Source organism: Pleurodeles waltl, chromosome 4_1 (assembly GCF_031143425.1).
Source record: "Pleurodeles waltl isolate 20211129_DDA chromosome 4_1, aPleWal1.hap1.20221129, whole genome shotgun sequence".
Lineage (NCBI taxonomy): Eukaryota > Metazoa > Chordata > Amphibia > Caudata > Salamandridae > Pleurodeles > Pleurodeles waltl.
The window spans coordinates 97,844,793-97,988,971 of NC_090442.1; the positions used below are offsets into that span (position 1 = coordinate 97,844,793).

At 45.2% G+C, this 144,179-nt stretch overlaps 1 protein-coding gene across 2 annotated transcripts; it reads left to right on the top strand.

The window, feature by feature from the left end:
- Positions 1-11,782: 11,782 nt before the first annotated feature.
- On the top strand, positions 11,783-13,715 carry LOC138288445 (olfactory receptor 5AP2-like). 2 transcript variants are annotated; one of them, XM_069229997.1, is made up of 2 exons: positions 11,783-11,810; positions 12,793-13,715. In XM_069229997.1, the coding sequence occupies exons 1-2, from the start codon at positions 11,783-11,785 to the stop codon at positions 13,713-13,715; spliced, it is 951 nt and encodes a 316-aa protein (XP_069086098.1). The 2 variants fall into 2 exon arrangements, with proteins under 2 accessions (XP_069086098.1, XP_069086099.1); XM_069229998.1 differs by lacking the exon at positions 11,783-11,810 and having other exon boundaries at positions 12,783-13,715.
- The last annotated feature ends 130,464 nt before the right edge of the window (positions 13,716-144,179 follow it).

A 144,179-nucleotide genomic window follows, 5' to 3' on the forward strand; every position in this document is an offset into this window, starting at 1 on the left:
GGTCTGTGCCTTTTAGTCTTACTCAATATCTCCTATCATCTTTTTGTTCTTCTTAACCCTATTTCTTCCATTCTTCTGCTGCACATTTTCACATCTTCCTTTATCTGTTCTCTGCTGTGCATTAGATGGATAATTCTTTGTATGGGTTTTGCCTGCTATGCAGCAGTAACTGCCCCATCCCAACTTGATATGTGGTGCAGTGGGAAGCTGCCATCTCAGCAACTATTTTTTGTTCAGATGTCTATGTCATGCAGATGGTGCCTTTTTGGGTCAGTTTGCACACCTCCCACCCCTCAGAACAGCTCAATCACTCTAATGTTACCCAGCAGATGCATTGATCTAAAGGCCTCAAGAAATGATTGACCACTAATGGGCCACAGCAGGCTGGTGATTTTGGGGATGGTGTGAATTCCCACTAGGTTTTACTCTCAGAGTACAAAGGAAACCCTGGGACATCCCCTGCTGGATGCTCCCACTTGCCCTACTGGAGTCTTTGGCCCCATACAGGGTCCATGCAGAAGGTGGGGGATGGAGTCACAGGCAATATGGCCCTCATTCTGACCTTGGCGGTCGGCGGAGAGACGGCGGTCGGACCGCGAACAGACCGGCGGTATTAAAAATGGCATTCTGACCGCGGCGGTCACCGCCGCGACCGACCGCCACTTCCCCACTCCGACAGCCACGGCGGTCATGACCGACGGGCTGGAGTCTGCGCACTCCGGTCCGGCGGTCGACCCAAGACCGCCAACGGTATCATGACCCTGCTTACCGCCACGGTTTCTGGCGGTCGGGAACCGCCATGCGAACCATGGCGGTAGGCACTATCGGGGCCAGGGAATTCCTTCCCTGGCACTGATAGGGGTCTCCCCCACCCCCCACTGCCCCCCCGAGTCCTCCCCCCACACCCTCCACCCCCCTGCCACCCCCCAGAGGTGGTACGAACCCCCTCCCCACCCCCACCCCGACATGCACATACACGCACCCCGACATGCACACACCCCCTACATGCACATATACACACCCCCTACACACACACATACACAACGGGGACACATACCCGCACACATACATGCCGACATGCGCACCCGCCGAACTACACACATTGCCCATAGGCACAGCAGCACTCCCCGCCCGCATGCACGCACTCACACACCCCCTCTACACACTCCCACGCACACCCCCATGCACGCACACATCACACAACACCCCCCCACCCCCTCCCCTCACGGACGATCAACTTACCTTGTGCGTTGGTCCTCCGGGAGGTGACAGGAGCCATGGGAGGTGACCGCCAACAGAAGACCGCCAACAGAAGACCGCCACACAGAAATGTGGGTCGTAATTCTGTGGGCGGTGTTCTGCTGGCGTGGCGGTGGAGGTTGACCAGTCTCCACTTTCCCGCCGACTGCCAGTGTGGCTGCTGGCGGTTTTCCGTCGGAACGCTCCCAGCGGTCAGAATGCGCACAGCGGCATACCGCCGCGGTCGGCGGTCTTCACCGCGGCGGTAACTCGGCGGTTTTGCGAAAAGACCGCCAAGGTCAGAATGAGGGCCTATATCTTCTGATAGTATATTTACCTCTGTGTAAGCCAACAATAGGCTCGACTGTGTGCAGAACTAAAAGTAGTGGTGATTCACTAAGCTAATATGGCTTGTGAATAGTACATCTGGAGGGTGGATGGAGAGCTGGCAAATAGAAATAGGAGACAAAAGAGACCCATAAAAAATAATAATTAACAAAAAACAACTAGTAAAAGGGAAGAAAGTATGTACATGGTTGCTTTCAATGGAGATCCTCTTCTAAGATTTGGACTCATAATGTGCTCTCCTGAAAGCAAAAATTACTTGGTAGAGGGTGACAAAATGTTTGTTCTTGTTAATAGGAAATTGACACCTGCTGCCCCTTGCTAGAAAGTATTAAACCTCCCATAAAGAGACAGTCACCATGGAAGCACAGACCACAGTCCTGTCTGGTTTGAACAAACAACAGCCACTGATTGGAGACTGTAGTGGCCCAAGAATGAGGTGGTTCTCCTTTCAAAATTAAAAGATGCTTTCTAGTCCAGACTGCAGTCCAGGGGACTCTGGAATATTTTGAAAGAAAGGAGATAAACAGAGCAAAGGCAGCCTTTGGTCTCAGCCCCTCTGACGTTTTCACCTCTGGTTTATTAGAGGGCACCTCCGTTGCACACATCAACCCAACATCTCTCATCTCAGTAACACATGTGGTTTACAACAAGTACGCTAGGTCAAAATACACATTATTACCACTTAGTCTACTCTCTCACATATATGTTACAATCAGTTGTGGCTGGTGTGGGGGCAAAGTGGTGGGGCAGGGGATGGGGGCACAAATTAAAAATAGAATAAAACAAAAAACCTACCTGCCCATTGAAGCATCCCTGCATTGCCGCTCATACAGGCAAAGGCTCCAGCCTGCCCTGCAGCCAATCAGGATTGGCCTGAGTGCCCTCGATTTGTGCTTCCAGGAAGACTGGGAGACTGCAGAAGTCTCTTTTGGTCTCAGAAAGCATACATTGCCTTAGTAGCCCCTAGCACTGAAGGGAACTACAACATATGTGGATGTGATCCTTGCAGAGAGCAAAATGCCATTAGTCATTGTGAAATTAGCCAATGGCTGAACTGTGCTGCCCACTGCCCATGTATTAACTCTACTGGGCAGAATAAAAATGTGAATGGCACAACAGAACAATCGATGAAGAGTGATGGTAGATATCTCCTATTATGTACCTTACATATATATTATTTTCAATCAAAACATCTTGCCTAGCTCCAGACCTGAAAAAAGGTATTTTCCCTATTTCATTCTAAATACATGAAAATTCTGCTTATTATATAGACTCTCCAAAAGTTGTACATTTCTGAGTAAAATTAGGTGTTTGGTTGGATGAGTGTTTGATTAACACAGCTCAACCGGCTATGTGTTGCTACTGTTCTCAAACATGGGTCATGTGAGAATTCAAAGTAGGGGTGGGTGGAACTCACAGAGTTTTACTCCACAGAATTATGTGAAGTTACATAACAACACCATGATATTCAGCAGAGTTCTGCCCACCCCTTAAACCGGTCACAATGTGGTGCCACCTGCTTGCCAAGTTGCTACTCCTGCTTCACATGTTTTATGTAAACACAAGAGCATTCATATCTTACACTGGTCAAGAGTTTGTGTGGATACATTTCATACACAGTGCAAGTGGACAGTCAAAGGACAAGATAAGGTGACTGATAGGGGCAAATCAGGATCAATAGCAGTGTTTGTTTTTTAGGGGAGCAGCTCATGATAAATGCAAGACAACTGGGTGTCCATTTCAAAGCACCCATAATAAGTTAATTACTCTATTGGTATGCTGAAGCTCATGGGCAATTCTGGGAGGAGTGCACTCACCAGCAACACTGAGCTCTGTAGCACCTTGGACATGCTATGCTGCAGCTTGGCTGCAGAGCCCAGTTTGCTCAGTACCTCAATGAACTGCTTGGTCTCCATAGAAGTGGAGTGGGACTTCAGTTCGGGGAGTGCTACAACAGCCCTTATAGCGGCATCAGAGGGCTCAGCATAGCAATTGGGATGATCAAGTTTAAACTGTCAGCGGCAACCCATTCAGGCCTGCGCTGCACCTAGGATTCATGATGCATGGGGATCGAGGGGAGGAGCACACAAGCTCAACTACAATCCCACCAGGTTGTCAGCACACTCTCACTGTCTCCTTCTGAGGCCTGCAAAAACAGAACCTGTGTCAGTTTTCCCCAGGACTTCCACAGCCCGGCTGTATGCCTGCGTGAGGGGTACTGGCCATTACCATACCAGGCCACTGCTCTTTAAAACACTGAATTAAATGCAATATTATACTCTAAGACAGATTCAGTAGCCATATATTAATAAATATGGGTTGTACGCTTTACTGCTTACCATGAGCCATGAGCAGTGCTTTCAAAGCATTGGCAAATGTTGGTGGGCCCCCCTGTATTCAAGACATGACTCAACCCATACCTGGCTGAACTATTCAGTTCAGACGTGCTGTTTACATACCCTCGTGGGCGCACACCAATCATTGTCATTTCATTTTGGCTTCATTCACCTATCAGTGCCAGCAGGAAAATACACATCTAATAGTTTATTCCACCAACCTGGGGCTACTAAAATTCTTGGTGGCAGCCTGTTGGTAGAGGTATAGTGGTCTTTTCCAGGGGCGAGCCCTGCTAAACTCCAGTGTACAGCGGTTGCCAGAGTTTTTGCAAAGCTCAGTGCTCCAAGCGGAGTGTAGAGTGGCAAAACTCCACAAATTCCGCTGCAGAGCAGTTTGGTGTCCACCCCTTAATGAAAGTAAAGATTAGAGGTGAGTGAGCCACTAAAGCTTCAAGCCAGGCTTGATTCTGAGCTCTGGCTCAGTTTGAGGTCCTGTGAAAAGCAGAGCGTTCATGTGGCTTCTTCCTGCCATCCTCCCTCTACGCTGGATGGGACATTATGGTCACACCTGCTGACTCTGAACTGGAAACCAGGTTTAAACCTCCGCGGTGGGTCAATATCATGTGATTCTGAGCAAATCACTTAATCTCCCCATGCCTATAAACAAGGAATATGACCTTGAGTAATATAACTGGCCCTCATGTAATGTGCTCCAGCGCCTTCAGGTTGAGTTCACACTGTATATAAACTGCAGAAAAATGTACTGAGGTACAAAAAAAGCCTTAACATAAGGAAATACAAATAGAAACCCATTTACTGGCTGATTTGAACAAAGTGAAACCTGAAAACCTGGATAAATCACACCAACCTCTGTTTAAATTGAGCGATCTTAGGCAAATATTTTCACCCAAATTCCTTTTCTTCATTATCACATATGAAAACACTTTCAAATATGCATGTTACCAGTTATATAAAAATGTATTGTGTTTGCTAAATTACACTTTAATTTTGCTTCATAATAGTCTGGGCCATGTGCAGTTGGTCAAATGACAACTGCCTTGCCTGTTCACTAAATGTTCTTGATTAAAAACAATTGAATCACTTTCAATAAGCACTTCGTAGTGCAGTGCTATAATGTGGTGCATGAATGTCATATCTTCCAGAAGTTAACAAATGACATCTTTTTAAGTTTTAAGAAACTTTATCATATTTTGTGTGATTTTGTTTCTATAATTTACATAGTAAATATTTTCAGGGCTTGGCTTGTGCATGGTCTCTAAGAGCTGAGCCAGATCTTTGGCTCAGCTCCGGCTCGGACCTCCCAGTTAATTTGTCGACTCCCCACTTCAAACTGTCCTTGTACTCCTAAAATGCAACCCATCTAAAGTGGCAACTGCACATTGCTCCTTGTCTATCTACTTAAAACTGTAAAATATCTAGGGGCAGATTTAAGAAAAGTTGTGCTGCACCCAGTGCATCACCACTTTCTTGCGCCCCTTAGTATCCCCCCTACCATCACCATATGTGAGCTGTATTTAAAATACGGCACACCATGGCGCAGGGTAGGAGGCAATAGCGTTAGAATTTTTTACGCTATTGATGTACTGTTCATGGTTAGCGCCACAATTTGGTGCTAACCCTGAACAGTACATAGGGGCCCATTATAAATAATTATGTGCCCCCTTTTAATGGCTGCTCTGAGCAGGCATTAAAAATGCTGAACATAATGATGCAAAGAAATCTTTTCGATTTCTTTGCGCCCTTTTTTCTGCCACCCTAATGGAGGAAAGCCCCCCTTGCATAAATTATGCCTCACACAGGCCTAATGTTGTGCAAGAGGTGACAAAGTGGCGCAATGCATGCGCTGCACCACTTTGTAAATCTGGTGCGGTGTTTTGCCATAATATTTCCATATTAGCATTAAAACAAAACGCTTATGTGGGGTTATTATGGCACAAGGGGCTCTTAAATCTGTCCCCTAGAGTACTTAGGAATGTTTTCGATAGGGATCTATGGGTGTTTTTTCTTTTGACATTCTAAAAGCACATGCATAGCCCATTGTCTAATTGTAAACATCAAAAAGTGAAAAATGTCAGGTTACTTTGATCAGTACCGCCATTCAATTGCAGAATTAATTCAATGAGTATTATTTTTCATGTTCAAACCCCAATTCTAAAATGTATCAACCCGCCAATTTATATTTAATGAATTCCTTAAAATGCCTATTAGTAGGTTCACTGTGTATATAAATCAAACTTCCTTTCTTAATTACATTACGATTAGCTTCTGTAAAGCTAATGATAATGGACTCAGGGTGGCAGCAACACTTTCTTGCTGGGCTATGGCTATCATTTGTGTGACACCTTTTACTGCAGTTCCAGTCTCACAGGTAAACAAATGCCAGTAACGAGAACTATGCCATATTTCACAGCTGTCAAGGAGTATTCTGCTGACATACTTCTGACTGCATGAACCCAGGCCTTATCATTCTCATTCAGGACGAAATGTGAAATGTTTTCTTCTGAGCAACTGTAATTCAAATCTTAAAATGTTCCCAGCTACATTTGTTAAATAGCTGAATGTTATTTAGACTGTACAACACACAATGCATCATGTTTAGTTATTCTACGGGTGTCCCATGTATGATTCTACCAAGTTGAAAGCTATAAAGTGCAAGAATCTTTCCATGATGCAGTAATCTGTCTAAAGGTTATAGCGAGAAAGATATCTATCATTAACATCGGTGGGAGCAGTATACCATGAAAATGTTTTATTATCTTAAATGTAATGAACTTAAATATTAGTAAACATTTACTAATTTTCTACTATTGATAAACATTTAAACTGTAAAATAACATATGTATTAAAGTGCAAGGTCTCTCTGTAAAAGACCAACATAAGTTGAAATGATAAGAGTCAACATTTACAATCTGTGTATTAGTAATAAAATGATTTTAAATGAAAACCTTGCAATTGTTTAATGGCTTTAGACCTAAAGGATAGAACAGTGTCTTCCAAATGATTGTCCAAGTGCATGTGTGAAAGCTTGGCTGCATAGTACTTTGCCATATAGGCCAAAGCTGACTTAGATCTGGGTAACATTGTTTTATGTAGAAATGTTCAGATAGTTGCAGCGTTAGGAGCAGTATGACTGCAAATTAATTCATGAAAATTATCCTGTAGTGGAATTGTTACATTTTGACAATTGTCCAAGGAATTGGACAACCAGTTGTAATCTATAACAAATTCATCTGGTAAAATATATTTAGTTTTAAGCATCAGAAATGTGAAAGACAGACACCATGACAAACCTGATTAATCCAGTATATGCCTTTATATTTTCAGTGGTTCTAAAAAATATGTATTCTTATTGTTATGCTATAGTAATGAGGAAATAAAATGCAGTATAATCTTAAAAGAGTAATTTAGAAACAGTGTTGTAAATTATTTTAATCACAAGCACATCCTTGGGAAATCCACTTTAGGCATATGGACAGATTCTTAAAAGGAAACTTTATCCAGAAAGAAATTGTACATCTGAACCCATCTGAACCCATAACTGAGAGCAAAACATAGGATAACTGAACATTAATACACATGCATGTTTAATAATGAATGGGATGTGGTGTAATCTAAGAACTGGGAACCTAGCACCACTTCCAGACCTTGGTTTTTAAGCTTCTACAATGCTCTAGGGGAGTGTATTATTTCAGAAAAAGTTTAAACAAATGGTATCTAATTTCTTAAAAAAGGGAATATGGAATCTTAAAGCGTAAGGAAGGTACTAAGAAAAAAAATATGAGGTACCACATTTTTATTAATACCCTGTCAACCCTGCCACAAAAGATACAAAGGAAACCAAGTAGCGTGTAGAGTATTCAGCTTATCTTTTAGGGAGGTAATATTGAACTCAGTAGTTTTCCTATGAGTGGTAGCACCAAATAATAGGATATTTAATTTTACAAGGAGCACATACAAAAGTAGTATTTTGGAACATAATGACTTGTAAATAAAACTTTTAATAGTAATACTTCAGTTTTATATTAAGGGCCTCCTTTAGCATTTGATGGAGGGGTTACTCCGCCACAACAGTGGCAGATATCCCGTCCGCCAAAATATAAATCCCATAGGATATAATGGGATTTGTATTTTGCTGATGGGATATCCATCCCCTTTGTGACGGAGTAACCCCTCTGTCAAATTCAAAATCAGGCTCTAAATGTATACCCAAAGATTTTGTAATCCATGTTAACCTAATCTCAAAAGGAGTCAATGAGAAGGATTGGTTAAACATATATATTAATGCATCATCTGCAAACACAGATAATTCTATGGAATCATATTTGACACCAGTAAATAATGGGATACATCTTATTCATTCTAAATAAGGATCAAGACAGAGAACCAATAATAAAGGAGACAAAGGACAACCTTCTATTGCTCTTTGACTAAATATAAAACAACGGGCAAGTGTAATATTTACAAAATCATTTGCCATAGAAATGAATATAATATTCAATTAAAGATATAAAACAGGAGCCAACACCACACCATTTAAATGATTTACACATGAATTCCCATTTGATGCAATTAAAAGCCTTTTTGGAGTTAAGTGAAAGGGAAGAATTGAGTGCTGATGACAATACATTGCCAACACTTGCACTACCTCTTTTAAATCTATATTTGACAAAAACACAGTGGCAAGTTTATATATTAATAAAATAAAGTAATTTTTCTAATCTGTAATAACATCATACTGCTATAGAAAGATGTTGTGCCCATAGAGGACAATAATGTCATGCTGGGCCTTTATGCTATAAACTTGAATATAAGTTAATGTTATGTTATTTTATGCAAGTTTATAAAGCTCACTATCACCAAAGAGTAGATTGGTGTCTAATTATCAGTTGCACAGTTTAACAATTAACTGTACGCATGTTGAAAATTTAAAATCTGCAACCAGCAAAATTCAGGATTTAACATTGATAACAGCTCATTATACTTAATATTATTCATAATTAATGTTCACATTGTAGGACGCTGTCTCTGTATATACTATATCAAACTGAGATACATTGTGCACAGAGTCTAGGGGTTCCGCAGTGACTTAGAGTCTAATGAGATAATACTAATGCTCACTTTTGGGGTAGTGAGGTCGAGCAGTTAGGTTCATCAGAGGGTAGTGCAAAACATGTGTTGTACACACAGAAGCAATAAATGAAGCAAACATTCAGGGCCATATTTATACTTTTTGACGCACAACTGCGCCAACGCAGTTGTGCGTCAAACATTTCACAGTGGCCAACGCCATTCCAACGCACCATGCAGGCGCCTTATTATGGAATGATGTTAGCCAGCACTGCAGACTGGTCTGAGTAAAAAAAAATGACTCACACCAGGCAGCGCCGGCGTATGGGAAAATGGGGGTTGTGCGTCAAAAAATGGTGCAAGTTAGGTCTGAGGCAAAAATCAGGCCTCAAACCGGACTTGTAATTTTTTTTTTTATGCACAACCAACATTGACATGACTCCTGTCTTAGCAAAGACAGGAGTCATGCTCCCTTGCCCAAAGGCCATGTCCAGGGGGACTTTTGTCCCCTGGGCATGGTCATTGGGCATAGTGGCATGTAGGGGGGGCCAAAATGGGCCCCCCTATGCCACTTAAAAAAAAAGTTAAAAACTACTTACCTGAACTTACCTTTACTTCCCTGGGATGGGTCCCCCCATCCATGGGTGTCCTCCAGGGGTGGGCGAGGGTGGCAGGGGGTGTCTCTGGGGGAAGGAGAGGGCACCTCTGGGCTCCTTCAGAGCCCACAGATCCCTTTACGCCTGCCCTGACCCAGGCATTAAAAAAAGGTGCACAACAGACTGTGCGCCATTTTTTATGGCCCACCCCCTCCTGTGCGTCAAAATGACGCTGGGGTATAAATAAGGCGCAAGGGCCTTAAAGTCGTTTTTTGGAAGGGAACGCCTACCTTGCATATCATTAATGCAAGGCAGTTTCCCGCTTCCAAAAAATTACACACATGGTGGAATTTTGACGTCCGCGGGGTCAGACGTCAAAGTATAAATTTGGGGCAGGGTTTGCGCCGAATGTGCGTCAGAATTTGTTACGCACATTCGGCGCAAACAGAGTATAAATATGCCCCTCAATTACTAATTCCAGGCCAATTGTTTTTATGTGGTAAATATATATTTTGTTACTTTATTTCTAGAACCACAAGATTTAGTTTGCAGGTAAGTACATTTGCAAGTAAGTAGCAAGCATATGTATAAACACCACTTTCTTTCAATTTGGCAAGTTAAACTGTTTTTAATAAAATAGCAAATATCTGTTTAAAAAAGTTGGCAGTGCATTTTTCTAAGACAGTTATGGTGGAAGAAAAGGTAGCACAGTTTCAATGTAAGTACAAGACTTACAGTTCCAGTCTCCAGGAGTTAGGATGTCCACAGATTGGAGTTCAAGTTAACTCCAAACACCCACCACCATCAACATGGGGTCGGTCGGGTGCAGAGGTCAAAGTTGCTGTAAGATTTAAATTGGACTCCTATGGAGACTGGGGGACACTGGGAATCAGGCCTGCTTGCAGGTAATTACCTGCAGCTTCGGAGGGTACTTTGGAGGGCAAGCCTGGGGGTTTAGGAGAGCACCAGGGGGGGCGCAGGTCAGCACCAAACACACACCCTCAGTGGATCAGGGGCAAGGTGCAAACTTAGCATCAGGCTTCCAATCCGTTCCAATATGAGGACCCCTGAGGTCACAAGTAGGCTGCAGGCTGAGTCCTTGGGGTCATTTCGGAGAAACCACAGGCTGCACAGTGAGGAGGGTCTCCTGTTGCACACTGCTGCACCAGATTTCAGGTTCCGTAAGGCCAGGGGCTGCGGGGGCTTGGTACCTTTTGGTGGCTGATATCTTTGTCCAGATTCTTCACAGGCGGGGGAGGGTCCTCTGGATTTATTCTGCAGGCATTGTTGTGGGGGTTATGAGGGGTCAACCCAGTTGGACGCTAGGTCAGAATCACCTGGGGACCAGCTCTAGTCTGTTGGGCCACCTGGACAAGGGCCATGGGTGTCAGGTGCAGAGTGGGTAGGACTTGCAGATCCGGGGTGGCTCCGTAGTCCTTTGTTGGAGTTTCATCCGGACATGGTCACTGTCAATGGGAGATCTTAATCCTCTGGTGTGAAGGCAGTCCTCTTGAGGCTTTTAAGAGGTTGCTGGTCCTGCAGGATGTGTCGACTTCTTGTATCAGGGGCTTCAGAAGCTGGAGACAAACAGGTAGGGCTGGGCCTAAAGCAGTTGGTGTCTTCGGTCTTCTCTGCTGGGGCTCAGCTTAGCAATCCTTCTTCTTTCTTCATGCTGTCCTCTTGAGGTCACCAGGAAGCTGACGAGCTAGGATCAGGGGACCCCTTAAATCCTGGTTTTAGGAACATTACAGGGGTCAGAGGGCAGTAACCAATGGCTACTGTCCTTGAGGGTGACTACACCCTTCTGGTGTTCACTCCCTTTTGGGAGGGAGACACAGACCTAACCCTATCGTTCCCTGTCCTCCAAACCAAGATGGAGGATTTTGCAAGGAGGGGGTCATTTCAGCTCAGGATGCCTTAGGGGTGGTCCTAGCTGAAGTGGTCACTCCTCCTTTTTTTCCTAATTTTCCTGCCGGACTTGCAGCAAAAGTCGGGCTTTGCCTGGGTGGCGGGCATCTCCACTAGCAGGAGTGCCCTAGGGCAATGTAACAAGAAGTTTGGGCCTTTGTGGCTCACTGCCAGGTGATACAGTTTCTGCAGGGGGAGGTGTGAAACACCTCCACCTAGTGCAGGCTTTGTTTCTGGCCATAGAGAGCACAGAGGCTTTCACCTCATATGATCAAAAACTTGTCTGGGATTGACAGCCTGGCACAGACCGGTCAGTCCTGCACTTGAAGTTTGCCTAAAGTACAGGGGGCATCTCTAATATGCCCTGTGGGTACATTTTTCACTAAATTCAACACTGGCATCAATGTAGGTTTATGGTGGTGAGAGGTTTGATTCTAAACTTCCCAGACTTCAGTTAAGCCATCATGGAGCCGTGGAGTTTGTAATGACAAACTCCCAGCCCATGTGCTCTATATGGCCACACTGCTCTTACAATGTCCAAGAATGGACTAAAACTCTGAAGGGGCATATTGCTGATGCAGCTATACCCTCATCTGGGGTATAGTGTACACTGCCTTAGGGCTCTAACTGACTTATCTATGTCACAGACAGTGGTTTGTGGGCATGGCACCCTCAGAGGGATGCCATGCTTACTTTGTCTTTTTCTCCCCACCAACACACACAGGTTCCAATGTCAGTGTAAATGTGCTTGGTGAGCTGTCCACAGGGTTGCATAATACATGCTGCAGCCCTTGTGGACCTTCCCTGGCCAGAGGACCTTGGTACCATGGGTACCTTTTACAAGGGACTTAGATGTGTGCCAAGGGTGAGCCACTTGTGGGAGCAATGGTACAGTTTTGGGGAAAGAGCACTGATGCTGAGGCCTGGTTAGCAGGATCCCAGCATACTCTCAGTCAAGTCCGCATCAATCTCAGGCAGAAAGCATGAGGGGGGTAATCATGCCAAAAGGGTCACTTTTCTACACAGATCTATGCGGTCTTCATGGGACTGGTGACTTCATAAATATTCTCAACCAGAGTTTAGGAGTTCGTATTAACATGGCCAAATACTGTATTTCCTTACCTTGTGATACACAGTTATGTAAGTGCAACATTCATTTGATTATATTTCTATTTTAAAAATGCATCCTGTGTGCCACCACTGAGAAAAAACTCTGCCTCTATTTGGATCTCTGATGCTCTACTACTTTAATGCACTTAACTAATAGATGACTGGAGAAAACAGGACCTCAGTGATGGAATTCATCCTCCTTGGTCTCTCTGAAGAACCACGTTTACAGATCCCACTTTTTTTGTTCTTCCTTATTGTCTATATAATCACCTTAGTAGGAAACATCAGTATAATGACCCTGATCAGCATGTCCCTTCATCTTCACACTCCCATGTACTTCCTGCTCTGTAACCTGTCCTTTGTTGACCTTTGCTACTCATCTGTTGTCACACCCAATATGTTGGTAAATATTCAGTCAAAGAAGAAAACAATTTCACATTCTGGATGTATAGCACAAATGTTTTTCTTTGTCACCATGGGGAGTTCAGAGGTTTTTCTTTTGGCACTAATGGCTTATGACCGGTATGTGGCTATATGTAATCCATTACTTTATGCAGCAATTATGACCAAAGCAAGGTGCATGTACCTAGTAGTTGGAGTTTACATGGCAGCCTCTATTAACTCTCTGATTCACACACTTTGTACCGCTAGCTTGATTTTCTGCGGCTCTAATATGGTTACCCACTACTTTTGTGATATTCCACCACTGCTAAAGCTATCCTGCTCTGACACTTCACTTAATGTGGTCATGTTGGTCTTTGTTGCTGGCGGTCTCATAGTAAGTTCTCTAGTTTTCATTATAATTTCTTATCTCTGCATTGCTTACGCCATCATAAAAATTAGTTCAGCAGGAGGCAGATGGAGGGCGTTTTCTACATGTTCTTCCCACTTCATGTGTGTCACCTTATTTTTTGGAACACTTGTATTTATGTATGTCAGACCCAGCTCAAAGTACTCCTTGGAACAGGACCGTGTGGCCTCAGTGTTTTACACAATTATTATTCCCATGCTGAATCCTCTGATCTACAGCTTGAGAAACAAGGAAGTCAAGGATGCCTTGAGAAAAGTAAGAAATAGAATGTCTTCTTGACAACAATTACTTTATTGGAAATTCACATTCGGACTTTGCACAAAGGTTTATGTTGACATTCCTGATTTGCGGTAATTGCTAATGGGCTACATAGCGCCAAATGTGTATTAAAGTCTAACAAGTTACCACATATGTGAATTCATATGCTTAACAGTTATGGAAAGACATTTGCAAGTGTCTATGTTGATCTGTCATCATTTTAATCCATTTCATGGAAGTGTGTATTCTAAAAGTATCTGAACCTTTACCATGTATGATGATGCAAAATAGTCACTGAATAGTCCTCCATATGGACAAGTTAAAAAATAGTACAATTATAGAACACAGGTATGAGGATGATCACATGCAGTTATGCTCTTGTATTATGCTTCAAGAAGTGTACGTAAAGAACTAGGGGCCTTTTACTAGCTTTATTCACATGCTAAGGATGTGAAATTTAATTACACACTGATTGGTTTACAAATAATGATGTAAGTTGCCATGTGATCTATGTACTAAAATGGTTTGTATTGCCTGACCTCCAATGTCGTAATCAGGTTTTAATCTTATATTTAATATTTTGAGCAGAAAGTTTAGTTATTCTACGGGTGTATCATGTATGATTCTACCAAGTTGAAAGCTATAAAGTGCAAGAATCTTTCCATGATGCAGTAATCTGTTTAAAGGTTATAGTGAGAAAGATATCTATCATTAACATTGATATGATATATAGTCTTGGTAGGAGCAGTATACCATGAAAATGTTTTATTATCTTAAATGTAATGAACTTAAATATTAGTAAACATTTACAAATTTTCTACTATTGATAAACATTTAAACTGTAAAATAACATATGTATTAAAGTGCAAGGTCTCTCTGTAAAAGACCAACATTAGTTGAAGTGATAAGAGTCAACATTTGCAATCTGTGTATTAGTAATAAAATGTTTTTAAATGAAAACCTTGCAATTGTTTAATGGCTTTAGACCTAAAGGATAGAACAGTGTCTTCCAAATGATTGTCCAAGTGCATGTGTGAAAGCTTGGCTGCATAGTACTTTGCCATATAGGCCAAAGCTGACTTAGATCTGTGTAACATTGTTTTATGTAGAAATGTTCAGATAGTTGCAGCGTTAGGAGCAGTATGACTTCAAATTAATTCATGAAAATTATCCTGTAGTGGAATTGTTACATTTTGACAATTGTCCAAGGAATTGGACAACCAGTTGTAATCTATAACAAATTCATCTGGTAAAATATATTTAGTTTTAAGCATCAGAACTGTGAAAGACAGACACCATGACAAACCTGATTAATCCAGTTTATGCTTTTATATTTTCAGTGGTTCTAAAAAAGATGTATTCTTATTGTTATGCTATAGTAATGAGGAAATAAAATGCAGTATAATCTTAAAAGAGTAATTTAGAAACAGTGTTGTACATTATTTTAATCACAAGTACATCCTTGGGAAATTCACTTTAGGCATATGGACAGATTCTGAAAAGGAAACTTTATCCAGAAAGAAATTGTACATCTGAACCCATCTGAACCCATAACTGAGAGCAAAACATAGGATAACTGAACATTAATACACATGCATGTTTAATAATGAATGGGATGTGGTGTAATCTAAGAACAGGTAACCTAGCACCACTTCCAGACCTTGGTTTTATAGCTTCTACAATGCTCTAGGGGAGTGTATTATTTCAGAAAAAGTTTAAACAAATGGTATCTAATTACTTAAAAAAGGAAATATGGAATCTTAATGCCTAATGAAGGCAGTAAGAAAAAAAATGTGAGGTACCACATTTTTAATAATACCCTGTCAACCCGTCACAATAGATACAAAGGAAACCAAGTAGCTTGTAGAGTATTCAGCTTATCTTTTAGGGAGGTAATATTGAACTCAGTAGTTTTCCTATGAGTGGTAGCACACCAAATAATAGGATATTTAATTTTACAAGGAGCACATACAAAAGTAGTATTTTGGAACATAATGACTTGTAAAGAAAACATTTAATAGTAATACTTCAGTTTTATATTAAGGGCCTCATTTAGCGTTTGATGGAGGGGTTTATATTTTGCTGATGATATATCCATCCCCTTGGTGACGGAGTAACCCCTCTGTCAAATTCAAAATCAGGCTCTAAATTTATACCCAAAGATTTTGTAATCCATGTTAATCTAATCTCAAGAGGAGTCAATGAGAAGGATTGGTTAAACATATATATTAATGCATCATCTGCAAACACAGATAATTCTTTGGAATCAGATTTGACACCAGTAAATAATGGGATACATCTTATTCATTCTAAATAGGGATCAAGACAGAGAACCAATAATAAAGGAGACAAAGGACAACCTTCTATTGTTCTTTAACTAAATATAAAACACGGGGCAAATGTAATATTTACAAAATCGTTTGCCCTAGAAATGAATATAATATTCAATTAAATATATAAAACAGGTGCCAGCACCACACCATTTAAATGATTTACACATGAATTCCCATTTGATGCAATTAAAAGCATTTTTGGAGTTAAGTGAAAGGGAAGAATTAAGTGCTGATGACAATACATTGCCAAAACTCTTGCACTACCTCTTTTAAGTCTATATTTGACAAAAACACAGTGGCAAGTTTATATATTAATAAAATAAAGTAATTGTTCTAATCTGTAATAACATCATTCTGCTATAGAAAGATGTTGTGCCCATAGAGGACAATAGTGTCATGTTGGGCATTTATGCTATAAACTTGAATATAAGTTAATGTTATGTTATTTTATGCAGGTTTATAAAACTCACTATCACCAAAGTGTAGCTTGGTGTCTAATTATCAGTTGCACAGTTTAACAATTAACTGTACGCATGTTGGAAATTTAAAATCTGCAACCAGCAAAATTCAGGACTTAACATTGATATCAGCTCATTATACTTAATATTATTCACAATTAATATTCCACATTGTAGGACGCTTTCTCTGTATATACTATATCAAACTTAAATACATTGTGCACAGAGTCTAGGGGTTCCGCAGTGACTAAGAGGCTAATGAGATAATACTAATGCTCACTTTTGGGGTAGTGTGGTCGAGCAGGTAGGTTTATCAGAGGGTAGTGCAAAACATGTGTTGTACACACAGAAGCAATAAATGAAGCAAACATTCAGGGCCATATTTATAATTTTTGACGCACAACTGCGCCAACGCAGTTGTGCGTCAAACATTTTACCGCGGCTAACGCATTCCAACGCACCATGCAGGAGCCTTATTTATGGAATGATGTTAGCCGGCGCTGCGGACTGGTCTGAGTAAAAATAAATGACTCACACCAGGCAGCGCCAGCGTATGGGAAAATGGGGGTTGTGCGTAAAAAAATGGTGCAAGTCAGGCCTGAGGCAAAAATCAAGCCTCAAACGGGACTTGTGATATTTTTTTTGATGCACAACCCCCATTGACATGACTCCTGTCTTAGCAAAGACAGGAATCATGCCCCCTTGCCCAATGGTCATGCCCAGGGGACTTCTGTTCCCTGGGCATGGTCATTGGGCATAGTGGCATGTAGGGGGGCCCATATGCCACTTTAAAAAAAAGTTAAAAACTACTTACCTGAACTTACCTTTACTTCCCTGGGATGGGTCCCCCCATCCATGGGTGTCCTCCAGGGGTGGGCGAGGGGGGCAGGGGGTTTCCCCGGGGGGCGGGGGAGGGCACCTCTGGGCTCCTTCCGAGCCCACAGATCCCTTAACGCCTGCCCTGACCCAGGTGTTAAAAAATGGCGCACAACAGGCTGTGCGCCATTTTTTATGGCCCACCCCCTCCTGTGCGTCAAAATGAAGCTGGGGTATAAATAAGGGGCAAGTGCCTTAAAGTCATTCATAGTGGATCGCAAAATGACTGAAAGAGACACGTGTTATTTGACCCAAAAAAGTTTTACATGTGGGTAGACATTAGGGAAGCCTGCACTGCCTGCTTCTCTCAAAGCTGCACAATATGGCTCCTAAAGGGGCATCTATCCCACAAAATTAGCTTTCCCTTTGATAATTAGTTACCAACCCAGCTCAGGGTGAGTTATTGATCAACGATTTTTGATAGTTGTCACAAACCAGGAGTACATCCTTGCCCAATCTCGAATGAAAGGGAACTCCTTTCACGCCCTCTCCTGCTTGTGATTTGGAAAAGATCTAAAAATACCTTGTAAAGAGGTTTCTGACTCAGAAAGGGGCTTTGGGACATTGTAAAAAGCCTTTTTGCTGTAGCATATTCAGTGGCCTAGCTAAACACAGGTCTCATGACCACAAAAGAGTTGTATACATGACATGCTAGAGTATTTTAAATCTGACTGAGAGGAGAGGCTTTGAGAGTGGAGGTCAGAGTCACATCTAGGGGTTACCGGGGCACAGCCCAGAATGTGTATGACTAAAGTGATTGTATTGATGTTATGTATTTTTGTGACCAGCTCAAGGGCTGGTAAAGCCATGCCCTGTGGTTAACCTTTTGGTGATGACCAATATCTGCACTGGATCAGCTTTGGCATGCACTGTAAGAGCTGGCCATAGGAGACCAGGCCATGTGCCCAGAAATATGTGGGTAGCCATAACCCACTGGATGTAGTCTATGGCCCTGCTACCAATTCTCTATCTGCTGCCAAGCCATGTTGTACATGATCTTCATATGTGTAAACAGACAAAACCACACCACAATACCTTTGGCATGAGCAATGTGGGTTATCTGTGTAGCCAACAATAGAAGGCCGAGCCCAGTCATGCATGAGGAACCATCAATGTGGAGCAGGGGGTTGGTCAGAGGGCCAGGACTCTTGCCATTTCCCTGCACCATACCTCAGCTGTGCGTTCCCTTCAGCTATGCGCATAGGACTTGCGAATCATTTGTGATTTTTTAAAACCCCAGAAGACCAATTAATTAACAGCCCTGAAATCTCTTAAGTTAAACTCTTCAAACTCAGATCAAAACACTTTTTAAATTCTAATTTCTGGAAAACTACTAAATGGATTGATCCCAAGCCAAGTAAAAACACATCCTTGATTACGTTTTTGAATGAAAAACAAAAAGAATGCACAGTTCCAAAGGGAATGCAGACCCTCACTACCAATTAGGGGAGACATCAGTCGGTCCCTGCAAATATTATACACTCGAACAAGCGCCCTCACTCACCATCCGGTAACATGCTTCATCATCAGGTCATGTTAATAGTGAGTCTGGCACTGGAATCCCTGCCGGGTCCCTCAAGGCAGCTCTTTAATAGAGATCTTTTTGAAACTATTGCTGGCAATGTATGCAAGGGTGTGGGATTTGTAACACAAGAGCTGTTAAAATTGGCTAGGGAAATCCAAAGGACCGACCTTTATTATAAGGATTTAACCCCTGTCAAGGTTAAAAACAAATAAGGTGGCGGAGGCTAGGTACAATGACCCAATTCCACTCCAAGTTTGTCTAAGTTATGTGTCATGTATTCTATTCTAGGGACTAACAGAAGAGGTCAAGCATTGGTTGTTCCTGCACTGCCTACCAAACAAACCTGGTCAACATGTTTTTTGCTCTGGTAGTCTTAAGGATCTATTAGTGATTCGTCGGGACATTCTAACCCTCATGGTCATATAGACACATACCATGAATGTAATTGTTGATATGGTAAGCTGAGCAGGAACCTGGAAAGGGAGTAAGAAGAACTCCTTACTCACACAACATATTGACAACAAGTGATACATCTCATCAGGTGTCAAGCATCACAGTGGAACCACCATAAACAAACTAGGTGCTCAAAGGTACATGAAAGGTGATAACAATTATGAGTCACTAAACAGGTGTCCTATGGCTAATAGGAAAACTCTTACCCTCCTCGAGTCAGAAGGATGGGCACATTGGGGATAACACTGGGCTCTGGTTGTTAAACAGATATATTCCTCTGATCAAAAAATTTAAAAGAAAAAAGGAGAAAATCAATGTTATTTTCCACCATCAAGGTGCAGGCCTCTTAAAACAAAAGGACAACCATAAATGGTAGTCCTCTCCACGCAAAAAGCCCCTGTGGTCGCTATTGGATCTGTATATCAAATGCTCACGAGTCCAAACCCCCAGAGTACCCCTATATTCAGCCTATGCTGAGGCAATGTTCAGTATCACTGATATATAGGGGTAGCCCAGCGCAAGTCAACAAATACTAATTAAAAGGCATCCTATGTAAGCAGACTGGTGGTCCCTAAAGGCAGTGATTTATTCTTGTAGACATATCTCAGGACAATAAGTAGGTCAGAAGCTGCTACAGCATGTAAGAGCATACCAAGTATATCAGAGTATGTGTGGATGGACGTCACATCTGGAAGGCACCCAACTGTGTGGCTACTGATAAATGGGACTAATTATCACAATATATTAGTAGTATTGAAATTAGTACGTCATGTCAGCTCCCGCCCGGGGATAAATTAGAAGGTGTGCAAAATACAGACTTTGCCAATCATAACTTACATCTATGTCACTCCCCGCCCAAAGTATTGAGAACAGACGGCTTCCATCGTAAACAATGTATTACACGCAGGCTTCCATATAAAATTGCCAATCCTGAACTTTGACAACTCCCCGCCCCGAAAGAATGTTCTTTAAATGGACCATCATAGTGATTACCGCTCCCTAATGAAAGTGTGCAATAGGTTTGACAGCTCTCACCAAGAAGTCGAACTCAGCATGAAATGAGCCGGTTCTTAGCAACTTGACAATTCTACTCAAACAGAATCAGAGAAGAGTAGCCAACCATGCCACCAGAAAGGGGAAATCTACGTACTTGTTGCTGGAATACCACCCTATGGTACACCTACCCCTCCTCTGTGCTCCCGGAGATGGAGATAGCACGGAGAGGTGGTGTGTTTCACTAGAAGGGGAGATGTCATTGCAACCAAAAGAGGACTGAAGGATGCAGTACGAGATAGTGGCAGCCATCTTAAGAGTGTGGAAAGAAGCTTAAATACAGAGTCCTTGAAAGTGGCGGCAATCTTGGAGTGTAGAAGGGAGGCCCATGTATTCCTATTCACAAGGAAGGATGGGGAACAAGACTGTGCCCATCCCAGCTCTTCAAGCAAAGTCAAACGTAGGGGTGCCCTCTCCAGAAATGGTCATAATAAAGTGGAGTTGAAGTGTAGATCGTCAAAGGGGAGTATATCAGAGTGGGTATTGCCATATGCTTCTAATTTGTGTAAAATTCTGAATGCCCATTTTTTCCTATGTTGAGGAATGGGAAGTGTTGCTTTTGGGACCTCCCTTATTTTTGGGCCTCTGCTTGACAGATCTGCATGAAAATGATCATGGAGAACCGAAAGTGGATGTATTTTGATTGGAAAGGTTTGTGTGGATTTGTCAAATGGTGCAAAATATATTAAGGCCCTCAATACAACCCTGGCGGTCGGTATTAAAGCGGCTGTAATACCGCCAACACGCCGGCTGTAAAAAAAATGGGATTTGGAACATGGCGGTTACCGCCATCCAAATCCACCACTTTAACACACTGATTGCCAGGGTGGTAATGGCTGCTGGGCTGGAGACTTCGGTCTCCAGCCCGGCGGCTGCCAAAATCCCAACCTCGGGATTTGCACACGGCCTACTGCCATGGTTTTCGTGCCAAATATACTGCCACGAAAACCATGGCGCTAGGCACTATCAGTGCCAGGGAATTCCTTCGCTGACACTGATAGGGGTCTCCCCTGCCTCCCTGTCCCTCCCCTGAGTCTCCCCCACCCTCCCCCTTGCTCTCCCTCTCCTGACCCCCCACACATACACACACCCACATGCGCACCCATATACACACACACATACCCACCACCACCCATGCATGCTCACATACATACTCACACACCGCAACACACACCAACATACCTTGTCACACACATGAATTCACAACACACAAGACTCACAATCACTCATTCATGCATTAATACAACGTGACTCACACCCGCTTGCACGCATTCCAAAACATACACACAACACCCCCCACATATACACAACAACCCCCATCCCCTTCTCCGGTCAGAGAGCCCGACTTACCTGCTTGCAGGGGTTCTTCTGGCTGGAGACTGTCCGCGGCACTGCTGTCAGCAGCAGTGTCCGTCAGCAAAACACTGCCAGGCCATATCATTGGTCATGATACAGTCAGCAGTGTTTTGCTGGCATGGCAGTGCTGCTGTCAGCAGCTTCGCCTTATCGCCGCCCGCCGGTAATGTGGCGATGCTAACAGCAGCACTGCTATGCCAGCAAAATACTGCTTTCCTGAGAAATTCATTAAATAGGAAGTCTTATCCAGGTAAAGCCCCTTCTCTGAAACAAATAAAACAGATACAGAAACTCAAATGGGAACCAGCAAGACCAAGGGCCAGATATGCAGAGATATTTTGCACTCACAAATGGTCTGATTCACAGACCCCATTTTGTGATTCAGTAATCTATTACCGAATCACAAAATGTTTTTGTGAGTCGCTATTAGGAAGGGGCGTGCCTAGGGCATCCCTTTCTAATAGCGAGTCGCACTGGTATGTGTGAATGTTTTGCAGCCCGAATGCAGTTGCTAAACATTCGTAGATTACCATCAACTTTAGTTTGGTGGTAATCTGTGACCTCACACCGGTTTTGCACAACTTTGGGAGGGTGTAGCTGAGTGCTATGGCACAGTCAGCACACAACGCACACCTGGGCATACCTATCTCATTTATGGCATCAATTGTAGAAAAAGTGTAAGTGATGGATGGAATTTTGGATACTGTCAGGCCATGAAAGACACAATTCCATCACTAAACAATATTTTATGCTTAAGCATACCTGCAAGCAGAAAGACATGCACTTCACGAGCGAGCGTGGACACTGAAACTACAGTTAAATTATACGTCATCAATGACTTCCAGTTAAACATGTAATGAATGATGTTGAGCTGCATCACGTGCATTCAGGATAGAATTGTGGAAACACAGAGCTGCCAGCAACAGGCAACATTCAATGGAATTTAAGACAATATGCCTACCTTGGATGGGTATTATTGGATCTAAACTCATGCCATACAGAACACTGCATGGGAGCTGCATGGATTTATCGCACTGTGCTATGGAATCTGCAGAGTGTAAAACTGAGAAGTATCTTCAGGACTCGCCAGGGCATGAGCATGTGACTTGCAAAAAAATTCCATCCCAATGGAAGTGTTTTTGTAGCACTGGAAATTGGACCTATGATCAATATGTCCAAAAATTGACAGGGAGCATAAACCCAGAAATTATATGTATTGTGCACAGGACTGCAGATACCAAGGTCATCACAGAAAGGAGCCTTGACATTTTCAAGACACCATGGGCACATTGGGAAAATAATGCCCCAAAAGGTTCACCGTTGACATCAGCTGGCCATTGCCCTCATGAACAACATCCACCACCCTGGGAGCAATGACATTCTGAGCTGTGTAGCACAGTTCTGTGTCTATTCGGAATATAGAAACCTCACTAGTGCTTGTAAAAAGAACTATGGGCCTGATTTGGAGATTGGTGGATGTGTTACTCTGTCATGAATTTGACGGATATTCTCTCCACTGTATTATGATCTCCATAGACTTTAAAAGGATCAAAACACACTTGTGACAGAGTAACCCCTTCCACCAAACTCTAAATCAGGCCCTTGTTGGCTTAAAGCTTTGCAATTTTGGCCACAACTCGCCTAATGAAACACAGTAAAGCAACAGTGTCAGACTAGCAGCCTGACCCTCCACCACCTCATGAGACATCCAACTGCTCAACAGCAATACTGGACAACTTCTTGACCATCACAGAGCCTCGTATAGAGCAGTGAATACCAACAAAGATCAATGTTCATAGTAGCACACACATATATCAAGACTATAAGTAATTGAACTTTGTTTGAATTTGGTATGTCCCAAACAGTGATCACTGACAGCTAGTGCTATCAGGTTTTGAATGAAATAAGGGATAAGACATCATGAGCCCATAGTAGGTTTGTAGGTCAACAGTAAAATATTTGCAGATCCCACAGCCCACTCCTAATATTGCTGTCCTAAAATGTCCAAGGATGGTGTCCTTCTCAATACTGACAAAGCTTACTCCTTCTATCCCTACAAATTAGTGGTTTCAGTGAACATGCTAAATACAGTTGGGAGGATGAGACATAAGGGAAGACTAAAGATGCACATGTTGCCTAAACGTTATGTTCAACAACACCCCCTTTCAAAAATGAAAAAACAATGATTGTACTCTCTCTTTTTATTGAGGAACCAACTGGTGTCCCATTGCAACTCAAACTCTGCAACCAAGGAGTCTCAGCCTTAAGGTTTACAGAAAACAAAAGAAGGTAACATTTATATACCTGCTCCACAGGACCACACAGAGTAACACCCACTTGTTGACGGAGTGACAGGAAAAACTGTTGTAGTTAGTAAGAAGAGTCTAGATGCAAGCCTACAGTTTTTATTTTATTTTACTATTTCAATCTGGACAATGAACATGACCTGTCTTGATAGAGGGATTCTCTCATTATGAAGGACTATGGCAAGGACATTGGATAAGGGAGTAAGAACACTTTACCATCAATATTTCTGAAAGTCATACCATGCAAGCATGGCTTGGCTTATGATTATGGTTAAATCACCCAGAATAAAGTGTTTACATTATATTTGAATAAAAGGGTTATGTTGAATAACAGAGCTCTACTTAACTTTGGTAGTGGAACAGAATGACCTAAATTAGACACTGTCAAGTTTACATTGGAAAGGTGTAGCCTACTTCTATGATTTTAGAGAAACAACTCAAAATGTAGCAGAAATCAAACTACTAGAATATCTAGGATACATGCCAATAGAAGAACATTGAGATGGAAATGTCATACTAATACATATGATAAACCGCCAGGCCATACTTAGGAAATATTTTATTATTTATCCTAATCCTTAATATACTTTTGTTAAGATATTGAAATTCATCAAGAAATGTTCAAAGGACTGTTGTGTGTGCAAAAGTCAGGGTGATATATTAAGTTAAATCTAAAGCACACATGCTGAAATTGTAAGAACCAACTTTTATTCAAACACCTATCAAAATATGATCAGTAAACTTATCATAGTAGCACTGACGAAGTAGGGATCACCTTATCGAAGTCGATAGTAGTAACAATGCTTAATTTGTGTCGGTGTTTTCTCATGATTTGCACAAACTTTTATTTCTAAACACTGGCACATATTTAGAGAAGCATACAAAATTGCAGCTCTGTGTGTCTATATCAATGCTGAATTTATCACTGTTATGTTAGTATAAAAAAAATGATAAATTTAGCACATAGGTAATGCTGGTACTAGCACTCAGCAGCAGTGGCAGGGCTGTTGGTGGTATCATGTACAACGTACTCCTATGATGTGCCTTGGGCCCTGGCACTGAACTGTTTACACATTGAACACTGGGTAGCAAGAATTACTGATGGCAATTTTTATGCCTTTAAATGTAAGACAATCACAATAAGAGTAATGGGAATGAATTGTAAATAATACAGAAAGATTTGGAGGCTAAATGTACTTTCCAATATGGATTGATATCATGGAGTGAAAAGAGGCAAATACAACAGTGTCAGTTTCACTGCAAAACAAGTGCAGGTCAGAAACAGATGTCTTATGCCCTGGTTGCATCTGCACAGACTACAGAAGACGCAAAGTGGATCCGACATCTCCAGTATTGTTCAAAGATGATTATGAAGTTGTTGATTCTGCACCAGCCTTTGCTGACTCATGTACTCAGATTGTAATGTGTGAATGTGTATGTTGAATTGTACTTTGCCTGCAACTGAATTGATCTGTGGAAAGGATAAAGATGCGTTGACTCATCTTTACTATCATTCACTCATTGTAGTGATGCATGAATTATAACAAATATTGACTGACTAGGTTTATGTGGCGTTGGTAAAAATGAACAAGGCATGTGGTATGTTGAGTAGGATAAATTGTATAAGATGTGAAATCAAAGAAGTAGTCTTAATATGAATTTCCATATGAGTATCAACAAACATATAGTCTGAGGTGCTTCCTAAGACAATATTTGATGATATTTCAAGCAATTTCTTGTCTAACAAGCATGTTGCTCTCCTAATGGGAAATAGATAGCGGACGTAACATGCTATAAAAGGACAGTATATGCATGTAGCCCTTGGAAATGTAGTTTAATATTCTAGATATACAAAATCACAAACAAATCCCTCTTCACAACAGGCATTCTCATTGCAATAATAAAAATCAAAAGAGTGCTCTGAGGATTCTGATGCTTTTCACAAGTTTTGTCCCATGAAATCTGTAATTGTTCTGTCTAGTTTCCTGTCCTTCGTTGTCCTTCCTCCTCTCCTGTCTATATTTGCATAAGTTACTGGCTTGAGAGTGCCCGCTGGCTTTGCTGAGTAAGAGAAATGGCAGGGTGCAGGGGATAGGAAGTGGGTGGAGAGGTAATGTCAGCAAAATAGCAAGATTAATGAAGTAGAGAGAGAAAAGAAGTAGGGATAGAAATTCAGTGCAGGGATAAGTGAGGCAGGGTGACACATAAGGTAAAGAGAAAGGTTGATGTTGCAAAGAATGATAAAGAAATGTAGAAAGAAGAGGTAAGTAGAGAAAGGTGAAGAGTGGTAGGTAAGGTTTTAAAGTGAGGCAGAGCAGTAGAGAGTGTTAGAGATAATGAGAAGACAATGTAGAACACGAGAGAGTGTAAGTTATACAGGGATGAGGTAAGGTAGAAAAGGAGGTACAGTAGAGGCAGATAAGGGTAGAGGTTTACAGGTAAAGAGAAGTAATAACAGATTTATAGAGAGATGTAAAGTAGAAAAAGAAGGCTGAGATATGGGGCACAAAATTAGAACTGATGAATAAAATGATTAGTAATGTAATGCGATTTGTGAGGCAACAAAGAGAGAAAAAGTGGAGAAGTTGAGGTAAAGGAGCAAACAAATGTTGAGAAAATAGAAGTTGGGTAGTGAGAGAAAAACAGCGATAGGAGGGATACAGACAGATGAGTTAGTGAATACGGCAGAGAAAGAAATGGCACGGAGGGGCGAGGAAGAAAATGCAATGAAGAAAGGTAGAAAGATTTTACATATAGAGCAATGAAAAAAGAGGTGATGTAAGGGAAGAGATGAGAAATAGATGGAAAAGAGACAGGGATGTTAAATCAAAACAGAGTGGTGTAGTAAGGTACAGAGATAGGCATGAGATAGAGAAGTAGAGGTAAGCACACTGAGTAGTAGAAGGAGAGAAAGAAAGAGGGAGCTGATATAGAGATATAGAGAGGTAGAGAGTGAAGATGGGTGTGTTAGAAGAGGTGTAGAGAAGAAATAAGAGAGTCATGACTGAAAGATATACCAATGAAAAAAAGAACATATGATGAGAGAAATGATGAACATTGCCAAACATTCATGCCCAGTCAGTGATATGGCACTAATTCCATTTGTTTGCCCTTCATGCCATCCCAGTGTGAACCCAGCCATATGCAAACCAGTGTTGACCCTGCTAGGAGCAGTCCAGTCCAAACTGCCAGGCCAGGTCCTTCCTAGACCAGAAACAAGCATCCTGCATCCATTTTCTGGGTATCATCCCTCATCAGCTGAGCTAGCTTGAATCCAGTAACACAGTGATCCCAGGACCCACATCAGGTTATACCTGGCACACTTAGGGTGACAAATGGAAAAAGAACAGATTATGGCCAGAATACTGAACAACATGCACCCCCAGTCAGAGACTTGACCAGGCACAGAAGAAGATAGTGATACACATGAAATTGAGATAGTCAGAGAGGTATAGATTTAGAAGTGTGGTAGAGAAATGTGAGACTTTAGTGAATAATCAGTGACAGAAAGATAAGTTACAAGAGAGAATGGAGGTATAGTAGAGAATGATAAGGTAGAAAAAGACAGGATAGGTAGAGAATGAGGCAAGGAAGCCATTGAGGGCCTGATTCACAAAGGCAAACTTACTCTTTCAACCTATCTTTTTATGTAATGAGACTTCACACTTGTAAAGATACTACTCATAATTTCCTTTGTAAACAATCATCAATGTATATTGAAATGTAAGTTTAACTTTGTGAATCAGGCCCCAAGAGAGCATGGTGCAGGGATGTATACAGAGAAGGAGACAAAGAGGTAAACAGTGAGAGAGATGATAGAACAAACAATAAATGAGATGAGAGTCAGAACATGGTTGAGCGGTGTGATCTAGGGATGGACAGAGACACTGACTGAGGGCTAAACGTATGCAAAGATTCACAGTGGCAAACACTGAGTAGAGGGAACTCTTGCTGTAAATTAAGAATGCAAGTGCACTAACACACTATCAATCAATGCAATCTTCTGAATATAACTGCATCCCTGCAGGTTGGCACTCCTCCTCAAATATTTTCATAGATACACATTTCACAATACAATTGTTGGAATTCATTAATCAGTCTACCTGGGGCACTTTGAAATATGCATGCTGTCCACAAATAAAATACACTCCAGGAATCACAGGATCTATTCCAGTTAGAAATAATTCACTCTTTCCACTGACATCAAAGACATGCCCAAATTCACTCTTCCCTATGAACAGTAGGTCTTTATATCTCTGGTCAATACGCATGCACAGCTTCCCTTTGTGTTGCCAATCTAAAACCGAAGCTGATAAATGTCTCTTCACTTGATGTTCAATATCCTCTCTATTCCACATGTGTTATGTTTTAAGATTTGTGTCCATTTTAGATTTTTACTCTAAATCCTTTCTCCTGTCTTCCGCTAAATTTAGGAATTTCTTCTCTATGTCTGTCATTGAACAGGCCAAATTATGCCTGTGCTCATGTGCAGTGTATAAAGGCTCAAGTGATACAGAGTATATCTCTGCAGATTCTGCACTCTTATAATAGGGATTCTGTGTTTAAAAATGAACTTCTTTGAAGAATTAAATCATAGTTTGAGAAACAGTATTGAAAGCTTCCCTTTCTTTTAAAAATGCTCAACAAAAGACTACGAGAAATACCCTGTATCAGAGGAGTGTGATGGTAAGTGATGCCCTCGGAAATGGAAGCAGGTAATTTTGTGCACAAATAGCAATTCCTTGCATCATTCTGTCAATGTAGTCATGAAGCAATCTAAAATATATATTTGCAGAATAATATCTAGAATCATCTTTGTGCAAATCCTTTTAATCTAGCCTATAAAGAGTACTATCTCTAGGACTCAGTGGTTGTGGGGAAACACCAGGTGGTAACTCTTTCTCTACAGGAGGTGTAGGGGAAAATGTTCCTATTAATTGCACTACTAATATTACAAGTGAAATAAGCAGTACTGCACCCATTATGTATGTACGTCTACTCATCGTTTCCATGATTTCTCTACAATCAGATGTTGTAAGATGGTATGTAGCAGAAACAGACTATTCTCCATCAGTTCCACCTGTGAAAAGCAGCAAACAAAGTCCAAATGATGAATAACAGATATATTTAAACATCTTCATGAGATTCCTTAGCTCTCTTCCATGTTCTTATAGAGGACAACCTTACAATCCTTCAAATACGCCTCAGTACATTTTTTAATTCCCTAACAAATCAATGCAAAGTCTCTAAAATATGCACAGTTCAAAATCACTGATAATCACATCCAGAATGTGATATCTCAATCTATCCAAAAGCACAGGAAACTCAAAATAGATTTCAAACACAATATCCATTTAAAGGAGGTTCAGTTGGATCAGTAGTGTTATCCCAAAAGTCCCAAAATGTCTTTCTCAGTAATTTTCAGCAAAGTGTTTCTATTCAGGTGAAGGGTACTTCTGACAGGGCACTCTTGTTCTCTTTGATTTCCTTAGTGCCAATCCTTCATTCTTGCTTTCACTTTGATCACAGCCCTCAATGACCTCTGGGATTGTTTGAGGGAAACATTCTTTAGGCAAATGCAATTTCTTCTTTTATAGCCTTTTGGTCCATCGGTCACCAGCTTCCATTCGCTTTCTCACAACACTAGGTCCTTCATCAAGTTCTGAATCTGAGTTCAACTTAATCACCACCATAGGATGGAATTTAGTTGCTTCAGCTTCAACTGTGGTTCACTCCAGACCCCACCCAGACTGATCATGTGCTATTTCAGCCTCTGTTTGACCCGCAACAGCTCGACTAACCTGCTCTGGTCGTCTCTCTGTTACCACCAGCACTTCTGGAACAGGTGCTCTCACATCAATGGGTAGCATGAATCCAAGTAGGAAGACCTCCACACTTCACAGCAGTCATGGTGACTAAGATGATTTGATATGGCAGGCACCAACAAGACTCCAAATATGTCTTGCTTATGTGTTTCTTAATAAAGACTCAGTCACCAGGACTGATGTCATGACACTGCTCTTGATGTGGAGGAGCTGAAGCTGCTCTAACCTGATGAGACACAGAACGCACTACATCAGCTAGTTTTTTACACTAGTCAATGACCATATCATCTGTTATGTTAACTAGTGCATTTGCAGGAATTGCTGGCAACCTCTTCCCCCTACCCATAAGGATCTCATGGGGAGATAGTCTGGCCTTCTGATCAGGTACACTGCAAAGACCCGTCAGCACAAGAGGCAAAGCTTCAGGCTATTTCAAAAACGTTGAAGCACACGCCTTTGCCAATGTGAAATTTGAGCATCCCATTCACCTATTCAACAAGACCCAAAGTATCAGGTCTATAGCTTTGTAATGTCTGTAATATATATTTCACTTGCAACGTTGTGCACAACAGTCTCAGGACCTCATAATTAAAATGAGTCCAGCGATCTTACTCCAGAGAAGTCGGGAAGCCAAACCAGGTATAATCTTCCTCAACAGCTACAGTGAGACTGTCATTTCTTTTGGTCAGGTAGGCTTTGATCCAATGCTGAGGATGCACACAAGCACCAGGACGTATTCTCAGCCCGTTATACACAGGCATCTCAAAGAATTCCAACTGCATCATGTGAAAGGGTCCTCCTAATCTCCATATGTGACTCAGTGTTACTGCAGTGCTCTGTCCAACATTGTTCTGCTTACACACAACTCATCTGTGACACAACGCTTTAGCCATCAACCTGAATTTGGGATTAAACTATGTCTGCCTAAACAACCTTTCCATGGAATCCCTATCAACATGAGCTGGACCGTGAAAATGGCTAGCCATTGGGGGAAAGAAACTAATTGGCAACAAAAGTCTTCCATTCATTGTAACCCAAATGTCGTCATCTCTTTTAACAGTCTGTTCTAATCCAACTCTGCTGTTTTTTCCTCTGGCACCTCTTTCTGAAGCCTTTTAAACTTGTTGCATGGATCTGCAGCTGTTAACAAAAAGTTGTAGTTGGTCTCATCCATTCCCTCGTTTGTATGCTCTTCATTAATCGTTCAAACATTGTGAGGACCGTAAAGCATAGTTATTACCCAATGTCACATGATCAGTCCCACTATGGCATTCAGGGCACTTGACTACAGCAACATTTTCAGGTGCCTGTAGCTCTTCAAGGACTTATTATACTTACTCACCATTCCAATTTGGGGGTCCAGAAGATGTCATGAACCACCTTTGAGACCACAATTGTCCGATGTCATGAACAGAACCAAAGCTGTACTGCCTATTTGTAAATATTTTCACTTTTGGCTGGTCTGAATACAGCATGCCCTAGGTTAAGCAATCAATTCAGACATTTGTGCATAGAATATTTCTTGAAGCCAGGAAGCTTCAACAACTCCTGAAATTGTTCAGACGGCATAAGCAGCTCTTAGACTTGGTCCACTATCTCGTAAACATGAGTCATCAACATATGGCACAAAATCAGATTCAGGTAGTGGTTCATCTTGTATATTTGGGCTTGGTTTGGTGCATAATTCAGTAACATTGAGGTAATCATGGTCTACTTCACATTCATCAGTTTCATGATCAGATACAGGTATCAAGGGGGAAGGATTTAGACCACCACAGCACTGGACAGTCATGTTTTCTGCTGCAAGAATGATTTGTTCATACTTGGTAAGGTGGCTACTCATCAGGTGCTGGGTTCTAGTCCTTGTCAACAACAACTCTAAAGACTGGGACCATACACAGTTATCGGGTAGCCACCTGCAGTTCAGAGGAGACCATGTTTTCCCCTGGCATATTACGAGGTTGAACACTGCCAAGGTTTCCACTCCGGTCGCCCCACCACTTAAATCCAGGCAGAAACCAACTGTATAAAAGGAGTTGCTCACCTTCAGGAAGCCATACTCTTCCGGACCTGTCATGGAACCTGAACTACACATCTTCCCACTGGTCCTGCTCACCCAGAGACACCAGAAACAACACCGAAGATGACAATAGCAACTGTGAGCACACACACTTACCTGTCATTGTTGTAAATTATCAAAGTACATACGCACAGACAACATACCAATTGGGAATGGGTGGCGAGGGGAACACACACATAACCTCACACTGACTCACACACTCAGAGACAGCCACATACAGATCTGCACATACACAGTACACACACTACGTCCATCACACACACACGTCAAAAACACACACCTATCCCCAGAAACACAGCACTGGCACAGTCACAAACAACTACACACAACACCACTAAACACCACCACAACACCACAAATGCAAAACAATCAAAGCCTTGGCAAGCACCCACCCAGACTCTAACAAATCACATATACAACACAATGTACCACAAACAGGGAACAAACACACACTACCACACAACCATACAATGGAGCATTCAACTTACCCCACAAATACACATCACAACATATCTGACATACCATTCACCACACATGCACATGCACACAGTCCTAGCACACAAAGGCAGACAACACTGCAACCAACACCACTCAATACCATGACAACAACATGTCCCCAATATACACATGCCCATCACACAACACACACCCGTCACTGGGGGACAAATGCACTGCACACAACCTCACAGGCTGCCCAGACAAAACAGGTAGCACAACCACCATTTGCATACAAATACTCACAAGCAAACAATGTCAGCCAGGAACAAACCTGCCCTAAGTAAATAAATGCAGGACAAAGATGTAATGTCAACATCAACAACCGGTTGGTCCACAGATGCAATAAATGAATAAATATTCTAAAAATGTCCAATGTCATAGGCCAGTCCAAAGGAACAATGTGCAACATGCACACAATGTACATCTGTGTGCCCAGAGCATGACTCATGACTGCTATGTAACCTCCACAGGTAGGCCCATCAAAGGGCAGGCAGGCAGGGATAACGGGGATGGGGACCTTTGGGATTGGGTTTGGGAGGGGGTGTTTAGGTCTAGGCTTAGGAGAGGGATGGGCACTCTTCGGAGGGCTAGACTTCTTGGCAGGGGGGGCAGGGGTACTTACGGGGATAGAGGAGGTGGACGGGATGGGACTGGGGAAGGAAACAGGGCATTTAAGGGTATCAAGGAGTGGGAGAGGAGTAGGGAAAAGGGCAAACTCCAAAAGGAAATATTTTTTACACACACAAGGATGGTCATAGCAAAAGGGTTTGGGTGTGGAGAGAGAGGGAGTAGTTTTCTGAGGTGTTGGTGTGTATGTCTTGGGAGCATGTTTGTGCGAGGTATGCTTGTGGGTGGCGGGTCTGTTGGGTAGGTGAATGTGGGCATTTATGTGTCTTGGGAGGAGGTGAGGTAGAGGTGCTGGGGATCCTGTGGTGGGTGAGTGTCTGTTGTGGTGGTGACTGCAGGTATGGTGGATGTGCTGCATGTAGGCGTGTCTGTGGTTGTGGTGTCTGCAGATATGGTGACTGGGGTGGATGTCTGAGGGTCTGCTGTCATGCTGTCTGTGGGTAAGGTAGTGACTGTTGATGTATCTGCAGGTAGATGTTGCTTGTGTGCATGGTGGTGGTGTGTCTTGTGGTGCTTGTGTTTGAGCTACCCTTGGATGTTGAGTTGGATGTATTCTTGTCTGTCTGTGTGCTTTGGCTGGGTCTGGGAAGAGGGGTTTGGGATTGGGAAGAGGAAGCTGGAGGGGGATGGAAGACAAAGTGCGACTGGCTGCCATCAGTGTGGAGGCTCAAGCCTGAAAGGATCTCTGTAGGCCAGCCAGTGCATTGTGAATGCCATCCAGGAATGCATTACTCTTTTGGACTTGAGTTGCCAGTCCCTGGATAGTGACTGACTCACAGAGATGGACCTCAGGAGTTCAATAGCCTCCTCACTGAGGGCAGCGGGCACGACCAACTGAGTGGGGAGCTACAGGGAGGGCAGCAGTAGTAAGGGGGTGGGGGACAAATATGGTGCTGGGATGGTCCCAGATGGGTCTGGCACCATCTGCGAGTGTCCACTGGAGCATGATTCTAATGATGAGGAACTGGATCCTGTCCCCCCCGTGGCACTCCACTCGCCCTCTGGGCCACTGGGTTCCTCAGTGTCCGTAGTGTCAGCACTCCGGGTCCTGCAGCCGGCAGCTTCCCCACTCACCCGTGCCCCATCTCCTTTATCTGCCAATGCTGATGCACAGAAAGAGAGAGAAAGGGAAAGAGAGAGAGAGAGAGGGAGAGAGAGAAAGAGAGAGGGTCATCACATTCTTCACACACAGAAACATTAGAATATACACAACAGTAGCTATACATCCCCTGCTAAGAAAGCCACAGTTATAAACTCTTCTTAGCCTACATCATGTCACAACAAGATACTTTCAACTTTCCCATTTGACAACAGTCTCGCCAACAATATAACCCAACCATCTGACCTGATAGATTGGCTAAACCAAAACAAACATCCCCATACAGATCATCACTGTCATTATCACATCAGTCTAAGGAAATGCAGGTGAATGATAACACAATATCATGTCTACTCCGACTCCACACCTGCCCAGCCCATTACCAAAAGTCATGTTCCATGAAAGTTAACTCATCTCACTTCATATACGACACAGCATGTTGCCTTCCAATCACATGCCTAACTGATCATTCTGTACATATCTTACACAATGGCAAAACATCTGATGAATACAATACACATGTGTTAGACATGGCATCCTTGGCATGCGGTCTCCCCTGTCTTTTTTGTTTCTGCTCCCCATGTTTTGACTATGTGCTGGACTTTGTTTTTGATATTTATGGTACTCTTGGCACCAAATACAGTTTTCACTGTTGCAAAGCCTATCTCTCTCATAGGTTAACATGGGGGCTGCCTTTGAATATCTTTTAAGTGCAGTTTTGCTTTAGGAGCTGATGGAAATTGGAGTTTGGTGTCTTTAAACTCACAATTTAAAGATACATCTTTTGGTAAAGTTGTTTTTTTAATTGTCAGTTTGAAAATGCCATTTTTAGCAAGTAGGCATTTTCTTGCTTAAACGACTCTGTGACTCTGCCTGCTTGTGTAATCCCTGCTTGGGTCAGACTGACAGTTGGGCTGTTTGTAATCCCCTCTAAACAGTGACTCAAAGAGAGCTGAAGTAGCCTGCATATCCTGATGGGCCATCTGATCTAGAGTGGAGGGAAGAGTGGTGACTTACACCTGAATGGGCTTTGCCTGTCCTCACACAATGCAGTCTCCAATCCCTAGGTGTGAGTCTGGAACCAGGCCTGGGCAAGGCAGGATCTTGTGAACAACAGAGACTTTCCTTTGAAGTTTGCCTACTTCAAATGTAGAAAGGGGTATAAGTAGTGATCGCAAAATCCCAGACTTACTTCTGGATTCAAGTGGAACCACTGCAAAGGAGAAGAGCTGGAGGGGGAGTATTGCTCCTTTGCCTGTGACTGTGCTTTGCTGGGTTGGCCTGCAGTTGCTGCTTCTGCCTAAGATAGGACAAAGACTGGACTTTGTATTGTATTCATGCTTGTGAAGAATCTCCAAGGGCTTAGATTGAGCTTGCCTCCTGTTTTGAAGTCTCAGTGCCATCAAAGACTCAATCTGCCAACATCTGGACTCTCTGCTGAGACTCCTGCCCTGCCAAGAGGTGTTCCATCCAGTCCCTGGGCCCTTGACAGGTAAAGTTGGCAAAACAGGAACTGGAAACCATGCAGAGAACACTGTTCGGGGAAAATTTCATCACTCCACCTGCAACGCGGCTGAAAAACAACGCACCACCCGCTTCACAGCTAAAATTGGTGCAGCTGGAGAAATGATGCATTACCCACTTGAGGCTGCTGATAACGACACAAACCCCATGCAGCGGGTTTTGGCACCGTGAGACTGGATTTCTCACGCATCATCTTTGGCATCAACAGTCAACGCATGTCTGCGTGGATCTGAGGTACCTGTCTGGAAATCGCTCTCTTGTGGAAGAGAAAGATGATGCAGCGCCTACCCGACCAGAGAAGGAAACGACGCACAGTCTCGCTTGCGAGTGAGAAATTAACGCATAGCAGCCTTTTTTGACGCCCGCTCACCTGTGCGGCTTTTTTTCTGATGCAACCCAGGTACTTTGTGCAACAACAACTTTTCCATTGCTTTCTATGAAGTAACACTCTTATTCTTATGAAAATTCATATCTTGACTTGTGAATGTCAGATTTTTGTCATTTTGATCTTGTTTGATTTAGATAAATCTTGCCTATTTTTCTAAATTGGTGTGGTGTCCATTTTGTAGTGTTCTCACTGTATTACTGTGTGTGTTGGTACAAATACTTTAAACATTGCCTGTGAGATAACCTTGACTGCTTGTGCCAAGCTCCCAAGGAGGTGAACAGGGGTTATCTAAGTGTGTATCTCCATTTCCCTGACTAGAGTGAGGTTCCCCACTTGATCAGAGTGCAAACTGAGTGCCAACCAGAAACCCCATTTCTAACAATGTGGTATTCCCATACAGTGAGCATCACAAATGTACATAGCATCTCTGGAAAACATCTATCTAAATACTAGGAAAAGATTCATTAGGAGTTTCTGCACCCACTAACCAGATACATTGGTACACAGACAGCAACTCTATGTACTTCAGTTGGGGCCTACCAGGCACACAGGATACATCCACAGACAACCACAGGAAGCATTGTTACACCAACAAAACTATGGACACCAAACTATGTGCTTGAAGGGCTTACACCATTCCACCAGATATGCTGACTAGAAGCCTCTACATGACGACATCAGAACACCTACATCACTAACAACTATCCTGACATGTGATTCTCACTACCTCAGTCTAGAACTAATACTTACACAACTGATTACCAATGTACCCATGAATGACACATACTCCTAGAGTAAAGCACATTTACTGACAACATATCCCACAACACCAACATGCAGAAATTAGCAGAGCCAAAACCATAACTGTCCAAACAGCCTCAGATCAGCAAAGGTAAGTCTGGTGAAAAAAAAGCTACAATATCTAATCAGCCATCAAGTATCAATTTACACATGATGTAGGCAGCAAATAGCATATGCAGCACTCATATAGCTATGGTATTGGCCTATGTAGCATGGCCAATGCACATGGGCTAAGAGTTAAGCATCCAAGCCAGTTGCCTTCTCTACACAAAGATATTGGGATATAAGCTATTTGTATTATTGTGAATTTAAAATCATGAAATGTGAACGTCTAATTGACACCATGAGGTCCATATTGTAGAATATCAACCCATATCAAACTTCACTTTTCCCAGTGTATGAATCCGACATGACAATGGGGACACCTCCTCAGACCTCTTAGGGACTGTACTGAGTTGGCCATAACAAAAGCCTGGTTTGGATGACAGCCTCAAATGAAGTGTCCAACTATTTTAGGACACAGGATTACTTGGCCCTCTAACTCATCTGTCAAACCCAATGTTGCACATAGAGCAGATCCCGTGAAATTGGAGTCGTCAGACACCTTAGAGCTATATAACTCACCATTTGTTTGAGTGGTCTTGGAGACACTAGGTGGGCAGGATGACGCAGCATGTAAGAAATATATATGGCTGAATAGAGTCACACATATGACTCAGTCACATGTGCATCTCCACATGCAGTCATACTATTTGCTAGACACAGGTGATCAACATGTTTCCATGCACAATTCAATGGCCACATCTGTGTGTGTATATTGGCAACTATAGTACCATGTATTCCCAGTTGCCATCATACCTGTAGCACGTACAACATCGTCACAGCTGCAACAGTTAGAGAGCACACTCTAAACTACCAGAGGAAAGTACATGTGTTCTCTCAGTACTTTGCTGCTGTGCTGCCCTCAAATGCCCATACATGTCAGTTTAGACCACCAACAAAATATGGACCATTGGGGAGGGTTCAAAGTCCGATGGGCACCCCTCCCTCGTTGGGAGCACACCCCCAGCTGGGCCTCTGTGGTCTTCAGGGCCCAGTATCTCAGTTCCTCCCACTGCTTCCTACAGTGGGTGCTCCGCCAGCTGTGGATCCCCAGGGTTTTCACTTGTTTGGCGATGCCACACCAGATTCCCTTCTTCTGATGGGTGTTGACTTGCACGGATGACACAGACAAAAGAAGAAAGTCATGTCCACATGCAGCATTCTAGTAGTAGTGGACAGAACACTTCAGTGACAGCAAGTAGTCAAACATTCCCACCCTCTTAGCTCACACTCCTTTACAAAATACCATATGCATGCATCAACAACCTCACTAGTTTACATTAACGGTACACCATCATACACCACACCTATCACACATTGGTATTACATTGGACTCACCCGCTCATCTGGTGCATCATATGGCTGTTCATACAGGGGCAGGGCCTCTTCCACTAGCTTCTCCAGCTCTTCAGGGATGAAGGCTGGGGTCCTATCACCTGCAGGACATGGCATGATACCTAAAAGAGGCAGTACCCAGCAGCTCAGGTCGTGGAGGTCTTGCTGGCAGCAGTTTCAGGAGTCAAGTGAGCAATACCGCAGAAGATGGTGGTCATGTCTGCCATGTACATGATCGTCACCGCTGGCAGACATCGCCATTGGCCCAAGTCTGCTAAAGGCAGCAATGTGTTCCAATGGCAATTAACGCCGTGGTTGTGACGCCTACCACCATGATGCCTTTCATCTGTAGACTTAGGTCACCTCCATATGTCCAGTCCAGTAGGTCAGGCAGGTGCCATTTTAAGCACATTTCATGTATGGAAGTGTTTAATGATCTGCGTCATTAACCATAACCGATTTTGTGCAGAACATCTGTAAGTACTGCCCTCTTGTTTAGGTTACTTTTGGTGCATCTGTGCTATAAATGCTGTGTTCTCGGAGTACATATTGTGAAAGAAATGTACAACTACTTTGAGGTTCCTGTCTTTTCTAAGACAGGAGTCAAGTGGTATGGATGATTTTGCGCTAGGCTGATTAGAGTTCTTTTTTTTTTACTCTGACCTGCCTAATGTAATTTTTTTGGTGCAAAACCCCCTTCTCCCATACCGCCACCCTCACCCAGCTAATGTAATTTTTTTTTACACTAGCCCACCTTTTGCGCCGGCTTGCACCAATCCATAAATATGGTGCCCGGCTGGGGTTCAGGAATGGTGGAAGCCGGTGCAAAACGTTTTGATGCCAAATTGTGTTAGTGCAGTTTTGCACCAAAAAGAATAAATATGCCCCTTTGTGAGTAAGCAAGGGACATTGACCTGTATCTGGATGTACTGCATGTGCATCGATTCAGCCATCTGACTTTCCAACCCAGGTAAGTCTATGTCTAGCTTGGAATCTTTAATTTGTGGCCATTATAAATAAATGGGCACTCAACTATAGCTGTGTTTTGCGTGGGATGCTATTGTGAGTGGTCCATTGCATTGCTGTCATTGCCATGTACTGTTTCACACTATAATAATCAAGATGGTGTAGATAGTAAACTAAACATGCATGGCATGTGATATTTAGTGTACATTCCAGGTTTTCACAATGATGAGATATTGCATTCTGGGAGTTGTAGTGATATGATTAGCCTGTAGTTCACATGCCATGTCCAAGGGCTGTGGGTCCAGATGAGTTCAATGGACATGTGGCATGCCAGAGAGGGGTATTAGATGATTTAGACAGGGGTGTAGTGGGTGAAATGTTAATTGGGGTGGGTTTAGGTGGTGAGGAAGCATGCAGGACAAGACAAGTGTGTGACATGAATGTTGTAGATAATTACCAGACTCCAATCCCCAGTTATTCCTGTCAGGCCCTCAGGCTGCAGGATGTTCAAGACCTTCTCCTCCCAAGAAGTGGAAGTAGGGGGAGGAGGTGGAGCCCCACCGCCAGTCTTCAGTACTGCTAGCTGGTGCCTGGATGCCATGGAACATATCTTCCCCGTAGGTCATGCCACCTTTTCCTGATGTCCTCTTTTGTGGGTGGACAATTGCATACAGAAATCACCCTGTTGACTATTCTTTGCCACAACTCTATTTTCCTGGCAATAGATGTATGCTGGGCCTGTGCTCTGCACAGGTATGGCTCTACCCTTACAATTAAGTCCACCATGACCCTCAACTCTTCATCAGTAAAGCGTGGGTGTTTTTGTGGGGATGTGGTAGTGGTTGTGAAGACGATGTGTAGGGTGTTGTAAGTGAAAGGGTGCAGTGTTTGGTAAATGGTGAGGTGTAAGTGGTGTGACATGATGTGAGTAGGTTTTTTATTTATTTATTTGGTTTAAAAATTTAGACCATTAAAATACAATAAGACAATCATATATATATATCAGTAATAAAATCTTGCAGCCGACATTCAAATAAATACCATTAGTACATTCCTTAAAACTAAAACCGGTAACATAATCAATTTATGGATACACTAAAACAATCATACATGGCAATAGTAAAAACTTATGTCCATTGTTCAAATAAATACAGTTAATACATTCCATAAAACTGAAACCAATAGCATGATCGATTTGTGGACTGGTACATTTCTTATCATATCAATATAATTTATAGGATGCCATGCCAATTGAACTAGAGATTAATCTACACGGACTAATAGAGCCTTAACTTCTCACATGAGGGACCTAATCTAAAAGTTTCCAAAAACCACACAATAATTAAATAAAATTCCCATCAGAGTTAAGATACATGACACATATAAGTTTTAAAAAGAAAGAATAGATATACCTAATTAAAATCCCCATCCATAGACAAAAAAAAAAAAATACCTAGCCCACTTAGAGCCCCAGGGCTAAGGTGAACCTATGGCGAATGGACCAAGCTTCAGACAGGTATTTGGTAACTGAGCTTACTACCAATGTGGATGTATCATATTTACATATTCTGAAAGCATTGGCTCGGTCCTGCAGTAGTAAGACTTTACATAGAGGAATGATTCACCTCCCTCTGGGGCTCTTATATAGGGGGCAGAAGAACAGTACGTGCTCAGTTGTTTCCTTACATTGGTAGCAAGATATACATCTGTCGGTCGTGTGGTTACTTAATGACCAACGGGCCATAAAGCTGTTAACAGGCAGAGTGGCGTATCTTAGCTGGAGAAATAAGGCGCGGGCACATGCAGGTATAGGAAGGTCCACGAGGTTCTCGGGCCGGGGTTCATGTTTGACTTGCAGAAATTCTACTGTTAACCTGCCCACCCTACTACAGTGTAAAAGATCTTCATTGGTTTGAGTAGGTGATGGTTGTAGCAGATTTCATGTGCTAGTGGTGTGTGTATTGTGTATGTTGTACTGATGTGGGGTGAGTGCTGAGTGAAATGTGTATGTGTGCCTATAGTTTAGCAAGCTAATTCTATTTTGTCTTGCTTCTCAGAGGTTATGAGTGGTGTTCTGGATGCAAAGGATTGCCGGATGTGTAGTGGTGTGTTACACAGAGCAGTGAGTAGATGAGTCGGGTGTGTGGCTGTGTGTTAGGTGTGAGGCATTCAAACTATCTAATGTGTTGTGGTGTTCTGACTGAAATGAGTTGAGACCACTGCGTTCGCACCGCCAATGGTTTCTGCCATGAAAGAACTGTTGTCGTGATTTGTGGATGGTAAGATGATGGGAGATTTTTTTGTCGGGCTGGCGGTACTGGTGATGGGACCACCTCTTTTCCATCCTCCGGTGTCCTTGTGGTTTCTTGAAATTGGCTGGTTTTTGGAAGATTTCACATTGTGACTCATAATTCAGCGGTCGTATGACCGCCAACATGGCAGTCTTTTGGCGGCCGCCGCTTCCCAAAAGTCTGCCAAACTCTTAATGGCGCCGTATGTGTTTGGTTTGACTGTGATTCAGACAGTTACAGCACCTTTAATCAGTCCAGTTTCTTTCCCTGAGAAATCCCACACTTCTGGCTTAACTGTGTCTTTAAGACCTGGTGGAAAATCATCAACTGTCAACATGGTAAATAATGCACTGTATGATTTACTATTCACCAATTTCAAGGTGGCATCCTCATCATGAGTCAGCGTACAATAGATTACACAGTTCAACTTGCAGAGAAGGCTCACCGAAATGGAATCACACACCACAAATCTGTTATTCTCTGTAAAAGATGCCATTTTCTTTTGAAATTTCTGTTGTGTTTTAGGTTGTTCTTTGTATGTTTGGAACTTCTATTGTTCTTAAATTACAACGGGTAGCACCAATGTAAACCAAAAATTACAAGGGGAGTCCATTCACTTCACCATCTATGAAAGGACCACTCTGGTCTTCCTACAAGACTGTGACAAGCACGCCTTCTTCCACTCCTCTCAGGCACTGTCAGGCTGACTGATTGGAGCCATAGGGTATGATCACAATCTTGACCAATGGGGTTACTCTGTTACAAATGCAATTCATATCCTGTCTGCTGTATTACAATTCTATTATATCCTATAGAAATCATGATACAGCAAATGGAATATCTTTTATGTGTGCGACAGAATATTTCACCTGCCAAGATCGTAATCAGGCCCATAGTTCTCAGCTGTCTTGTATCAAAAGGAGTAATTTCATGATTCCTGCTAATCATCTCGTCTAGTTTTAATTTATTTTCACCACATCTACGAAATTCTTACTCATCAGTGACTGAATTGTTCCCTGACTCAGCTCTATACTAACGCTTCCCCTTGAGAGGGTATCAGCATCAAAAGGCTTTGCCTACTCATTTATTTCCTTGGCACTAAAACTCAATGTTACTACAGGGATTTTAGACATATTTCCATCTCCCTGGGCACTGCTTCTAAGATTTAATGGAAGGTCCCACATGTGTGCTCAAGTGGTGGGCATTCTTTAGTATGTACCTATAAAGGTATACCCTGAAAAATGTGAAGTCGAATCAGCACTTACCACACATGAAGAACTTGTCACGGTTGGAACTAAGGGAACAAATCCTCTAGCATCAGGAAATGCTTCAACTTTATCTGATCTACTTCCTGTACCTTGGACAGCCAAATTATAAGTTGTCTTTTCTGGGCCCTCGGGCTTGTGCTTTGAGACCACAGGACCAATAGTAACTGGGACAGTAGGATCAACAACAGTGTTTGGGGCAGAATCAGCTGGAGCATGAATTCCTAAACTCTCTCCTCTTGATTCATAATTAACATTCACTGGTGGAGTGACCCCCTCAGGCCCAGGAGTGACAATTACCGAGGCAATAGCAAATCCTACCTTTCCACTATCACCTGTGACATTTCCACCTTGTTCCTGAGTCCCATTATATGGGGGTATATGTTTGGACAATAGCACATTCAAAAGTCCAGCTCCATAATGAATATCACTTGCCACACTCATATCACCTTGTTCCTTTTGCTATCCTTGGTTTTTTTTAATCTCTTTTATTTTCACTCTCTCAGATAAAGGTTTCACTCATCAAGGCTGGATGCAATCCAACTCCCTCTATCATATCAGTTCTCCATTTTTTTTTGTTGTTCAGTGTCACCTCTAGTATGAACATAAGTGTGCACTGCTCTTCAGGCACTACCCTGTTAGGTTTCTTTCCTCGAGAGTAAGAAGTAAGTTCCGAAGCATTAAGTGCCTCATACTGTGCAGGTCTAGAGGGTGGTTTCATTTCATATAACATCCTTCTCAAGTTTTCAATAATTCTCAAACTGAATGTGTCACTTCATGGAAACTTCAATGCCCTTTTGTTTTCTGACATATTGTTCCACTGACTAAGCCAAATACAGGTATGGAGCCCTACACTTATCACCATGTAATGACCTTGGGTATCTTCAGGAGGTGGCTATTCTCTTTCTCTACTAGGTATAAGCACATATCCTTTAAAAAAGTCCTGAATAACTGTGAGAAAACAGGGCTGATTGCAGAGGCCCCATAACTTTTTGCCCCCATTTTCCTCTTTTTGCTGGTGTTTTCCTGACTTTGATGGTGCCCTGGGTACTGCTAACCAGTCCCAGGGCCTGTGCTCTCTGTAAAATGGATATGCAAATTAGGCTAATTATAAGTGGCTAAGTTAACCTACCTATAAGTCCCTAGTATATGGTAGGGCATGTAGGTTTAGGGACCACAGCATAGGTGGTGCACACCTAGGTGCATTGCTGAGGTGCCCAGTGTCATTTTAAAAGCAAGCCTGCCTTGCTGGCTGCTTTTAAATTAAAGTTATATGCAAATTCGACTTTGGAATTAAAGGTACTTCCAAAGTCTTAAACTACCTTATTTTTACATATAAGTCACCCCTAAGGTGTGCCCTATGTGCCCCTAGGGCTGGGTGCCATGTAACTATAAGCAGGGACTTTATAAAAATAGATGTATAAGCCCTGGTGAGGTAAAAACAGCCAAATTCGTTTTTCCCTCATTGAAGTAAATGGCCTTCAAAGGCTAGAATGGGCAGACTTTATTTTAAAGTTTAAAGTCTCCTTAAATGTTGCATACCAAGAATTTGGTATCAAATTAATTGTTGTAATAAATCCTACAACTTCCAGTTGTTGGATTTAATATAACTAGTTCAGGTAAAAAGTTTAGACTTTACCTAAAAAGTTGCCAATTTCAGCTCTGCATTGTTTTTGCTGCTGTGCTCTGATTGGCCAGCCTGCAGCAGCTTCTGCCAGTCTGCCTTGATGAGGTGTGAAGTGGCCAGGCTTCACACAAAGGAATGTGCTTGGGGGAGAGAATCTCCCCTCAGCAGATGGTGAGGCAGGAAGGGGGAGGGCTGCCAAACTGGTCTTCAAAGGCAGAGAAGGACATTTGGAGCACCCAGCAACACCCCCACATCCTGCAACCCCAGACAATTAGGTGCCCCCTTGATTAGATTAGGAGAGGGCAGGAGAGGGGTGTGTTTATGATTTTTAGCCACACCAGTGGGTGGGCTCAGCCAGATGTAACCTCCAAAAATCAGATTCATCCATGTTGGATTTTTAGAGACTGTTGCCTTCTGGGATGGATTTTTGCCACACTTCCCAGGAAGTGGTCATCACAGGGGGACGACCCTGTCCCTGATTGGAGAACCAGGGCCCCCCTGCTTTTCACCCAGGAACAAGGATAAAACTGGCAGACCTGCCCCCACACCTCAGATCCCCTCCAGAATTCAACAAGAAAGGAACTAAAGAAGAAGAAGGACTGCCCTGCTGGACCCCTGGCCTGCACCTGGAACCTGCACTCAGAAGGACTGCACCAGCTGCACACTTGGGCTTCACCACAAGAAGGACTTTGCCTGGCTTCAACTGGTTCAAGGAGGGACTCCCTGTTTGCTACAGGTGAAAAATTGCTAACCAGAGTTCCCTGCACCAACTCCTGAAGAAAGCGACCAGCTGACCACTGTCCAGTGGCCAAAAAGGAGTTTGCGCCAGGTGCATTCTGGGAGTTGAAGTCCGCACCCCCCAAGGGCCATCACAGAACTTCTGGACCCTTGGGGTGAGCTGTGGACCCCAAAAGAACCTTAAAAGAACATCTGGGTGAAGCCCCAGAAGTTTGGAAAAGATTTGAGAATTTTTGGAAAAAAGCTCCAGAGAGGGACCGACCCGCCGCGGAAATTCTAGCCGGCTTGCCTCAACCGCGACCCGGCCTGACTTCGTGGTTCGTCCCGGTAAAGAAAAACATCCAAAAAAGAGACTAAGTCCGAAGGTAAAAAGTTGACCGGGACCTCCCAGCCATCGTATCCGAGAAGGGCTCCATGGACGTCGGATCAAGATCCAGGTTTACCCCGGTCGAAGGATTTTCATCTCGAAAAAACGACTAAGTCCGAAGGTAAAAGTCTCCACCGAGGAAACCCACATCGCGTATCCGGACAAGGGCTCCAGGAGGTCGGATTCAACTGGCAGGTTCGTCCCGGTGAAGAAAAACTTCAAAATAAAGACTAAGTCAGAAGGTAACTTTTTGACCGAGGCCTCCCGCGACCTGTAGCCGAGCAGGGCTCCATCGCGGTCGGCCTGAAAGTTTGACTTTGCCCCGGTCCTGGTGCAACCAGATGACCCGATTGGCGCTTTTCTGTTTCTAAGCGCTAGAAAAATAATAATTCTTTAAAAATTCATATCTCCGGTTCCCCTGAACCGATTTTAATCATTTTTGTGTCATTTAAAAGATAAAAATATAAACTATTTTTATAAATTGGTTTTGGATTTTTAAACTGTTTCCTGTGTTTTATTTGATTACTGTTTTGTGATATTTGAATGCTTTACACTTTGTCTCCTAAGTTAAGCCTTGACGCTCGTTGCCAAGCTACCAAGGGTTGAGCTGGGATTAATTTACTGAGACCTAACTGTACCTAGGTGGAGGTTAGTGGCTTGTTGCTGGGTACCTACCTGCCCTACCAATAACCCATTTTCCAACAATAACCTTGAAACATTTCATTTATCCTAATAGAGTATCAATCATCACAATAAATGTAATCCGGAACCAGGAAATTACACTGTATTCAGAATTCCTTATTCAGGAGTAACAACCAATTGCTGCACAAACCCTTATGCCACCCACAACCAATAGCAGCACTGAACTACACCAACTGATGTATTCCCGACATCCCTCTTACTCCTGACAGTGGCTTACCCTCCTTTACAATCTGCATGCATGTTCTTTCTTCAACATCACACACCATATAATAAATCACTTTCCTAGCAATATGTTCTAGTTGTAGTGCTGTCCTCTTGACATGGCTAGTTTCTAAGAGTTATATTTCAGATTACCTCACAGATGATGGAGCATGTCTTTTAAATGCCTGAAGGAAGATCCAATGCAGTTTTTTCCTCTGCATGATGTGATAGAAATTTGTTGTACCTTTGATAAGGTATGTCACAATATGTAAGAGACATTTCAGGGGTGATAATCAAGTCTGCTTCACTAAAGAATCAACAGTATCCAGTCAGACAAGATTTTAAACAACTCAAAAGACGCCTGGACCTGAGGAGTATCATCCAGATTAGTATGGGTTTACTCTGAGCTTTAAGATTCATTATAGTAATCACCTCACATTCACACAAAGATAACGTCCTTATGTTAATTGTGCCATTGATGATGTCTTACAAAAATCACCACCAAACCAGACAATCACAATATGGTGTCTTCTTAGGCCTCATTGAAACAGATAACAACTTCAACTTCTTTACTACAATCTACGCTCACACACATTCAAAAGATCTCTGCAAAATACCATCAAAATTTATAAACACCCCAAGATAAACATGAACCACTGCAATTTGCAAACTATAAATGCTCACTAGTCCACTGCTGATATAACTATCTTCCGAATCTTTGAAACTTCACCGATCCTCCAATGTCTGGGCATAGGCACTGTGGACTGGGCTTTGGGGACTAACAAATCTAGAATCAAGGGTTTTTGTTCTCCTTAATTTGGAATCCTAAATGTCCTACTCTGCTACCATCTGAGAATGCATTTGGCCCATTTTGTCTAGGTTCTTACAGACCTTTTTAGCAGTTCCGAAGAGTGAGGATAACCAAATCAATACTTTCAAATCAAATTGACAGTGTAATGATAGTAATGATCTTCTGGGACTGTGGCCTTCATTATGACATTGGTGGCAAATCCTGCAAACCGCCACGCCGACGGCCGCCAACATACTGCCGCAGTGGCGGATATCCGTTTGGCATATTACGACACACACACCAAACTGACAGAATACAGCCACATACACAAATCTGCCAGTCAAAGGTCAGTGGTAAACTGTTGGTACCAAGACCCAGACCATTACACCAACAAAACAGCGCCCACCAAATCATGACCCACGAATGACCATGGTGGAGATTCAACTGCTGTAAACCACTGGTGGTATACACCGCTGCGCTCAGAATGGACACCCAACTACACAACATTGGCCAATTCAAACAACAAAACCCTGACACCCATACACACACCACACCTACCCACTCACACCACTATAAAACACCCACCCACATTACCCACAACCCTTTACGAATACAAATCATTGCCACCAGACAGACATCAAGACCACTGCGACAACTACACACACACCCATACATCCCTCACGTACTCCTCCACGCACACCCAATCACACTACCCAACACCAACACACACACCACAACACCCATGGCGCCACAAAGGCACCCCAGTTTCACAGATGAGGAGTTGCGGGTCATGGTGGAGGAAATAGACAGAGTAGAGCCACAGCTCTTTGGAGCACAGGTACAGATGATATCCATTGCAAGGAAGATGGAGCTATGGCGGAGAATTGTGGACAGGATAAACGCCATGGGACAGCATCCAAGAACAAAGTATGATATCAGGAAAAGGTGGAACGACTGACGGGGGAAGGTATGTTCTGTGGCAGCAAGGCACCAGCTCGCCATACAGAGGACTGGCGGTGGACCTCTACCTCCTCCCACACAGCTCACAGCATGGGAGGAGCAAGTCTTAGCATTTCTGCATCCTGAGAGACTCACTGGAGTAGCCGGAGGACTGGACACTGGTAAGTCAGCATTTACCACTTATCACCCTCATACCTGTGTGCCATATCACAGCTTCACCCTCACTCTCATCACTCCACTCCTCCCACACACTGCACCAACGCAGATGACTAACCCCAGTGCCAAGCCCTGCACGCTGTAATAATGCATGGAGAGCACTCCCAGCCCTGAATGGACACCCATCACCAAAGCATGCACAGCATGGAGAACTAACAATCCTACAATACATCACCATACGTCAAAGGTGGCAGGGCAACAGCAACAATAGAAGTGAAGATAGGGATGTACGATATGTCACAAGAATGAAGCATAATACATCACTTACATCCCCACAAGTGCCCCAGCCAATCTCAGCAGGAGAGGAGGTGCCACGACTATCCAGTCCCCCAACAGAAGATGCCCCCAGTGATGACAGTAACTCTGGACTTCAGGATCTGGATCAACAACCTGGCCCATCAGGGACCACTGGTCAGCCATTCACCCCAGCCCACACACAGTCCACCACAGAGCCTCCCCCATCAGTTACCAACACCACAGCACCCACACAGCATCTCCACACCTCTGTCCCAAGGATACGTCAATCAGCAGTGTGCCCACCCGTTCAGGGACCCCAGTCCACACCTTGCCCCCAAGGCAATCAGGGACCTATGGTCAATGGCAGTGGGCACACCGTTCAGGAGACAGGGGCACAGGGCACCAGGGACACTGGGAGGACGGCCGTGCTCCCGGTGGAGGACACCAGAGGGAACCAACTCTACAGGAGGCACTCACTAATGTCCTGGGTGCCTACCAACAATCATAGGACATGATTGTCCAGATCCTGAACAACTTGCAGGAGAACAACACCACCATGATCTCCATAGCAGGGGTGCTGGCAGACATGGCCAATACAAGGGAATGGACTTCACAGCAGCGGGCCCCTACCACTAGTCAGCCCACCACATCCGTTGAAGGTAGTGGACAGGAGGCCCCACCCCAGGACCCACATGCCACCAGCAACCGGCCCCCTGTAGAAGGTGGAGCACCCCGCAAACGTTACCTGCGAACCAGACAGAAGCCAGAGACACTTGCAAGACCAAGACCACCACCAGGAAATGAGACTCTCCTGATTTCCCCCCTGGTGTCCACCCTGTCACCTTGTCCACTTTGAACTGACATTGCTCCCCTTCCTATGGCCCCTTGGTCACTGGACCTGTGCTACAAACATACTAGAACAATACCCTGTACTTTCCTCCACCATCACCCCAATTCGTTGCACTTTTCAGTCACTTATTTGCACTTGTGGGAACAGTCACCTCTAGTGCAAATGATCTGAACACTGTGATAGTATGCAAATAATGACCTGTAACTGTCTGTAGTGATCACATCGGGACATTGAAGTCATATCAACAACATCTGAAAAATGAGAAGCCATAGGGAACAGTAAGTTGAGATGCAAAGGAGTTGAATGCCATCATGCTATGCCACAAAAAAAAAAAAATAGTCAGAATAATGGTCATTTCCACTGTCTCACTGGTGTGTCATTGGAAGTATTGACATATAACTGATGTTCTGCTGTCCACATCCTCATCCTCTGCCTCCTCATCCTCACTGTCCTGAGGGTCCACTGCTGCCACAGGGCCATTTCCAGTCCCCTCCTCCAGCAGAAAAGGCACATGTCGTCTGAGGGCCAGGTTGTGCTACATGCAGTATGCCACTACTATCTGGCAGACCTTTCCGGGTGAGTAGCACAGAGACCCACCTGTCGGATGGAGGCAACGGAACCTGGCCTTCAGGAGGCTGAAGGTCTGCTCGATTATTCTTCTGATTTGTCCATGTGCCTCATTATAATGATCCTCAGCCTCTGCCCTGGCATTCCTCACAAGGGTCAGGAGCCACAATAGGTTTGGGTAGCCAGAGTCACCTGCAAGTATTGAGGGACAATTTAGCCTTACACAATCCTACGGAGATAACACCTGAAGGCATACACTGACATTCAGTGGGGGGTCGCTCTGGCTCACCTATTAGCCACAAACTGTGCCTCTGTAGTTGGGCCATCATATCTGGGATGCTGCTATTCCTCATGATGAAGGCGTCATGCACCAACCCAGGATACTTGGGAGATGTACTGGTTTGCACATTCAGTGAGTGGAAACTCTTACGATTCCTGAACACCTGTTCATTCTGGTGGGGGGACAAATGCAAAATGTGTACTGTCAATGGCTCCAATTATATTGAGGATATGCCCGTTGCATAGAATCCTGCCTTCACAGTGGCTAAATCCTCCACCTGGGGGAAAGCCATGTAGCTGCACATGTGTTTCACCAGGGCAGACAAAACCCTTGCCAGCATGATTGAAAACATTGGCTGTGACATTCCTGCTGCCAAGCAGACTGTGACTTGGAAAGAAGCAGTTATCAGGAAATGGAGCACTATTAGCACTTGCACAAGAGGGGGATCCCAGTGGGATGACAGATAGCTGATATCAGGCCAGGTTCCAATTGGGCACACAGCTCTGTGATTGTGGCCCTGTCCCGTCTATAAGTCAGTATAATGTGCCTGTCCTCCAGTATAGCCAAATCTACAAGGGGTCTGCACACAGGAGTTCGTTTTCTCCTCCCATTCATCCACAGCAGTAGGAATCTAAGGGACACAAGAGTGAGTAGGCTGTCACAATTTGAATACATGGAACCACCACCTCAGTGTACATAGTGCATTTATTATGATGGGACAGTAGGAATGGCAAGGTATGTACAAATCTAGGCAGTGACGTAGTCATTGTTAATCTGATCATTATCTACCACCATGAAATTGCAACCGCCTGTCCTGTATGTAGGGACAGGTGGAAGTGAGGTAACTCTGCCAGTGCTGGGCGTCATGGCGGAAGGCGGTCTTGCACTGCTGTGCAATTCCTCATTGGATAATATGGGGCTCTATGGAGTACAGTGGCCATTAGGGATCTGCGCCAGCAGTGACGGTGTCCACGCTGTGGATGTGACCGCCATTTCCTATCTGATTCCTCACTTGTTTCCTGACCTTCAACAGGAGAACACCTGCACTGCGTGTGCTGCTGTGGCCTGTGTCTGGAACCTACCATGGCCTGTGTGACCAGGGAAAGGGATACTGCCTTCACTTCGGAGTGGGAAAGAGCGAAAACACATTGTACAAGTTGTGCACAGTAAAATACCTGATTATGTGTGAAGCTAAGCACAAATTAAAGTCAGTGGTAAATATGGAGCTGGTGGTTAAAACAAATAGCATTACAGTGTTCAATGTTGCTTTCAGTTCCTCATATCTAGTTCTTCCAGTCTCTTAGCTTTCTTTTGGCAGCCCTGCCTTTTCAGAGCCCTTGAATGAGACACCTTAAAAGTTGAAAGATACACCACGTTTTACTGTTAAAACATGCATACCACCAAATAGTTTCATGATGATGCCCGTATAAACCCACCTACGTTTCTAACTCCCTGTTCTTCCACTTTGATATCCACTTGATTATCACCCCTGAAATGTCTCTTACATATTGTGACATACCTTATCAAAGGTACAACAAATTTTGATCACATCATGCAGAGGAAACTGCATTGGATCTTCCTTCAGGGCTACACCATTTAAAAGACATGCTCCATCATCTGTGAGGTAATCTGAAATATAACTCTTAGAAACTAGCCATGTCAAGAGGACAGCACTGCAACTAGAACATGTTGCTAAGAAAGTGATTTATTATATGGTGTAGATGTGCATCCTCACCATGTAACAAAGTCAAGTCACAGTTCTGTATCAAGTCCAGACAGGTTTGATTGTGAGACAACTGCTCAGTCCTGATAGCCGTGTAAATTATTAAGAAGTACCAAAACAGTTGGCAATGGAATGTAATAAAAGTTCAACACCAATTTATAAAAATAGCTTGTATGCTTATCTTTAAATAGAAATCTTAATCACAAAAACCCATTGCAGGGCTCTAGACATGTGAATTGTTAAAGAAATAATAAATCACAACATTTCATTCAAAGTAATACAATCATTGAAATCTATTTTGACCTGCGGTTTATGGTTAGCTAGCTACAACAAAGTATCCTGAAAACAGCTATAAGGGCTCTCTTCTGGGGACTAATTCCAGCAGCAAGCCATCACAGTGACCAGTCAGGTCAAGTTGAACAGTTACTTTGTGGTTTAAGCAGTCTCTAGTCTCTAGAACCATCATAAAAGTCAATTGAATTGTCCTGTGGAAAGGGATGCAAGGACCTGCATATACTCAAGGATGCTGAAGGGTCCTCTTGTGGCCACCCCTTCATCAATTGTTATGGGACTCGTGTTGACTAACTAGCCAATAGGCTACTAGGCTCCAGAGAGGATGGGGACTTAATAACCTATTGGCTAGTTAGTCTCCACATCCTCAGGTCTCTGATCACAACTGTGGTGTAGAGAGGACCAAAGAAGGATGTTGTACTCGGTGGCTGCAGGATTAGTTAAATCCTTCACAATGGTAAAGAGTTCTTTGCTATGGTTTGTTCTGGCTTTGATGTTGGTCGCTACTGCGTTCTTCTTGGTTTCTTTCAGGAGGCTGTGTTACTGGTTGAGGGGGGCCAAGAAGGTGGTGCGGTCTTCCGTTTTTGTTTTTTTGCTGATGCACTACTTCCTTTCCAGTTGTAGGCAGCTGCATTTGGAGGAGTGCAGCCCCTTGGTGACCCAGCTTGCTCTTTTGCGTTGATCTTTTACCTTGGCTATCTTGGTGGGGGGAATGGCATTGCTGCATTATGTGAGCCACTGGGAGTAGCACTTTGCTGCTTGATCAGGGTTGTGTGTAGAGGTTCTGGGGGGCATAGTTCCAGAGATGGTGAAGGGTCCACTGTGGTGGCTGGACCAGGTGACTGGTGTGGTGTGGATGTGCCTGACTTTATCACTGGAGGTGAAGATGGTTTTGAGAGTATGCCCTGCGATGTGGGTAGAAGCAGTGTAGAGCTGCTTGAGGCCGATGTTGCTCAAACTTTCTAGGAGGTTGGTAGAGTTGGCATTGCCGGGGATGTTGAGGTAGAATTTGAGGTTCCCTAGGAACATGTAGTACTTAGACTCGATTGCTTGTGGAGCAATGAATTCTGGGACGGCGTTGCAGAAGTTGGGGTGTGCTTCTGGTGGTCTGTAGGCAAGGGTGCTTCTGATTGTGCTTGTTCCATCGGTTTAGAGTTCAAAGTTGTGGTGTTCCATTGTTGGTGTCAGGTCATCATGGTATGTCAGGCAATGGATGATGTCCATGTAGATTATGGCAATTCTGCCTCTGTGCTTGTTGGTTTGATCCCGGTGTGTTATCTTGTAACCTTTAGGGATGAAAGTGGCAATGTCTGGTGCAGTGGCAGGATTGAGCCATGTTTCCGTGAGGAAGATGATGTTTGCGGTGAGGGAGGAGACCATGCCCCATACCTTTGTAGCATGTTTAACTAGTAAAGGTACGTTGAGTAGGATGCACTGGAGTTGTGTCATGGTGATCTTGGCCAATGTGTCAGGTACATTGCTTGTTTCAGTGCTGAGGGTGAGGCGGCTGTGTCATCAGGAAAACAGTCCTCTGGTGGTACACAGGGTTGAGCAGCAGCAATGTTTGTCGGTGCATATGGGGTCCAGGGTTGAGGTGCTGGGCATGTCCATGCGTAAATGGACTTGCCTTTGGCGGACCAGCAGCGTGGCTGTGCTGCCGCCTCCATTACGTAGGTGCTGGGAGGAGGGAGGGGCACTGGGAGGTGAGTGGGCTAGGCAGTAGGTTGAAAGACAGGCGACAGACAGGAGCAGCAATGAGGGAAAAAGGAGGTGAAAGAAATCAGAAAAAATTAGGGTAAGGGAGGAGAAAGCAGCAAACACAAGGCAGAAGAAGGAGAAAGCACTCAGAAAAATAGGGGAAAGGAGAAAGATAGCTGTGTAAACAAAGCAGAAGAAGGAGAGAGCACTCCAAAAAATGGGGAAGAGGAGGGAGAAAGCAGCAGAAATAAGACAGAAAGCAGGAGAATGCTTTCAGAAAAACAGTAGAAAGAAGGAAGAAAGCTGAGAAAATTGGGCTGATAGCAATAGAAATATGAAGAAAAATGGAGAAAGAGGGAGAAAGCAGTGAAAATGAGACAAAAGAAGGAGAATGCACTCAGAAAAATGGGGAATAGGAGGGAGAAAGCAACGAAAATGAGGCTGAATGAAGGAAAAAGCACTCAGAAAAACACATAAAATGGGGGAGAAAGTAGTGAAAGCAAGGCAGCAAGCAGGAGAAAGCTCTCAGAAAAACAGAGGGAGAGGAGGAGAATGCTGTGAGAACAAGGCAGTAAACAGGAGAGAGTGATGCAGCAGCACTATGGGAGAGCTGGTCTGGGGCCTGCTCCTTGATTGAGCCATCTTCTTTTTGCTAACTGTCTGTGACGCCTCAGTTACATCCATCACATCCCCTCCATTTGTTGAATGGACGTAGCACTAATCTACGGATGCCCCTCTCTATAGTGTCCTTCAGAAGACCAACTCCAATATCGTTTCTCATTTCAATATGATGGTTGTGTAATGTATTGAACAGATCTCAACAGTATGAGACAAAATTATTCAACTGAATTTAATTATTGCACATTATGATACTCCTACTGCACCCTAGTGAATTTCCCATTAGACAAACACAAAAGATTGAAGGTGCACTGCCTAACAGCCATGATAACACGGCCAAAAACGTTTTTAAATTGCTATGCATAAATACACGAAAAACATCAGTCATACTTAGAGGATTACTTACACAATATTGTGGTAAACTCACACCCCAAGGTAACTGCAACTCACGCTCTCATGCACTGCTGATTACCCCAGATATCACAGCACTCCTGACAACTCCTATAACATCCTTATAAATATAAATGAAACATTAGCAGTCAAATTATTGAAGAAAAAACTGTGCATCATCACAGGGGCATGAGTTATAGTTACCTTAGGGTGGAGTTATAGTTACTTTAAATAACTCCAACTATAACTGTTAAATTCCTATGGTTTTGTGGGAGTAAATTAAAAACCTAACTATAAAGTCCCTTTTTTTTTCAGTGACTATATATATATATATATATATATATATATATATATATATATATATATATATATGTATGTACATATATATATTTATATATAAATATATATATTACCTGCTGCTAGGACCTAACTTCCATTTGAAACAAGTTTTTTGACTTGGCTATATCGTTGGTGCTGTTCGACGCATCTTCAGAATTTTTTAAAAACATTATATCCAAGAATCTTGTTTGTGCATGGAATGTTTTGGGGTGATCCATCAAGCGGGTGCCGAGAAAAAGGGGGTCAAAAGAATTGCATTTCCCATTCTAATTCACATAGAGATTTTAGACAAAACTGCAGCCTGAACTGCTGGAAAGAATTCACCAAATTTGGCAGGAAGGTCCACTTGATCCAGAAAGAGTGCTTTTTGATGTTTGGTGTGAATCCATTCAGTAATTTTCGAGAAAATAAAGGAAAAGACATGTGTATACCTGGGCAGATCCTAAGCACATACTTCATGGTGAGATATGATTGTCTGTCAGCAGTTCAACTAGAAAGAGATGGAAGCCATCTTGGGACCAATATACATTCCAGTGAATTGCATTGTAGTGCATGGTAGGATTTGAGGGTCACAAAAAGGTAAACATATAAAGGGTGCTAACAAATTTTAGTTACAATAGAAGTCATTTGTTGATGGTACCATACTAATTTTAGGAATTGTGGTGTGTTCTAAGGTGATTTTACCCTGCTGGGATTTCATGAATCATATTTGAAAGAAAACTGTTTATCATGATTTTCCCATAGATGTTATGGACCGTGCTCCAGAAGCTAAAATGAGAGCATATATTCTGTAAATTCACACTGTCATTCTCAGCCATATGAAAATGTAGTCAGACGTTCTCAGAAAAACATGTACTTCCAACAGGAGTGGAGTGTCAGTTGATTCCCTTGTGTTCTACTGCAGCCTGCCAGGGTGTTCTTAAGAACAACTAAAGTGCTAACAGTCTTACTTATGACAAAAGTATGGCACACCTGAAGCTATTTCGAATGAATCAAACTGGTAAAACTTAAAACATTTAGGGGGTGATTCTGACCCCGGCGGTCCTTGACCGCCGGGGCCAGGGTCGGCGGGAGCACCGCCAACAGACTGGCGGTGCCCCGCAGGGCATTCTGACCGCGGCGGTTTGGCCGCGGTCAGAACAGGAAAACCGGCGGTCTCCCGCCGGTTTTCCGCTGCCCTGCTGAATCCTCCATGGCGGCGCAGCTTGCTGCGCCGCCATGGGGATTCAGACACCCCATACCGCCATCCTGTTCCTGGCGGTTCGCCCGCCAGGAACAGGATGGTGGTATGGGGTGTCGTGGGGCCCTTGGGGGCCCCTGTAGTGCCCATGCCAATGGCATGGGCACTGCAGGGGCCCCCGTAAGAGGGCCCCACAGAGAATTTCAGTGTCTGCTTAGCAGACACTGAAATTCGCGACGGGTTCAACTGCACCCGTCGCACCTTCCCACTCCGCCGGCTCCATTCGGAGCCGGCTTCCTCGTGGGAAGGGGGTTTCCCGCTGGGCTGGCGGGCGGCCTTCTGGCGGTCGCCCGCCAGCCCAGCGGGAAACACAGAATAACCGCAGCGGTCTAATGACCGCGGTGCGGTATTCTGGAGGGGGGAACTCTGGCGGGCGGCCTCCGCCGCCCGCCAGAGTTAGAATGACCCCCTTAATTTGGAATGGATCAAATGAGGGGGTTCATTTTGTTATAGAAACTGTGATTACTGCTGTAGAAAGAAAAATTAGGACATGTTTTAAGTGAGTTTGAAAATATCTTTCTCCTCCATGTCATTAAAACAATCTGACATGTGGACTGAAACATGCACTTTTAACACCAGCAGCAGACTCTCTCTCTCTCTCTATATGTATATATATATATATATATACATATATATATATATATATATATATATATAGTTATAGTTAGCAACTGTAGTGGAGCCTATCTAGTTTTAATAGGAATCAGGAGATTAGCATAGCCTTTGGCTTGAGGACACGTGCCCTGTTTTGATTTCATGTTATCAGTGTCATTCTGTGAAAGCGTCATTATCAGCGTCAAAAACTAAATGATAGATATAGGTTGTCACATTATGTACTTTCCCACTTTCATGTGCCAGTAACATAATGTACCTTTTCGGGGAATTGTTTATATAATTGCCACACCAAGCATGCTTTCTTATCTATTGTTTGGGAACATACCTGCATCAGGGGTCCTACTAGATCTGTATAAATACCTCTCACACAGACAAGGCCAGCAGAGGGATTCCTACCAGATGCTAATACAGCTATCTATGCTGCACATCGCTTTGATGCAGACCCAGTCTTCGTATCCCTACGGAGTCTGACTTAGAAACCTCATTCCAAGGTAACAAGGGTGGAGGGTGCTTCTCATGGACATGGTACTGCCAGATTAGGTTTAACACACCTATCTCTCTTTTAGGTTAGAGATTAGGTTTTCCATGCTAGGGTATTAGGGTTTATTGCACACCTTTTCAACATCTTATATGTTGTAGGATGGTGAGGGTCTTCGTATTCCGGACTCTTGTTCTTACCATTCTGTATTGTTCATTATCCTATTCATTGCAGCCCATGCTATATACAGTAGATTGCAGTTTTGTTAATAAAACATTTAAAACACTTTACTGCATCTCCTTTGTTGCCTGTGTGTGATTGAGACTTGTTACTCATGTGAGAAAAGGATAATCTTGTTTAACCACAACCTCCCTGAGATGTTGCACTCGTGTCCATATATAAAGGAAGCCACAAATCACTGTTTACTATTTGAGTTCTGGTGAGGTACTGCTTGTGAGCCGGGAGGGTTGCGACAACAGTTGCAACTTGTTGTAGATTTGGCATAGTCGCCTACAAACAAAAGTGCTGTCATCCTTAAACCAGCAGTCTTGCCTAGAGCAAGAGTCAAACTACCACAGAACATGTTTCTATAGAAACAGCAATTTTTAACTTGCCTATATCTTCTTTGGCACAGTTTGATGAATCTTCAGGAAATTTGTCAAAAAAAGTGCCCAGTGATTTTTGTTGCACATGGCAAGTTTTGATCCATCAAGCGGGGCTGAGAAAAAGAATGGGGGTCAAAAATGTTAATTCCCTTAGGACCTGGAAACACGTTTACAGCCCAAACCACTGAAAGGAATTACATCAAACTTAGCAGAAAGCTAGCTGCCTGTACGCAGATTGTGCTTGTTATTTAATGTAAATCCATTCAGTACTTTAGGAGATATTTAAGGGCAAATACATTTGTATATCTCTGGCCGCAAATAATTTTCAAAATTTGAGAATTTTCACAAATACCAATGCGAAAAGAAGTGTTACAATTACCTGACCGCAACCTGACTAGTTGTAACCACCATTTTATTTAATGGGATATTGTGTCCAGGGGTAACAATTCAAATTGAAAGTGGCATAAGGGGTAAGGGTGAAGGTACCCTGACTCCAATGGTGTGATATAGGTGTGTTTTAGGAGCACATTATAGGTTTAAAGTAATTTTGCCCCACTGCAAGCTATATTCTTAAAAATTCATAAATTTTTGCAAATTTCCACAATTTTTTAATTATTGAAAAATTTGAAAAAAAAGCACTGGGTCTTTCATAAACTAATTAATTCACTTCTACTTATACTCAGAGGCTCAGGTGCTCACTCACACACCCATTCAGACACTCATGCACCAACTCAGACCTTGTTACCAACCCCCGCTGCACACGGCCAAAGGCCGTGTTCGGCAGAGGTTAGAATAACATCTAGTAATTAAAATTAGTTTACGTTAAAACACCATAGAAATTCACTGAAAAAAACAAATGTTACAGGGATGTTATAGTGAAGTTCCGAATTTACATGTACAAAACCACAGAAATTCTTATAAAATGAAAACACAAAATCAATTTTCATAATTACAGTTCAATAAAAAAAATAATCAAATGATAATTGTTATTCAGTTAATTAATTAAGGGCCAGATGTATGAAGAAATGGCCTTGCGAATCGCAAATAGCGATTTTTAAGAAATCGCTATTTCCGAGTCGCAATAGGCCATGTATCATAATTGCGATTCGGAATTATCGATTTCTTAAAAATCGCTATTTGTGGTTTGCGAGGCCCAATTACCGAATCGCAATTTGCATTTTCACAAATTGTGATTCGGTAATTGAAAATCGCAAATTGCGAGAAATTGCGAGAAAGCACACCTGGAGGAGCCGGATGACATCACAAGCAGGAAGTGAGTCATCCCAGGCAGTTTCAGGTGCCACACCCAAACCAGCACTCAGGGAGAGTCAGCCCAGCCACACTGAGCAAGTCTCTGGAGAAGGCAGCACAGCTGAACAAACATGGACACCTCTGCCCAGGGAAAGGAGAAGGGAGAAAGAAAGTGCAAGCTGAAATTTAGCGAGCAAGAGCTGGAGGTGCTGACAGAGGAGGTGGTCAGGAGCCATGACCGGTTGTTTGGCAAAAGCTCACTCCAGGGGCCTGAGAGTGAAAAACTGAGACTCTGGGCAGAAATACAGACAAAGATCTGCGCTGTTGGAGTGACACAGCGATCGGTAGAAGAAATCAAGAAGAGGTGGTACAACCTGCGGTCCCGTGCCAAGGAGAGGGTGGCAAGACCACTGCAGGAGGCCAGGAGCACAGGAGGCAGACCACCCACAGAGACACCCTCCACCCTGATAGAGGACCTAGTGGAGTCCACACCCCTCCCGGAAGCAGTCAGTGGGGTCACTGAGATTGTCACCTCTGGCACACCAAGTACCGGCAAAGGTAAGTGCAATATTGAATTGTAACCCCATATGTGTATGCCATATTAGCAAGTAATGTTAAACATTGTGAGAAGTAGTCCATTCCACATCTTAGAAGCAGCACAACAATGCCTTAAGGGGGTGGTAGTCCACAACCCAGAGCTGAAAGTAGCATATACAATGTAAGAGGCAGAGCGACACACAGAAGAACACAACACCCACAACACAGTGAAGAGAAGTACCTGTACCTTTATTACCATTGTGTGACCTTAATTGTAACAAACATAACTGACATGCTGAATATTGTCGTTGCAGGTGGGCCAGGCCCAGCAGCCACAGCATGTGCCACTGTAGGGGAGACAGACACCCATCCTGCTTCAGACTCCAATACGAGTGGGTCTCAGAACATTGTGCCTCTCCGACGCAGGCCTAGGGCACTGCCACTGCCAGAATTGAGTCAGGACTCTGATGAGCAGCAGGAAGGCCCACAAACACCATACTCAACTTGCAGATGCACGTAGATGCAGGAGCCCCGTTCGCAGCAGACCACAGCACGCCGTAGGATGCCTACATATGCAGGTGCACTGGCTTGTGAGGCAGGTGAGGGAACCTCCTTATTTGGTGGCCTGGAATCGGCTATGTTGCAGCAGCAGTGCGTGCAAAATAAAAAGATCACGGCATTACAAAGGCAGATGCATCAACATAATGCTAACATGGGGGGGCAGCATCGCCAGCTGGAGTGCCTGAATGCCAGCATTGAAAAGCTGCATGAGGGACAGGTCCAGGCATCGCAGGACACAAAGGAGCTCACTACTGCTGTGAGGGAACTATGTCAGGAGCTGCGCCATGACAGGGTGAGCCACTGCAGGCAGGAGTGACGCTTCATGAGAATGGTTGCGGGATTTTGTCGCTCTGTGACTAGGCTGGCTAATTCCACCTCCCTAATATCACGTTGTGCAGTGGCTGCACAGGTTGAGGCAGCACACAGCAGCAGGGATGTGGCTCAAGGACTAGTTACAAATCACCAATGTGATTGACAATATCATGGGAAACAGGCCAGCCACAGCTAGCGATCTTGGACTGGGGGACACGGAGGACACATCCAGCCTCAGCAGCCTAGCTGTACCCACAATGGACACCAGTTGGCACAGTGCCAGGCACAGCACTGCCACAGAGGTAGACAATCGAGATGCCAGTGAAGCTACTGGGCACTCGAGTGGCATGCGTGGCCGAAAGAAGTGACTGTAGTGGCCACAGGGGACTGTATGTGTGCCTGGAATGAGTACCCTATGAAGGAATAGTGCTTTACTGTGAACTGCTATTGTTTTTTTTAACAATCACTTTTGTTGGTATTCGTTGGACTAACATTACCTGACATTAAGGTAATAAATGTACTCACTACAGGTACATTTTTCAGTGGATTTGTATTTTCATACTTACATCTAAAATGGTTGTGTGTGATGTCAGCACGCCTTTGCCTTCCCTCTGCTGCAATGTCCTGTCTGCTGACTGTAGAGGTGGTATGGGATCATCATCCTCATCTGAGTCTGGCTCCGATATTTCCTCACGTATGCCCCTGGTGGTAGCTATATTGTGCAAGATTGCACAAGTAGCCACTCTTCTACATGTTGTCTCTGGGCTGTACTGTAGTGCTCCTCCAATTTTGTGGAGGCACCAGAAGCGACTCTTCAGCAGGCCAAAGGTGCGCTCCACCATGTTGCGGGTCGCCCTGTGTGCTGCATTGTATCTCGTTCTGCTGGTGTTGCAGGATTGAGGTAGGGCGTCATCATGTAGGTGCGCACTGCGTAGGCACTGTCTCCTGGAAGTGACAGAGGGTATATTGAGTAACTGAGCCATCTGACATCAGCACGCCATGAATGCGCCAGTGTACATCGGGACAATACCTAGTAGATATCCTTCACCAAACTCCCCAGCTAGCAGTCATGTGTGAATGCCGCTGTGGCGAAAGATCTATGAATCATGGGTGCTCCCTGGGTACCTAGCCACGAGATCAGTTATGATATAAGAGGCATTGCATATCACCTGTATATTCATTGAATGTTGGTATTTACGGTTGCGGTACACATATTCTGTGGCTGATGGAGATTGCAACATGTGTCCCATCTATTGCACCTAGGACATGGGGGAACTGTGCTATCTGGTAAAAATCTATTTTTGTCTACTGTATTTCCTGTGGGTGTGGGGGAATCTGATGTACTGGTGTATTCTGCTCAGCATGGTGTTAATAAAGGCATTGAAAAATCTAGAGAGGGTACTCTGAGAGACCCCTCCAGCTGCTGCTATGACCCCTTGATAGCTCCCTGAGGCGAGTAGGTAGAGGGAGCATAATACCTGCACATGGGTGGGGATGCTATGAGTCCTATGTGTTCTGCGCTGCAGTATGGGTTGTAGCTCAGCTATCAGATCAAGTATCATGGAGTTTAACCTATACCTCTCAAATATTTCCTCCTCTGTCTGGTCAAAAAGTGTAATGCGCACTCTGACAATGCGCTCCTGTCTCCTCCTCCCTCTCCTCAAACCTGCCAAGATCCTCATCCTCCTCGCCATTACGTAGAGTGCAGCCATTGTGGAAAAGAGTCTGAGGCATTCTGGGCCTCTTTATATAGGTTGCACCTGGTTACCACCTGGTTTCACTTAGTGGTGTTTTGCATGTGCAAAATGCCATTCTGCGAAAAATCGCAATTTGCGATTTTTTGATGCATCGAATTGCGACTTGGATTTTGCGAATCGCAGTTTGCGCCTCGCAATTTCCTACTTGAAATACCGAATCACAAAATACGACTTGCAAAAACAGGTTGCAACGCAAAAAAATCGCAATTTTTGCGATTTCTTATTTTTGGTCTGCGAATGCCTTTCATGCATCTCAGACCACGTTTTTGCATTCGCAAACGTCCGAATTTTGTGATTCGCACCGTTTGTGAATGCAAAAAAGTCTCATACATCTGGCCCCAAATTCCCAACCTGTGCCCCTACAACCGTAGCAGCCCTCACCTAAAAGGTAACTTAAAAAATCTATTCCATAACTTACATATTTTAAAATAAATTAAATTTTTAATAAAAAAATTCACAATTAATTGTTGATTACTTATAACTTAAATAACATGACACCCCAGACTCCTACAAACCTAGCATCCCATAACTAAAACACAATTAAAATGTTTGTGTTCCACAATTTATGTTTTTAAATTCCAATAAAAGCTCCAATAAATAATTAATTTATAAATAATAATGAATAGTTAATTATGTATTACTTAACTAACTTACCAACCCATATTCCATACAAACCTAGCACCCCGCAACTAAATATAAGTGAAATAAATCAGTTTTCCATATTTTACATAATTAAAAATAATTATTAATGAGTTGTTTATCAATTCTTAGTTAATATGTATTCCATGAATTACATAATTAAAAATCAAATAAATAATTTAACAATTAATAAATTGTCATGATTAACTTCCCAGCCTATCCCCCTACAAACCCAACATGCCTCTACAATACTATGAATTACTTTAAAAAACTAAATACAAATTCTAAATCACAATTACAAGCTATAATAAAATAAATGGTTATTAACATATATATAAACAATTATAACACATATAATTATTATACCAACTAAAACACATTAAAATAATTTTAAAAAACTATTGCCCGCTGAGGTTGTACCGACTAGCGGCCTCCTATGCGGCCGCAATCCCGCCGGCCACATTACGACATCCCATCTGGGCCGGCGGGTGGAAGCAGAGTTTCTGCCCGCCGGCCTCGCGGGGATGTCGGCTGTAACATTGGAGTCGGCTCCTAATGGAGCCGGCGGTGTTGCAGCCGTGCGATTCACTGTCTGCTGTGCAGACAGTTAAAAGCAGGGTGGGGCTGTGCCTGGGGGCCCCTGCACAGCCCATGCATGGGCAGTGCAGGGGTACCCAGGGGCCCCGCAACTCTCCTTCCTGCCAGCATTTCCATGGCAGTCTCTACCACCATGGACAGGCTGGCGGGAAAGGGAGTCGTAATCCCCTGGGCTGCGCTGCAAGCAGCGCTGCCCTGGCAGATTAAAACCGCCGGGACAACCATGGCAGGAAACCGCCGGTCCCGGCGGTCCGACCACGGCGCTATGACTATAATCGCGATTGTACCGCCAGCCTGTTGGCGGCACAATCGCCATAACAGCCCTGACGGTCTTTGACCGCCAGGGTTGTAATGAGGCCCTATATTTTAACCACTATGTTACTGAAAATTATATTAAAAACATTGATATTATTAAAAACAATACTACTTATCTCAAAGCGATATTTGTGCATCACAATATTTGTGTATTCAATATTTAATTTCAGATATTTCTGTGTCCCAATATTTTAAACTTGATAATTTGTCCAAACTCCTTCCTTGGATTCAACATCATTGAGAGCGCTTTAACAAGGCCTTTAAACTTACTCAGTGAAAGTAAGAACTCCAATGCTTTCATTATTAAGCGCCTGATTTAGATCTTGGTGCTATTACTGCCAATCCTCCACACCGGCAGACCCAAGTACTCCACCAAGTCGATGGTAGTCCAACCATCCTATTAAGATGTATTGCGTCTGAACTGCTGACAGCTACAAAAGAGTTCTCTTCCTAGGAGTCAGGATGGTGGGTACCCGCCAACCATATTTAGATGTCCCAGTTCTGCAGGCAGTGTACTGGTGTTGAATTGTAGAAGGAGGGAGACTGTCGCAGGATCCAAAGCACAGCCTACAATGGCAGTTGCTATGGACTAGAGGCAAGTTACACACACACACACACACACTGTACCTTAGCCAAATTGCCCACCTTAATAACACACTAAACAACACACTACATACACACTATTATCCATTGCCATTCCACACATTGCATACATCCTTAAAGACAACATATCCGCACCACTGATATTACACCCACACACTACACAACCACATAAATCAACAGAACTATAGACCCATCCACACAAACACACACAAACAAAACCACAGCTCACACATCATGACAAGGACCACCACACAACAACACACTGATACACACACAAACACAACATACAATCAAACATACACAACAATATTGGGCCCATGTGCAAGTGGCACACATACTGACACAAACACAAAACACACTTCAGCTCCATCCACCCCAACCACCCAATCCAATATCACCCACACATACATGTAGTGACCCACATAAACAACTGGAAACACAACATTACAGGTACATGTCCCCTTGCAGTGTGCATACATGGACCTAGTGGACATGTGTGATTGTAATGTACTTGTGCTGCCAGCATTCATGTGGCAATAAATACTGACACCAGAATGACACAGTGTATGTGTGTGATATGTGCCTTATATCAGTGTGTTCCCATGAATCTCCAACACAATTGTGTTATCAACCTATGTATGTCACAGTAATTAAAAACATTACTGTGATATTCATATGACTGCAGTGGTCTCAAGTTCATGTGCAATGGCCTCACAACATAGACCAGCAATGCCGATTCCCTTACCTTTGAGTCCAACAATGGGGGTGCTCTGTTTTCTCTGTGGTGCATTGGCAGCAGCAACAGAAAATCTTGTCTATTCATGTTCAGTAAAAGTGGAATTAGGAAAACAGGTAGGTTTTTGCCTCATTTCCTCACTAATCCCCAAATTCAGTTGTGGAGGTAGCACCACTACAATTGACTTGGAATTAAGGCACATAGAAACCTGATCACTGGGAAAGGTGGTTGGAATCCTGCCACCACCCACTATTTCCAATGATACTGTTGATGCAGTTATGGATTTCAGGCCGAATTGGTGGGACTTGAGCAGTCTTTTGCTTATGGTCCTGGCAACATCTAAATTGGGTGGGAGAATTGGTTTTCAGATGGAAAATGGACGAGGGAACGTTAACAGCAAGATTTCATTCAGGCCCTACATTTTTTAAATAACCTGGACCTGTCTAAGCTAGATCTCTTGATACCTCTCAACATCTCAGTACCCTCACCTTCATCCTCACAAACCAGGATGAGGTAGCTTGGTGTGCAAAAAATAATGTTACCCTAGCAACTGCCAGTGCTTAGACTATTTGCAAGCATCACTTCCATCACCTTTAGTGTATTTCAGGCAAAGCCCTTAGTGTCCAAAGATATGCCAAGATGAGAGTCCTGTGATCACTGTGTCTGTGGAACCAAATGAAACCAACAGAAAAGGCCCCAATTGTCTGACACCAATCTTGAGTTGCTAGAGTTCTGATTTAGAAAAGAAATGGCTAGAGCAGGACCAAGACAGATTTGGTGTAATCCAAAGTTGTACAGTAGGCAAAAAAAAACAATGGGTTAAAATCCTACTTGATTAATTGTCAGTGGTTAGACTAGTCGTCAGCATTCCTCCCATCACCTTTTATATGTTTGAAAGTACAGACGTATATGTAACTGCTGAGCTTGTGTGTGGTAATGCTAATATCTCTTTTTCTATGACATAATACTGTATTTTACAGTTTGTGAAGCAAATACCTCTTAACAACCAACTAAGGAGTATTTTGTATTTTTCCTCAACAACTTAACTAAATTTTGAGTGATAGCGAAAAAAATCAACAAACATTTTGCAGAACATAAACAGTCCTAGGAATGATAATAACTGTTCTCTAATGACCAAACCAGATGAATCTTCCACCATCTTCAATATTTCCTCCTTAGGTTTCATTCCATCTCTTGTAATCATTTGTATATGGAGGCCTTGCACAAGTCATACTGGTCCTTGTGTAGCCTCAATCCATTTTCTTTCAAAATAGCTAATACCTTAGTTTAATCCTTCTACGGACTAAAAACTCATCTTGGAATGGAATGCTGGAATACCTTCATTGGATTGTGCATAACTCACTGAAAAACTGTGTAGCACTTGCCAAACTGAACGACATTTAACAGAACTAAAAAAACAACATCTTGATTGACAAATGACATCAGATGTTTCAATTCAGCAGCCAACCCAGTCTGATGATATGCAGACTTAAAGTTTAACTTCAGAAATCATTTCCCTTCCTCAGTCATTGCCATGTATTTATCCATTTTGTCCATGTACCCAGATTGCACATTTTAAGTGTACACAGATCTATACTTCCCAAACCTCTTTGTTTTCTCTATGCTACAGTTAAAGGAGGAAGCAAAGTACATGTATAGGCTCAATTATACCTTTTTTGACCATACATTCCTAAATATTGAATAGTTCCCTCCTAATACTCAAAGCAGCCCCTCGTGGTATGTGGTTTACAGGGACTCCATTGTCAATTTGATTCAATGTTGGACTGCTTCTGTTCCCCACACCCTTACCAATCACCTCCTTGTACTTTTCTGGTCAAATTGCAATATATTATTTGTGACTAGACATAGGTTTAAGCAAAATACTCACCACAATCACACATGAATCATCCTAAGTAGTGGTTTGAACAGTTTGAGAATCACATCTGATATCAACCTAAATTATTCTGGCCCCGGCAGCCACATAAACTATTGTAAAGGGAGAGAAAAATTGAATACTGATCTCGAAGTGTCCTATCAGATTAGTCTCTAAACCCTTGTATGTGCCTGCTTTCACATCCTGATACCTTCAGTTTATGCTCATGCCACACTTTTCCCTGAGTGTTTTCTTATAAGTGTTAGAGATGGGAGAAGATAAATTGATTAACAATTCCAGCTCATGGCCAACAATCACAACTTTTTAAAAAGTGCCCTGAATGAGGCATGCTGCAATATAAAGGATTTTCTTAGGGGAGTCAATGTGAAGTCAGAGAAGCAATGGAACAAGATGTTACCACCATCTAGATACAATTGTATGAAGGCTTGGACAGCAGTTCTGAAGTTGCTTTCTGGAAGAAACTGTTTCGCTTTCTTTTAGAAGAGTACTGGGCTGTCTATATTTTTTGTTAACGAGTTCTGTGAGTGCAGGATTGGTGTCCAGTTTGAAACTAAGTGACTTCATATTCAGTGAAAATTGTGGTTCAAAGTCGACAAGGTTCATGTGATTGTGCCATGGTTATATCATTTCAACTCCATTAAATCAGGACCTTTGTCTGTTTGGGCATGGGCTTCAGGTTGGTGCTGGACTTCCTGGTCCGGCTGATGGGCTGACATTCTTTTAGGCACTGGATATCTGGAACAAAGAGGAGTTTAATTAGAATTCATATAGCAGGCTTAGAGGTAAGTTGTGTTGCTGTTATGTGTAAGTAGAGCACCCAGGCATTTTCCACCAAAGAATCCAAGTCTTGCAACAACACCTTTGTATCCACCAGGACAATCTCATTGTTGTTCCGATTAAAGAAAAAAGTTGAAGACACACCTCTTTAAAGAACATTACTTCACAATGCAGTCACTGTACACTTCTGCTTCCCAAACCTGCTACCTCACCTGTCACTAGTCAAATGTATGCTTGCCTTTGATCTGTTCCAAAGCTATAAAGGTCTATCCAGTAACCTTAGGTTCTGCAGTTGAACCGCTATTTTCCGAAGAATTTCCTAAGGACTTCAACGCTCATTTCCTTGGATGTTGTTGGTTTCATTATGATACTTTGTTACCAGTCATGTATATACGGCACTGATGCACTTTCTCAGTTATTCACCTGCACTGGGTTGCTGGTTTGCTACAGAATATTGGAACACCTATTTTTAGTATGCTATTAGAATCTAATTGAGTATATGTTTACTGAGAATTATTTGATGTTAATACATTTGTTTTAAATCTGTTTATAGTTTGGAACTCAATAAATGTGGGTTGATATATAGTGCCCACTGTGGAAGTCTAGGACAGGCTTCCTCCTTCAGGACCAGTTGTGTTTTGTATAACATTTACCTTTGATCTGTAGTATACTTGCTGCATTTTGCAATGTTCATGCTACATAAATAAATACCATATACAAACTACATACACACATGCATTCACACATAAATATATACATTTATAAATACATAAATACACCACTGATGCATTAAATACCAATCTTTGACAGTCCTCCATTCATCAAATTCTTATCCATTAGTGGTATTTAAAGTATTAGGGGGTCATTCCAACCTTGGCGGTAAAAGCAGCTTACCGCTGTCAGAAGACCACCAACATACCGCCGCGGCCGCGGTAAACCGCCACGTCATTCTGACCCACAACAGGCAAACCGCCAAAATAGAGACATCCACAAAAGTCCGCCACACCAAAGGCCAGCGAGAAACTGGCGATGACCAAACCTCCACCGTCACGTCAACAGAAATACGCCCACACTATCACGACACACGAATCCACGCGGCGGTCTTTCAACCGCGGTATTCCATTGGCGGTACACACCGCCGCGCTCAAAATACACACACATTTACAAAACACATCCACATTGGACAATTCAAAATACACACACCTGATACACATACACACACCACTCCCACACACCCAACACAATATAAAACACACACCCACATCACTCACAAACCCCCACTTCTACAAAATCGGGACCACGCACTGAGAAAAAGAGAACTGAGCACCCAGACGCGCATTTTACTTTCACCCAGCAATATTTCCACGCACTTCACACAACACACCAATACACATCACCACACAATCCACCGCACACATCACCCACACCACCCCATGGCACCGCAAAGACACCCCAGGTTCTCCGAGGATGAACTCAGGGTCATGGTGGAGGAAATTGTACGGGTAGAGCCACAGCTCTTTGGGACACAGGTGCAGCACACCACCATTGCCAGGAAGATGGAGCTATGGAGCAGAATAGTCGATAGGGTCAACGCTGTGGGACAGCACCCAAGAAATAGGGACGACATCAGGAAGCGGTGGAACGACCTACGGGGGAAGGTGCGTTCAATGGTATCCAGGCACAACATCGCGGTTCAGCGGACTGGCGGTGGACCACCACCTCCTCCCCCAGAATTTACAACATGGGAGGTGCAAGTCTTGCCGATCCTGCATCCTGAGGGCTTCGCAGGAGTATCTGGAGGAATGGACTCTGGTAAGTCTCATCTTCACTACTTCATCCCCCCCACCCCACTAGCATGCCAACTCATACCCCCACCCTCACCCTCACCCCCATCACATCCTGCTCCTTGCAAATGTCTCACCATCACAGCCCACCCATCCCAACACCAAGCCCTGCATGCGACCACAAAGCATGGACACCCATCACCAAAGCATGCCCACTGCACATACCCATCCCCCATCAAATCACCGTCAAAAAAGCCCCCACACGGGAATGCCAGCACTGGGGTACAAGGGCACCCACCCATTACACGCTATGCCACACACAAATGCAATAACCATACTTTTATACCCCTGCAGGACCCGAACGCCACGTCACCGCGCAGGAGGGTCCACAAATGTCCACTCCACCCTCAGAAGAGGCCCACAGTGAGGACAGCACCTCTGTCGACCTGGATCTAGATGACCAGCCCGGCCCATCGGGGACCTTGGGACAGTCGGTTCCCCTCAGACAGCCACAGGCCACAGCAGACCTTCCCCCTCTGGGAACACCAGCACAACACCCACCCAGCGGGCCCATCCCTCAGTCCCCAGGACACATCAATCAGCGGTGTTTCCACCACTACAGGGCACCCAGGTTAACCCCCCACCCCAACAACAACAGGGATCCGGGGGCAGTGGTAGTGGGCACACGGTCCATGGGACAGAGGCACAGGGAAACAGGGGAACTGGAAGGGCTGCTGTGCGACAGAGGGGGGGACAGGCCCAGGGAACCCACTCTCCACGAGGCCCTCTCCTCCATCATGGGAGCCTACCACCACTCCCAGGAGACGATGGTGACGGTCCTGGCCAGGTTTCAGGAGATCCAGCTTCTGCAGGAGGAACAGTATTTGGGGTTCAGGGAGGAACTACAAAACATCAGTTCCGCCCTGGCTACCATTGTAGGGGCTTTGAATCAGGTAGTCACCACATTGCGGGACACTATGGCAGGACAAAGGGCCCCTGACGCTAGCATGGACCAAGAACTGCCTACCACCTCCGCCGGCGCTAGTGGACAGGAGGCCCCGCCACAGGACCAACAGGCCACCAGCACCCCACCCCCTGCAGAAGGAGAACCACCCCGCAAGCGGGCCCTGAGATCCAGGAAGAAGACAGAGTAAGATGCCAAGACCCCCGCCAGGAAAGGATACTTCCCTGATTGTCATCCCACTGTCCCACATTGACACCCTGTCCATTCTTATACTGCCCATGCTCCACTTTCCACAGGCATTTGGACATTGCACCTGTGATACTGATAGTCTGGACTCTGCCATGGACAATCCTCCACCATCACCCCTCACCGACTTGCAACCACCCACCAATATAGATCACTGAAATAAACAGTTATACGACAAAACAATCAGGAGTCTGGCTGTGATTTTGTACTAATGTATTAGACATTACCGTCCCAAAATGCATATTTACATTGTGATGCCAACATACCACTGTCACACAGCTGTAGTCCATGGGGAAACAAAGCAGATGTCACGCAGTATGGCCCACATCTCTGAAATTGGAAGGGAAAGTCACAACTCAGTTACCATACACAGGGGGAAAAGGTCAGACAGTAGAGAGGTAGTAGGGGTTAAGTATATGTAATATGACGGGTTGGACTCTTACCTGTGGGTCATTGAAAATACTGCTGTATTACTGTGTTCCTGTTGTCTATGTTGTCCTCTTCGGCTTCCTCTTCTTCTCTCTCCACAGCCTCCACAGCTGCTACAACACCACCATCTGGACCATCCTCCTGCAGAAAAGGCACCTGGCGTCGCAAAGCCAGGTTGTGAAGCATACAGCAGGCCACGATGATCTGGCACACCTTCTTTGGTGAGTACAATAGGGATCCACCTGTCATATGGAGGCAGCGGAACCTGGCCTTCAGAAGGCCGAAGGTCCGCTCGATCACCCTCCTAGTTCTCCCATGGGCCTCATTGTACCGTTCCTCTGCCCTTGTCCGGGGATTCCTCACTGGGGTCAGTAGCCATGACAGGTTGGGGTAACCAGAGTCACCAATTAGCCACACGGTGCCTCTGGAGTTGACCCATCACGTAAGGGATGCTGCTATTCCGCATGATGTAGGCGTCATGGACAGAGCCAGGGAACTTGCCATTAACATGGGAGATGTACTGGTCTGCCAAACACACCATCTGTACATTCATCGAATGATAACTCTTTCTGTTTCTGTACACTTGTTCACTCCTGCTGGGGGGTACTAAAGCACATGGGTCCCATCAATGGCACCTATGATGTTGGGGATATGTCCAAGGGCATAGAAATCACCTTTCACTGTAGGCAAATCCTCCACCTCAGGGAAAACAATGTAGCTCCTCATGTATTTCAAAAGGGCAGACAACACTCTGGACAACACCTTGGAAAACATAGGCTGGGACATCCCTGATGATATGGCCACTGTTGTTTGAAATGACCCACTTGCAAAGAAATGGAGTACTGACAGCACCTGCACTAGAGGTGGGATCCCTGTGGGTTGGCGGATGGGTGACATCAGGTCTGGCTCCAGCTGGGCACACAGTTCCTGAATAGTGGCTCGGTCAAGCCTGTATGTCAGTATGACATGTCTTTCCTCCATTGTCGACAGGACTAACAGCGGTCTGTACACGGGAAGATTCCTCCATCTCCTCGCATGTCCCAGCGGACGGTGCCTATGAAGGACAACAGCGAGCACAGAGTCAATCAGCCCACAGGTACGTAACCACAGTTTGCACAAAACACGATTCCCAATGCATTGAATGGTTTGTATGAGTGTTGATGCAAGGCCTAGGTATGTGTGACGCAGTTAAAAGTAAGCCATGTGGGCCCTTGAAATGGCGGCTGCCTGACCTGTGAAGTGTGACAATGGGATGTGAGGTCAATGCGCTGGCGTGGCACACCGTGGCGGTAGGCGGTCGAAGGCCGCAGCGCAAAGCAGCATTGGTTAACATTGAACCCTATGGGTCTCAGGAGCCAATGACGATGTGCGCCGGCAGTCGCGGTACGCACTGCCGCGGTACGCACCGCCGTGGGCGTGACCACCATTTTCTATCTGCTTAATCACTCGATACCTGATCTTCGACAGGAGAGGACCTACACTGCAAGTGCTGGTGTGACCTCGGTCTGGAAGAGACAATGGCTCATGCGACTGGGGAAAGGGCCCCTGCCTTCACTGCTCAGGAATTGGAGAAACTCGTGGATGGGGTCCTCCCCCAGAATGCGCTACTCCACGGTCCTCCAGACCAACAGGTAAGTACACTGGGACCATGCTTTGTGGCCAATGCCTGTGTTGAGTCGGGTGGATGAAAGATGGTGGGGAGGGGAACGAATGAGGCATGCATCAAACGACGGATGACAGGATGTGCCACATGGCAAGGGTAGGGATGGGGGCCACTCACATTGAAGGTGCAGAAGGTTATGACTCTTTTTCTCCCCCTGTACATTTCACATAGGTCAGCGCCCACCAGAAGATAGACATTTGGCGTGCCATCGCCAAGGACGTCTGGGCCCTGGGGGTCCACCACAGATGGGGCACCAACTGCCAGAAGCTGGAGTAGGAAGACAGCGGAGGCTCAGCTGGGGATGGCCTCCCAACGTGGGAGGGGTGCCAGTCGGACTTTGACCCTCCTGATGTTTCGGATCCTGGCGGTGGCCTACCCCGATTTGGATGGGCGCGTGAGGACATAACAGCAGACACAAGGGGGTTAGTACAACCTCATTCTGCTGACTTTGCGCGCAGTGGAGGTGTTTGGGTGGGGAGGAGGGCTGTGGGTATCCCTAGGCCAGGGCGATTTCTGTAGGCTAGGCCCCTCCATAAGGCATGGCCCTGTGCCCCCGCCCCCCACCTCTGTAGGGTGCCAAGCACAGTTATCCATGGCCCTGTGTCATCTATGTGTGCAGTTGTCGTCCATAGGCTTGTAGGCCATGTCCCAGGGATTGAGTAGTGGACCCCAAGTGAGCGGCGTAGTGCAGGGGGCTTCTGTGTCTGTTCTCTCTGCCAACGGTGTCGCCAATGCATGCACTCAACATGTCTTTATTCCCCCCCCCCTTTTTTTGTGGTCTTCCTGTTCATGTGTGCATTAGCATCATCAGGCGGAGGAGAAGTGGCATCGGAGCACGAGGGAGCTGCATCCCACATGGCCCTGGAGGGCCATGCAACGGATTCCGAATACACCGGTGGGACGGAGGGCGAGGGGAGCTCCACAGCGGGGACTCGTGCAGACATTAGTGACACAGACTTGTCCTCTGAAGGGAGCTCCCTTGTGGTGGCGGCAACATCCGTGCCCCCCGCAACAACAGGTACAGCCGCCACCCAGCGCACCAGCACCGCCCTCCCAGCAGCCCCCAGCGTTTGGCCCGTGCCCGCTCACCCAGGAAGGTGGGCATCTCCTTCGCCCCAGGCACCTCAGGCCCTGCCCCTGTCACCCCTGCTGCCCTCAGTGAGGAGGTCATTGACCTCCTGAGGACGCTCATTGTTGGGCAGTCTACCCTTTTGAATGACATCCAGGGTGTAGAAAGGGAGGTGCACCAGAGTAATGCATACCTGGGGGGCATTCATTCTGGTCAGGCTGCCCATCAGCGATCGTTCCAGACTCTGGCCTCAGCACTGATGGCAGCCATTGTCCCTGTCTCTAGCCTCCCCCCTCCAACTTCCTCCACCCATACCCTATCATCTGTACCTCTGCCTATCCCAGACACACCATCAGACCAGCCTGCACACACCTCAACACCCAAGGGAAGCTCATCCAGACATAAGCACCACACATCACACAAGCATTCACACAAGCAACATCCCCATACAGACATACCAATACCCACTGCCTCCACTGTGTCCCCCTCCTCCTCGTCTCCCTCCTCCCTCCCTGTCACGTCTCCACTCACACTTGCATGCACAACATCTTCAGCCACTACGTCCATCACCAGCACACCCACTAGAACCCTCCGCACATGTGCAGTCACCACCCCTACTACCATTTACACGTCCCCTGTGTCCTCTCCCAGTGTGTCTGTCTCTCCCTCTTCCAAGATACACAAACGAAGGCAGCCACCCACCCAACAGCCATCCACCTCACGACAGCCTCCAGCCCAAGCACCTGCACCCAAAGACACCAGACTTAAGACTCCTACAACCACAACCTCTTCCTCCACTCCCATACCCACTACACCTACCCGTCCCACTGGTCCTAAATTGCTATTCCTGTCCAAACTTAACCTCTTTCCTACAACTCCCCCACCCCGTCCATCTCATAGGACTCCAGTCAGCACCTCAGCTACCACAAAACCGGGCCCTGTGATGACAGTCTGCCATGGACTGTGGAGTCCCCCACCCTCAAGGGCAGCCAGTTCAGTACGGAGCCAAGGCACGGGCAGCCCACCCCCGGAGAAACACCTGAAGATAGTCAGCGGCCGGCAGGAGAGGGTGAAAACCCCAGGCACTAAAATCCCTACCATGGCTCCGGCACGAAGTGTGGAGACAGGTGGCACACCGCCCAACGTGGGGAAGGGCCACAGGCGAACAGGGAAGGCTGGGAAGGGCAGCACGCCCAAGGAGACCGCCATCAGCCCAGCTGGCCAGGAGGGCCCCGCCAGCCCCATCCCAGGTGGGCAGGAGGACACCAACAGGCCCGGTACTGCAGACCAGGAAGGCCCCGCCAGCCACCCGACAGATGGGCAGGAAGGCTCCGCCAGTCACAGGACAGGTGGCAAATGACCTGCACGCCATGGCCAGATCCATTGAACTGGGCCCTTTCACTCAAGCACCGCTGAACTGGGCCCTTTCACTCAAGCACCGCTGAACTGGGCCCGCCGTCTCAAGCACCGCTGAACTGGGCCCCGCCGTCTCAAGCACCGCTGAACTGGGCACCGCCGTCCCAAGCACCGCTGAACTGGGCCCTTTTACTCAAGCACCGCTGAACTGGGCCCCGCCGTCTCAAGCACCGCTGAACTGGGCCCTTTCACTCAAGCACCGCTGAACTGGGCCCCGCCGTCTCTAGCACCGCTGAACTGGGCCCCGCCGTCTCAAGCACCGCTGAACTGGGCCCTTTCACTCAAGCACCGCTGAACTGGGCACCGCCGTCTCAAGCACCACTGAACTGGGCACCGCCGTCTCAAGCACCGCTGGCCCATTCGCGGCTGGGGCAGGCCCGCATATGTATCGGGCAGGGCTGCACGAAGCACTCTGGGCACCAGTCCCCCTCCAGAACCAGTGGAGACTGTCATCCACTTGAGAGACTGTGGCTTTGCACTCCCCAGGATGTTACAGTGGGCAAGCCACCCACTGTAGAGACTTGAGAGACTGTGGCTTTGCACTCCCCAGGATTGAACAGTGGGCAAGCCACCCACTGTAGAGACTTGAGAGACTGTGGCTTTGCACTCCCCAGGATTGAACAGTGGGCAAGCCACCCACTGTAGAGACTTGAGAGACTGTGGCTTTGCACTCCCCAGGAAGGTTCAGTGGGCAAGCCACCCACTGTAGAGACTTGAGAGACTGTGGCTTTGCACTCCCCAGGATTGAACAGTGGGCAAGCCAACCACTGTAGAGACTTGAGAGACTGTGGCTTTGCACTCCCCAGGATTGAACAGTGGCCATGGAGGCCCCTCGTGGATCTGGCGTTGTGCACTCATCTGGCTGAGGTGCCCCCCCTTCCCTTCCCCCTGAGGTGCCTGTAGTTTTCCTATCTGATGCCCCTGCAGTGTTCTCTCCGTTGGAGTCAGGTATCCTGTGTGGGCTTTGCCCATGTGATTTGGGCCCAGTGGTCCACGGACAATGCCTGCTACAATGCTCGGACTTGTACATATATGTATATAAGTGTTTTAGATGTGTAGAAATATATATATATATATAATTCAGCCAGTATTACAATATATTCCAATGTTTAGAATCATTTCCTTTTGTCTTTGCTGTCTTCCGGGGGGTTTTGGGGGGGGAACTGTGATGTATTTCTATGCATTGATATGTGTGTTGTAGTGGGTGAGGGTGGGGGTGGGTGTGTCGTCTATGTGTGTGCCCGTAATATTTTCTCCTCCCCCCTCCCCTGTGTCGTAGGTGCAGTACTCACCGTTGTCTTCTGAGCCGGCATTCGTGCTCCTGGTAGAGGAGCAGGAAGACAATCGCTGGGAGGATGTGGAGTTCGGGTTCTATGCTGTCCTGATTCCTCATGGGGTATATGGAGGTGAGCGTTTTCCATTTAAAATGGCTGTTTCTGCCATGTTTTTATCGGCGGGGCTACCACCCCGGAAAAGGTGGCGGATTGGTGAGTTGTGATAGGGTGGGCGGTGCATTGTGTTCCGCCTGTCTGTTGGCGGTGACCGCCGCGCTGTTTGTTTGTCCCGCCCTGGCGGGCGGTGTGTTGATGTGGCGGTCTCTGTTGGCGGTTTCCGCCAGGGTCGGAATTCCATTTTTTTACCGCTAGCCTGTTGGCGGTTTAGCCGCATGTTTAACACCGACCGCCAGGGTTGGAATGACCACCTTAGTGTCCCACCATGGTAGTAAAGTGTCCTGTGCTACTCTGACTAATACATGGAACTCATTTCACTATCTTTCTTTTCATACATAAAAAATCATAAAAATCACAAAACGTCTCACTTTCCCAATGCTGTCATCTCACTTGCTCTTGCTATATTTAAGTGTCCCATTTATGTTTCTAATTAGGTCATTTATTGTAATGATGTTTTTGTTTTCTATCTGCTTATTTTTGGTTCCCCTTCTACTTTTAGCACAACGATGTCCAGTACCAGGGCACTAGTAGCACTCTATAATTTGTTTTTATTTCATTCATGTATTCTATATACCTCTCCATGCAACTTCGCTCCAACAAGAGGATAGTACCACCATGTTCTTTATATGTGTATCTGAGAACTTGTTCACACCTTTCCTTTCATGATGTGAAATCCTTTACCACATTTCTCATATTTAGAATGTGTTACTACTGCAAGAGACCTTATCCACCATCCACAATACTCTGTTTCCTCTTTGAAAAAATCAATTAGCTTTGCTGCCCACATGTTTCACCTTTCTAACCTCTTCAAACATGCACCCACTTCTACTTGAGGTTGCATAGACAGCTATTTATGAACAAAACACGGGTCACTGTAGCAGAAACCTTTCTACTATGTCACATGAAAAATAATGCTGGTCCTAAATATTACAATTATTTGGCTAACATATGTCCAGTCCCTGTTTGAAAAGCTAGCTTACCTCCTCTGGAACATCTTTATATGTGATCCAAGATGGCAACCTCCCGATCGTCATATTGCAACTTCCCTGTGGGACCGGTGATGCAGGCAGTGCAGCCGGCATTGGCCTCCACTCAAAGGGAGCTAAGGCCAATGCAGGCTGCACTGCTTGCACCATCCAGCACAGTCAAAATGCACACTGTCTGCTTTTGCAGACAGTGCTCATTCTGAGTATGCTGACTGGGTGATCCCTGCACAGCCCATGACAAGGGCATAGGTAATGCAGGGGCCCTCCTGTGGACCCCTCTTTGCCTTTCCGCTGGCCTGTGCATGTCAGGGTCCCTGCCATGAAAAGGCTGATGGAAAGGCAAGGTGTGCTCCTTTAGGCACCACCGTGCTTGACCATGACTTGCACTGCTGCCAACCCATCAGAATCAGTGATCCTGGTGATGGCAGCAGTCTGGTGGCAGTCTGACCACCAGGATCTAAATCTGACTGGCGGACCATCAAGGATGCAATGGTCGTGCCGTCACAGTAGGTAGGGGGGTCCCAGGGACCTCCAAATTCATAATAGGGCCCTAAGGTTTAATGTAGGGTTCTTTAAAGAGATATGTCTTTGACTCGCTCCTAAACTGGAGCAGGGCTGTCCTGGTGGATGTGGATCCCAGATACGAGGATTGAGATGCGAAGGCACTGGAACGTAGAGACAGAGGTAATTAGAAACATAAAGATATGAGACACAAAGTATGGGAGACATGGACACAGGTGCAGGTTGAAAACTACTCTAGGACTGGAAGACAAGGAAATGTGACTAGTAGGTATGTGGTATGTTGGGGATCGAAGATAAAGATACTGCTGCTCACTTTTACAGACAATGGCATTAGAGGGAAGCAGACACTGGTACTGATACTAGGAATAGGATAGGGAAACCCCCCAAATAATACAGAATATGTCTAGCCCTCGTCAATTTTGGGAATGTGGAATAGAGTTAATTCATAATCTGCTACTTTTATGGCTGAAATTTAGTGTTAAAATCAGGCCATAACAACTACATTCCTCACCAAATATAGATATATAAGAATGTTCTTGAGTAATTGATGAACATGATTATGAAATGAAATTGAAATGTATAATGCATTGCAGCCAACATAAATAATGGTAACAACAACATCAACTGTGACATCTGGATATGTGCACAAACACATGCATCACACAAAAGCACCACGGCAAGATGCATTATCAAATTCAAGAAACCATGAATACAAAGAAACAGTGGAAAACAGTGGTATGGAAACAATGAGTCGTAGATGTGGGACACACAGGAATTGATATATGAAAAGAATGTTGTGGACAGCTGGAACAGCAGACACTGGATATGGGACACAGTGACTGGGACAAGTAGACACAGAAACTGGAACCCAGAGAAATGACCAGTGGGTGAGGAAACAAAGAGACGGTCACAAAGAAAAACACTTCCTAGCATAGCAATACCTTGGTACAGTGATAGGCAGAGGTGCTCACTGAATCAGCGAGACAATCGGGAGTGCAGAAGGTACTTCACACACACAATGCAGAGAAGACTCAATGTTGGAAATGGACCTTCTGCAGGGTTATCCCCAGACTTTTCCTCCTTCTCTTTTTCTGACCTCATTTTTGCTTGTTTCTAGACTCTGCACACCTTACCACTGCTAACCAGTGCTAAAGTGCATATGCTCTCTCCCTCTAAACATGGTAACATTGGATCATACCCAATTGGACTATTTAATTTACCTATAAGTCCCTAGTAATGTGCACTGTATGTGCCTAGGGCCTGTAGATTAAATGCTACTAGTGGGCCTGCAGCACTGGTTGTGCCACCCACTTAAGTAGCCACTTCCCCTGGTCTCAGGCCTGCCATTGCAAGGTCTGTGTGTGCAGTTTTACTGCCACTTCGACTTGGCATTTAAAAGTACTTGCCAAGCCTAAAACTCCCCTTTTTCTACATATAAGTCACCCCTAATGTGTGCCCTAGGTAACCCCTAGAGCAGGGCGCCTTGTGGGTAAAAGGCAGGACATGTACCTGTGTAGTTTATATGCCCTGGTAGTGTAAAACTCCTAAATTCATTTTTTACACTACTGTGAGGCCTGCTCCCTTCATAGGCTAACATTGGGGCTGCCCTCATACATTGTTGAGGTGGCAGCTGCTGATCTGAAAGGAGCAGGAAGGTCATATTTAGTAGGGCCAGAATGGTAATACAAAATCCTGCTGACTGGTGAAGTCGGATTTAATATTACTATTCTAGAAATGCCACTTTTAGAAAGTGAGCACTTCTTTGCACTCAAATCTTTCTGTGCCTTACAATCCACATCTGGCTAGGTTTAGTTGACAGCTCCTTGTGCATTCACTCAGTCACACCCTAAACACAGGGTACTCAGACAACCTGCACACATCTGAATATTGAATGGGTCTTCCTGGGCTGGGAGAGTGGAGGGCCTGACACTTACAGTTGAAAGGACAAAAATCAATGCACAGCCTGCTGGAATCGATACACAGCCTGCACTGGGGTGAGAAAATCACAGCACGCCGGCACAACGCAGCCTAGCTTCCCGAGTGAAGATCTACGCAGTGCAAGCATTGCGACCGAAACCTCGACTCGAAGGCCCTCTGGATCGATGCATTGCTGAGCTGGAACGACACAGTCCGACATCCTGCGAAGAGGAACTGATGCAGTGCCTGCCGTGCAACAGAAAGTTCCCTGCATCGCCCACCAGATCGACACAGATCCTGTGACTTCGCCCCATATGCTCAGGATTTCTCTGCATTGTCCCCAGGGCGCCCAAATTCCCCGCAACCCGAAGAGGATCCAAGTCCAAGCACTGGAAATTGACAGAAGGCCCTTGCTGCATGGAAAATATCAATGCATCGTCTGTGTGCACCAGAAAAATAGACACACACCTCCCAGTTTTCCACACATATCCTCCTCTGCGGTCCCTTGCAGATAATATAGACACAAACTAGGTACTTTGTGCTTGCAAGAGGCACTTATTGCTTTTGTGAAATTAAGACTCTTTTTATCATTTTCTAAGGTGATACTTCAACGTGTATTTATCAAATCTTGATTGTTGTGACCTGCATTTAATCAGATAAATATTTTTCTAAACCTGTGTGGTGTAGTTTTTGTGGTATTTATACTGTGTTATTACATGGTTTATTGCACAGCTACTTTACACATTGCATTCTAAGTTAAGCCTGACTGCTCAGTGCCAAGCTACCAGAGGGTTGGCACAGAATAATTTGTATTGTGTGTGATGTGTGACTTATCCTGACTAGAGTGAGAGTCCTTGCTTGGACAGGGGGTATATATATATATATATATATATATATATATATATATATATATATATCTCCAGGTAGATTGAGGTTTGGTGAGACCCTCTTTCCATCCCACCTGGGACACAAACATGTGGCAAGGGTTTGTTGTCCATCTCCCCTCACATAGCACCTCCTCTGGTTCTATGGAGGAAGCTGGCAGCACATGGCTGTGCTCCCTTCGGGCTGTTGCAGACTTTTCTGTGTTCACATCTGTCCCCCCAAACATGGGTATGGGATGGGCAATGCACCTGAATATATTGTAAATGACCCAGGGGTTGGGTCCCTTAGACATTTTCATTTGTGATGGGACCCAGGGACAGGGTTACTGGGACCAATAGTAACTTTGGGGGAGGCCCTAATGTCACCCCCCTGTAGGAAAATACCATCTTGCCTGGCATGTTACCCCCATTTTTACATGTATGTCAGTTGTTGTTGCCTGTCTCACTGGGATCCTGCTAGCCAGGACCCCAGTGCTCATAGTTGTGGCCTGAATGCGTGTTCCCTGTGTGGTGCCTAACTGTATCACTGAGGCTCTGCTAACCAGAACCTCAGTGTTCATGCTCTCTCTGCTTTAAAATTGTCACTGCAGGCTAGTGACCATTCCACCAATTCTAATTGGCACACTGGGACACCCTTATAATTCCCTGGTATTTGGTACCTAGGTGCCCAAGGTATTGGGGTTCCAGGAGATCCCTATGGGCTGCAGCATTTCTTTTGCCACCCATAGGGAGCTCAGACAAACCTTTACACAGGCTGCCACTGCAGCCTAAGTGAAATAACGCACATGTTATTTCACAGCCTTATTACACTGCACTTAAGTAATTTTTGAGTCACCTATATGTCTAGCTTTCACTTAGTGAAGGTTAGGTGCCAAGTTACTAAGTGTGAGGGCACCTTGGCACTAGCCAAGGTACCCCCACATAGTTCATGGCAATTTCCCCTGACTTTGTGAGTGCAGGGCCACCATTACGTGCGTGCACTACATATAGGTCAATACCTATATGTAGCTTCACAATGCTGACCCCGAATATGGCCATGTAACATGTCTAAGATCATGGAATTGTCTCCCCATGCCAAATCTGGTACTGGGTGCCAATCCCATGCATCCCCGGGGCTCCAGCATAGACCCCGGGAACTGCCACACTAGCTCTCTGGGGTTTTCTCTGCAGTTACTGCTGCTGCCAACCCTCAGACAGGTCTCTGCCCTCCTGGGGTCTGAGCAGCCCAGTCCCAGGAAGGCAGAACAAAGAATTTCCTCTGAGAGAGGGTGTTATACCCTCTCCCTTTGGAAATAGGTATTAAGGGCTGGGGAGGAGTAGCCTCCCCCAGCCTCTGGAAATGCTTTGAAGGGCACAGATGGTGCCCTCCTTGCATAGGCTTGTCTGCACCGGTTCAGGGATCCCCCAGCCCCTGCTATGGCACGAAACTTGACAAAGGAGAGGGGGGTGACCACACCCCTGTCCAGCACCTCCCCAGGGGTGGTGCCCAGAGTTCCTCCAGTGTGTCCCAGACCTCTGCCTTCTTGAATGCAGAGGTGTGAGGGCACAGTGGAGACCTCTGAGTGGTCAGAGACCCCTCCAGAAAGGTGCTTAACTCTCTCAGTAGCCAATCCTCTTCTGAGGGCTATTTAGGGTCTCTGCTGTGGGCTTCTCTTCTCTTCAGATAACGAATGCAAGAGCTCACCAGAGTTCCTCTGCATCTCTCTCTTCGACTTCTGCCAAGGATCGATCGCTGACTGCTCCAGGACACCTGCAAAGCTGCAACAAAATAGCCAGAAGACTACCAACAACATTGTAGCGCCTTCTCCTGCCAACTTTCTCAACTGTTTCCTGGTGGTGCATGCTCTGAGGGCTGTCTGCCTTCACCCTGCACTGGAAGCAAAGAAGAAATCTCCCGTGGGTTGATGGAGTCTTCCCCCGCTACCGCAAGCACCAAACTTCTGCTTCACCGGTCCTCTGTGTCCCCTCTCATCTTGACAAGCGTGGTCCCTGGAACAGAGGAGCTGGATCCAAGTGACCCCTACAGTCCAGTGGTCCTTCTGTCCAAATTTGGTGGAGGTAAGTCCTTGCCTCCCCCGCCAGACAGTAATCCTTTATACTGCGTGAACTGCAGCTGCTAGGGCTTCTGTGCACTCTTGCCAGGATTCCTTCATGCACAGCACAACCCAGGTCCCCAGCACTCCGTCCTGCATTGCTCAACTCGCTGAGTTGACCCCCGGCTTTGTGGGACCCTCCTTTATACTGCTGAGACGACTGCTGTGCTCAGATTTCTTGAACACCTGTTTAAGTGCTTCTGCGTGTGCTGCCTGCTTCTGCATAGGCTCTCTGTATTGCTGAGTGCCCCTTCTGTCTCCTCATCCAAGTGGTGACCTCCTGGTCCTTCCTGTGCCCAGGCAGCACCCTTTTTCTTCAACTGTGACTCTTGCAGCTAGCAAGGCTTGTTTGCAGTCTTTCTGAGTGGAAACAACTCTGCGTCCTCCAGCACGCTGTGGGGCATGTTCTGACTAGAGGAGACTTTCCTGGCACCTTCCGTTGTTGCAGAATCTTCAGCTTCCTCCACCCGGAGGCAGCCCTTTTGCACCTTCATCCGGGGTTTAGTGTGCTCCTGCCCCCCCGGACACTTGCGTGACTCTTGGACTTGGTCCCCTTCCTTTACAGGTTCTCAGGTCCAGGAATCCCTCTTCAGTGCTTTGCAGGCAGTTGTTGTCTTTGCAGAATCCCCTATCTTGACTTTACTGTCTTTCTGGGGTAGTAGGGTAACTTTACTCCTACTTTTCTGGGTCTTGGGGTGAGGTATCTTTGACACCCTTAGTGGTTTCTTACACTCCCAGCGACCCTCTACACACTACACTAGGCCTGGGGTCCCTTCGTGGTTCACATTCCACTTTCAGAGTTTGTGTTGCCCCTAGGCCTATTGCATCCTATTGTGTTCTATAGTGTTTGCACTATTTTTCTAACTGTTCACTTATAGTGCTATATGATATAAGTGGTATAGCAGGAGCTTTGCATGTCTCCTAGTTCAGCCTAAGCTGCTCTGCTATAGCTACCTCTATCGGCCTAAGATGCTAGAACACTTCTAAACTACTAATAAGGGATATCTGGACCTGGCACAAGGTGTAAGTACTACTAGGTACCCACTATAAGCCAGGCCAGCCTCCTACACAACCCCCCCACTCCAGGCAAATGTTTGTAGAAGGCTGTAGAGGAAGCTTGGTCCTCCACAAGGGGAATTGAAGAAGCTTAGTCCTCCTCAAGGGGAATTGAGGAAGATGTGGCAAAGTGCCACTTAGTTCTTAGCTTGATCCCCCCAAAATGACCAAGCTTGAAAACTTTAAAATCTTTAATTTGTTTTGTTCCTGGTAGCCAGCCCTGGTACAGACCACCAGGAACATTTTCTTTTGGCCCCCTGACTCCTTAAATGACACTTTTCATGGGGCTTCATGGATCACAGCTGTTCTCTGCCTGGCTTCTGGTGCCCTTCTGCTTGTGAGGGCATCCAGCGCAGATCCTCCAGAGCCAGATAGAAGAACACCTCCCTGCCACACTCTTCTCCACCTCCTGTCTATTTCAAGGGTACTTGTTGGTCAGTGGAGTCAAGAGCCAGTTGATAGTCATAGACGAACTGTCCAGGGCCCATCTACAGGTCAATTTTCCCAATTGTTCCGCAGGGAAGAATGGGGGCCAGTACCGCTGGACCTGCAAAGGCAAATCCTAGTCCTGGGGATCAACTGGAGGTAAAGCCCTTCAGCCTATAATTCCAGGCCATCAGATGGGTTCTCCTTCTAGCTGGACACCCATTCTCTTTTCTGACTCCCAAGTCCAGTGTCTCCTCAATTATCTGTCCCTTGTGCTGGGTCTTTTAATAGGGGGTGAAAATCTGTAGACGTCAGACATTCCTGGCCAAACCTAAAATGTCCCATGATCACTCCACCCCTTTCCCAACCCATCGGCACATCATTCTGGGACAATCCAAACGTCAGGTCCACAATGATCCTCAGCAGTGATACAATGCTTAAAATATTTCCATCTCCAAGCAGCACCAATTGTCTGTTTTTTTTATCCAAAAGGAAGCGGGCATTGGAGGGGCGAGGTCATGGGGGCAGGTGATAATTGTAGGAGGTTGGCCTGGTTTGCAGTGGGTACTAGAGCTACTTACACCAGGTCCAGTTAATCCCTATTAGTGTATGTAGTCAGTGGCTAGAAGCAAGGGCTCTCTAGTGGTAGTGTGGATGAGCAACCAAGGCCTAACTAGGAGACATGCAAACCTCATGCAATAATACTGTAGTCACTCAATACTTACACACATGAAAGAAATACTCAGAGGTACAAAAATAAAGGTATTTTATTTTAGTGACACCCTTGCCAAATATACCTTAGAGACTATACTCCCTTTTTAGGTAAGTAATATACACAATGTATACACTAGTATACAAAAACTGGTAAGTGAACAGTTAGAAAACAGAGCAAATAGTGAAAATCACAATAGTTAGAAATAGGCCTAGGGGGAACACAAACCATATACTAAACAAGTGGAATGCAAATGTTGGTTTCCCACCTAGGCAAGTGTAGTGTGAAGAGGGGTACTGGTAGCATCAGGAAACACCAAAGGTAAGTAATAGAACCCACCTCAGAGCCCTGAAAAGTAGGAGTAGATTACAGGAACTCTCCCACTACACAGAAGAAAGCAAGAAAGAAGATATTGCAAGAACCAGAAGAGACTGCAAAACACCAACAACATATTTCTAGACCTATAGAAGAAGGAGGCCAAGTCCAAGAAGCACAGAAGAGTCCAGTAAGAAAAGGAGCCATTGGGAACCCAGATGAAGGTGCAAAATTGGAACAACTGGTGAAGAACCACAGTCAGTACTGCACTCAAGAAGATGGATGCGGGTTCCAAGATGGGGCAGATGAAGTCCCATGCAAGATGGATGATTGCAGTCTGGTTTGCTTCACTGGATTCCGCCAACAAGCCTTCGCAAATGCAAAACTTGTGGCTGGAGGAAAATGGCGCTGCCCGAGACCAGGAAGGAAAAGATTCAATCTGCCCAGGAGGGACAGTCAGAGGAGGCCCTCAGCAGTCCAGAGAGCCCTCAGAAGACCAGGCAGCGTGATCAGGAGTCCCACAGGATGGGGACAAAGAAGGTTCAAATGGAGGCCAATGCAGCACTATAACAAAGGGTCCCATGCCGCTGGAGAACGTCCCAGGAATCTGTGCATTGCAGGAGGGAATTCTGGGGGATTGAGCTGTGCTGTGCATGAAGAACTTCATGGAAGGTTGCACACAAACCTTGGCAACTGCAAATAACGTGGTGCATGGGGGTATTGTCTCGCATGGGGAGGCAAGCTCTTACCTTCACCAAAGTTGGACAGCTGGACGTCAGGACCTTCAGGACCACTTCAGTCTACTACCCGTGATGCTGAATCCATGCACTTTGTCAGGAGAGGGGACCCAAGCCACTGGTCATCGATGAAGAGGGTGCCTGTAGGAGAAGGGGAGTGATACCTTCACTTCTAGGGATATTCCTTCACTCTTCTGGTGTAGGCTGAAGACTGGATGCGCTCTGAGGATGCATGACCAGGAAACCAGTTGCAGCGGCTGGCAGGAGCTGAAGATACAATGTTGCAGACGTCATCCTGGCTTCTTTGTTGCAGTTATGTAAAGTTCCTTAAGGTCCAGATGCAGTTTCTTGAAGGTTAAGTAAAGGATGCAGAGGATTCCTGCTGGAGTCTTGCAATCTGAATATGAAGAACGAAACAAAAAGTGTCTTTTCCTTAATATTCATTAAAACTCAAGTATTACCAGTAAATTGGGCTTTTAATAAGTTTTCCTGGACATAGAAAGTTGCAGTTTTTAAACTTCTCCAGTCATGCTACATTGGTTGCCCTGAAGTCACGTGTGCACTGCCACTGTAGTGAATGGCAAAACAGGTACTGCAGTCCACTACTGGTATTTAATTTACAGGCCCTGGGTACACCTTGCAGCACAAACTATGAAATTATAGGTAAGTGAAATATGCAAATTTGGCATATGCTAGTTCAATCATGGTACAAGGGAGGAGCACAGACACCTTACTAATGGTTAGCATTGGTAAAGAGCACCAATCCTTCCAGCCAGCAAAACAGAAATGGCAGCAATCTGGCGGAACATTGTTAGAAATGAGGTCTCTGGTTGGCAGTCAGTGTGCACTCTGTCCAAGCAGGTACCCTCACTCTAGTCAGGGTAAGGGAGATACACACCTAGGATAACCCCTGTTCACCACCTTGGTAGCTTGGCCCAAGAAGGCAGGCTTAGCTCACAGGCAATGTGCAAAGTAGTCGTACCAACACACACAGTAATATAGTGAAAACGCTACAATATGGACACCACACCAGTTTAGAAAAAAGTCAATATTTATCTAAATAAAACAAGACCAGAACTACAAAAATCCAACATACAGAAGTAAAGTTATGAAGTGAAGTGTTTGCATCGTTTCCAGCAGCCGCAAGCGGGTGTTGCCTCATTTCTCCAGCCGTGACGCAGGTAATGCGTCAATTTCCCAGTTGCGGTGCAGGTGGTGCATCAATTTTTCAGCTGCAATGCAGGTGGTATGTTGTTTTTACAGCTGATTTGCAGGTGGTGTGTCAAACTTTTCCCCTCTCAATCCTGTGCGTGGATTTCAGACTTTGTTCCACAGCTTTGCCTTTCAAGGGCCCAGGGACTGGAGTGGGTACCACTTGGCAGGGTAGGAGTCTCAGCAGAGAGTCCTGGTGCTGGCAGAGGAAGTCTTTGATGGGCCTGAGACTTCAAAACAGGAGGCAACCTCAGCGCAAGCCCTTGGAGACACTTTACAAGCAGGAATATACCAACAAAGTCCAGTCTTTGTTCTCTTTCAGGCAGAAGAAGCAACTCTGTAGGCCAAGCCGGCAAAGTGCAGTCACAGACAAAGGGGCAGTACTTCTCCTTCAGCTCTTCTCCTTGGTAGAGGTTCATCTTTATTCCAGAAGTGATCTAAAGTCTGGGTTTTTGGGTCCAATACTTACTTATAGTTGCCCAACTTCAAAGAAACGTCTCTGTTGTTTACAAAATCCTGCTTTGCCCAGGCCTGGCTCTAGACACACACCAGGGGGTCGGAGACTGCTTTGTGTGAGGGCAGGCACAGCCCTTTCAGGTGTAAGTGACCACTGATCCCTCCAGCCTAGCCAAGATGGTCAATCAGGAAATGCAAGTTACACCCCAGCACCCTTTGTTTCACTGTCTAGCGGAGATGCACAAACAGCCCAACTATCAGTCTGACCCAGACAATGAATGCACAACCAGGATAACTCACAGAATGGGTTAAGCAAGAAAATGGCCACTTTCTAAAAGTGGCATTTTCAAACTAACAATCTAAAAAACACCTTCACTAAAATATCTATTTTAAAATTGTAAGTTAGGGACTCCAAATCTTTAACAGCTCTCAAAGGGAAACTGCACTTTAAAGTTACTTAAAGGCACCCCCCAGGTTGAACTATGCGAGAGATAGGTCTTGCAACAGTGAAACCCAAATTTGGCAGTATTTTATTGTTAGGACATGTAAATCACATCAGTACATGTCTCACCTTTAACATACACTGAACACTGCACCCATGGGCTACCTAGGGCCTACCTTATGGGTGCCTTACATGTACAAAAACGGAAGGTTTGAGCCTGGCAAGTGGGTATACTTGCCAGGTGGAATTGACAGTTTAAAACTGCACACACAGACACTGCAGTGCAGGTGTGAGCCACGTTTACAGTGCTACTCATGTGGGAGGCACAACCAGTGCTGCAGACCCACTAATAGCATTTGATTTACAAGTCCTGGGCACTTCTAGTTCATTTTATTAGGGACACAGATAATTTACACAGTGAGCACTGGCACCTTAGCACTGGTCAGAAGTAGTTAAGTGCCCAGAGTATCAAAACAGCAAAACCAGAGTCCAGCACACAGTCACAACATGGGAAGCAGCGGCAAAAAAGAAAGGAGAGACCACGCCAAGGACGCCACATGTAACATGTGCCCCCCCCCCAGTAGAAAGTGGGGAGAACTACCCAGTTCTCATCACTAAACCAGAAAAATCTAGACAGATCATCAGCAATGGTGTATTCTGTTCCAGGGTGGTGTTCCACCATAAAGTCTATTCTCTGTAGGGAGATAGACCACCTCAACAGTTTTGAGTTCTCACCCCTCATCTGCATTACCCTTCTGAGGGGCCTGTGGTCTGTCTGAACCCGTGAGTGAGTCCCAAACAAGTAGGTTCTTAGCTTCTTCAGTGCCTAGACTACAGCAAAAGCTTCATGCTAAAGTGTATTCCACCTACATTCCAGGGAAAGTAACCTCCTACTAATGAAGGCTACAGGCTGGTCTAGGCCCTCTTCATTTAGCTGTGACAACACTGATCTTACACCATGCTCTGAAGCATCAGTCTGCATGACAAATTCTTTGGAAAAGTCAGGTGCCTTAAGCATGGGTGCATGCACATAGCTGCCTTCAGGGCATCAAAAGCTGTCTGGTAAGCCTCAGTCCAGACCATACAGATACTGCAGTGGCAGGTCTGAGTCATGTTTACTGGGCTACTCATGTAGGTGGCACAAACAATGCTTCAGGCCCACTAGTAGCATTTGATTTACAGGCCTTGGTTACCTCTAGTGCACTTTACTAGGGACTTCCAAGTAAATCAAATATGCCAACCATAAATAAACCAATCACCAATACAATTTATACAGGGAGCACTTTAGCACTGGTCAGCAGTGGTAAAGTACCCAGAGTACCATAACTAGCAAACATAGAATCCAGCACACAGTCAAACCATAGGAAGCAGAGGCAAAAAAGATAAGGGAGACACAGATGCTAGGTCAAACAAACATTACACAAAAGATGGTCATTTCCTACAGTGTCCAACAAATAATGTAGGTATGAGTGAAGAACAGAGATGGATGAGTACTTGTAGGGTTAGTTAGAGAGAGATTGAAATATAGATGGTATAATATAGAGGTCAATTGGTGACTAGCTAGGACATTCTCAGTTTTTACTTTGAATTCTCAAACATGTAATATTATTTAAACGTTTTTAAATTCATTCTACAAGTCACAGTATGCAAAATAGAAAAGATGGACTGGCTTCCATAATCAAACATGAAACTGCGAAAGATAGAATCTAGGTATGGCAGGGGGCATGTGGGATAAAATATTACCTTGCAACACATTAGTGCTCTCTGGAAGAGTGTGCCGATAGAGCAGGTTGGGTGCATGGTGAAGAGGATGGCTTCTTAAAGTGGGTGAGATGGAGACGGGTTCAAGTTGGTCCTCCATGAAGACCTATTGCAAGCTCAACACTGGAGAACTTTTCTTTCACCTGCCGCCTCTCAAAAGCTATCATGGTCTGTGCAGTATTCGCTGCCTTATGTTTGTATATCTCTTTCAATTACAGATTCTCATCTGGCAAGCCACCACTGATGAAGTGTCGACATAATTTCCCTGTCTTGCTTCTCAATACAGATCAGTGGCAGAAAGGAACAGGACATCTGTTACAGAATTCACCTTGCTCAGCCTTGCAGAAGATCCAAAGCTCTAGCTTCCAATCTTTGACTTCTTCCTTTTTGTCTATATCATCACAGAAGTGAGAAATACCAGTACAATGACTCTGACCTGGATTTTGCCTCATCTTCACAATCTTGTGTACTTCCTGCTCTCTCACATGTCCTTTGTGGATATCTGCTACTCTTCTGCCATTTCATCAAGTATGCTGGCAAATGTCCTATCTCACAAGATAACTATTTCATTAGCAGGTTGCATGAAACAGTTGTTTTTATTTGCAGCCATGGGGAGTATGGAGGCTTTCATCCTATCAAACATGCCCTATGACTGGTTTGTTGCTTTATGCAATCCATTGCTTTTTAATTCTATTATGAGCAAAAAAGCTTGTGCACACCTTTTTGGTGTGGCATATGTAACAGGCTTGGCTCATGTTTTGCTTCTCAGCCTCCAAATGGGTTGTATTTCTGTGGCCCTAAAAGGATTGCCATTTCTATTGTGAAATACCAGTGGTGCTGAAGCTCTCCTGCTCCAATTTCTCTCTCAATGAAGCCATACTAATTTGTGTGACAGCAAGTGTGTTTTTAGGTCCTCTAGCTCTCACTCTTGTCTCTTTTGCCTACATTAATAACTGACAGCTGTTGTTTCATGCCAGACACAGCACTGAATTTCTGTTATGAAATACATGAATATATGTTGGATGTAAAATAGATTTGTTTTTATGAATATAGATTGTTGATGTATGTGCCAACATGTTTGAAAAATCTTTGTCAAATACTGAGGTGCTGATTTACATTTGGAAATGGAATATCTTCTATAAACTGCTGGAAGCCACAATCCATCAATCAGTGATCCACCCATTTAATTTATCATTTGGTTTACCAGTGGGGAGATTGCATGATGGAACCTCAGTTACATATGCAATTGGAAACATTTAGCCAGAAGCATATCTTCTATATTGCTGCCAGCATCTCATTGCCAGAAGGCCCATCAAGTAGGGAAGGCCATCCTGGGTCCTCCATGCAAGGCATCATAACCCCAAAAAACCTGGGGGACATTTCTCTGGTTATTGTTTACTAGGAACATTTCTGGGCTCTGGAGGCTTATTTTCTGTAAGTGCAAAAAAAGGTAAGTTGCCTCCAGTATTACATGTCCAACCCAATATTTAAGAAATCCTATTGGTCTGGACTTGGCAGGCTGAGTCAATTGTTAATTTGCATTATTTAGCTTCTGCCACAAAAGTAAAACAAATAACCACAACATATAATTTTAATTGAACAGCATGGGCCCTTGGGGCATGGAGCTGCACCTAGAAAATACAGCATATCTTTTTAGATTTATGGTCATATTTACAAGCAGCCTGAGCCACCGGTGGATCACTTATTCTGATGCACCGGTGGCGTAGTCTGCAAGGCAATGTATACAAGGCCACCCAACACCAATTTTTGTGGTTTTACATGGCTTTGTAGATATGGAGTAAGGCAATGCAGCCCAAGTCGCTCCGTTGTCTTATTTTGTGTCACAGAGGCATTCCATGAGTGTTGCGGTGGCTTTCCCCATGCAATTCCCATGCAACACCCATGGATTTTAAAATATTCCCAGATTCACAATATTTTGTATACCTGGGAATGCATCAAAAATGTATGCCTCCCTAGGGGAGGCATAGGGGAGGTGCAGCAAGTAGAAATAACCTTATTTCTCCTCATTATTTCCTCTTTCTTTGCATTCTGCAGCACACGTAGAAAGAGGAAGAAGCCTCTTGTGATTGCTTTTGTGCAGGAAAATATCCCTCACTGCATAAAAACAATCATCCCCACAACGCAGACGCCTTTGCACCATGGTGGTGCATGGCAGCCCATTGTGTGCCAGCATAGGAGAAAAGGACAGAAGTGTCCGCCTCTTGTAGACATGGCACATTCCTGCCTTTTTCTTTTGATGCGGGTCAGTGCAGCAAGATGGTTTGCGGCACTGCCCTGTGTTAAAAAATTGAAAATTTGGCACTTAGGCCCTCATTACAACATTGCTGCCTGCCAAGTTGTAACCACCGTGCGGCTGCCAATGCGGCCGCAATCCCGCGGTGGGCAGTACGACATCCCCGCTGGGCCTTCAGGGATGTCGGACGCAACACGGGAGCCGGTTCCAAATGGAGCTAGTGGTGTTGCGGCGGTGCAATGGGTGCAGTTGCACCCGTCACGCTTTTCCCTGTCTGTTTATGCAGACAGTGAAAAGCTCCATAGGGCTGTGCCAGGGGGCTGTGCTTTCTTCTAGCCTTTTCATGGCGGTTCCTACCGCCAAGAAAAGGCTGGCGGGAGGGGGACTAGTAATCCCCTGGGCAGCGCTGCAAGCAGCGCTGCCCTGGGGGATTAAATCTGCCGGGACCACTGTGGCGGAAAACCGCCGGTCTTGGCGGTGCGACCCCATCGCTTCTGTCGTGTTCATAATACCCAAGATTGCACCACCAGCCTGTTGGCGGTGCAATCGACAAACCAGCCCTGGCGGTGTTTGACCGCCAGGATTGTAATGAGGGCCTTACTGTGTTAGATTTGCTAGCTCTAGAGTGGTCTTCACCTAAACTTTTCCCCTTCCTTCTCCTTTTTATTCTGCCCTCATTTTTGCTGGCCTTAGGACTCTGGGCACTTTACCACTGCTAACCAATTCTAAAATGTTTATGTGCTCTACTCTGAAGCTGGTAACAAATGCTTAGCCTCAATTGGGCCATTTAAGATAGGTATAAGTCCCTAGTAAAGTGGTACCACATGTGCTAAGGGCCTGTAAATTAAATGCTACAAGCCAGCCTCTGCAACTGTTTGTGCCACCTACTTAAATAACACTTCAAACACGTCTCAGGCCTGGCACTGCAGTCCCTGTGTGTGTGGTTTACACCTGGAAAAATAAACCTTTTACTAGGCCAAAAACTTCCTTTTTAATAAATATGTCAAACATAGCACAGGCCCTGAACAGCCCGGAGGGCAGAGTGCAATGTATTTAAAAAGCAGGACATGTACTTTCAAGTTGTACATGACCTAGTAGTGAAAAACTCTCAAATGTGTTCTTCAGTGCTGCAAGCCCTATCTCTCCCATTGGATAACATTGGGGTTAACTTATGACATTGTATAAGGGTAATTCAAATAGGAAGAGATGAACAGTTCATGCTTCACGTCTCTGTAATCCTAATTTAAAATCGTAATTTACGGTAAAGACAGATATTAACTAACAATTCTGAAAATGCCACTTTTAGAAAGTTGGTATTTTCTTGCTTAGCCGTTTGTTTCCTGTAGCCTGTCTCTGGTCAGATGGCTGGGAATAGTTGGGCTTTGTGTATTCTTTTTAGACAGCCACACACAAGGGATGCTTTGGTGTGACTGGTTGAGTCATTACTGGCAGGTTTTGATATAGGAGCTGGACACAGCCTCACTTATACCTGAATAGGTTGTGTCAAGTTTCCACACAAAGGACGGCATACCCTCTGTAGTTAGACAGAGCCAGGGAAGGCAGGGCACCTGTGCATTTCAAAGACATGCCTTTGGAAACTTCAGAGACACAACTGGGTATGTATACTAGACTTCAGAAACCATCTCTTCAGTACACTTCTGGACCTGTGGATCTGCCAGGAAAAGTACATGGACAAGGTGTCTAGAGATCTCATATCTAATGGAGTTTAAGCATAGCGCTACCACCTGTTCACCTAGCAAACAACACTTTAAATTAAATCTTGTCATTATCCACCCATGATTGAAACAACTATAACACAAAGTTAATCTTCTTCCCCAATCAAGAAGTTGCACGACTGGTTTATCAGCCCCAGAGACTCACTTTGGATTCTAATACTAGATCTGATGACGTAGAAAAAAATGTCCCAACCATTCTAGGTGTCTACATGGCCTAGCTACTAATTTATTTCCTCCTTCACCTCTAGCTCCAAGGGAACCATTGTAGTGTATCCCAATCTTTTTTGTATGTTCCTTATCTTCAGTTACTGGCAAGCCTTTCAATAAAGGGGTCTCAGAAAGTCCACTTGAATGAAAGATGAGAGAAGGCCCATCCGTTTTTGTCTGAAGCTGGAGAGAAACTTGCTCCTGAGACAATGTCATCCTCAACTTCTTTTTGATCACCTTCAACTTTGAGTCTACACTCAAACTTAGAAACTCTTTCTTCAAGGTGTCCGATCAAACTTCTAAACATATATGATAAAAACCAGTATGTAAATGAACTTAACTGCCACCTGCACCTATTTCTGCAAAATACTTCTCTATTAGCCAAAACAATATCATATTGTCCACATATACCACCCCGGGGCATGAGAGCTGTCACTATTGGTCTTAATGGCTTGGACAAACACCAGGGTGGTGAGGATAAATTATATGATAGGCACTGTAAATATTTCTTGTGGGCTTGAATAATTTGCACTGTTAGATTTAGGGTTATTGCTCTAAATAGCAGGATCAAACATTGGATTGCCTTCGGCATCCAAGATTAACATTTGCAATTTATCAGCTGTTCTCGATTTCTTAAAATGTAGAAAAATTATCTACATTAGCAAAACATGCATTAATGTAATATAAATTACCCAATTGCTGATAATGCAACTTGTCAAAAGACGCTTTGTTTGGACTAAGTACTAAGTACTAAGTGCACCCATACTTGAATACTGAAACAAATACTTTAAGTCATTTTCACTAGGAAAGGGTTGTTCATTTTGACTGTTTCTACCTCCCCTCGGGGGCAGATCGGCCTCATTATGTTAGGCCCATGTGCCCCCAGAGGGGGGGGCAGAAATGACTATGCACCAAGGATTATGTTTTGTGTGTTGTGTTTTTCTTTGGGGGTGCCCCTTTGGGCAAGGGTTGCTCCCCTTTGTGGGCCATTGTTTTGGCCATTTCTACCCTCTTTGGGGGCAGATCGACCTATTTATGTTCACCCCATCTGCCCCCATGGAGGGCAGAAACCACTAGGTACCAGGGATTATTTTGTGTGTGTATGTTTTTTGTTTGGGGGGTGGCCTCTTGGGCAACGGTCACTCCCCTTTGGGGGGGCATTCATTTTGGCCATCTCTGACTTTTTATGTTAGGCCCATCTGCCCCCAAGAGGGACAGATACCACTAGGCTCCAGGGATCATGTTGTGTGTGTTTTGTTTTTGTTGGGGGTGGCCCTTTGAGCAAGGGTCTCTCCTCTTTCGGGGCATACATTTTGACCATTTCTGACCCCTGTGGGGGCAGATTGCCCAATTTATGTAAGGCCCATCTGCCCCCAAGGGGGACAGAACCAGTAGGCACCAAGAATTATTTTGAGTGTATATGTTTTTTTGTTTGGGGGTGGCCCCTTGGGCAAGGGTGGCTCCCCTTTCGGGGGAATTCATTTTGGCCATTTCTGCCCCCATTGGGGGAAGATCAGCCTCTATCTGTTAGGTCCATCTGCCCCAAGAGGGGCAGAAAGCCGACTAGATGCCAGGGAATTAAAAAAAATAGAGGGGTGATTTCTGCCAACCACTATAGGAATGGTTCTGCCCCTCACCCCAACTGAAGGGGGGCACAGTCTTTCACCCCCCAGCAAACTAAAGCATCTCATCCCAATGGCAAGAAAGAGGACAAGTGACTCTTTTGGGTTTTGATTTTACATAGGAGCCAAGAGATCTTAGGTAACTCCCACTATCGTCCCACTTGCAATGGTGAGCACCTTCATTTTTTGGAGTTTGGTACGCTGCCACCTAGAAAAACCTACCAACCCAGACACATCTGAAAAATAAACGTATGGGAGTGTCCAGAGTGGGGTGTTTCACATGCACTCCACGCCATTTTCTTACCCAAAATACCCTGCAAACCTCCAACTTTGCCTGAATTCACGCATTTTCCATACATTTCTGTGATGGAACCTTCGGGAATCCACAGGAATCTACAAAATTCCTACCACCTAGCATTGTCATATCTATACCGATAAAAATTCTGCCCCACTTGTGTGGGTGCCCAAAGCAGAGTCATCCTAAAACGTTTGGGAAAAAAAAACTGTTCTTTTAGACCTGCTTTGGTTCCCCCACAATTTCTGTGTGTATTTTGGCCCTTCCCTGTCACAGCTAGTTGGCCCACTTAAATAAGTGAGGCATCATTTTTATTGGGAGACCGAGGGGAATGCTGGGTGGTAGGATATTTGTGTCAGTGTAATAATCCTACACAGAAATGTGAGGAAAATCAGATTTTTTAGCTAAATATGAGGCTGGCAGGGGATTCTGGGTAACAAAACGCTGGGGGATCCACTCAAGTTACACCTCCCTGGAATCTAGTTTTCAGAAATGTCTGGGTTTGGTTGGTGTCCCTAGATGGCTGCTGAGCCCAGGACCAAAAACACAGGTGGCCCAGTGCAAAAACAGGTCGTTTTGTGATAGATAATTTTGATATGTCCACATTGTGGTTTCGGCCCTTCCCTGTCCGGGGCACTAGGCCTATCCACACAAGTGAGGTACCACTTTTATTGGGAGACTTGGGGGAATGCTGGGTGGATGGAATTTTGTGGCTCCCCTCAGATTCCATAATTTTACATTACCGAAATGTGAGGAAAATTTGTTTTTAGACACATTTTGAGGTTTGTGAGGTTTGCAAGGTATTCTTGGTAGCAGAATCTGGTGAAAGACTCACAAGTCACCCCATCCTGGATTCCCCTAGGTGGCTAGCTTTCATAAAAGTGTAAGTTTGGCAGGTTTCCCTAAATGGCAGCTAAGCTAGAGGCCAAAATCCACAACTAGGCACATTGCAAAAAAAGTGTGAGTTTTTTGTTTAAAAATGTGATGTATCAAAGTTGCATTTTGGGGGTGTTTCCTGTTGCAGACATTAGTCCTACCCACACAAGTGAGGCACCATTTTTATTAGAGGACTTGGGGCAATGCTGGGTGGAAGGAATTTTGTAGATCCCCTCAGATTCCAGAACCTTCCATTACTGAAATGTGGGAAAAATGTGTTTTTTTAGCCAAATGTTGAGATTTGCAAAAGATTATAGGTAATAGAACCTGTTGAGAATCCCATGAGTCAAATGTACAGGTTTGGTATGTTTCCCTAGGTTCTGGCTGCAATGGAGCCCAAAATCCACAGCTAGGCACTTTGCAAAAAACACATCAGTTTTCAGTGTAAAAATGTGATGTGTCCTTGTTGCATTTTGGGGCGTTTCTTGTGACGGGCGCTAGGCCTATGCACACAAGTGAGGTCCCATTTCTATTGGAAGACTTGTGGCAATGCTGGGTGGATGGAAGTGTGTGGCTATGCTCAGATTCCAGAACTTTCCATCCCCGAAATGTGAGGAAAAGTGTTTTGTTAGCCAAATTTTTAGGTTTGCAAAGGGTTCTAGATGACAGAACTTGGGAAGAGTCCCACAAGATACCCCATTCAAGATTCCCCTATGTGTCTAGTGAGGTCGTATTTCTATTGTAAGACTTGGGGCAATGCTGGGTGGATGGAAGTGTGCGGCTATGCTCAGATTCAAGAACTTTCCATCACCGAAAGGTGAGGAAAAGCGTTTTGTTAGCCAAATTTTTAGGTTTGCAAAGGGTTCTGGATGACAGAACCTGGGAAGAGCCCCACAAGATACCCCATCCAGGATTCCCCTATGTGTCTAGCGAGGTCCCATTTCTATTGTAAGACTTGGGGCAATGCTGGGTGGATGGAAGTGTGCGGCTATGCTCAGATTCAAGAACTTTCCATCACTGAAATGTGAGGAAAAGCGTTTTGTTAGCCAAATTTTTAGGTTTGCAAAGGGTTCTGGGTGACAGAACATGGGTAGAGCCCCACAAGATACCCCATCCAAGATTCCCTTATGTGTCTAGTTTTCAAAAATTTACAGGTTTGATAGGTTTCCGTAGGTGCGCGTTGAGCTAGAGCTCAAAATCCACAAATAGACACATTACAAAAAATGCAGGAGTTTTCAATGTAAAAATGTGATGTCCCCATGTTGCATTTTGGGGCATTTCCTTTTGGGGGCACAAGGCCTACCCAACAAGTGATGTACTATTGTTATCCATAGATATGGAAAAATGGTGGGTGGAAGGAAATTTGTGGCATCCTTCAGATGCCGGAAATTTCCATCACCAAAATATGAGGAAAAAGTGTCTTTAGTCATATTCTGAGGTTTGAAAAGGATTCTAGGTAACAGAAACTGGTAAGAGCCACACACGTTATGCCATCCTAGATTTCCCTATGGGTCTAGTTTTAAAAAAATTACAGGTTTGGTAGGTTTCCCTAAGTGCTGCCTGAGCTACAGCCCAAACTCCACAGCAAGTTTGCAAAAAACACTTCAGTTTTCAGTGTAAAAATGTGATGTTCCCATGTTGCATTTTGGGGCATTTCCTGTTGGGGGCATAAGGCCTACTCACACAAGTAATGTACCATTTTTATCCAGAGAGGTGGAAAAATGGTGGATGGAAGGAAATTTGAGGCATCCCTCAGATTCCGGAAATTTCCATCACCAAAATGTGAGGAAAAAGTGTCCTTAGTCATATTCTGAGGTTTGAAAAAGATTCTAGGTAACAGAACCTGGTAAGAGCCACACACGTTACCCCATCCTAGATTTCCCTATGGGTCTAGTTTTTAAAAATGTACAGGTTTGGTAGGTTTCCTAAGTGCTGCCTGAGCTACAGCCCAAACTCCACAGCAAGTTTTCAAAAAACACATCAGTTTTCAGTGTAAAAATGTGATGTTCCCATGTTGAGTTTTGAGGCATTTGCTGTTGTGGGCACAAGGCCTACCCAATACAAGTGAGGTACCATTTTTCTCGGGAGACATGGGGGGATGCTTAGTGGAAGGAAAGTTGTGGCTCCCCTCAAATTCCAGAACTTTCCATCACTGAAATTTGAGGAAAACGTGTTTTTTTTGCCATAATATGAGGTTTGAAAACAACTCTGGGTAACAGAACCTGGTGAAAGCCAAGTTGCCCCAACCTAGATTTCCCTAGGTGTCTGGCTTTTAAAAATGTACAGGTTTGATAGATTTCCCTAAGTTCTGCCTGAGCTATAGCCCAAAATCCACATCAAGGCACTTTGTAAAAAACACATCAGTTTTCAGTGGAAAAATGTGATGCGTCTGTATTACATTTTGGTGCATTTCCTGTTGCGGGCATTAGGCCTTCCCATACAAGTGAGGTACCATTTTTATTGTGACAGTTGGGGAAATATAGAAAAGAAGAACAAGTGTTATTGTCAATTGTCATTCTCTACATTTTTGCCTTCCAAATATAAGACAGTATGTAAAAAAGGAAGCCATGTTGAGAAATGCCCTGTAAGTCACATGCTAATATTGGGACCACCAAATTCAGAGATGTGCAAATAACCTCTGCTTCTGAACTCCAAATTTCGTACCAATTTCATAAATACATAAGTTTCCTTGATACCTATTTTTCGCTCATTATATTTTACCAAAGGAATTACTTTATACTCAGTATACAGTGAAAAACCATTGCAAGGTGCAGCTCATTTATTGGCTCTGGGTGCCCTGGGTACTTGACAAACCTACAAGCCCTATATATCTGCACAACCAGAAGTTTCCAGCACATGTAACAGTATATTGTTTTAAAATAACTCTGCAATAAATGGAAAAAGTTACAGAAGAAAACGTAAACAGAAATTACTCTTTCTTTCAACTCAATTTAAATATTTTTTTATTTCAACTGCTATTTTCTATAGGAAAATGTTGAGGGTTCTACACAAATGACCCCTTGATGAATTCAGAATTTTTCCTACGTTTTAGAAATGTTTAGCTGTCTTGGATCCACCATTGGCTTTGCATTCATTTATGTAATTTACTGGAAGAAGGCTGAAAGCACAAAAAATTGTAAAAATGGGGTAAGTCCCAGTAAAACACAAAACCTGTTAAAAAAGTTGTTTTTCTGATTCAAGTCTGCCTGTTCCTGAAAGCTCGAAGATGTGATTTTAGTACTGCAAACTCTTTGTTGATGCCATTTGCAAGGAAAAACCAGATGCTTTCTTCTGCAGCACTTGTTTCCCATTTTTCCCAAAACCCAAACTTTAGCAGTATTTTGGCAAATGTTTTGGTCTCCTCCAGGAGAACCCATAAAATCTGGGTACAATTAGAATCCTCTGGATGTTGGAAATAAAGCACACAACTTTGGCATGGAAAGCTTACATGGAAAAAAGTTATTGTGGGGGGATGAGCAAGAACTATCCCAAATAGCCAAAAAATGCTTGGCACAGGAAGGGGGAAAGCCCTGGCAGCGAAGGGGTTAATTTGTTTTTCCTAGTAGGTGCAGATAAAATACTGCCATAAATGAACCAATATCAGCAGTCAGTTTTAAAAAAAATGATAAAGAGAAATTAGTTGTTCAGAGATGTATCCAAAACATCACAGAGATTTTTCTGAAATAATTTGTCTTCCTTTGTTTACCTATTCTTAGCTGTGGGGTTCTTGCTTATTACAACTCCTAGTTTGTGGTAGAAACCAATATGCAACCCATAATCCAGAAAAGCTATATATTTCTGAAAAGCAGACAAAATCCTGAGTTAAGCAATGTGTCATATGTATAGAACCCTCAATATTTTCTCAAGGAAAATAACTGTTGAAAATAAGAAATATTGAAAATACCTATGAAAAAATAGGAATTTGTGACAACATTTTCATCCGTAACTTTTTGTCAGAATGGCATATTGACAAAAGCAATATATCATTACGTCCCCTAGACCCTTTTGGTTGCAGGGACATATAGAGTGTGTCGTTTCTCAAGGCTACCCAGAGCGAATAATTCAGCTGTACCACTCAAATGCTTTTTATTGAGTACTGATTATAGACCGATTCTTTAAGTGAAATAGGCATAGTGGGGGTAGTCCAGGATGGGCGTGGCAATGCCCCTACTCCCAAAAAATGGGCACATTCTGTTGGCAAATGGGGTAAATCAGCCCCCTGGGTGGTGGAAAGGCCACTATATACCAGGGAATTTTTTTTTTTTAAATAAGATGGGTAGGGGCTCTACCACCACCATGGGGATGGTTATGCCCTCACCACCAACTGAAGGGGACAATACTGTTTCTGCTCCCCCTTCGGTCAAAAACATCTCACCTCAATGTCAAATAAGAGGGGGAAGGAGGCTGACCTGGCTTATAGTGGGTACCTAGTGGTACTTACACCTTGTGCCAGGTCCACTTATCCCTTATTAGTAGATTAGAGATGTTCTAGCAGATTAGGCTGATAGAGGCAGCTATAGCAGAGCAGCTCAGGCTGAACTGGAGACATGCAAAGCTCCTACTATACCACTGATATCATACAGCACTTATATCATAAGAAACACAATACACAGAGTTACTAAAAATAAAGGTACTTTATTTTAGTGACAATATGCCAAAAGTATCTCAGAGGATATACTCCCTTAGGAGGTAAGTAAAATACACAAAATATATACACAGACCAAAATCAGGTAAGTAAAACACTTAGAAAATAGAGCAAACACTGTAGAACACAATAGAATGCAAAAGGAGACAATAGGCCTAGGGGCAACACAAACCATATACTCCGAAAGTGGAATGCGAACCACGAAGAGACCCCAGGCATAGTGTAGTGTGTAGAGGTTCGCTGGGAGTGTAAGAAAACACAAAGGGTGTCCCAGATACCCCACCCCAAGACCCTGAAATGTAGGAGTAAAGTTACCCTACTACCCCAGAAAGACAGTAAAGTCGAGATAGGGGATTCTGCAAAGACAGCAACTGACTGCAATGCACTGAAGACTGATTCCTGGACCTGAGGACCTGTAAAGGAAGGGGACCAAGTCCAAAAGTCACAAAAAGTGTCTGGGGGGCAGGAGCCCACTAAACCCCGGATGAAGGTGCAAAAGGGCTGCCTCTGGGTGGAAGAAGCCAAAGATTCTGCAACAACGGAAGGTGCCAGGAACTTCTCCTTTGGTCAGAAGATGTCCCACGAAGTGCTAAAGGATGCAGAGTTGTTTCTATGCAGAAGAACTGCAAACAACCCTTGCTAGCTGCAAGAGTCGCAGTTGAGGATAAAGAATGATGCCTGGGCCCAGGAAAGACCAAGAGGTCATCACTTGGAAAAGGAGACAGAGGGGATGCCCAGCAATACGTCGAGCCCATGCAGAAGCAGGCAGCACCAGCAGAAGCACTTGAACAGGCATTCAAGAAATCTGAGCATGACGGTTGACTCATCAACACAAAAGAAGGTCCCACAAAGCCAGAGGTCAATTCAGCGAGTTGGGCAATGTAAGACAGAGTGCTGGGGACCTGGGATAGACTGTGCATGAAGGAATCCTTGCAAGAGTGCACAGAAGCCCTAGCAGCTGCTGTTAACGCAGTACACAGGATTACTGTCTGGCGTGGGGAGGCAAGGACTTACCTCCACCAAACTTGGACAGAAGGACCACTGGACTGTGGGGGTCACTTGGATCTAGTTGCTGTGTTCCAGGGACCACGCTCGTCGAGATGAGAGGGGACCCAGAGGACTGGTGAAGCAGAAGTTTGGTGCCTGCTGTAGCAGGGGGAAGACTCCATCAACCGACGAGAGATTTCTTCAGGATTTACAGTGCAGGGTGAAGGCAGACAGCCCTCAGAGCATGCACCACCAGGAAGCAGTCGAGAAAGGCCGCAGGATTAAGTGCTACAATGTCACTGGTAGTCTTCCTGCTACTTTCTTGCAGTTATGCAGGCGTCCTGGAGCAGTCAGCGTTCAATCCTTGGCAGAAGTTGAAGAGAGAAGTGCAGAGGAACTCTGGTGAGCTCTTGCATTCGTTATCTGAAGAGAAACCCACAGGAAAGACCCTAAATAGCCCTCAGAGGAGGATTAGCTACAGAGAGAGGTAAGCACCTATCAGGAGGGGTCTCTGACATCACCTGCTGGCACTTGCCACTCAGAGTTGTCCATTGTGCCCTCACACCTCTGCATCCAAGATGGCAGAGGTCTCAGACACACTGGAGGAGCTCTGGGCACCTCCCCTGGGGTGGGGAGGTGCAGGTCAGGGGAGTGATCACTCACCTTTCCTTTGTCCAGTTTCGTGCCAGAGCAGGGCTGGGGGGATCCCTGAACCGGTGTAGACTGGCTTATGCAAGGAGGGAACCATCTGTGTCCTTCAGAGCATTTCCAGAGGCTGGGGGAGGCTACTCCTCCCCAGCCCTTCACACCTATTTCCAAACGGAGAGGGTGTAACACCTTCTCGTAGAGAAAATTCTTTGTTCTGCCTTCCTGGGACTGGGCTGCCCAGACCCCAGGAGGGCAGAAACCTGTCTAAGGGTCGGCAGCAGCTGCAGCTGCCAGGAAAACCCCAGAGAGCTAGTTTGGCAGCATGCTATTCTATGCTGGAGCCCCTGGGATGTATGGGATTGTCCCCCCAATACCAGGATGGTATTGGGGGGACAATTCCATGATCCTAGACATGTTACATGGCCATGTTCAGAGTTACCATTGTGACGCTACATATAGATATTGACCTATATGTAGTGCACGCGTGTAATGGTGTCCCCGCACTCACAAAGTTCAGGGAAATTGCCCTGAACGATGTGGGGGCACCTTGGCTAGTGCCAGGGTGCCCTCACACTTAGTAACTTTGCACCTAACCTTCACCAAGTGAGGGTTAGACATATAGGTGACTTCTAAGTTACTTAAGTGCAGTGAAAATGGCTGTGAAATAACGTGGACGTTATTTCACTCAGGCTGCAGTGGCAGTCCTGTGTAAGAATTGTCTTAGCTCCCTATGGGGGGGGGGCAAATGAAATGCTGCAGCCCATAGGGATCTCCTCTAACCCCAATACCCTGGGTACCTATGTACCATATACTAGGGAATTATAAGAGTGTTCCAGTGTCCCAATCAGAATTGGTAAAATTAGTCACTAGCCTGCAGTGACAATTTTAAAAGCAGAGAGAGCATAAACACTGAGGTTCTGGTTAGCAGAGCCTCAGGGATTCAGTTAGGCACCAAACAGGGAACACATATAGGACAGAAACATATGAGCACTGGGATCCTGGCTAGAAGGATCCCAGTGACACATATCAAACACACTGACAACATAGGTTTTCTCCTATGAACAATGGGCCCTGACTAGCAGGATCCTAAGTGAGACAGTAAAAACACCCTGACATATACTCACAAAATGGCCAAAAGTGGGGGTAACAAAGTTAGAAAGAGGCTACCTTCCTACAGAGGGCATTTGACTCATTTGAAATTTTACAATGTGCCAGGAGAGCTTGGCTAACTCCCAATATCGACCCACTTGCAAAGGTGAATGACTACAGATTTTGGGCTTGGGTAGGCTGCCACCAGATCCAGATACTTTCTGGAAACTAGACCTCTGGGGAAGTCTAGGGTGATGTGCTTCACATGTACCCCATACTATTTTCTTACTCACAATTCCCTGCAACCTCCAACTTTGCCTGAAGTCACACATTTTCCCTAAAATTATGTAAAGGAAACTTCTTTAAACCACAAAATCCTACCACCCAGCATATCTCCATTGTTCGACTTTTCATCCTTGGCGTGGTCTCGCTTAACATTTTGCCTCTGTTTCCCAGGTTGTTGATGTGTGCTGGGCTCTGCTTTAGCTGTTTTTGTTACTCTGGGTACTTTACCACTGCCAACAAGTGCTAAAGTGCAAGTGCTCCTATAATTGGTTTATCAATGATTGGCATATTTGATTTACTAGTAAGTACCTAGTAAAATGCACTATAGGTGCCCAGGGCCTGTATATCAAATGCTACTAGTGGGCCTGCAGCACTGGTTGTGCCACTCAAAAAAGTAGCTCTGTAATCATGTCTCAGACCTGCCACTGCAGTGTCTGTGCCTGCAATTTTAACTGTAAATTCGACTTGGCAAGTGTACCCACTTGCTAGTCCTAAACCTTCCCTTTTCTTACATGTAAGACACCCCTAAGGTAGGCCCTAGGTAGCCCCAAGGGCAGGGTGCAGTGTATGGTTAAGGAGCGACATATAGTAATGTGTTTCATATTTCCTGACAGTGAAATACTGCTGAATTCGTATTTCACTGTTGCAAGGCCTGTCCTTCTCATAGGTTAACAAGGGGGCTACCTTTAAATAGGATTAAAGTGTAGATTCCCTTTGAGAGCAGATTGAAGTTTAGGGTCTCTGAGCTCACAATTTAAAAATACATCTTTTAGTAAAGTTGATTTTAAGATTGTGTGTCTGAAAATGTCACTTTTAGAAAGTGAGCATTTTCTTGCTTAACCCATTTCTGTGACTCTGCCTGTTTGTTGAATCTCTGTCTGGGTCAGTTTGACAGTTGGTCTGGTTGCACCTCTCACTAGACAGTGACACAAAGGGAGCTGGGGTGTAGTCTGCATTTCCTGATGAGCCATCTGTGCTAGGAGGGAGGGGCAAAGTGGTCACTCACACCTGAATGGGCTGTGCCTGCCCTCACACAATGCAGTCTCCAGACCCCTGGTGTGTGTCTGGGGCCTGGCCTGGGCAAGGCAGGATTTCACAAACAAGAGAGACTTTCCTTTCAAGTAAGTCTACTTCAAAGGGCAAAATGGGTATAATAAGGGCACCCAAAACCACAGACTTTAGATAACTTCTAGACATCAAGAGGAACCTCTGCCTGGAGAAGAGCTGAAGAGTTGAGGAGAAGTGCTGCCCTGTCTGTGACTGTGCTTTGTGGAGCTATCCTGCATTTGATACTTCTGCCTGGTGGAAGGGGACTTTGTTGTGCATTCCTGCTTGTGAAGAAATCCCCAAGGGCTTGTCCAGAGCTTGCCTCCTGTTGTTAAAGTCTCAGGGCCATCAAAGACTTCCCCTGAAAGCACCTGGACTCTCTGCTGAGGCTCTTGCTCTGCCAAGTGGTGCCCTATCCAGTTCCTGGGGCCTTGACAGATGAAGCTGGCAGACTAAGATAAAAAATCCAAAACACAGACTGCCGTGCGGGGAACTTTCCGACGCAACCTCCAAAACGCGACTGAAGAAACGCCACGCCACCGGCTTCACGACTGAAATCAACTCTCTGCCTGCAGCGCGGCTGGAAGTTCGATGCACATGGCTGGAGAAAAGATGCGCCACACCTCTACCGGAAGATGGTAACATCGCAACCCACACAGCGCGCTTTTGCTGATACCGTGCAGCAGGATTTTCGATCCAAACCTTGCTGGGCGTGGAAAAACTATGCAGCGCCTACCCTGACCGAGTGCTTGCCCAGATTGCTGCATTGCTCTCCTGCAGAGAGGAACAACAACGCATGCCGATCCGACCAGAGAAGGAGAAATGACGCATGGTCTTCCTTGCGGGTGAGAAATCAACACAGTGCGTGTTATTTTGATCCAGGTACGTTTTAATGCTAACAGTGTTTTTACTGTGCACAAAAAGATTTTAAGACTCTTTTTGCTTTTTAATTCCTAACTTGGCTTGTGTATGGTGGATTTTGGTAGTTTTGGTTCTGTTTTGTTTAGATAAATATTTCCTTTTTTTAAACTTGTGTTGTGTCAATTTCATTGAGTTACTGTGTGTGTTGGTACATATACTTTACACCTAGACTCCAAGGGGGTAAGCAGGGGTTATCTGAGGGTGATTCTCTTTTACCATGACTAGAGTGTGGATCCTTGCTTGGACAGGTGGTAACCTGACTGCCAACCAAAGACCCCACTGCTAACACCCATCTATACCAATAAAAACTCCACCCCACTTGTGTGTCTGGTGCTAGTGCCAGCAACAGGAACAGATCCAACCATGGTCAATAGGAGTCTCCATGCAAGCGCTCCCAATGTTCATGGCTTGATCCGTTCCTGTCGCACCAGGCCTAGCCACACAAGTGGGCCAGTGTTTTTTTGACACAGGTGGAGCCATGCTGGGTGGTTAATATTTTGTGGATCCTTGCTATCCCGGAGGTTTCCATCACAGAATTGTAAGGAAAATGCATGATTTCAGGCAACGTTGGTTTGCACTGCATTGTGGGTAAATAAAAGCTAATGGCTTCCACACAACCCTAAGGTCCTCATTATGACAATGTCAGTAAATCCCACTTACCACCACACTGACTGCCGCCAACTTACCACCGCCGCTGCGGAGATCCGTTCAACATATTATGACACACACACAAATCCACCAGCCCAAAGGTCAGTGATAAAGTGGTGGTATCAAAACTCACACCGATACTCCAACAGAACAATTCCCTCTGCATTATGACCCAAGAATCATCATGGCAGACATTTAACTGCGGTAAACCATTTTCGCTCAGAATGGACACCCACAAACAAAACAACACCACATTGGACAATTCTAACAACACACACCTGACACCCATATGCACACCACTATAAAACACACACCCACATTACCCACAAACTTTTGTGACTACAAACTATTGCCACCAGAGAGACACCAAGACCACTGACACAACTAGAGCCACACATTACTCACACCTATACACCACTTACGCACTCCACATCACACACCACAACACATTACCCAAGACACCCTCACCAACACACCTCACAGAACACCCATGGCACCACAAAGACACCCCTGTTTCAAAGAAGAGGAGCTAAGGGTCATGGTGGAGGAAATCGTCAGGGTAGAGCCACAGCTATTTGGAGCACAGGTGCAGCATATATCAATAGCTAGGAAGATGGAGCTATGACGTAGAACTGTGGACAGGGTCAACGCCATGGGACAGCACCCCAGAACTAGGGATGATCAGGAAGAGGTGGAATGCCCTACGGAGAAGATACGTTCCATAGCAGCAAGACATCAGCTCGCTATGTGTATCCCCACCTCCTCCCCCACAACTCACAGCATAGGAGAAGCAAGTCTTGGCAATACTGCACCCTGAGGGCTGGACGGTGTCGGAGTCTGACTGGACTCTGGTAAGTCAACTCTCTACTATTATCACCCCCTACCTGCATGCCATCACATACCCTCACCCTCCCCCCATCACTCCACTACATCCCACACACCCCACCATCACATCTCACTCATCCCAATGCCAAGACCTGCATGCTGTACCAATGCACAGACACCCCTCACAGCCCTGCAGGAACACTTATCACTAAAACATGCACACCATAGAGAACTTTACAATCCCATCATACACTAACATACACAAGTGAAAGCTGGCAGGGCAAATCCAACCATAGAGGGGAAGCCACGGCTGTACAATATGTCAGACACATAAACCATAACACATCATTTATATCCCCACCGATACCCCAGCCAATGTCACCAGAGAGGAGGTTCCAGTACTACCCAGTCCTCCAATTGAAGAGGCTCACGGTTATTACAGCAACTCTGGTCTTCAGATTCTGGATGACCTACCTGGCCCATCAGGGACCACTGGAGAGAGCCTTCCCCATCAGGAAAACACCACCACAGCACCCACCCAGCGTACTCACACCTCTGTCCCCAGGACACGTCAATCAGCAGTTTGTCTACCTCTACAGGGACTCCAGGCCACACCTCGCCCCCAAGACAATCAGGGACCTGGGGTCAGTGGCAGTGGGCACACAGTTCAGGGGACCTAGGCACAGGCCACCAGGGACACTGGGAGGACTGCTGTGCACCAGGGGGCAGACAGGCCCAGACAACCAACTCTCTGGGAGGCACTCGCTGAGATCCTGGGAATCAACATTCCCAGGACACGATGAGCCAGATCCTGGACAACGTGCAGGAGAACAGGCAGCTGCAGGAGGGACAGTACCAGTGGATCAGGGAGGACTTGCAGGCCATCAATAACACACTGATCTTCATAGCAGGGGTGCTGCAGACATGGCCAACATTATGAGGGAGGCAGTATCACACCAGCGGGCCCCTGCCATTAGCCAGACATCTGAACAGCCTTCCACCTCCACTGCCGCTAGTGGCCAGGAGGCCCCACCACAGGACTCACAGGCCACCAGCACTCCTCTCCCTGCAGAAGGTGAACCACCCCACAAACATCCCCTGCGATCCAGGCAGAAGCCAGAGACACTTGCCAAGACGCCCACCAAGAAAATGAGAATCTCCTGATTGTCCCCCTTGTATCCCACTCAGTCACCCCGTCCACCTTGTCCACCTTGAACTGCCATTGCTCCCCTTCCTATGTCCTCATGGACACTGCACCTGTGCTACAAACAGACTGGAACAATACCCTGGACTTTCCTCCATCATCAACCTATCCCATTGCACTTTTCCCCTATATGTTAGCACTTCAATAAGCAACCTTTGAAAAAAAATCATTTGGAGTATGTCTTGTATATCAAATATGTATTAATTGAAACAGGTACAAACATTGCAAATTAATTGTACATAGAATGAGCATAGATTAATGACCTGTAGCTGGCTGTAGTGATCACACCAGGAGTATATGTCAGGTCACCAACATCTGCAAAATGAATTGCCAGAGGGAACAGTAAGTGGACATAGAAGTGGGAAATAGCAGCATGCCATTGCCACACAGATTCCAACCAAAGTCACTGAAATGTAAAGTTACACATTCCTACCTGTGAGTCATTGGAAGTATTGTCGAATAACTGATGTTCTGTTGTCATCCTGACCCTCTGCCTACTCATCCTCACTGTCCACAGGGTCTCGTGCTAGCACACAGGCATCTCCAGTCTCCTCCTCCTGCAGAAAAGGGACGTGGCATCTGAGGGCCAGGTTATGTAACATGCAGCATGCCACTACTATCTGGCAGACATACTTGGGTGAGTATCACAGGGATCCACCTGTTAGATGGAGGCACCGGAAACTGGCCTTCAGGAGGCCAAATGTCCTTTCAATGATCCTTCTGGTTCACCCCTGTGCCTCATTATAACATTCTTCTGCCCTTGTCCTGGTATTCTTCACAGGGGTCAGCAGCCATAATAGGTTTGGGTAACCAGAGTCACCTGCAAATATTCAGGGACAAAATTTAGCCACACACTATCCGATATGGCCCACACTATACCCATACACCAACAAATACTGGGTGGGAACCATGGCTCACCTATTAACCACACCCTGTGCCTCTGTAGTTGGGTCATCACATTTGGGATACTGCTATTCCCCAGGACAAAGGCATCATGCACCAACCCAGGATACTTAGGAGTGATGTGGGAGATGCACTGCCAAGCACACCATCTGAACATTCATGGAGTGGAAACTCTTACGATTCCTGAACACCTGTCCATTCTGCTGGGGGGGGGGGACAAATGCAATATGTGTTCCTTCAATTGCCCCAATTATGTTGGGGATATGTCCCATTGCATAAAACGCGGCCTTCACTGTGGCCAAATCCTCAACCTGGGGGAAAACTATGCAGCTGCACATGTGTTTTATCAGGGAAGACAACACTCTTGTCAGCACGTTTGAGAACATTGGCTGTGACATTCCTGCCAAGCTCACTGTCACTTGGAAAGAACCTGTAGGTAGGAAATGGACTACTGATAGCACTTGCAGAAGAGAGGGGATCCCAACTGAGGTGACGGATAGCAGCTATCAGGTCAGGCTCCAATTGGACACACAGCTCTGTGATTGTGGCCCTGTCAAGTCTATAGGTGAGGATAATGTGCCTTTCCTCCAGTGTTGCCAAGTCCACCAGGGGTATGTACACGGGGGCATGTCTCCATCTCCTATTCCTCCGTAGCTGTAGGAAACTAAGGGAGAAAAGAGTGAGAAGCCGGTCACATACTGAACAAAAGAGCTACAACAGTAGTTTGCAATCTGTAAACATGTAATGGGTCAGTGCAATTTGTCCAGTATGTGCTAATATCTCTTGTGATGCAGCATTTTTCCAGAGGCCTACCCACCGCAATGGTGTCCACCTGTCCTGTGTGGAGGGACAGGTGGAAGTTAGGTAATTCCGCTGATGTTGTGCGCCATTGCGGGAGGCAGTCTGGAACCGCTGTGCAACTCCTCATGGGTTAACATTGGGCCCTATGGGGTACAGTGGCCAATGGTGATCAACGTCAACGGTGATGGTATTTACCACTGCGGATGTGACTGCCATTTTCTTATTCCTCACTTGCTACCTGACCTTCCATAGGAGGGGACCTATACTGCATGTGCTGCTGTTACCTGTGTCTGGAACCTATCTTGGCCTGTGTGAGCGGGTAAAGGGCCCCAGCCTTCACTTCAGAGGAGTTGTAGAGACTGGTGGATGGGGTCCTACCCCAGTACAGACTGCTGTATTGGTCTCCAGACCAACAGGTGAGTACACTGTGGGCACGATGCATGTGGGAAGGATGCATGGAGTGGTGTGTGTGAAGGCCTCATGTAAGGGGAGTGGGTGGATGTCCTCTTGGTGGTGTACAGCTTGTGTGCTGGGCTATGTGTGTGCCAATGGTGATGAGAAAGTGTATGGTGGGCCATATGTGTAACCGGCTGGACTCGTTGTCTAATGGTATTTTCCTGTGTGTATTGCCTCTGCAGGACAGCGCCCATCAAAAAAAGGGTATATGGTGTGCCATCGCCAAGGAGGTGCGTACACTGGGGGTCTATGGCAGGCGGAGCACCCACTGTCGCAAACGGTGGGAGGACCTGAGATGCTGGGCACAGAAGACTGCAGAGGCCCAGGAAGGGATGACCTCCCAATGAGGAAGGGGTGCCCATTGAACCCTGACCTCCCTGACACCCCTGATGGCCCGTATACTGGTGGTGGCCTATTTAGAGCTAATTAGCGCTTGAGGGCCTCACAGCAGCCACAAGGGGTTGAGTAGAGTGCCCATCATTACTACTTACTCATGGTAGGGTGGTATCCAGGTGGTGGATGTGTTTTAGTGGTTGCCCCTAGGCCACTCCTGACATTGCAGCGTAGGTCCCCTGGTGGCTAGGGTTCTGAAAGGATAATCCTGCTACCTAGTTCGTAGGCATCCACTACTGGTCAGGGCTGCGTGGGTCCCAGGTGTGCTGCATTTTGCGGGTGTGTGACACACCCCATGCCTTTGTGGTTGGCAATACAACTCGTAGTGCAATGCATGGTGTGTAGGCCTGTTCCCTGTGTCTGAGGGTGCTGTGTACTACAACGGTGGTGTTGGTGCAGCCATTGACCCAGTGTATCCTTTGTCCCTTCCCCCCTTTCTTGTTTTGTCATCCTGTCCTTATGTGCATTAGCATCATCTGCTGGAGGAGCAGAGGCACCGGCAATGGAGGGAGCTGCATCTCACAGGACCCAGGAGGCAGAGTCCACTGACGCTGAGGACACCAGTGGGACGGAGACAGAAGGGGACACTTCAGACACAGATACCTCCGATGGAAACTCCCTGGTGGTGGGGGACACTTCTGTGACCTCCCCAGCTACAGGTACAGCTGCCACCCCCGTACCAGCACCGCCCTCCCAGCAGCCCTTCATCGAGTTGCGTGTGCTCGCTCACCCAGGAGGGTGGGCATCTTCTTCACCCTAGGCACTTCCGGCCCTGCCCCAGCCAGCCCTACTGCTCTGAGTGAGGAGGCTATTGACCTCCATCTCTGTAGGGGAGTCAACCATTGTGAATGACACCCAGGGGTTGGCTGCCCAGATGTAACAATCTAATGAATTCCTGGAGGGCATTCAAACTGGATTTGCGGCCCAACAGAGATCGATTCAGGCTCTGGCCTCCTCTCTGATGGCAGCCATTGTCCCTGTTTCTACCGGTCCCCCCTCCAACTTCCACTGCCCAGTCCCATTCTCCTCAATCCCAACCCATCCCAGACACACATACAGACTAGCATGCACACAAGACAACACCCAAGAGTGTCACAGGCAAACACAAGCACCACACCTCACCCCAGAGGCACTCACACAAACACCATCCAGTAGCAGACACAACAACATCCACTATTTCCACTGTCTCCCCCTCTTCCTCCACATCCCACCTAGTTATGTCCACACTCACACCTGCATGCACTACATTATCATCCACTACCAGCATCATCACCACACAAAGCAGAACACACACCTCACTGGCAGACACCTCCACAACATCCATGCACACATCCCCTGTGTTCTCTCCCACTGTGTCTGCCCCCTACTAAAGTACACAAATGCAAGCACTCAGACACCCAACAGCCATCCACCTCTCAACAGCATACAGCCCATGCACTTGCACCCAAATCCATCAGACAAACACCTCCAACAACTACTCCCTCATCCTCCACTCCATTCCTTCTCCCTCTTCCAGCCCCAATGTCCCTAAAAAACTGTTCCTATCCACCATTGTCCTCTTCTCTACCCCTCCTGACACCTGTTCTGCACGTATGGTGAGGGTATCACGAACCCAGCCAAGCACCTCAGCCACGCAGTCGACAGGCCCAGTTCCATCCGCACCCACTCGTGGTGGAAAGGAATCCAGGCCACATTTACTGAAGGTGAAGGAGCCTGCACTAATCAGCCTAAAGGGGAAGGAGCCTCCACCAGAAGGCAAGAAGGGAAAGGAGCCTGCACCTGCCACCCGAAAGGCCTAGGAGCCTGCATCAGCAGGCAAGAAGGCCAAGGAGCCTGTACCAGCAGGCAAGAAAGGCAAAGGAGCCTGCACCAGCAGGCAGGAAGGGCCCCACAACCGACCATCGTTGTTCATCAATCCGAGTGTGCAGGGGATGTGCAGGAGCCTCCCACCACCAGCAGCACCTCCACAGTGCATCCATCCGAGGGTGCAGGGCATGTGCAGGAGCCTCCCACCACCACCAGCACCACCACAGTGCATCCATCTGAGGGTTCAGGGGATGTGAAGGAGCCTTCCACCACCAGCAGCAGCACCACAGTGCATCCGTCCAAGGGTGCAGGGGATGTGCAGGAGCCTCCCACCACCACTAGTACAGTGCAGCCGTTACCGCTGGCGGACGCAATGCAATCCTTCATCCATGGGCTGCTGTGCAGCCTGTCCACTCCAGAACCAGAGGGCAAGTCACCCACTCGAAAGACTGTGGCCTTGCACTTCCCATGATCAAGCACAGGGCATGTTGACCCCACCAGAACCAGTGAGCAAGAAACCCACTTGAGAGACTGTGGCCTTGCACTCCCCAGGACCAAGCACAGGCCATGTTGCCCCCTCCAGAACTAGTGGGCAAGATACCCACTCGAGAGACTGTGGTCCATCACTCCCATGCCCAAGCATAGGGCATGTTGCTCCCTCCAGAACCTGTGGACAAGACACCCACTCAAGAGACTGTGGCCTTGCACTCCCCAGGCCCAAGCACATGGCATGTTGCAACCTCCAGAACCAGTGAGCAAGACACCCACTTGAGAGACTCCCCAGGACCAAGCACATATTTCCTCATTTTCTAATTTCCATTCCAAAATTATGAAGGCTTGAGGATACTGGGATAGTCTTCTGTATTTTTAAAGCTAAAACAGTCACAGAGTCCTCAATTGTTGTCAGGATTACATGAAAAGTTACATCACATTTGGTGACAAACCTTGAACCAAAGGAGAGATGCCGGCAATTTATCCTGAGATTTTATAGAAGAAAATGTGCACATAACAGGAAGAAAAAGTACTAATCCTTCAAGCCCAGTAGATTGCATTGATGCTGCAAGACCAGAGAGGGGCTCTATAGCTGACAGTCTGGGGATATCATGCTATTTTTGAGGATGTAAAAGAAAGGAAAATTGTGCCTAAGAGAAAGGCACTCTTCTGACAGGTTTGGTAACTATGTGGCTAAATTATGTTGAGGTGTTACTTCAAGCTCTCTCTCTGGTAGGTTAATTGCCAACAAATTTGAGAGCAGGACTTCAGAGTCCAGCAGCTGGGTAGTTTTACTAAGAGAAGGTGAAGCTTGAAGTGGACAGTCATTAAATCTTTGTTGGAGTGGAGGAATGCTCAAACATGTGGAATTTTGACTGGGGTGGAGCTGATTAAATGTCAGTGAATGGGTAGACTTCTTCCCAATCTGTAGTGTGAAAGAACAATTGAGTTCAGGTTTACCTGGCCCAGAACACTTGGGGCCAGAAGAACACTTGGCCAAGAGCACTTAGGGCCAGAAGAATAACTGGGCCCAGCAGACACTTGGGCCCAGATTTACTAACACTTTACCATGGGCTGCATCACAAAAGTGAAAGCTCCTCTGTTTTCCTTCTCTTTGGAAATCTGGAATTCTACTATTTTCTGTATACTGAGGCCTGTATCTGTCCAGGGCTATTTTTAAAATGTCTGTTCATTGCAGTTTTGTTAATTTCTGAACTATATTTCTGCTTGGTGTCGCTATTACTCATAGAAAGTCACAGACTTTCTCATGGGACTGCATGGATTCCCAGGCATAGTGACCAAATGTGAGCTAAAGAACCCATTGGGAAACCTGCATACTTCCATGATGTGTACATTGCCCAATACACGAAATTCTCACACCTTGATAGTGGCCAGGGAAAAAGCTCATACAGGTTAAAATGTACATAAATAAATGTTTAGCTACATGGGTGGTATTATGTTTCTGGAAGGATGCAACTACTGACATGAGTGAATGCTTGAATTAGTTAATAGGAGCAGAGTTGAATATGGTGAGGAGCAGATTTTGCATTTGTCCAAAAGGGCATGAGTGAACATGTGCAATTCTGTCTGCCTTTGTGCATTTTTTCTTTTTATTAACACATCTACCTTTCAGTTGAACGAAGATGTTTCAAAATCTTCTGCTTGATACCCATTTGGCCAGTGCTACCAACTCCAACTCAAAATAAATACGCTTCAGGTGTTTGTTATCCATAACATTCAGCTGAATGTTGAATAGTGCATGAATTACACTCACTAAAACACAATTAATAATGTTACCCAATTCAGCGGTGCCTATTTTGCAACTTTATAAGTACAAAAGATGGAGTGGGTGCTTGAGTATTGAATTTAATAGCAAGCAGGTATTGTAGAAATCGCTGCAGTAGTCACACTAACCGAATGAACTATCTTACCAGCATAGTATGAGCAAAATATACACATCCACAACCCATATTTTTGGGGAAAAAGAATAACACACTTTCACACTGTGTTGGGTAAGAGTGGGGTATCATTTGTTAGGAACACCAGTTCATCTTAATAGAAAAAGCGAGATGCATAATGAAACAGAAATTAGTGACATGGGATGTTGCAGAAAGCAAAAATAATAATTTTGCTAATTATCAGACATGCTATTTTCATGTACAGAGACTAAGTACATAATAATGATAATCTCTCCCTAATTGCTGGTGGGACCTTTCCCCCACAATTCAATGACAACAAATAAGAGCATACCTTGAGCTGTTTCATTTTCCCACAAGGACAATCTTCCTACTTGTGATATTTTGATGTAGAACTCTTTGGGGAACAGTTCTCCATGGCCTTTTTGCTCAGATTCAGTCTTTAAAAAGCGTCCTACCATTGTTCAGAACAACCAGAAGGCTTTATTGGTCCAAGCACTGAATAAAAGGTACGTTTTGTAGTTGCTCTTGGAAAGGTAGAATCACAAACATGACCTTTGCACACTAAAGAAAGAAAAATGTATCTATGAACTTGGTACCATATCATTGGGAAAAACGTATTTGCTTAATAAGTAGAGATGTGCAATCTCTGGAAAACGTTTAGCCTTTTCCCAAATCGTCTTCGGCCGCCAACCATGAACGGTTTCTTTGTGCTGATAGTGAGTCTATTTTGAATTTAGGCATGCTGAAAATGCGCAGACAATTGTTCCTAGCAAGCTTATCTATAGAGAATTTACTTTTGGAAAGTCTATATAACTGGCCTCAAAGTGTGAATGCAAGCAAACAGCACAATCGGGAAGGCTACAGCTTGCTAAAGTATGAGACCTCATTCAAAGTTCTAATTGCTAGTTCCAAAGTTTACTAATACATTTAAGTATCAGTTATCACAAGCTGTCTGTCTAAGTGAAGAAGAAGTAACAGAGCCCACCTATCTAATGTGGCTGTGAGAAAATGCATGAAAATTCAGGAGACTGGCTTAAAACAAGCTTCATATGCAATTACAAAACTTGCAGTATCTACTGACCAGTTGTTTATAATTTCAACCGAATTTGTGTATGGTATGTGGCCCCTGTTTTAATGTGATGTATAATTAAAACAATGCATGCAAATTTACATTAAAAAGATGTGCTCTTAAGAGGGAACGTGACTTGCATCCGATAGATGGAAGCTAATTGTACAGTCTTTGCTGTATTATGAATTGCTGTGTTTGACAGGTATGTAACCATGGCATCAGTAGTCAAATGTACTACTTTTTGGACACGTGAACCACACCTCTATCGAGGTAAAGCTGAAGATGAATCAGGAAGATGATTTGGAGATGGCAATCAATCCAAATCAGATCAATGTTGCAATAAAAACATCATACTCCACAGTTCCATTAAGACAAAGTGTATTCTTTGACACTAAATCCAATTTGGTGATATTACTATTGTACAACCTCCAACATCCTTTCAAAAATAACATTAGCCAACACGTTTCGAGGTAACCCTTTTTATCAAGAATTATCAATTTACCGCTATCACCTTATCCTTTGTTGCTATGCATCCTATTTCTAAATCTGATAGGTTACTACAAAAATCATATAGCAACAGTATTATTTTTATAATTACTGATATCGTCTTGTAGATATATTTTTCTCTCACACAGTGAATTTCAGGGGAATAGAGTCAGACAACACAAGCCTTCCCTTATTGCTTTGTATATGTCATCGCACAGACGATATTGACCCACTTCCACTATGCTCTACCTTTCCTCTATTAGACTGCAGCGGTCTACTTAGAGTGATTGTCAAGTTCAGGGAGAAGAGCCTTCTACCCTGGGAAGTCGTCTGGTCGTCTACAGGCACTACGTCTGTTGTTGACTTGATGATAAGGAACACTATTAGTATTATGGTCCAACCCTAGTTCTAGATTCTCCATTAGCCTAATTCTTTATACTGATTAGTGTCTAGGCATGAGTTAATACATAGTCATACCTATGAGACTGAAGTGGTAGGTGATGTTTACAGGTGGAAACAGATGGCAGTTCTGGCTTCCAAGCAGTAGTGTTCTGGGTTCTCTCTATTATTGCTGGGGTGTTACACCTGGAACCCTTGGCGTGGTCTCCCCTGTCTTTTTTGCCTCTGCTTCACCCATTTTGACTGTGTGCTAGACTCTGTTTTTGCTGTTTTATGTACTCAGGGCACTTTACCACTGCTGACCAGTGCTAAAGTGCAACTGTTCCTGTGTAAATTATATGTGTAATTGGCTTATCCCTAATTGCCATATTTTATCTACTAGTAACTCCCAAGTAAAGTGCACTATAGGTGTCCAGGGCCTGTAAATCAAATGCTACTAGGGGCCTGCAGCACTGGTTCTGTAACCCACATGAGTAGCCTTCTAAACAAGGCTCAGACCTGCCACTTCAGTGTGCAGTTGTAAAATGCCTGATCGACCTGGCCAGTGTACTCACTTGCAGGGCCAAACCTTCTGTTTTTGTACATGTAAGGAACCCCTAAGGTAGGCCCTAGGTAGCCCCATGGGCAGGATACAGTGTATGTTAAAGATGGGACATGTAGTGGTGTGTTTTACATGTCCTGCCAGTGAAATACTGCCAAATTCAGTTTCCACTGTTGCAAGGTCTCTCTCTCCCATAGGTTAATATGGGGGCTGCCTTTAAATAATATTTAATTGCAGATTCCCTTTGGTTGCAGATAGAAATGTGGAGAATGGTGTCTCTGAACTCACAATACATCTTTTAATGAAGTTGGTTTTGAGACTGTTAGTTTAAAAATTGCCACTTTTAGAAAGTAGGCATTTTCTTGCTTTAACCATTCTGTTAGTCTGCTGGTTTGTGTATTCCCGGTCTGGTCAGACTGACAGTTGGGCTGTTTGTGAATCTCCTCTAGACAGTGACACAAAGGGAGATGGGGCGTAGCCTGCATATCCTGATGAGCCATCTGGACTTGAGTGAAGGGAGGAGTAGTCACTCACACCGGAATGGGCTGTGCCTGCCCTCACACAATGCAGTCTCCAACTCCCTGGTTGTGTCTTGGGCCTGGCCTTGACAAGGCAGGATCCTGCAAACAACGGAGACTTTCCTTTAAAGTTGCCTACTTCAAAGGCAGAAAGGGGTATACGTAGTGGACCCAAACCTCATATTTTCAGATTACTTCTGGAATCAGGAGGAACCTCTGCCAAGTAGAGGAGGTGAAGAGCTGGAGGATGAGTACTGCTCCTTTGCTTGTGACTGAGCTTTGCTGGGTTAGCCTGCAGCTACTGCTTCTGCCTGAAAGAGGACAAAGACTGAACTTTGTTGTGCATTCCTGCTTCAGAAGAATCTCCAATGGCTTGAATTGAGCTTACCTCCTCTTTTGAAGTCTCTGGGCCATCAAAGACTTCCTCTGCCAGCACCTGGACTTTCTACTGAAACTTCTGCCCTGCCAAGTTGTGCCCCACCAAGTCCTTGGGCCCTTGAAAGGTGAAGTTGGTGGAAAAGGACAGAAATCCATGCACAGATGGCCGTGTGGGGATCTTTTCAAAGAACCATCTGTAACCTGGCTGATAAACGACGTGCCACCCGCTTCCCGGCTAAAATCGACACTCTATGCATTGCAGCTGGGAGATCGACGAATCACAGTTGGAGAACTGACCCACCACTGGCCTGCAGCTGCTGACAATGATGCACGGCCCATGCAACGTGGTTTTCTAACACTGTGTGACCAGATTTCACACGCAACTTCGCTGGGTGTGAAAAATCAACGCAACACTGTGCAGATCTGAGGTGCCCGTCCGGAAATCGATTAATTGCTTTCTTACGAGGGAGAAAAACGACGCAGTGACTACCTGGCCAGAGAAGAAACAATGCACAGTCTCACTTGCGAGTAAGGAATCAACACATTGCTAACTTTTCTGATGCACGCTTGCTCTTGCGGCTTTATTTTTTACGCAAAGCAGGTGCTTTGTGTAACAACAATGTTTCTATATCTTGACTTGTATATGTTGTATTTTTGTTGTTTTTGTTTTTGTCTTATTTGGTTTAGATAAATATTCCCTATTTTTCTAAACTGGTGTGGTGTCCATTTTGTAGTGTTCTCACTGTATTACTGTGTGTGTTGTTACAAATACTTACATATTGCTTCTGAGTGAAGCCTTTTTGCTTATGCCAAGCTACAAAGGGGGAGAGTAGGGGTTAACCAGGTGTGTTTCTCCTTTACCCTAACTAGAATGAAGGTCCTTACTTGGACAGGGGGTAACCTCACTCCCAACCAAAACCCCCATTTCTAACATGGGGGACCAAATAAGTCTAAGAAAACAAAAAGTACACATTTAGCAAAAACACATTCCACTTTCAATAGTACTTTAAAAAGTTTAGCTAAGGATCTTTACCAATCAACCAAACTTAATCACAATTACTGCAGATAATATTACTCACTTTGTGAATCAAGTTTGAAATAAGTTTGAAATGTTCCTTTACACCACACAAGTCTCTGATTGCCTTCAATAGCAGTAAATGGCCAAGCCTTAAAGAAACGATGAGCACAAAGGTATTGCCTCTTAGCTTTAGGTCATTGTTTAGTTCTGTTAGGATAGTTAGTTAGTCAGAAACAAACAGAACAAACAAATGCCAAGCAGTCAGGTACCTGTCTGTGTGTAAACTCTTAAGTATTTTCCTGATCTTCTCTCTTTATTCCAGGTGCATAATCCAAAGGAGTTCTTCAGGAGCCGACGGGAAACAATAGCTAAAGAAATGAAGCAGAGATGCGGCAGTCAAGGGAATGAAGTGGAGATAAAGTTGCCGAGGGAGGTAAAAGTTGAGAACGATCCATGCTCTCTGACGATCTCGAGCCAAAGCGCTTGAGGCCAGTTTGGGCATGGTTATAGATGGGGCCACAACTAGCCACGCCCAAGATGGTCACCAGGAGTTGCCAGGATTGAACAAATGTTAAGCTATTTACGCATTTAGTCCAGGCAGTGATGGTACGGGTAACATATAGCTTGATGGTTTATGTTGCAATAAAGTAAATGTATACGTATAAAGGAACATTGTATTTAGACTTCCTGATATTTATGTGATAACATTGTGTGTGCATTCACAATCATGCATGTAGAATTGGTATCCAGCAAATCCAGTGGCTGAGATATCACAATGCATAGCAATCTGTTGCGCTCTGGGGACAACTAAGAGATCATGATCATGTGAATAGCACAGAGGGTGTAACAGGTGCCATATGTAGAGGCATTACTATCTGAGGTGTATGAGGAGAGTGGGAGTTTTGACAAATACACAAACAACTCTCAAATTTAGTTAAGCCATAAATTGGTGACTGCAGTTTGGAGACAGGTGTAGGAGGCTGGCCTGGTGTGTGATGGATATCTATGGTACTTACACCTTATACCAGGTTCAGGATCCCTTATTAGTGTAGTGTAGTCAGTGTCTAGAAGCCAGGCTCTCTATAGGTAGCTGTGGATGAGCAGCCAAGACTTATCTAGGAGGCATGCAAAGCTCATGAAATACCACTGTAGTCACACTTAGTACACATGAAAGAACACACTCACTGTTACAAAATAAAGGTACTTTATTTTGGTGACACAAATACCAAAAATACCATAGAGGCTATAGTCCCTTAGGAGGTAAGTAATATACAAAATATATTCACTAGTATGCAGAAGTAGGCATATCAACAGTTAGAACAATTAGTAAAAATCACAAGACAGAGAAATAACCCTAGGGGGAGCACAAACCATATACTAAAAAATGGAATGAGTGAATTAGTTCCCAACCTAGGTAAGTGGAGTGTGTAGAGGAGAGCTGGGGATAATATGAAAGCTGAAACATAAGTACCACGCCCCACCCCACCCCAGTGACCAAGAAAGCAGGAGTAAAACACTGTAAATTCCCCAGAATACCTACCTAGAAGAAAAGAAGAAGAATGCAAAACCCAGAAGAGACTGCAAGACACCAACAGTGGATTCCTGGACAGGAGGACCTGTGGAAGAAGGGGGCTAAGTCCATGAAGCGCAGAAGAGTCCAGGAAGGGCAAGAGCCCCTGCCCACCAGACTGAAGGTGCAAGAGGTGAGTTGACGGTGAAGGAGAGTAGGCACTGCACCCAAGAAGATGAAGTTGAATTCCTGGAGGATGCAGGTGATATGCCACGTGAGATGGAGGATTGCAGTCAGGTTTGCATGTTTGGATTCCACCAACAAACCTTGGCGCACGCAAAACTCATGGTTAGCAGAAAGTGGAGCTGCTGGGGACCAGGAAGGACCAGGTGGACTCCACCCAGAAGGGGAAGTCAAAGGGGGCCCTCAGGAATATAGAGAGCCCATAGAAGCCCACGCAGCACCCCCAGGAGTCCCACATGACGGGGACACAAAAGTCAAGGAAGAGGCCCATGAAGCACTCTGAAAAAGGCTCCTACACTGCCGGAGAACCACTCAGGGAGGTGTGTGTCACAGGAGAGAGTGCTGGGGGCTAGAGTTTTAAGATGTCTGAAGAGCTCATGGAAAAGATGCCAAATTAGCCTTGGCAGCTGCAAAGGATGCAGTGCATGGGGGTACTGTCCTGCGTGGGCAGGCAAGGTCTTACCTTCACCCAAGTTGGACAGCTGGAAGATAGGATGGTCGCGACCACTTCAGTCTACCATCCATGATGCAGGATCCATGCAGCTCAGCAGGAGAGGGGATCCACACAGCCGGTCGTCATTGCAGTTGGTGTCTGCAGCAGCAGCGGAGATTTCTTCTTCCTTCTGATTCGGGCTGAAGACAGGTTGTCCTCAGAGGATGCAGGACCAGGAAAATTTTGTAGTTGCTGGAAGAATCTGTGGATACAATGTTGCAGAAGGGATCTTGTTTCTTTGTTGCAGTTTGTCAGGTCCTGGAGCATCCCGATGCAGTTTCTTCAGTCAGAAGTTGAAATGGAGGTTGCAAAGGAATCCTGCTGGAGTCTTGCAATCTGAATCTGAGGAATCACCCAAGGGAGAAACCCTAAATAGCCCTGAAAGGGGGATTGGTCACCTAGCTGAATGACCAACTATCAGGAGGGGTCTCTGATATCACCTGCTGGCACTGGCCACTCAGATGCTCCCAGAGTTCCCGGCCAACCTTGGATCCAAGATGGCAAAACCCAGGGACCCTGTGGATGAGCTCTGAGCACCACCCCTTGGGTGGGATGGACAGGAGAGTGGTCACTCCCCTTTACTTTGTCCAGTTTCATACCAGCGCATGGACTCGGAGTCCCTGAACCAGTTTAGACGGGTTTATGCAAGGAGGGCACAAAATGTACCGATCAAAGCGTTCCTAGTGGCTTGGGGAGGCTACCCCTCCCAAGCCTTTAACACCTATTTCCAAAGGAAGAATGTGTAACACCCCTCTCCCAAAGGAAATCATTTGTTCTTCCTTCATGAGCTTTAGCTTCTCAAGCAACAGGAGGGCAGAAACATGTCTGGGAGGTGGCAACAGCGTGGGCTGTCTGGAAACCCTCAGAAAGCTGTAATGTCAATACTGGGGGTCCTATAAGGACCCTCCAGAATGCATGGAATAATACAACCAACAATTGCAAAAGCATAGGGGTATGATTCCAACATGTTTGATACCAAACATGCATATATGTAAGGCACACATCCAACATCCAGTCCATTAAATCAATGTCCATATCTTTATTCCATAATTCAACCTCAATTACGTGTCTCCTTATTCTTTGAATCTTGATTTTCCAGTCAATTGGCATTCAGTCACTGACCAACATCCAAGTCAACACGTGTTTCGTCAGAGGTATAACCCATAACTTCCTCAGGGCTGCTGGATCTATAGTTATGATTCTCTTGAGTTTCTTGTAACTCCGCATTACCGCTATCGTCACGAGTACGTCAGTAGCTTTTGGGAATATGTTGTATGACAAGCAGTGCCATTTACTCTTGTTAGATCTCCCATTATCAGAATTTGATACCAAACATGCCTATGATTGAAGTTATTATTATGTAGCTGGACATAGGTATTGACCTATGACAAGTGTACATGTAAACTGGCGTCCCCGCACTCATGATGTCTGTGAAAATAGGCCTGGAGTTCGTGGGGGCACCAATGCTAGCGCAGGGGTGCCCTCACACACATGTACTTTGCACCCTGCCCTTTGGTCTGGAAGGCCTGCCATAGGGGTAACTTATTAGTGCCTTGGTGCATTGAAAAATGTCAGTCCTGAAGAACCCTTTGCTTGGGCTCTCTGCTGCAACCCATAGGGATCCCCTGGAATGTCAATGACCTGGGTTCCTATGTACCAATTACTAGGGACTTACAGTGTGGCACCAGTGTGCCAATTGGTGGATGAAATACAGAGTTTTGGAAGAGAGAGCATAATCACTGGGGTCCTGGTTAGTAGGATCCCAGTGAACACAGTCAAACACACTGACATCAGGCAGAAAAAGGGGGTAACCATACCAAGAAACAGGGTACTTTCCTACTTTCCTACAACAGTGTGGTCCTGTAGCAATTGTATTAGTGAGCCATGAAACACAGAGACCCAGAACATAAGGGAGAGAATTGGGTAATAAGCCGAGAATATCTCATATTTGCATTTGGAGGTATTTTAAGATGAGCATAAAGTTTCGATTGTTGGGGTAGTGTAGCACCAGGCCTTGGGTAGGACACAACGTTTTCAAGTCTAGTTGAGAGTTTTACAGTGAGATAAGAGACTGTGAGTGGCTGATATTAATAGATAGAGAGACAGCAGATTATTAGATATTGGAAAACACAATGATGTTTGAATGGAATGGGAGCTTAGCAAAGCAAGAGGGGCAGCAGTGTTAGTAGGACATTTAGTGAAGTAAAAAATATATATACATATGGAATTGTAGGTGTAAATAGGATTTCAACATTACAGTAAAAGCTAAAAATAGGAATGATGCCGGGAGCACAAATATTTTTTTTCCATTTATTCATCTACTCAGCTTCAACCATAATGAAACACACACACAAACTCAATAACACATGAAAGCTAAATTAAACAAATACAAGTAGAAAGAGGAAACATGTTGTTGCCTAAAAGTGGCAGGCATGTACTTGTTATGACAAATAAAACTAAACATAGCAGCAGGTAGTCATCCTGATATGGCACTCTACATAGTGCATGATTGTTTTCCAGCATGTCTGTTGTGTTTGGAATCAACATTTTGGCCTACTTGGAACGATAAAATAACAAGATACTATGGGCAATACCATTCCATTTAAGCTGACAAATGTAGAAGCAGTAACGGCACAGGATGTTATACACTGCAGATGAACTGAGAGACATGAAAGCATACGGGGTGTAGAATGATCTAAAAATTATAATGAATAAAGCAGGACACAGATGTGCAAATGTAATAGGACAAATGGCATCACTCACAGGGCAAAAGAGCTAAAGGCTGAAGTTGGCTGACCCATTGACCCATTCTGTTTGCTGTCATTCGTGGAAACAGAGTATAAAAGACAGAATAACAGAAGAAAGCAAGCTGACCAAAAGCCCTACATATCTATGTCTATGTCTATATCTGTACCTATATCTATATCTATATGTCTATATAGGCCCCAATACCCGTTGTAGAAGTCCATGGGGATGGGTAAAAATACACACATACACCCACACCCGCACACACCCCCACACCCCCACACACACACAAACAGACACACAGACACGCACATGCAAAGACACACACACACATATGCATTTGATATGCTGAAGGGATTTCTAGCAAGAAATATTACAGAGTCTGGGGGCTATTTAGAGGGAGTAATCAACATCAGAATCTTAGCTTACAATCAACAACCAACCAATAAAAATCGAGGGCCTCATTTATAATGAAATGACGCAGGATTGCCCTAAAAGCCAGCTTGGTGTGCCACACTGCATCATTTTGAAAGTGCAGGGATATTTACAGAAATAAGACGCATCCCTGTACTTTCCTCAGCGCCGGAGCACAAACTGGTGCCTGGCGCCAATGAAAGCACCCTTGCACCATGCTGCAAGGGTGCCTGCATTGCAGCGATGATTGTTTATGCGCATCAAGAGAGACCTTCCTGCGCATAAACAATCATTATTGGATTTTTACTCTTTCTAAGTGGTAACACATAGAAAGAGGAAAAAATGAGGAGAACTAATGCTATCCCTTTTGTGCCACTTTACCGCCACCCCTGAGGTGGCATATGAATCTGATGCAATCCCAGCCTTATAAATCTGGGAAGTCCGTCAGGTTCCATGGGTGGTGCTTGGAAACATCCACAGCAACAACCATGCAACTCCCCTTTCATGTAGAGTTATGCATGAAAGGGGGCCATATTAACAAGGCCATCAAAAAAAGCCACATAAGGCGGCTTTGCATGGCCTTGTAAATATGGTCTGGCACACTGCACTACCGGAACGTAAAAAAAAATATATAACAGTCAGGTCGTGCAGTGGACAGCTAGGGCCTTGTAAATGAGGCCCCTAATTCCTTTTACATGTGTTTAGCAAGAAGTAACTCAAGTCTACTTTTATTTTAAGCAGATTAAACCTATGTAATCTGAAAGAACTTTTTGACAAAGAATCAATAAGCTTATAGTGTTGACTTTACACCATAACTAGCACAGGCCTATCGAATTGCATGAAAGTAGCAACCTCCATGCATACATTTAACAAAATACAAATATGTACATACATTACAGATGACAAAACATTATACAACCTTTCTTTAAAGTACCTTAAAAGAATTATCCAAGAGCCAATGTTCTTTCTTCAGGATTTGTTAGACGGGGTCACCAACACTAACAACTTTTACCTACTATGGTAATCTGTGAGATTCCAAGTAACCTAAAACCTGTCTGCAGGCTTTACAAATCTACCCCTAAGGGCCTATTGACTTCAACATATGTTTTCAGAATAAATATGTCAATCCTGTTGTCTTTACTGTGACTTTCATTATAAACACATCAAGCCAGTCCTGATGTACAGAGCATAAGCTTTTCCTCAAGCCAAACATGCACTAGCACCATTTGTTTTAATAGAACCACACAGGTGCTGTGCTCGGTTTAACCAGCCTAAGCTCCTCTCTCACTTGTACTTCTGAAAGGTATTATCCTGTTGATCTCATAAAATCTGGTAACAGCTGTTGACATGTGGGAAAGCTTATGTGTAATACATATAGCAGGGCTCAACTGAATATGGTTGCAAGACAATGTCCAAGTGTATAGGTCTCATCTCTTTATTATGAAACGTTAGATCAAAGGCAGTAGGCATGCCATATTTAAGGTGAAAATCATGGTCCTGATTCACAAATGTAAACTTACACTTTTGTGTACGTTTATGATTTTTTGCTATTCAGGAACAAATTTACAAGTAGTATCTTTAAGACTCTCTTATCTTTTTACATGGGGCCTCTTCCACAAGTGTGAAGACTCCGCAATCATGAAGATACTACTCATAAAACTTGTTTGTAAATAGCAAAAAATTGTAACCTTACACAAAATGCAAGTTCACCTTTGTGAACCAGGCCGCATAGATTTAGGTCAAAAGACATTTAGACGAAGATTGTTGGCATTTTATATGAAAGCCTTCAGAGTGGTATTTTTTGTATACGGGATCTCACAGATTAACCCCTCTGACAAAACACACGGATACAAAATTTGCACTGTGATAATCTATGTTAAACCCTCCCATGAGACAGTGTATTTTGCTTTGCCAGTTAGAATTTGATCTACATTTGAAATTTTATGACATGATGCCTAGGGGCATATTTATACTCCGTTTGCGCCGAATTAGCGTCGTTTTTTTCGATGCAAATTCGGCGCAAAACTAATGCCATATTTATACTTTGGCGTTAGACGCGTCTAGCGCCAAAGTAGGAGTAAAGAGCGTCATTTTTTTGCGTGAACGCCTTCCTTGCGTTAATGAGATGCAAGGTAGGCGTTCCCGTCCAAAAAAATGTCTGTTTGCGTCGTATTTATACTCCCGGGCAAAAATCACGCCCGGGAGTGGTCGGGTCAAAAAACCCCGCATTTGCGCCTCTTTTTAACGCCTGGGTCAGGGCAGGCGTTAAGGGACCTGTGGGCTCAAAATGAGCCCACAGCTGCCCTCCCATGCCCCCAGGGACCCCCCCTGCCACCCTTGCCCACCCCAGGAGGACACCCAAGGATGGAGGGACCCACCCCAGGGACATTCAGGTAAGTTCAGGTAAGTATACAAAAAAAAATTTATATATATATTTTTTTGGGCATAGGGGGGCCTGATTTGTGCCCCCCTACATGCCACAATGCCCAATGACCATGCCCAGGGGACATAAGTCCCCTGGGCATGGCCATTGGGCAAGGGGGCATGACTCCTGTCTTTACTAAGACAGGAGTCATGTAAATGGCGTCTGGGAGTCGTTAAAAATGGGGCAAATCGGGTGGAGGCGATTTTTTGCGTCAACCTGACTTGCACCATTTTTAAGACGCCCTAGCGCCATTTTTCCCAACGCCGGTGCTGCCTGGTGTACGTGGTTTTTTTCCACGCACACCAGGCAGCGCCGGTCTGCTTGCGCCGGCTAACGCCATTCAATAAATACGGCGCCCGCATGGCGCTTCAGAATGACGTTAGCCGGCGCAAAATGTTTTGACGCTAAACTGCGTTAGCGCAGTTTAGCGTCAAAAAGTATAAATACGGGCCCTAATGTCTTGTGAGAAAGCTTGTGCTCAGTGCAGTAAGCTTGAGTTGGTTTTGGCGACAAGCCAATAATTTAAGTCTGACAAGATCACTAGGAAGAGTTATACTCACTGCAGTGTAACTAGGAAGAGTTACACTGTTTATTATGAAAAATTATGACTAAAGCTAATAAGCCTTTTACAGTGGATTATTATCACACCATGTTACAGGCTGCAGACTGGTACCTGTTACAAAAACACTCACAAATTGCTAGTCAAGGGTTTTGGTGTTGGTCGCCCACTCTGATAAGGTCTATGAACCTTCTTGTGTCTACATTCTGGAAATTCCTCACAGGAATGTGTACCCAAAACAGTGTTTGTAGCCAGGTTATTGCACTGCTCTAACTGCTCACTCTTTTTGCAAGGAGAGTGTGTTTTTCAGCTCAGAGAGGTGAACTATCTCACTGACCTGTACATTTTTAATAGAAAGTGTTTATTATCTGACCTATCTAGTCAGTGTAACACAAAAGGATGAAACACTTTCTCATCTGTGGCTGTATCCACCAGACTGTCTCTCGAAACTGTGTATATTCGAAAATTTGACACACTATCCCACCAGCCTGCTAATATTTACAAAACATTGTCTTACTAGCTTTGTGTATTTGAAAAAGCAGATTGTATCTATCAAACCGAGGGGCAAGTTTACAAGCAAAGCAGTGCAGCAATCAAAGTTGCTTTGCTGCATTGAGTGAAAGGGAAAGAGCAAGAGACTGACATATATATTCTCCCCGTAGCTTTGTGCACTTTAGGTTTATTTGCACCAGACAAACACTCTTGCACTTTGTGTGTAGGGTATGTGTGTGTTATCGAGCATAGGTTTTGTACTGGAAGTGTACCATTTCAGTATAAATTACTGTTTGCAGACATAGTTTACAACATTTAATCTTCTTATGTGTGCTGTACATTTTAGCATACACGCACAGTTGGAAAGGTTTGCAGATAAGAACATTTTTATCAGATTTTATGTTTGCCTCACGGAGATGTACAATTTTGGTACAAAGGCTGGTCAAATGTTTTAGCAGACAGAGCATTGCATCAAAAACCATGGGTGACTGCAACGGAACACCAATGTATCACCTATGGGATGTCCCTTTTGTACCATACCCATTTGCCGCTATAAAACAATCATCATGCCTTCCCCTAAATTTACAATTAAAATGAGCAACAATAATAGGCACAGAGGAGGGATTAAAGACAATATCAATATTAGGTCAAGATCCCTTGTCAGGAATGGAAAACTATCCCTTCAAAAAAATGACAATAAGAACCAAAAAAAGTATGTTACCACTAGGAGAGGTTATAGAAAGCTTGAGAAGATTTGATGAAGAAAGAAGTGAAAGAAGATGTGACTAATGACCAAAATTTGTGACCTTATAGATGAGCAGCCATTATTTGCTGATATGAAGTGATGCAACAAACACATTGAGACTGATTAAGCAGCAAGTGGAGATTAAACTTTGACTAATTAACTGGACTGCTGAATATGGATTTTTTTTCTGTGCAAGCACCCATCCCGCCCTAGACAACCAGAGTTTTTATTCCCTTACATAGTTGATCCAAATATTTGAAATATGTACTTATTTCAAAGGCAGATACATGCTTTATGGCATTAAAACTGGCCCTATCTTCATGGCCTCATCATTAATGGCAGAAATTAATGCCCAAACATGGAACGATTTAAAAACAATGAATGTTAAAAAAGTTAGGGTAATGCGTGCCAGCGATTGAACTCCTCATTATTTAACAAGTTTTGCATTCCTCAAGAATGTTTGCTGTTTCCTCACGTTGTATTTCTGTATTTTTTATGCATTTTATTATTCTTCTATAGTGCATACTTTGAGTCAGGTGTTTAAGTATGACTTTGATTGAGAGCTCTGGCGCTGAGCGCACGCAAACTGCCTGTCAGTGGGCTGGCCTGTTTGCAGAGTACCCAGAACAATGGTCATGTATTCCAGCTGCAACTGAGATTCTGTGTTAAATATTTACAAGGCCAAATAAAAGAAATTGAAGTGCTTAAGAGTTTGAGTGAGTGCAGTGTATCTTTGGGGTGGTGAAGTGTGATAGATGTGAGGAAGTGCATTTGAGAGAGAGAGATACGAGGTTGCTGTAGATGATGTTGAAAATGTGCATATGGACAAGATATGTCTAACATAAAGTGCACATAACTAAAGGCCAATGTTCCTTCCACAGGCCTCAATAAAATCACAGTCTCACTGTTTCAGAATTGAAACATTTCGAATATTTTTTTTTTTATAACAAATCCTTGCTGTTACTCATTTATCTGAAACGGATATCAACTATTGACAAAGCCAATAGTACTGGCAGATTTTAGGTGTATATCACTCAGTTGTTGTGATATACACACACATATATATATATATACATACTTATGTATCTGAATGTAATAACATCTCAGAGTGAAAACACAAAGCTGGCTATTTGCTACATCATGGGAATCACAGAAATGTAATTTACATGTTCCCTTTTAGAAACCCCCCACTATTTTCATCCCACTTGAAGACCTGTCTGTACATATTTCTATATGACTGGTTGCAGTCAGCAATGGTGGGTGCTTTCCGAAGGCTGGTGAGAGCATTTCCTTGCAAAGCTGATGCTGGGCAAGCACACAGTTTAAAAGGCCTGGAGTTGTTGCACTGTACAATTTGCACATTACATTAACTGTTGAACATATTAATGCAGTACAATATGTGGCAGTTTTAATGTGTTGAATGTATTTTAATATTTCAAGGTGCAAGGTTGCTTGCATTGCATGCAGGACTGTTTTTGTGTGGGAAGAGCCGCCTTTATGCATGCAAAAAATCCTAAGAGGCATATTCCTCTTTTTATGTGTGCTGCAGAATGCATTTTTCCCCATTCATTTTTGCATAGGTATTTTGAACTGTGATAACGCCCAAACTACTGGTAAGTATTACACCAAATTTGGCAGAAAGATAGGTCCTGGTCCAGAAAGTTGCCTTTTTTTGCTTTTTTTGTTTTGGTGTAAATCCATTCAGCAGTTTTAGACAAATAAAAGAAAATCCACATTTGTATATCTAGGGATGCGAAGGATTCATGCCCCTCCCGATCTTGGGCTGAGATTAGATTGGCTGACAACACTTCAACAAGAAAGCCATTGAAGTGTTATCAACAATCTTGAGACTCGGTTAAAGCCGAGTGACTGAATAAAAGAATAAAAAATACAAAGGGGCCAGGGTACAAAAACCCATCGCTGCCATGCACTGCTAATTACCCCACAAATTACGGCACTCACACCATCTTCGATAACATAATTGATATTATCACTGCAATATTTGCAGTAAAATTTTTGACGAAAAAACTGTGCATGGCGGCGGTGCAAGTTATAGTTACCTTAGCGCATCAGTTACACTTACTTGAGATAACTCTAATAATAACTTGAATTTCTATGGTTTTATACATATAACATTTGAGCCTAACTATAACGTCACTGTAACCTTTAGGCCCATATTTATACTTTTTTAGCACCGCGCTTGCACCACTTTTTGATGCAAAAACGGTGCAAACTAACAAAATACAATGGTATTTTGCAAGTTTGCACCGCTTTTGCGTAAAAAAGTGACGCAAATGCGGCACTAAAAAAGTATAAATATGGCCCTTAGTTTTTTAAGTGAGTATGTATATATTGTTAAAAATGAGGTTTTTGGTTGGCAGTTAGGTTACCAAAGCAAGGACCCTCACTCTAGTCAGGTTAAAGGAGAATCACCGTCAGTTACCCCCACTCACCTCCTTAGTATGTTGGCATGAGCAGGCAAGCTTAACTTCAGAAGCAATGTGTAAAGTATTTGTACCAACACACACAGTAATTCAGTGACAACACTACAAAATGACACAACACAGGTTTAAAAAAATAGTTAATAACAAAACAAGACCAAAAGTACAACATACACAAGTCAGGATATGAATTTTTTAAAGAATAAGGCCCTCATTACAACCCTGGCGGTAAATCCCGCTTACCGCCGTACTGAAGGCCGCCAACAAACAGTGGCCGTGGCTGAAAATCCGCTACAGGTATTACGACCCACATCTCGTAATCCGCCACAATACAGACACCCACACAAGTTCGCCACACCAAAGGTCAGTGATAGACTGGCGATACCAAAACCCACACCGACACGCCAACAAGAATACGCCCACACTATCACGACCCACGACTCAACACAGCAGTCTTTCAACCGCGGTAATCCATTGGCAGTATACCAATACACGCTCAAAATACACATACATTTACAAAACACAACCACATTGGACAATTCAAAATACACACACCTGATACACATACACACACCACACCCACACACCCTCAAAACTATAAAACATACACCCACATTACCCACAAACCCTTACAACAACATTTTGGTGAAGGAGCACAGAGAGAGAATAGCCAACACTACACCAGCATCCACAAGCACACCACACCATCACTCATACAACATCCATGCACCTCAAACAACACACACCAACACAACATTTCACACATCACAACAAACATCACCTCACACATCACCCACACCACATCATGGCACCTCAAAGACACCCCAGTTTTTCTGAGGAGGAGCTCAGGGTCATTGTGGAGGACATCATCCCGGTAGAGCCACAGCTATTCGGATCACAGGTGCAGCACACCTCCATTGCTAGGAAGATGGAGCTATGGCAGAGAATCATCGACAGGGTCAACGCAGTGGGACAGCATCCAAGAGCACAGGATGACGTCAGGAAGAGGTGGAACGACCTACGGGGGAAGGTGCGTTCAGTGGTATCCAGACACCTGATTGCTGTGCAGAGGACTGGCGGTGGACCCCAACTTCCTCCCCCACAACGAACAACATGGGAGGAGCAAGTCTTGGCAATACTGCAGTACTGCATCATGAGGGCCTCCAAGAAGTAGCAGGTGGACTGGACTCTGATAAGTCCAATCATTACTACTTTATCCCCCACACCCTACCTGCATGCCATCACATACCTCCACCCACCCACCCACCCCATCACTACAACACCTCACATATGCCCCACTATCACAACCCACCCATCCCAATACCAAGCCCTGCATGCAACACCAAAGCATGGACACCCATTGCTAAAGCATGTCCAGTACAGATACCCACACAGACCCCAAAACACTAATCACACAATGGCAAACACAACAAGGCAAGCACAGGAGTAGAGGGTAAGTCACCCAATGCACAAGATGGCACACACAGATACCAAAACCATGCATTTACACCCCAACAGGACCCATACCCAACGTCACCGGACAGGAGGTTCCAGACATATCCAGTCCCCCCACAGAAGAGGCCCACAGTGATGACAGCAGCTCTGCACGCCTGGATCAAGATGACCAGCCCGGCCCATCAGGGACCGCTGGACAGTTGGTTCCCCTGCCATAGTCACAAGCCACCTCAGACCCTCCCCCCTAAGGAAACACCATCACAACACCCACCCAGCGGGCCTATGCCACTGTCCCCAGGACACATCAATCAGCAGTGTGTCTACTACTACAGGGACCCCAGGCAAACCCACCAACCCAAGACAATCAGGGACCTGGGGTCAGTGGCAGTGGGCACACGGTTCAGGGGACAGAGGCACAGGACTACAGGGAAGCTGGGAGGACTGCAATGTGACAGGGAGAGGACAGGCCCAGAGAACCCACTTTCCACGAGGTACTCTCCAACATCATGGGGGCATACCACCTTTCCCAGGAGACCATGGGCACGGTACTGGCCAAGTTCAGGAGACCCAGCGGCTGCAGGAGGTACACTACCTTGAGATCAGGGAGGACTTGATGTCCATTAACACCACCCTGGTCACCATTGCAGGGGTGCTGGCAGACCTGGCCAACACCATGAGGGACACAGTGGCACACAAATGGGCCCCTGACACTAGCCTGGATGATGAACATCCCTCCACCTCCGCCGGCACTAGTGGACAGGAGGCTCCGCCACAGGACCAACAGGCCACCAGCACCCCACCCCCTGCAGAAGGAGAACCACCCCGCAAATGGTCCCTGAGATCCAGGAACAAGACAGAGAACATTGCCAAGACCTCCGCCAGGAAATAAGACCCTCCTGATTGTCACCGTCCTGTCCCACTTTGTCACCCTGTCCACCTTAAACTCCCACTGCTCCACTTCCTATGCCACAATAGACAATGCACCATTGAGAACAAGAAACTGAACTCTACCATGGACATTCCTCAACCATCACCCCAGCCCACTGCACACCCCTCTCCACGCATTAGCACAGAAATAAACACCCTTGAATCACAAATCAATCTGGAGTCAGTCTGTACTTTCACAACTGTGCAATTGCAACCTTTCAGAAATCTAGAAATGTCAATGTTCATGTTCACATACCATGGTTACACAGTTATTGGGCAGCAGTAAACATAGCAGAGGGCTCAAAGTGTGACCCAGATCTGCGAAATGCAAAGGCAAGGTGACATGTCAGGGTCCATACAAAGAGGTAAAAATGCAGATTTATGCTATGTCCTACAGTAGTATGAGATGTGTGAAGCAGTGCCATCCTCTTACCTGTGTCTCACTTGACTTATTGCATGATGATGTTGTTTCGGTTGTCTATATCTTCTTCTTCTGCCTCCTCTTTTTCACTGTCCACAGGCTTCACAGCTGCCATAAGACCAGCATCAGGCCCATCCTCATGCAGAAAAGGCATCTGGGGTCGCAAAGCCAGGTTGTGCAACATACAGCATGCCACGATGATCTGGCACACCTTCTTTGGTGAGTAGTATAGGGAGCCATCTGTCAGATGAAGGCACAGGAATCAGGCCTTCAGGAGGCCGAAGGTGCGCTCTATTATCCTCCTAGTTCACCCATGTGCCTCACTGTAGCGTTCCTTTGCCCTTGTCCTGGGATTCCTCACTGGGGTCAGTAGCCATGACAGATTGGGGTAACCAGAGTCACCTATACATTTCAAGGGGCAACTGTTAGACATTCTCCAACCATTAGGGAATCTATCATAACCAGACACCTATTTAAACTGTGTGGGAACCTTTGGCTCACCTGTTAGCCACACACGGTCCCTCTGGAGTTGCCCCATCACATAAGGGATGCTGTTATTCCTCAAAATGTAAGTGTCATGCACTGAGACAGGATACTTGGCATTCACATGGTAGATGTACTGGTCTGCCAAACACACCATCTGCACATTCATTGAATGGTAGCTTTTCCGGTTTATGTATACCTGTTCATTCCTGTGTGGGAGGACAAATGCCACATGTGTACCATCAATGGCACCAATGATGTTGGGGATATGTCCCAGGATATAAAAGTTACCTTTCACTGTGGGCAGATCCTCCACCTGAGGGAAAATGATGCAGCCGTGCATGTGTTTCAGCAGAGCAGATAACACTCTGGACAACATGTTAGAGAACATTGACTGTGACATCCATGATGACATGGCCACTGTTGTTTGAAAGGACCCACTTGCCAGGGAATGGAGCACTGACAGGACCTGCACTAGAGGGGGATTCCTGTGGGATGGTGAATAGCTGACATCAGGTCTGGGTCCAATTGGGCACATAGTTCCTGGATTGTGGCACAATCAAGTCTGCAAGTGATAATGGTGTGCCTGTTTTCCATTGTCGACAGGTACATCAGGGGTCTGCACACCAGAGGATGTCGCCATCTCATCACCTGCCCCAGCGGATGTGCCCTATGGAGGAGAAGGGTGAGCAGAGGGTCATACACCACATAGGTTTCACAAGGCTGTTTAGCACAATCATGAAATAATCTCTGTGTGCCTTTGTCTGTCCATATTCTTGGCCAAAATAGCTGTGACACCGTTAGTTGGCTTGCCATGTGGCCCCCTGAAATGGCGGCTGCCTGACCTGTAAGGAGGGACAAGGGGAAATGAGGTAACTGCGCTGGTGTTGTGCAGCGTTGCGGTAGGCGGTCGAAGACCACTGCGCAATTCAGCATTGGTTATCATTGGGCCCTATGGTGATGATGTACGCCGGTGGTGACGGTATGCACCGCCGTGGACATGACCACCATTTTTTATCAGTTCCTTCACTTGATACCTGACCTTCAACAGGAGAGGACCTACACTGCAAGTGCTGCTGTGACCTGCGTCTGGAAGCGAGAATGGCTACAGTGTCTGGGGAAAGGGCTGCTGCTTTCACTGTGGAGGAGTTGGAGAAACTGGTGGATGGGGTCCTCCCCCAGTACATGCTACTGTACGGTCCTCCAGACAAACAGGTGAGTGAACTGTGTGCATGGTGGATGGGGCATTATTGTATGGAGTGTCGTGGATGGAAGAGACAGGGGGGACAGGCCAGCATGTGAGGATGGTGAGTGAATGTTTTTCTGGACCAGGGTGGGAGGTTTGTGGCCAATTTGTGAGAAGAACTGTATGGGGGATTAACATCCTTTTTTACTTCACTATTCCTCTAGGTCAGCGCCCACCAGAAGAAGGGTATTTGGCATGCCATCACCAAGGAAGTGCGGACCCTGGGGGTCTACCATAGACAGAGCACCCACTGCCATAAAAGATGGGAGGACCTGTGCCGCTGGAGCAAGAAGACGGCGGAGGCCCAGCTGGGGATGGCCTATCAATGTGGAAGGGGTGCCCGTCGCACCATGACCCCCCTGATGTACCGGATTCTGGCGGTGGCAAATCCTGAGTTGGATGGGCGCTTGAGGGCATCAAAGCAGCCACAAGGGGGTGAGTACACTCTCATTCAGCTGACTCTGCGCGCTTGACGAGGTGTCTGGGTGGGGGAGGTGGGCTGTGGGTTCCCCTAGGCCAGGGCAGACGCGCGAAGGTAGATCCATTGATTTGCAGGCTCACTCCCACTCCAGCCCCAAAGGTGGTAGTTGCCCTCTACACCTAGTCAGGCTCCTATGGGTTCCAGCTGTGCATGAAATGGGTCTAGACAGAGTCCCCTCATGGGCATGTGATTTTCCCCTGCACTGTTAGTACATGGCTGAGTGCATAGGGCTGCTCCCTGTGTGTTGTGTCCGCCAACGGTAGTGAACTTACAGGCATTGACCATGTGTCTCCTCTGTCTTTTCCCCCCTTTTTGTTTTGTCACCCTGTCCTTGTGTGCATTAGCATCATCTGGCGGAGGAGCTTTGGCACCGGAGCAGGAGGGAGCTGCAACCCACATGGCCCTGGAGGGTGGATTTACGGTGTCAGAAGGCACGGAGGGCGAGGGGAGCTCCACGACGGGGACAGGAGCAGACACCAGCGACAGTTACTCCTCCTCTGATGGGAGCTCCCTTGCAGTGGCGGGCACCTCTGTGCCCACCACACCAACAGGTACAGCCACCACCCCCCACCAGCACCGCCTTCCCAGCAGCCCCTCATCAAGTTTCCCGTGCCCGGTCACCCAGGAGTTTGGGCATCTCCTTCGCCCCAGGCACCTCAGGCCCTGCCCCAGTCAGCCCTGCTGCCCTCAGTGAGGAGGCTATTGACTTCCTGAGATCCCTCACTGTTGGGCAATCAACCATTTTGAATGCCATCCAGGGTGTTGAGAGGCATTTGCAGCAAACAAATGCATACCTGGAGGGCATTCATTCTGGCGTGGCGGCCCAACAAAGAGCATTTCAGACTCTGGCCACAGCACTGATGGCAGCCATTGTCCCTGTGTCCAGCCTCCCCCCTCCAACTTCCTCTACCCAGACCCAATCCCCTGTACCTCAGCCTATTCCAAGCACACCATCAGACCAGCATACACACTCATCAACACACAAGAGTGGACATGGCAAACATAAGCACCACACATCCCACAGGCACTCACACAAACACCATCCCCATCCAAACACACCAACATCCACTGCCTCCACTGTGTCCCCCTCCTCCACGTCCTCCTCCTCCCTCCCTGTCTCATCTCCACTCACACCTACATACACTTAATCTTCATCCACTACCTCCATCACCAGCACGCCCATCACCACACACCGCTCACGTGCAATCACCACCCCCACTACCATTCACACATCACCTGTGTCCTCTCCCAGTGTGTCTGTGAGCTCTCCTCTCAAAATACACAAACGCAGGCACTCACCCACCCAACAGCCATCAACCTCACAACAGCCTCCGGCCCATGCACCTTCACCCAAATTCAGCAGACGTACACCTCCTACAACCACTACCTCTTCCTCCACTCCTAAACCCCCTCCATCTTCCCGTCCCAGTGTGTCTAAGATACTCTTCCTGGCTAACATTGACCTCTTCCCTACACCCCCCGTCCTTCCTCTAGGGCTAGGATGTCCAGGTCCCAGCCCAGCACCTCAGCCACCAAATCCTCCAGCAATGTGGTCTCAGCAAGTCTTGTCACATCGCTCGCGGCACCCATCAGGGCTGCCAGTGTGCCACTAGCGAGGCCAAAGATCAGCCCATTCCACCACCTGCCAAGGTGAAGAAGGTGCCCACATGCCGTAGGGAGAAGCAGCACCAACCACCCAGCAAGGCCTACTCCAAGCCAAAAGGGGACAGTGCCAAAGGACCAGCAGCGACATAAAAGGTTGGGAAGGGACACAAGGCGAAGGGGAAGTCAGGACAGGGCACGGAGCCTCCGGCTGAGGGCCCACACCCCTTCTGGCAACCAGAACAGCAACATGTACGGCGGTGGGCACCGCCACCTGCACGTCTGCTGCCTCAGCAATAGTCCCCAGCATCATCCCCAGTGGGCAGCCATCTGAGGCTGCACAAGACATCCTGCTGTGTCCCTTCACAGGTGCTGACACATTCACCACCGCCAGCATCTCTGCCACAAACAGCGCCGCAACCACTGCCACCAGCCCCGCGACATGCTCAGACAGTGCCACCACAGCTGACATGGCTATCATCCCCAGTGGCCAGCCGTCCGAGGCTGCAGGAGATGTCCTGGACCCTGCACAGCACACATGCGGCACGACACCCAGCACTGTTTGTACCTGCAGGTGGCAGGCGAAGTCGCAGCAGGGTGGAGTGTGTCTCTGCCACCATGGAGTATCATGCTACCTGTTCCCAGGCAATCTCATGGCACACACACCCAGGTGAGGGAATGGGACCTGCCACACTGCATGTGAAGCACTCTGGGCACCAAGCCCCCTCCAGAACCAGTGGACAGCATCCACTCACACAGTCCTTGGCAGGATACAGCACTCTGGGCACAATGCCCCCTCCAGACCCAGTGGAGAAAAGCATCCACTCACACAGTCCTTGGCAGGATGAAGCACTCTGGGCAAAAAGCCCCCTCCAGAACCAGTGGAGAATGACATCCACTTGAGAGACTGTGGCTTTGCACTCCCCAGGACAAAGCAGTGGGCAAACCACCCACTGGAGAGACTTGAGAGACTGTGGCATGCACTCCCCAGGACCAAACTGTGGGCATGGAACCCCCTCGTGGAGCAGTGGCGTCATTGGTTCATCCAGCTGAGGTGCCCCTCCCCCCCCTCCCCCTGAGTTGCCTGTTTATTTTTGATCTGATGCCCCAGCAGTGTTCTCTCCGTTTCGAGTCAGGTATCATGTGTGGGCTTTGCCCATGCATTTTGGGACCACTGGACCATTGGTCCACGGACAATGATTTCATTACTATCCGGACTTGTGTAGTTGGTGTACATATTTGTATATACTGATGATTTAAATTTTGGACTATCTGCTTTTTCGATGATTACACTCATTACAATCATTTCATTTTGTCCTTGCATTCTTCCAGAGGGTGACGGGGTGTAAATATCAAGTTGCTGTATGTGTTTGGGTGTTTGTTGTGGGTGAGGGTGGGGGTGGGGTGTTGCGTGTTGTGTGTTGTGTGTGTGTGTCACTCTGTTTCCTACCCCTGTGTGCTAGGTGCAGTACTCACTGTGGTCGTCGCCGGTGTCTTTGCTGCTCCTGGTAGAAGAGGAGGTAAACCAACATGGGCAGGACCTGTAACTCGGGCTTCATGGTGTCCTGGTTCCTTGTTGGGTGTCGAGAGGTGAGTGTTTTCCCTTCCACGTACTCTTTCTGCTGTGCTTTTGATGGCGTTGGTACCGCCCCGGAAAAGCTGGCGGATTGGTGCCTTGAAATACAGTGGGCAGTACATTGTGTTCCGCCTGTCTGTTGGCGGTTACCACGGCGGTATTTGTTTCTACAGCTGTGGCGATCAGAGTGTTAAAGTGTCGATGTGCGCCTTTTCCGCCATGGTCGTGATTCCATTTTTTTAACCACCAGCCTGTTGGCGATATTACCACCGCTACAACACTGACAGCCAGGGTTGTAATGAGGGCCTAAGAGTCTTAATCCTTTAGAAAACAGTAAGAACATTGATAGTGTACAAAGTACCTGGTTAGTGTCAAAAACTAAAGCCGCATGGGCGAGCGTGTGTCAGAAAAGGGTAGCAAAGCGTTGATTCCTCACGCGCAAGTGAGGCTGTGTGTCGTCTCCTTCTCCAGTCGGGTTGGCGATGAGTCATTTTTCTCTCCCGCAAGAGAGCGATGCATCAAACCAGACGGTCACCTTGGACATGGGCAGGCTTTGCGTTGATCTTTCACACCCAGTGATGTTGCGTCGCACAGTATTGGAAAACTACACTTCATGGGGTTTGCGTCGCTATCAGTCTCCGTTAGCGGGTGTTGCACGTCATTTCTCTAGCTATGCTGCATCGATCCTCCAGCTGTGATGCAGGTGGAGCATTGATTTATGTCGCAAATTCGGCGGCACGCCGTTTATCAGCTGCAACATGGAAGGTGGATCGAAAATCTGCAGTCTGCATGGATTTTCAGTTCTTGGCTGCCAGCTTCACCTCTCAAGGGCCCAGAGACTGGATAGGGCACCACTTGGCAGGGCAGGAGTCTCAGGAGAGAGTCCAGGCAGGGGAAGTCTTTGATGGCCCTGAGAATTCAACAACAGGAGGCAAGCTCAGTTCAAGCCCTTGGAGATTCTTCTTCAAGCAGGAATTCACAGCAAAGTCCAGTCTTTCCCCCCTTTCACAGGCAGAAGCAGCAGCTGCAGGGTGGCCCAACAAAGCATAGTCACAGGCAGAGGCAGAACTTCTCCTGTCACGACCTGAACGCTTCTTACCGCTGTAATCTGCCAGTCTCTGGGCACCACCAGGTTTCTTGCTTGTTCTGGATTGGCCAAGGTAGGGGGGACCCTTTTCAGTAGCCATGTTGCTGCTGATAATAGAACACCAAACAGGCTGTAACCTCCAGAAAGAGTCCCAGAGGAAGAAACCCAAACTTGGGTAAAACCTAAGATCAAGGAACTCCTGAAAAAGATAAAAAGATAAAAAGAAAAAAAAACTAAGGCACAAAAAGTCTGCAACAAAAACTGCAGACAGGGAAGAGCAGCTGAAGTCCAAAATCACAGGATACAGGAGTGAGGAGCACAACCAGAACGAAAGTTTCTGCAACACAAGGAACAGAATCAATCAATCAATCAATCATTTGTTAAGCGCATTACTCATCCTGGTAGGGTCTCAAGGCACTGATGGGGGGAGAAGACCAACTGTGCTTATATAATGACAAAGAGTAAGTGACATGCAGGAAGCAATGAAGACACCATCTTGGATTGGGAAAAGCCACATTAAAGTAAATGGAAAAATATATGTAGTATAAAAAGTAGACATGCAGGGAAGGAAACACAGGCTCCTGAGAAAGAGAAAATATGGCCAAGAAGAAACAAAAAAGCAAAACCGAAAAAAACGAAAAACAGTAATAAACAGGTAAGAAAAACTAGGGGGTAAAAGGTGGGCGAAGGATGAAACAGAGCCCAAAGGGAAAGTTTTAGGTCACGCTGAGACCCAAAAAACAGGTCGCAGCCCCGGCAGAAATAGCTGTCCGAGACACGGACCGTAGATCTGACCGCGGCCCCCAAGTGAGATGCTGCGTGTCTACGTGGCGTCACATCTCCTATGCTCTTCAGCTCTTCTCCTTGGCAGAGGTTCCTCTTGAATCCAGAAGTGATCTAATTTTCAGGGTTTTGGGTCCTCTTCTTATACTCCTTTCTGCCTTTGAAGTAGGCAAACTTCAAAGAGAAGTCTCTCTTGTTTGTAAGATACTGCCTTGCCCAGGCCAGGCCCCAGACACACACCAGGTGGTTGGAGACTGTATTGTGTGAGGGCAGGCACAGCCCTTTCAGATGTAAGTAACCACTCCTTCCCTCAGGCCAGATGGCCCATCAGGTTATGCAGGCTACACCCCAGCTCCCTTTGTGTCACTGTCTACAGGGGAGGTGTCAACAGCCCAAATGTCAAACTGACCCAGACAGGGAATCAACAAACAAGCGGATTCACAGAATGGTTTAAGCAAGAAAATGCCTACTTTCCTAAAGTGGCATTTTCAAACACACAATCTAAAAACCAACTTCACTAAAAGATGTATTTTTAAATTTGTGAGTTCAGAGACTCCAAACTCCACATGTCTATCTGCTACCAAAGAGAATCTGCACTTTAAGGATATTTAAAGGCAGCCCCCTTGTTAACATATGAGAGAGATAGGCCTTGCAGCAGTTAACATTGAATTTGGTA

Coding starts and splice junctions, on each gene's coding strand:
- LOC138288445 (XM_069229997.1), top strand. CDS start 11,783: ATGATCAAAAACTTGTCTGGGATTGACA. Junction 11,811..12,792: donor AAACTTGTCTGGGATTGACA/GCCTGGCACAGA, acceptor AGATGACTGGAG/AAAACAGGACCTCAGTGATG.